At 43.9% G+C, this 106,212-nt stretch overlaps 1 protein-coding gene across 1 annotated transcript; it reads left to right on the top strand.

Annotated features, from left to right (window-relative positions):
- Window positions 1-20,877: 20,877 nt before the first annotated feature.
- igf1rb (insulin-like growth factor 1b receptor) lies at window positions 20,878-105,503 on the top strand. The gene is made up of 21 exons (XM_072659764.1): window positions 20,878-22,106; window positions 27,510-28,070; window positions 78,600-78,903; window positions 80,497-80,633; window positions 81,323-81,467; window positions 81,880-82,088; window positions 82,674-82,800; window positions 83,069-83,310; window positions 83,400-83,567; window positions 84,549-84,756; window positions 89,903-90,186; window positions 90,556-90,689; window positions 91,239-91,404; window positions 92,983-93,076; window positions 93,486-93,556; window positions 93,783-94,012; window positions 94,151-94,258; window positions 95,246-95,405; window positions 95,752-95,881; window positions 99,309-99,443; window positions 104,324-105,503. Exons 1-21 carry the CDS (start codon window positions 22,013-22,015, stop codon window positions 104,808-104,810), a joined length of 4,194 nt encoding a protein of 1,397 aa, XP_072515865.1. The 5' UTR covers window positions 20,878-22,012; the 3' UTR covers window positions 104,811-105,503.
- Window positions 105,504-106,212: the final 709 nt, after the last annotated feature.

The raw sequence follows: 106,212 nt of genomic DNA, 5'->3' as shown, positions 1-106,212 counted from the left end.
AAACCAGAAGGCATGTTGTGCCAGCAGACTGATGTTTACACACCGTGCGTCACAAGCTCGGTCATTTGAGGTTTCTGCAGCAGCAAACGCTTTAGGTTGCAATGAGCTCATTCCGACTATCTCATCTCATCTGCAATAACATCGGTCGAAAACAACCCTCGCAGGGGACCATGAGAAGCACGACTGAGAAGAGTTAATAACTGTTATTTAGTGACCACACAGGTCTAAGAAGCAGCCTGTTCAATCCAGCTGCACCGTAAAAAAAAACACAAAAAAAAGTTAACTCAACCAACCAGTTGGTTGGTTACTAAGCCGTTGCTAGGCCAAAAGCCAAAAATTTGCCCCAAAGATGGTTGGTTCAAAAGCTCATCCAATGTGTTAGTGGCTAGGAGAGTTGTGTCTACAAACTTTTGGTTGAAAAGATGTGGGGTGCCAAAACTTTTGCCTAAAAGCTGGTGGGTCCTATAGCTCATTCATTTAGTTTTTTGCTAACAGAGCTAGATCCACAAGCATTTGGCTAAAACGTGGGGTGCCGAAGCTTTTGCCCGAAAAGCTCATTTAATATGTTTGGCTAACAGAGCTATGTCCACAAACTTTTGACCAAATTGTGGCTTTGCTGTGGGTTGGAGGTGGGGGGGAGGTTAGGATGATTCTGACGGTCTGTGTCAAAGTGACTTTCATTAGCGGTTTTGACCAGAAGAGGATGGGTCCCTCGTTGTGAGTATTGGTTCCTCTTAAACGTTGTTTAAAATTATACGCCTGGTTTTAGCAAACAACATGGCGAAATTACAGAGACAGCGAATAACCGCAGACGCCGCTGAGAGATAAGAAAGTCATAGAGAGGAAGTGGAGGAACTTTTGGGAGAGATTCCAGTTGTTGGCGTCAAAATTGGAAAAATCTGCACCAGAAATTTTGTAAAAGCAAAAAAACGGATGAAGGGTCGGAGTGGAGATGCTGGCGACAACAAGACCCCTTGGAGCTGGCTATCTGGAGACAACGACAAACATGGAACTGTTATCAAACATTGCACAGCGCCACCTGCAGTTGTGGAGCATTACGCAGCAAATACGCCAAACGAAACCAAAAGAAAGCACGGCAGCTCGTGAGCGTGTGAAAGCACTTTCAGCTTCGTGCAAAACACACCAACATCATTTCACAGGAAGTGTGCTGAGAGCTTGAGTTCCCTTCTGGTAACACTTTTTTTTTTTGGTAGGAAACTAAACTTGGGTGTTAAGTGAAGTGTTTACTTAGATAAACACAAAGCAGAAATCTGATGAACACTCCTCAAACCCCCAAAATACACTCATCATCAGACCTCTCTGAGAACGTTCTGGGCGTGGTCTTAATATTCTAATGAATGTGCGACAGACTGACAGCCCTCTATCACTGGTGAAGACAATTCGTTTCGGTTACCATGGCAACACACACAGACGAGACAGAAAGTTCACGAGACACTCGAGACACGACACCAGGAGAAGTGGGTGCCCCTCATGCCCTGTCTTTCCCCATCTTCCCTCCAGTCCACTGCCCCCAGTCCCATCGCCTCACCACTTCTCCGCTTCTTCTGCCACCCATGCACCGTGCTCCTGAGCCAGGGTACAGGTGGACGGCGGTCAGCGGATGTCCCCAGCTCTACCGTGCTTCTTTGGGATCTCCCGTCCGTCCCGGCGCCCAGTGTCTAAATCCTGCCATGGGCACTAGGTATGACGGGGCCTGCGGGACAGCCACCCCCCAAATTGTGGCTCGAGCTTCAGCTTACCAAGTTTAGCTTTACATGGGTGGAGCCATGTTAGCATTGGGATTGGTCAGCGGTGTGCACTTTTAGGACCTCCTATTCCACATAGGAGAGTGGCGAGCAATACTGGTAAAGTACAGCAGGCGTTCCTCAGGCTTTGGGACGATCTTCATAGGACATACTTTGTATGTTTACGCTGGGGGCCCTGAGGAGCCAGACTAACTCAGATTCAGACTGTGAAAAGTTGTTGGAAGGGGAAAATGGAGGGGGAAATCATGTCGTTTAGGCCCTTAGTCTTATTCTTGTATTCATTCACTTCTGAGACGACCCTTCCAAAGATTTCCGCAGTAGCAGAACTTTTAAGACCTTTGATTCGCTCCGCCTTTCCTTCAATAAACCACTTCAGGAAATGGCCACAGAGCCCCGAGCCTCAGCTCCTGCCACCGAGCCAAAGCCATGAGCTTATGAGATTTAGAAGAGAAAAAAAAAAAACACACTGGAGAGACCACAAAGAGAAAAAAAATTGCTGGAAAACCTATCAAAACAGAACCATCTATAAATGTATTTCCTAATCAGAAGCAGAGTGTGGCTCAAACTAAGAACGATAGCGGTATCTAATCAGGAACAGTCAATAAACGGGCTATAGTAGGGGCTCTAGGCAGTCTAATAAAACTGGACAGATACATCGAGTTTATTGCATGCAGTTGAACCAGTAATAGACTTTCCAGGCAAACACTTCCAGGAATTTGAGCAGAGAAAAGAAATCCCACCGCAATACATTCTTCCTCTCTCTTGGCCTGAGAGTGGCTTCCCCCAGTGTGTTTTCATGTTTCTGCCACTGAGATGCTAGCAGTGCAATTTTCCACTACTACAAGTGTTTACTAGGTCAATGGATGTGCAGTTAAAACATGATGTTTTCATTTCTGGGAAATTCCAACTGGAAAGACTGATCTCCAGTACACTACACCAGCAGAAGCACCAGTGTGACGGAAAACTGTACGGATCTCGCTATGCTAACGTTAAGTTCATAGTGGACAGCCGCTGCTACACAGCTCAAGACCAGCTTTTTACTGGTTTCGGGTGGTCTAAGCTGGTCTTGGATGGTCCAGGTGGATGAAGAGCTGCTCATTCAGACGAAAACAGGTGAGAGCTGAATAGCAAAACCCTGCACCTAACAAGTGGGGTTACACACAGGGCCCCTATACTCTACACACCCACTACAGGTGGCTGTTTATGATCCGAAGGTCTTCACAGGGGTCAGGAGGTAGGCACCACCCTCCCAGACCCTCTCCCCTCCAAGCTCACTTAACGGGATTTCACAGGATTGTACTCACAACCTCAGTACCACTCTACCACCAGCATATGGGGGCAGTGAGGCAGTGGTGGCTCAGCAGTTAGAGCTCTGGGCTATTAATGACAGGGTTGTGGGTTCGATACCCCAGCTCCTTCCGACTGTAGTGGATCAGCCAATACTGCACTGGGTTATTGATCACAAGGCTATGAGTTCAATACCCTGCTCTAATAAGTGGCGGCTCAATGGTTAGAGCTCTGGGCTATTGATGACAGGGTTGTGGGTTCGATACCCTGGCTCTTCCCACTGTAGTGGATCAGCCATTAGTGCGCTGGGTTATTGATCACAAGGCTGTGGGTTCAATACCCAACTCTAATAAGTGGCAGCTCAATGGTTAGAGCTCTGGGCTATTGATGACAGGGTTTGATACCCCGGCTCTTCCCACTGTAGTGGATCAGCCATTAGTGCACTGGTATACTGGGTTATTAATCACAAGGCTGTGGGTTCAATACCCAGCTCTAATAAGTGGTGGCTCAACGGTTAGAGCTCTGGGCTATTAATGACAGGGTTGTGGGTTCAACACCCCGGCTCTTCCCACTGTAGTGGATCAGCCATTAGTGCACTGGTATACTGGGTTATTAATCACAAGGCTGTGGGTTCAATACCCAGCTCTAATAAGTGGTGGCTCAACGGTTAGAGCTCTGGGCTATTAATGACAGGGTTGTGGGTTCAATACCCCGGCTCTTCCCACTGTAGTGGATCAGCCATTAGTGCAATGGGTTATTGATCACAAGGCTGTGGGTTCAATACCCAGCTCTAATAAGTGGTGGCTCAACAGTTATATCTCTGGGCTATTGATGACAGAGTTGTGAGTTCAATACCTGGGCTTGGCAAGCTGCCCATCGCTGTGTGTGTGTATGTGTGTGTTTACTGGGTCAAATGGGTCAAATGCAGAGGACACATTTCGCTGTACATTGTAACACCTTTACCTCTACATGAACCAAGCAGCCTTTATCTCCCATCATATTACACCGCCTATTATCCACACTACTAACCTCAGCCTTTCTCAGCCACAACCACTGACTACAAATGCTTCCTGCATGGTTGCCCTCAGCACAAGACCTCTAAATCTGAATTCAACCTCAGCCACCAGATCTGCATGCAAAAGTAAGCAGAGTGTGTCTCCTCACAGCTTTCTGTCCCTTTATATCTCTTTCATAATAGGAGAAAAACACAGCTGGACTTGGACGAACATCAAACACCCAACCTTGAGTCAAATTCCACTTCACCGCCTCATCTTTCTGAGGCCTGATAATGGCCCAAACAGCTGTTCTTGTCCCACAGCAAACACACAAGCCTCCGAAGCTTCTAAGAGGCTGCTCTAGGGAGGATCCTGGATCAGCATTATTTACAGGATCCTGGACAGAAATCAGAGGGTGCCAGCATCACATTCTGACCTTCCATCTGTAGACCATCACACCCACATGCAGCTTTTCGCCTTAGCAAGTGAGAGCTGAAGCTGGAGGTCTACTCCACCCTTGTTCCTGAAAGGTCCTCTAGGCAGGGACTGGCTGTTAAATACCTGGATATATATAGAGGCCAGGAAACACTGGAGGTTGGGAATGTGACTAGCTTTCACAAAACTGGCCCACCAGGAAAAATTCCTGAACTTCCCAGGGACCACCTGCTTCTAGGAAACGAGGACCATATGAGAGAAAACCTATTGAGAACCTGTTGAGATCAATTAAGCAGACTGTTTTTAGCTACTGCACCTTTACATATAGTCATATATGCTATATGTCCAAATATTTGTGGACACCCCTTCCTTTAATTGCATTCAGCTACTTGAAGTTGCAGCCATTGCTGACACAGATCTGCAAATGCACACTCACACACAGCTTGCCTAGTTCCTGTAGAGAAGTACTGCCAATAGAATAGGACTCTCTGGAGCAGGTAAACTGCATGGGCCTATTGGCACCATGCTGCCTAACGCCAGGCGTGGGCTAGAGGGGTATAAAGCCCCCCAGCATTTAGCTGTGGAGCAGTGGAAGAGCTGTGTTCTCTGGAATGTCAGTTGATGCTCCACCCAGGCATCAGTTGGGGAAGAGATACCTAGTGGCATCTGTTAGCTGGCGCTGCGGAGCTGGGGTCGATGTATCTGAGGTCCTCCTAGTGTCCTCAGACTACCCTTAATTTAGGGAGATACCATGAATAAGCAGGTGTCCCAATACCTTTGGTCCACACTATGGATGTAAATGACCTCTATTTGGATTGGGTGCCCTGTATGGCGTAAGAGTGCGTCTGTGTTCTCTGAAGCTGATATGACTGCTGTTACATGTGTACTGGGTTATTAGGCGGAGGGTCAGGACTGTGTCGGCCGGATGTTTCTCCATACCAACGGTTTACATTTCCACCCGCCTCACAATAATCTATCAGCAAGTGAGTAGAATTGTGTGTGTTTACTGAATTAGCAGCTGTTTACAGACTTCCCATGGCGGGCTGCAGACGAGCAGTAATCCTTTATTAAATCAGCGTCTGCCTTTTCAGGCCGCTGTAAACAGTTAGAAGTCACTGTGAGTGGCAGCTGATGATCTAATCCCTTGTCATGTCCAAGTAGCATTTTCAGTATAGTGGAAAAAGATGAATAAGCTGTTTCATATACATTACTGTGTATAAGCTCCTTCGGAGCAGCACCACCACAATTGGCTTTCTGTAGCTGCTTCCCGAATCAGATTCAAAACCCTGACGCTGGCCTACAAAGCCAAGAACGGACCAGCCCCTCCGTACTTGATGGCAATGGTCAAAAGCCGATCCGCACCAAGAGCCCTTTGAGCTTCAAGTATGGCTCGGCTCGACCCGCCATCCCTCAAAATCCACGGAAGACGAGCGTCCAGACTTTTTTCTGTCCTGCACCGAAGTGGTGGAACGAACTTCCCCTGGGTGTCCGAACAGCAGAGTCCAACTCTCGCTGTCCTCAAACCCAGGCTGAAGACCCTCCTCTTCTGAGAGGACTTGGGCGAATAGCAGAGTACTATGGTCACCTTACTGACTTGTGTTTAGTAGAGTCTAAACTTCGAGGATCTTTGAATTATTAGTCTATTCAAACTAGCTGAGGTTTTTCTTGCGTAAATAGCAAAGCACTTTTGTAAGTCGCTCTGGATAAGAGCGTCTGCTAAATGCCGTAAATGTCAATGTAAATACGCAGGGCTGTGGCGGCCTACCGGTTTTCACACCCGTCCGCACCCAGGACAGAGTCTCGTTTGCGGGCCCTAAGACCCATTTCCTGTGACATCTCTCCAAAGATCATTAGAAACACACAGTTAGGTTTGGTCGTAATCTTCTCTGGGAACTCCAGACACTGTATGGATTGGTTCAGGTCGCCCAGCAGCTCATCTAAGGGCATTTGTGTTCACACCTATAGCTGCTTTGCTCTGATCCGGATCAGTTAACGAGTTTCTGAACTTCAGCATTTCCCTCTGGTTTGGTTCCCTTTGGAACGCTCTCTCAGCTTATTGGTCAGACATGTCTGGGGAGGCGGCAGCAGAGCCGGCCCAAAGTCTTCTCGAATTACGCAACCGCTTAGGGCCTCAACGCCACCAGAGGGCACCCAAGAGCACCAAGATATCATAATAAAAAATACAGTGAATAATAATACAAAAGCCATTTGTATATTAATTTACTTTCATAGTTGCTCATCAATACTAGGTTAATCAGCTCCTGCTGTTGGCTGCTGCCACTGTTGGGCAAATGATATAGATACGCGCCGCTTGGGTGGTGGATAAAAGCCCAGGAGCTTCAGCGTATTGCACAATATCTCTCTCCCTATGAAATGATGAAGCATCTGGTGTAAAGTGGTGGTATGGGGGGGCCCAAACGAAAATCTGCTGAGGACCCCATAAAGGCTTGGGCCAGCCCTGGGCAGCAGCATGAAAGTAAATATGGGAGGATGGCAGTCCTGTGTTCTAGACCAGCGTATAGCAGTTTAACATGCTAAGTTTGTTCATAGCTGTAGTAATTATCTGGACAACATACCAGGATAAACGCGAAGCCCACCTGGCTATTGGAGCTCAAACTCTTCTCAAGGGTCTCGGGGAGGTTGTTTTGGTCCGCATCCGAGTGTGATTACTGTATTCACCCAGTGGGTGCTGAGTGGGTGCTCTCACCACCACAGCCTGGGTTCAGTTCCCAGTCAAGGAGCGTGTCTGTTTGGGATGGAATGGGAACACAGCAGATCATGTATGGTTGTGGGTTCAATCCTTTGGTCAGTGCTGTGGTCTCTGTCTATGAGAAGTTTGCTGTGTTCTCCCAGTGCCCGTGTGGGTTTCCTTAAGGTTCTCTGGTTCCCTCTCACCTTCCAAAAACGCTGGTCAGGCTAATTCACCCACTTGGTGTGAGTGAATAGTGGGTGTACTGTGGGGCCCAATGAAGTAGAGTCAGATAATGATGGAAATGTGCCATCCCTGACAAGAACTACCTGTAAAAAGCCATCTTGCAATGATTATAAATCGGCACAGAGGGCCCACAGTCCGCCACAGACAGCAATTACTGAGATCCTATCTTTCTTCCAAAGGTTACTGATGCTAATCACACCTGATATTGACTGATAGCCAATCAGAACACCCCGTGGTCACGCCTGAAGGCTGCTTGGGTTACAAGCTGGGTTGATTGAAGTCAATCTGTAATTAGAAGCATGGGAGTCAGTCTGGATGATCTGGGTTAATGCTTTACTTTTCTATTGATTATTAATTGTTGTCACTCTTTTGGTCCACGGCACATCAAACAGTTATCATGATAGGTTACTTCCTGCTTTCGGCCTTCAAGTCCAGAGCAGTGGAGAAGGGTTATTTGAGCGGTGCCTTAGAAGATCCACTTTTGGTTTCATGAAGACATTTACAGCGTTTAGCAGACGCTCTTTTCCAGAACGGCTTACAAAAGCGCTTCACTGTTTACTCAAGAATAACCTCAGCTAGTTTAAATAGACTAGAATTCAAAGATGTCTCTAATCTTAGACACGACTAAACACAAGTCACCCAAGTATTCTCGGAAGAGGAGGGTCTTCAGCCTACGTTTGAAGACAGCGAGCGACTCTGCTGTTTGGACACCCAGGAGAAGTTTGTTCCACTACTTTAGACGTATGTGTGTGTTTGAAGAACCTATTAAAGATCTGAAGAACCTGCTTGGGTTCTTCACTCATTTAATCTTCACACACATATCTCTATGACAAACTAGGCTCATATGTTCCAGTGGGGCTCATATGAGTGAAACATGGGCTAGGTGGGTTCCAGGTGGGTTCCAGGTGGGTTCCAGGTTGGTTCCAGGTGGGCATGGACTCTGAGTGGGGTAGATATGTTTTTACTGGAACCCAGCTGGGCTTCAAAAATGGGCCCAGCATTACAGCTCAAAAGGATCCCATCTAGGCCCCATATGCAGTGCACAACTCAGATGGGGTCCATGTTTAACCTCTTGTTCCCATCACTGACTCTGGTGGGCATTCATATTTGGGGCCATCATGGAACCCAAGGACAAAACGTTCTGGCTCCCAGTTGGGCTCCCCACACAGGCCCCACATGGACATTAGCTGGGACTCCTTTTTTTTTTTTTTTTGGAACCAAATGTGGTTCTGCTATGGCATCTTAAAAAAGAGTTGACCCTGCTTTTGTTGGAGGATCTTGGAGGAAAATAGCTGTGAGGATTTGATTGATTGCATTCAGAGACAAGAGTGTCATCCCCAACTCCTCAATTCATCCCAAAAGTACTGGATAGGGCTCCACCATCCATCATTCCAGAGAACAATTCTTCCACAGCTCCACAGCTCAATGCTGGGAGGGCTTTATACCCCTCTAGTCCAGGCCTGGTTCGTGTTTATCTGCTCCTGGGAGTCTTATTGTATTGGCAGTACTTCTCTATAGGCACTAGACAAGCTGTGTGTGTGTGTGAGAATTTGCACATCCATGTCAGCAATGGGTGCAACTTAAAGTAGCTGAATGCATTCATTGAAAGGGCTGTCCACAAATATGTGGACATATTGTAGATCCTTAGAGTGGTGACCTAATAGTACCAACTACTGTGTGTGAAGTTGTTGGGAGGAAATGACTGGTCTGAAACACGCTGCTCCTTCTCGAGAAAGAGAAGTGTGAGTCAGTCAGGGTGGTGCAACTTCCACAGGTAAAACTGCAACAATGGCAGTTTGGTGCAGCATTCATCAGCCATAACATCAGCCACAACATTAAAACCACCGGAAGGTGACCTGATTCCAGTGACACATGTCAAGGGGTGGATATGTTAGACAGCTTGAAGGTGATGGACGTATTGAATCTTAGCCACTTCCACAAGAACCAAACTGTGATGTTCTAGATGACTGGATCAGAACATCTCCAAAACATCATGCTAGTCTAATGGGGGTGTTCCCAGCATGCAGTGGCCTACCAAAAGTGCTCCAAGGAAGGACAACTATTAAACCAGCGACAGGGCCTTTGGCGCCTAAGGCTCACTGAGGATCATGAAGGCCCCACCTCACAACTTACAGGACTTACAGGATCTGCTGCTGACGTCTTGGAGTTCCAGATAGCACAGGACACCTTCAGAGGTCTTGTAGAGTCCCATGCCTCATCAGGTCAGAGCTGTTATGGTGGGCTTACACAATTTCAGGCAGTTTATGTAGATTATTTGAGTGGACGCTGAAACCAAGCAGGACGTTTCAGGTGTTTCAGGTCTTTAGGGAGTAATGCCAGACTCTCCACCCATCCAGGATTCCCCTGAGTCGTCCTGGATTTTGGATATCCTGGATATGTTAGCATTTCTACACCATGTGTATACCCAACTGAGCTGGGTTCGACTGGATCAGATTACCCAGTTATTCAGTAGGCCTTCTCCACAGCCTGCCTACAGTGAAGGCACTCACTGCCATCCAGTGGTAAATCTGAGTACTGCATCATTTGTTCTTATGTATTCTTTACTAATATTGGCCCACAGTTCATTCAAGTAATTAAGAACACTGATCTAGGATCAGTCCAGCTGTTAACTCCTTTGTAAAAGGCATGATCCCAGATCAGCGTTCGTATTCTGAGAAGTTGAAGCCGTGCTGCTCCCAGGCTGGACATAGTGAGGCAGAAAAGAAGATCCATTACAATAATTAAAACTGCTCACTATACATTCATCCACAGAGCAGGACTGGCCCGTCAGAACACAGCTTATTTAGATGTTTCACCTGTGTCAGCACTGTGCAACACTGTCACCTAGTGGTGATAGAGATGATTACATCAAAAACATACCTCTGTACATTCTGCAGCCTCTGCTATTTACTATTTACCTTTATATTAGCTCCATTTACCTTTATATCAGCTCTATTTACCTTTATATCAGCTCCATTTACCTTTATATCAGCTCTATTTACCTTTATATCAGCTCTATTTACCTTTATATCAGCTCCATTTACCTTTATATCAGCTCTATTTACCTTTATATCAGCTCCATTTACCTTTATATCAGCTCTATTTACCTTTATATCAGCTCTATTTACCTTTATATCAGCTCCATTTACCTTTATATCAGCTCTATTTACCTTTATATCAGCTCTATTTACCTTTATATCAGCCATATTCACCATCATATCAACCATATTTGTCATTAATCATCTTACTAGCCATATTTACCTTTATATCAGCTCTATTTACCTTTATATCAGCCATATTCACCATCATATCAACCATATTTGTCATTAATCATCTTACTAGCCATATTTACCTTTATATCAGCTCTATTTACCTTTATATCAGCCATATTCACCATCATATCAACCATATTTGTCATTAATCATCTTACTAGCCATATTTACCTTTATATCAGCCATATTCACCATCATATCACCCATATTTATCATTATCCATCATATTAGCCATATTTTCCTTTTATATAACCCATATTTACCTTTATATTAGCCATATTTATCTTTATATTACTCATATTCACCATTATATCAGCCATATTTATCAATAAGCATCATACTAGCCATATTTACCTTTATATTAGCCATATTTACCTTTATATCAGCCATATTCACCATCGTTTCAACCATATTTACCTTTATATCAGCCATATTTACTATAATATCAGCCATATTTACCAGTAACCATAATACTAGCCATATTTACCTTTATATTACCCCTATTTGCCTTTATATCAGCCATATTCACCATCATATCAGCCATATATACCAGTAACTGTTGTACTAGCCTTATTTCCCTTTATCTGCCATTTTTACCATCATACTAGCCATATTTGCCTTTATATTAGCCATGTTTACCTTTATATCAGCCATATTAACCATCATACTAGCCATATTTACCTTTATATTAGCCATGTTTACCTTTATATCAGCCATATTAACCATCATACTAGCCATATTTACCTTTATATTAGCCATGTTTACCTTTATATCAGCCATATTAACCATCATACTAGCCATATTTACCTTTATATTAGCCATGTTTACCCTTATATCAGCCATATTAACCATCATACTAGCCATATGTACCTTTATATTAGCCATGTTTACCCTTATATCAGCCATATTAACCATCATATTAGCCATATTTACTTTTATATCAGCCATATTTACCTTTATATTAGTCATATTTACAATCATATTAAACATATTTACAATAAACCATCATAGTAGCCATATTTACATTGATTGCATTCATATATGTGTGTGTGTGTGTGTGTGTGTGTGTGTGTGTGTGTGTGTGTAAAAGTAAATATACCATTATATAAGGCATCCACATTAACCATTTATGCTAGACACAGATGGAATTTGGCCTCCGCTTTTAACCCATTCATGCAGCATACACACACATACACACTAATGAGCACACACACCGGTGGGCAGCTGCGGTGCACAGACAGCAGATAGGGTAAGGGCCTTGCTCAAGGGCCCAACAGTGGCAAACCCAGGTATCGAACCCACAGCCCTGTCATCAATAACCCAAGGCCTTAAGCACTGAGCCACCACTGCCCACATATCAGCCATATTTACTATCATAATAGTGATATTGAGGCCTGCTTCAATCCAGCCATCATAGTAGTCATACAGGCCTCATTATTGTAGCCATTTCATTTGCTAAACTATGATCTACCATGCCTTATTATATTTTACATATTTTACATATTCATCATCATATTAGCCATATTTACCATAGGTCACTATATTAACCATATTTATCAAAATATTAGTGATATTTAGGCCTACTTTAATCCAGCCATGATCATCATTAGTCATATAGGCCTCATCAAACCCAATCACCATTAAAGCGTCAGAAACAATAAATTGAGTGTTGGTTATGTCATGTCTGCCGATCACTTTTAATACCCCCCCAAACTCCCCCACACACCTCCTCCCCCGCCTGCCCCACCCGTCTCATCCCACATTCCATTCCTCCACCGAAAACAAACAGCCGCTCATTAGCATGTGTGACCTGCTGGCGGTAAACACGCTCACTTCCACTCGAGTGCAGCGGCAGAAAGAGCCTGAAAAACAGGCACTCGAAGTAGGTGGGCCTGCAGACCGTCTTTATGGGGGCATTTTATGAGGACTTAACAAATGCAAGTGGACAGGCAAAACATTTGGCCGGGGGATTGGGGGGCAAGGGGGTACAGTGTTTGTGTGTCTGTGCTTATTGAAAGCCTAACTCAACTCACTGTACACACAGTCCTGGGTGGTCGCTGGTGTTCACTCCATTGTTTAATGTGTTTGTTAGAGAGAAAAAGAGAGAGGGAGAGAGAGAGAGAGAGAGAGAGAGAGAGAGAGAGAGAGAGAGAGAGAGAGAGAAAGGGAAAAGGAATATTTAGAGAGAGAGTTAGAGAGAGAAATGGGCATAGAGAGAAAGAGAAAGAAAGGGACAGAGGGAGAAATGGACATAATGAGGGACATAAAGAGAGAGAAAGAGAGGTAGAAAGGGACTTTAGGAGAAAGGGACATGACATTTGAAAGGGAGAGACATTTAGATAGGAACGACGACATTTAGAGAGAGAGTGTTAGAGAACGAAAGGGACATACCGAGATAGAGTAACAGGTGGGCATAGATAAAGACAGGAAGAGAGAGAGAGAGAGAGAGTTAAAAAGAGAATTAGAGAGAGAGGGACATAGAGAGAGACTGAGGGGAAAGAGACATAGTCGGAGACAGAGGGAGAAAGGTCCATAAAGAGATAGATAGTGGTGGGCTTAGGCTAAGACAGGAAATGAGGGACATAAATAGAGAAAGAGAGAAAAAGAGGGACAACGAGAGAGTTAGAAAGACAATTAGAGAGAGTTGGAGAGAGAAAGGGACATTTAGAAAGAGTTGGAGAGAGAAAGGTAGAAAGGGACATAAAGAGAGAGAGAAAGAGAATTAGAGAGAGAGACAGAGGGAAAGGGACATTTAGAGAGAGTTGGAGAGAGAAAGGTAGAAAGGGACATAGAGAAATAGAGTTGGAGGGGAGCATAGAGAGAGACAGGAAACGAGGGACATAAAGAGAGAGAGAAAGAGAATTAGAGAAAGAGGGACATAGAGAGAGACAGAGGGGAAAGGGACATTTAGAGGGAGAAAGGGACATAAAGAGATAGAGTTAGAGGTGGGCTTAGGCTAAGACAGGAAATGAGGGACATACATAGAGAAACCGAGAGAAAGAGGGACATAAAAGAGAGAGTTAGAAAGAGAATTAGAGATAGAGGGACATAGAGAGAGACAGAAGGAAAAGGGACATTTAGAGAGAGTTAGAGAGAGAAGGGGACATTTAGAAAGAGTTGGAGACAGAAAGGTAGAAAGGGACATAAAGAGATAGAGTTAGAGGGGGCATAGAGAGAGACAGGAAACGAGGGACATAAAAGAGAGAGTTAGAAAGGCAATCAGAGAGAGAGGGACATAGACAGAGACAGAAGGGAAAGGGACATTTAGAGAGAGTTGGAGAGAGAAGGGGACATTTAGAAAGAGTTGGAGACAGAAAGGTAGAAAGGGACCTAAAGAGATAGAGTTAGAGGGGGCATAGAGAGAGACAGGAAACGAGGGACATAAAAGAGAGAGTTAGAAAGACAATCAGAGAGAGAGGGACATAGAGAGAGACAGAAGGGAAAGGGACATTTAGAGAGAGTTGTAGAGAGAAGGGGACATTTAGAAAGAGTTGGAGACAGAAAGGTAGAAAGGGACATAAAGAGATAGAGTTAGAGGGGGCATAGAGAGAGACAGGAAACGAGGGACATAAAAGAGAGAGTTAGAAAGGCAATCAAAGAGAGAGGGACATAGACAGAGACAGAAGGGAAAGGGACATTAAGAGGTAGAAAGGGACATAAAGAGATAGAGTTAGAGGGAGCATAGAGAGAGACAGGAAATGAGGGACATAAAAGAGAGAGTTAGAAAGGCAATCAGAGAGAGAGGGATATAGAGAGAGACAGAAGGGAAAGGGACATTAAGAGGGAGAAAGGGACATAAAGAGATAGAGTTAGAGGGGGGCATAGAGAGAGACAGGAAACGAGGGACATAAAGAGAGTGAGAGAGTTAGCACATGTCCTCTGTCTCTGTCTCTCTCTCTCTCTTTGTGCCTGTAATTGTAGGAATGCAGCAGGAGCTTGGCTGTGTGTGCCAGAGTTGAGGTAATGTGTGGCATTAAAATAATTCTTTTGTGCTCTCCTCTACGGGCCGATGAAAGAGCTCTGTAATTACGGAGATAATCAAAACTGTCACAGATTATACTACAGCAGAAAGGCCTTTCTTGTTTCATAACAGAGCGGACCACCAACGTCCAGGCACATTTCCCTCCCCGCCGAGCTCTGCTGCGCTGGAGAACGTGCAGCGTGCCGCAGTACACATAACGGAGAGCAGTCCATCATCGCCTGGTTAAAGAAGCACTCCGGCGTCCCTCGGCCTAATCTCCGTCGTCAGCGCCGGGTTCATACGGTCAATCACCAAAGACGACACGTCCCTGCACTTCCGAACTCACATATAATACAACTCAGGGGGCAGCTGCTTTAACACCTGTCTATTGGCCTCTGTTTTGAAGCATGCCGTGCTAAAAGACCCCTTAAAGGGGAATTCCACCATGTTTATCGCAATTTCTGCATCATTCAATCGTCCAGATGTAAACAAAGTCCTGATTGGGTCATTATCTACAATGCAAACAGCCATTCATGCCTATTCAGACTGCTGGTTCCATTCACCACCACTGTAAACAGTTCTGGCCCGGTACATTTCTCTAGAGGGGTGCTTAAAGGGTCCGTATCCTTTTTTTGTCAAGTGTTATATTTTTATCTCCTGAGGTCCACTTGTGATAATTGTGCGGGTTTATGTTTCAAAACCAGGCCTAACTGGCTTGAACATGATCATTTCCCATCCTCATTTTTAATTCCTTAGAATTAAGCAGGTGTTGTTGTTACTGTGCCTTTAAGAAGACTGAACTGTCCAAATGTCCTTTTCTCTGATTGGATTAAAAATAAAACCTTACAGGGTAGTTATCTCATATCTCCACCTACTTTAGCCCCCCACTCCCCTCCTGTGCGGAAGTGTGTTTCAAGGAGTTATAAGTAACACTCCTCATAACTTCAGCTGAGAAGGCGGGGCTAAAGTGGGTGGAGATATGTAAACCACCCTGTTATGTGTTTTTTTATGGGTTGTTTGAAGGCATGATAGTCTGCTAAGGTACCCTCATCTTGCTGATTCTTGCTGAAGGCAGCGTAGATGTATCCTTCGCTACCTTAGGTATCCCATGACCCTCTGGGTTAGCACTGTGCTAGTCTCGAGAGAAAAAGCATTAGCTGGGCTGATAGCGTACTGCTTACCTTTGTAATTCACTGGACCTAAAGTGGCTTAAATGTCAATGAAACCCATAACAAACAGGGGTGTTCTAAAACTTTTGACCTGTACTGTAATACATGATCACCCAGAAAACATGTCCATGTATGGGCAGCCCAACTGAGAACCAGAAAGTGTTGTCCTCAGGTTCCATGTTGGCCCCACATATGGATGCCCACCTGGCTCCCATCAGGGTCAGTGATGGGACCAGGATGGGTTAAACATGGGCCACATCTGGGTTGTACACTGCACACAGGGCCTAGATGGGACCCATGTGAGAGATTATGGTGGGCTGTAATGATGGGGCCCATTTGGAAACATGCTCAGGAACACATGTATAGTGCCCACCTAGGACCCACCTAGCCCACGTTCCACCCATATAAGGCCCTACATGTGCATGCTGCCTGGCCAGGCATGTATTAATTGCCATTTGTGATCGATTACAACTTTTTTTTTTTCATTTTCCCAGTCTTTTTTTAGACCCCTTTCCATTTATATGTGTCATATCCACATTGGGGTGATTCCACAAGTCTGGAGAAGGCCGAATATTAAAATTGATCAATGTTTTGTAGTATGAAGAGTGTTTATGTACTGCACCAAACTGTTTTCTTCAAAAAAAACAAGTGTGTAAAATGGGTTTTCCATTATATGGGTCCTTTAATGACTGGTTACTCAGAAATGTAGAAAAAAACAACAACAAAACAGTGGAATTGCTCTTGAAGGCTGCTCCCCATTCTGTTTACAGTTTTCCACTCAAAGATTCCCATAACAGGTGTTTCCAAAATAGGCTCTTCCAGGATAGTTTCTAAAAATAGTTCTAAAATGTCTAGAAAAATATGAAAACTCTGTATACTAAGTATATCAAAAGTATATTTCCTGTGCTTCCCATTCCGCCCATGAAGGTGTAATGTATTTTTTGGTTGGATGCTTCATCAGTCCTGGTTTCTGGGAATAATATTTTGTTTATTTTGAGTCCAGTGGAGCCTCCAGAGCTGACTGGAAGGTTTGTTGTGTGTGTTATGAAGATAATAATCTAAGGAAAGACATGCAATTACTGCCATTAGTGCACAAAAGTGCATGTGCCACTTTAATAAAGGGCCTTTTCTACATATTTCTGAAAGAAAAAGGTTGAGGAGGTGCAAATATTATTAAACTGAAGATATGCAGATATGAGAATTTGTGGCTGATGCTGATTTTACAGTATTTTTAATCTACATCCCTGCATTCTCACTGAATCCGGAATCCCTGGTTTCAGTGTACTGAATTTTATGGGATTACTCACACCAGCAAATAGTTTAGCCCATTAGAGACCTGTAACTACTAGAGCCTTCAGTTCAGGTCACAAGTCAAAAATCTGTCAGTAAAGAGGAAAAAAGATGATGAAAATTCACCTGTGTGATCATGCTAGTGTTTACTAGCCCTCCTATGAGCTTCTAGAAACATGCTAGCATGAAGCTAACTGTACAATACACTTCAAGACTGAACACAAACATTCAACCCTTAATTTGAAGCTCAAAAAAATAAACCCTTAAACAACACAATATAACTCCAGTAAACTGTCCACTTAGGAAGCAACACTGATTTCACATGCTGTTGTGCAAATGGAATAGACAACAGGTGGAAATTATTGGCAATTAGCAAGACACACTCAATAAAGGAGTGGTTCTGCAGGTGGGGACAACAGACCACTTCTCAGTACCTATGCTTTCTGGCTGATGTTTTTATCACTTTTGAATGTTGGTGGTGCTTTCACATTCGTAGTAGCATGAGACGGACTCTACAACCCACACAAGTGGCTCAGGTAGTGCAGCTCATCCAGGATGGCACATCAATGCGAGCTAAGGCAAGAAGGTTTGCTGTGTCTGTCAGCGTAGTGTCCAGAGGCTGGAGGCACTACCAGGAGACAGGCCAGTACTTCAGGAGACGTGGAGGAGGCTGTAGGAGGGCAACCCAGCATATATATATAGATTTTTTTTTTTTGATTCACTAAGACATACCGTTAAGGCCGTAACAATTTTCTGTCCATTTTCTTTTGTCAATACAAATAAACACAAAAATACCCACAAGTAATACATTATATTTGACCTCGTTTAAAATATGGATGTATATATATTACAGATTTTTGTATATATATATAGCCGTCATGTAAAAGTGACAGTGTTTACCTCGGAGTGGGCATTAGCTCGTCGTTGCTAGTTAAGACACAATATACAGATTTGTGGAGCTCTGGTTTAGTAAAGGGTAGTTTGAAATAAACTGGTGTGAGTAAGTAGAGATTTTCTGCACAAGCTTAAGAACATGGGCAAAACCGGTGCCACCCAGTCCTGGTCCAGTAAGACTCATTAAATACAGGGGTCGCGCTGACTCTTACTGAGCTCAGACTAGAAAACGCTTCAGAACCACTGGAGTAAAGTCTGTAACCTGTTTAATGTTTCATCCAGTCTGAGGGTGACGATGATTCAGCAACCCCACCAGTCTCACTTACATTAACTTTACTGTCAAAACTTAAGTGTAAAAGTTAATGATTGTCATTCTTTTTATTTTCCCTCCAGTCTAAAATGTGCACAATTTGAGCTCACAACAACCTCAGACTCATAAACCTCACATCAGGATCCACACAGTTATACAGAAGAGATTTGGCGTGGGTTTTGAAATGTCTCAGTGCTTATCTGCTGGATTCGTATCCTGTTTCCTTGTGTCCAGGATTTAAAAACACTTTTGCATTTGGCTAAAATGTGAATTATCGTTATGGCCTAATTCTGAGGTGCCCACAGATAAGATGTGGCTTACACAAGTCACAAAATCATTACCTTTAAAAACATGAACATGATTTACATAAAAAATATGTAAAATCTTTCTGTCTGTCTATATTGTTTTATCCATTTGTCTATCTAACTTTCTGTCTACCTATGTTTCTATCTGTTTATGTATGTATCTAACGTCTGTCTGTCTGACTGTCTGTCTATCTATCTATATTTTTCTATCTGTCTGTCTGTCTGTCTATCTATATTTTTCTATCTGTCTGTCTGTCTGTCTATCTATATTTTTCTATCTGTCTGTCTATCTATCTATCTATCTATCTATCTGTCTGTCTGTCTGTCTATCTATATTTTTCTATCTGTCTGTCTATCTGTCTGTATGTCTATCTAACTGTCTGACTATCTATCTCTCTGTCTAACTGTCTGTCTGTCTTTCTCTATCTATCTCTCTGTCTGTCTATCTATCTATCTATCTGTCTGTCTGTCTGTCTGTCTGTCTCTAACTGTCTGACTATCTGTCTATCTGTCTCTGTCTGTCTGTCTGTCCGTCCATCTATTACCTGAAAGCATATAGACAGTTTCCTAGATCTTAGTTACAGCTAAGCCAACACCTAAACTATGGTGGGAACTAGTGTGTTCCCTATGTCCTCTTTTTTTAACAGTATATATATATATATATATATATATATATATATATATATTATACACTTTTCTATTTTTTTAACAAATCCTTACAGTAAACAAAGTTACATATAAACAGTTTTGCACATTTTAAACATAATTGCTATTTACTTGCTGAATTTAACATATTTGAAATACATAATTTATTTAATGTGCAATTACTTTTGCACATTATTATTTTTTGTTTGATTTGTTCATTTTAGTATGTTCAAATACTATTAATGTATTTTTGTATTATTTGCTCAATGTTAACCTGTATTAATTAAATAAACAAATAAAACAAGTGAATAAAAAACAATTAAAGGTCTAAGTAAAAAGTAAATATATATATATTAAATAAAAAATATATTTACACATTGCACATTATTATTTTTTGTTTGATTTTTTTCATTTCAGTATGTTCAAATATTATTATTAATGTATTATTGGCTAAATGTTAACCTGAATTAATTAAATAAACAAATAAAACAAACAAATAAAAACCAATTAAAGGTTTAAGTAGGAAGTAAAAAATTAATATATAAAAATAAATAATAAAAAATATATTTACACATTGCACATTATTATTTTGTGTTTGATTTTTTTCATTTCAGTATGTTCAAATATTATTATTAATGTATTTTTGTATTATTTGCTGAATGTTAACCTAAATTAATTAAATAAACAAATAAAACAAATGAATAAAAAACAATTAAAGGTCTAAGTAAAAAGTATATATATATTAATATATATATATATATATATATTTACACATTGCACATTTATTTTTTGTTTAAATTTTTTATTTCAGTATGTTCAAATATTATTATTAATGTATTTTTGTATTATTGGCTAAATGTTAACCTGAATTAATTAAATAAACAAATAAAACAAACAAATAAAAACCAATTAAAGGTTTAAGTAGGAAGTAAAAAATTAATATATAAAAATAAATAATAAAAAATATATTTACACATTGCACATTATTATTTTGTGTTTGATTTTTTTCATTTCAGTATGTTCAAATATTATTATTAATGTATTTTTGTATTATTTGCTGAATGTTAACCTAAATTAATTAAATAAACAAATAAAACAAATGAATAAAAATTAAATTAAAGGTCTAAGTAAAAAGTATATATATATTAATATATATATATATATTTACACATTGCACATTTATTTTTTGTTTAAATTTTTTATTTCAGTATGTTCAAATATTATTATTAATGTATTTTTGTATTATTGGCTAAATGTTAACCTGAATTAATTAAATAAACAAATAAAACAAATGAATAAAAAACAATTAAAGGTTTAAGTAAAAAGTAAAAAAATAATATATATAAATAAATTAAATAATAATAATAATTTTTATTTTATTTATTTATTTATGTATTTATTAATTTAGACCTGTAATTGGAGCAGTGGAGGCCGGAGCTCTGCAGAAGCCTGTGTAGAATAACAGCAGGAAGGTTCTGCTGACTGGAAAACGGGCCAGACAGAAAAACAGTGGACCAGATCCTGCCTGATCCGCTCCTGCTTTTCCCAGCGCCTTCTGCCCAACGTAGCCCACTAACGCTGAGTGTGTGTGTGTGAGAGAGTGTGTGTGAGAGAGTGTGTGAGAGAGTGTGTATCAGTGAAAGAGAAATCGAGCCTTGTTTACAGCGACGATTCAGCGGAGCTGCAGATACGAGACTTTACTACGCGCTTATCTGAGAGGAGGAGGAGGAGGATGAAGATGATGATGATGATGATGAAGATGAGGATGATGAGGATGATTATGAGAACCGCGAGCGGGTTATGATTTCAGATCTGTCCGCTGGAGCCTGGTCGGCTGAGAAAGGGGGGATATCAGGCTGTTCTGTCTGAGGGGGAAAGCGGCTCGCTAGCGTAATTCAGAACCTCAGTGCGGGCAGACGGAGCCCGAGAGCGGGGCAGTGCGGTTGGCTAACGCCGTGTTCCCTCCGTGCGACTCTCCCTCCCCTTCAGGAGCTTTCCTCGGTCCATTCACCCGATGAAAACCGATCACCTTGCTGCCTATGAAGATCACCACCACGCATCCCCCTCCTTTCGCATCCACGTCTCACCCAGTAGCCTAGCTTAGCTTAGCATAGCTCGGCTCGACTCGGCTCAGCTCGGCTCAGCTCGGCTCGACTCGGCTCAGCTCGGCTCGACTCGGCTCAGCTCGGCTCGACTCGGCTCAGCTCGGCTCGACTCGGCCGGCGTCTCGCGAAGCTTTTACTCGCCTCAGCTTTTAGCGCCGAAGAGTTGCGAAGAAATGGAGTGCGAAGATGCTGCTTTCCAGGTCGCCTCGTCGTCCTTCTCCCTGCTATATTCCTCAGCCGGCGTCTTTCAAGGGTAGTAAACGCAGCCGAGGAGCGCTGAGCTGCCTGTTCGCGGTCCATGCCGAAGAAAAGGAGAGCTAACGTTTGTTTGGCTAGGCTAGGCTAGGCTAGGCTAAGCTAGCGCCCTGGCTCCAGAGCCGCGGACTGGCGAATTCCTACGGGCTTCAGCAGCACTGCCTGCCGTTGCGGTGCCGGTCCTCAGCCAGAATTAGTCAGAAATTGTACTTTTACTAGATAAATCAAGACAACCAAAGCTGAGCCGGTCAGATTATAAACCTGGAGACAATTTAAAACGTTATTTTTTTGTTTATTAGGAGAACAGAGAGAAAACGGCTGCAGTGCCGATCTTTATTCTTCGCTTTTCTTTCTTCACTCTTTTAATTAAAACCAAGTGTTTACAGGAATGAGGTCTTGGAGATCAAGGAATCGTTTGACCTTGTTTTGTGGTCTGCTGCTGTCCCTCTCCACTATTTGCCCGTGGCCCGCAAATGGAGAAAGTAAGTAGTGGTGGCCAAACTAGCCCCAACTTCACAGACAGTCCTGCAGGGATGCACCGATGATATCAGTCATATCAGTATCAGATTATAGCTATTTTTATAATATATATATATCAGTTTGTCTTCCAAAAGGTTTGGGGTATTTCTAGGGATGCACCAGTGATATCTGTCATATCAGTATTGGATTATAATTCTTTATAATCTGATCATTTTTAATGGAATCACACCGGTTTACTCAATGATACTCTATTGAGTTTATTTGGGGCTGTGTTTGGCTGTTTGGCTGTTTGTTTGTGTGGAAATCAGGCTGTTTAGTTTTCCAAAAGTCTGATAAGTTGGTGTTGGAGGGGTATTTGTAGGGATGCACCGATGATATCAGTCATATCGTTATCAGATTATAGCTATTTTTATAATCTGATTAATTTTACAATCCAATGCAGATTTTTTTAAAATCTTTTTTTATTTTTATTAAACACTCCCAACACACACTGGTGGTAAATGAAATCAGACACTGGTTTACTCCAGGAGTCTCTATAGAGTTTATTTGGGGCTGTGTTTGTTTGTTTGGCTGTTTGTTTGTTTGTTTGTGTTGAAATCAGGCTGTTTAGTTTTCCAAAAGTTTGATAAGTTGGTGTTGGAGGGGTATTTGTAGGCATGCACAGATGATATCAGTTATATCGTTATCAGATTATAGCTATTTTTATAATATATATATATATATCAGTTTGTCTTCCAAAAGGTTTGGGGTATTTTTAGGGATGCACCAGTGATATCTGTCATATCAGTATTGGATTATAATTCTTTATAATCTGATCATTTTTAATGGAATCACACCGGTTTACTCAATGATACTCTATTGAGTTTATTTGGGGCTGTGTTTGGCTGTTTGGCTGTTTGTTTGTGTGGAAATCAGGCTGTTTAGTTTTCCAAAAGTTTGATAAGTTGGTGTTGGAGGGGTATTTGTAGGGATGCACCGATAATATCAGTCATATCGTTATCAGATTATAGCTATTTTTATAATCTGATTAATTTTACAATCCAATGCAGATTTTTTTTATCTTTTTTTATTTTTATTAAACACTCCCAACACACACTGGTGGTAAATGAAATCAGACACTGGTTTACTCCAGGAGTCTCTATAGAGTTTATTTGGGGCTGTGTTTGTTTGTTTGGCTGTTTGTTTGTTTGTGTGGAAATCAGGCTGTTTAGTTTTCCAAAAGTTTGATAAGTTGGTGTTGGAGGGGTATTTGTAGGGATGCACCGATGATATCAGTCATATCAGTATCAGATTATAGCTATTTTTATAATATATATATATATATATATCAGTTTTGTCTTCCAAAAGTTTTGGGGTATTTCTAGGGATGCACCAGTGATATCTGTCATATCAGTATTGGATTATAATTCTTTATAATCTGATCATTTTTAATGGAATCAGACACTGGTTTACTCAATTATACTCTATTGAGTTTATTTGGGGTTGTGTTTGGCTGTTTGCTTGTTTGTTTGTTTGTTTGTTTGTTGGTGTTGGAGGGGTATTTTTAGGAATGCACCGATAATATCAGTCATATCGTTATCAGATTATAACTATTTTTATAATCTGATCATTTTTACAATTGACAATTAAAGGAAGGATAACTGAAGGATAATTTAAGATCTGGAGTGGTTTTGTTGGAAAACACTCCCAACACACACTGGTAGTAGAAGAAATCAGACACTGGTCTACTCCATGAGTCTCTATTGAGTTTATTTGGATCTGTGTTTGTTTGTTTGTTTGTTTGTGTGGAAATCAGGCTGTTTAGTCTTCCAAAAGTTTGATATGGGATAGGGATGCACCAGTGATATCAGTCATGTCGGTATCAGATAATAATATTAAAGATTTTATCTGCATTGATTGATGATCGAAGGGCATATCTGCTGTTTCTTTAACTAAAGGCTAATTAAGATGGTAAACAGTGTAATTCAGAGTGGTTTTATTGGGAAACGCTCCCAACACATGATACTCTATTTAGTGTGTGGAAATCGGGATATTTGGTTATTGGAAAGTTATAGTTGGGTATTTCTAGGGATGCAATGCAGTGAGAGTCATATTGTTATCAACCTGTCTATAATTATTAAAGATTCTATCTGCATTGGATTGATGATTAAAGGCTAGTTCCTAAAGATTGTTCAGCTGAAGTTGGTTGTTAATATGTAAACAAAAAAAGGTTGTTTAATAATTGTCTGAAGAGTTTAATTCTCCTAAAAGTTGCCACACAGAAAAACCCCAAAAAGCGTATTGCGTGGAATTGTTTTAAATATGGTGGCTTTAAAGTGGAAGATATTGTTTTCTAATAATTTTGCGAGAAAACATTATACGGCCTACACCATATTTGATCATTTTGAGGGATACGCGAAAGCTGTTAAAGGCATAAAGCCCCAAATAGTGCCACTATTTTTATTAATATCATTTACATATAAAACTCCTGTAGACCTGTAGGTTCTCTGGTCGTTTTAGACAGTAATAAATAGGTATATTTGTGCTGTATGATTACTCTGGTTCCCGTCACCGCCACTGTAAATATATTAGTCAGTAAGTTTCTCTGCAACGCCCCATTTCATGTCAAAACACTCTTAATGACTTTGTTTACTTAACCAGGGAATTATGTAGGAACGCTTATAGAAAGTTTGAGGAACATCTCCGTTCATTTTGAACTTTTCTAATCTCATATTTAATCATTCGGAGGTTTAGGTGACACTGGGCTTCTCAGTTTTACACTGGCTCCGTAATTACCTAAAGCAGTTTCAACAGTGACTCTTAGAAAAGGAGACAGGCTTCTGAGCAGACCTCGGCTAATGGTGTTTTCCAAGCATCTCTAAAGCTGCACACATGGAATAGTTGAAACTAGTGAGTTTTTGTAGAAGCTGTTTGATTAGCTGAGTCATACCAACTGTTTCCAGTTTAGCTGACTAAATGGCTTGGTTACCACACAAATAGAGGCCCAAATAAATAGAGTAAAGAATGATGGGGTAAACTGTATCTTCTCTGTCATCAAGCTTTTGCCTCATTCAGGTCAGGCCACAGGTCAGGCCGCAGTCCGTTCGCTAGGCCTGCTTTGGGTTGTGACATCTGGTGACATTTGTCGCCTTTTGGTCCGAGCGGACGTCGCGTAACCTTATCTTACGGCTGTGAAATGGTGTTTATGGTGAAGGTCAGAATAACTTGCTGGGGAGGATCTTATCTAGTGTGCACTCAGCTGATAATAAGCTGAAGGAATAATCTTGAATAATTGATCTGGGGGCGGGTTTTTGCCACAGGTTAGCACATTTTAGGTGTAGCGGCTTTCCATCAGTGTGTCGAGTGTTTTTGATGTGTGGGGTATGTCGCTGTGGTTTGGCTGGATGAGGTTTGTGTATAATCTTAAATGAGAATTTAGATTTTTATTGATGATAAATAGTTTACATTTAAGGCATTTAGCAGACGCTCTTCTCCAGAGCGACTTACAAAAGTGCTTTGCTGTTTACCCAAGAAAAACCTCAGCTAGTTTAAATAGACTAATAATTCAAAGATCCTCGAAGTTTAGACTCTACTAAACACAAGTCAATATGGAGACCATAGTACTCTTCTCTTCGCCTGAGCACTCTCAGAAGAGGAGGGTCTTCAGTCTGGGTTTGAAGACAGCGAGCGTTGGACTCTGCTGTTCGGACACCCAGGGGAAGTTCGTCCCACCACTTCGGTGCAGGACAGAAAAAAGCCTGGACGCTCATCTTCCGTGGATTTTGAGGGATGGCGGGTCGAGCCGAGCCGTACTTGAAGCTGGAAGGGCTCTTGGTGCGGCCCGATTTTTGACCATTGCCATCATCTACGGAGGGGCTGTTGATCCCTTTCAAAAGAAGGGATGTTGCATTAGTAATCACTTCAATATGTTGGATGTGCACAGCCCGTGAAATGAGTCTATTTTAAATCGATAACTTTGTCGGTGCTGAGCCAGGGAAGAGGGGGGAGAAGGAAATTTTAGCTTTTCCCTTCATGTTTCACCACCACAAAATTTCCATGTTTCCAAGTAAACTGCAAACAAGCCTCCCTGATTCATCAAGGGGGGAAAAAAGTTAAGATGTTAAAAATAGACCATGTAAAAACACCTTCCCTTGCAAAACAGACTTGGTTCTGTTGATTGGAAGAGTGAGGAGTCTGTGAAGCATGTGTAATTGGGTTTTACTGTTAACCCCAGTGGTTGCAGGGCAGGGTGGCAGCGGAGGTTCGTCGTCGACGTCCTCTAAGTATAACCCACCTTCCCCTCGCTGCCGGGACAGAGGAAAGGTTCCTGGTCCCTGTGACTCATGGCATTCTGTCTGGCTTGGCGGGTCATGCTCGGAAACTGCTTGACCTTCATCTGTTCTGTTAGATCTTTGGATGGAAACGCCATATAAACCAGTTGTGGAAACCTCAAGCTTTGCCTTGTGGTCGCCACATTGAGGCCTCAGCCGGAGCATCAGTGCTTGATTAGGCTTTTTTTGCCAGGCATTCTTGCTTTTGGTTGTCACAGCTTTAAGGCCTTTGTTGAAGAATTGCTGAGGAACCATGATTAGGAGTTGAGTACTTTAGTGACCGCTGTCTAAATGGCCAATTTTTTTTAATGTGTGTATAACTAAAATATGGAAAAACATAGAAACCACCCCTAGTATCATCAAGGTCAGCAGTACAGCATGTAATACATAGAGTAGTAAATCCTATCGCTCGTTTCCATTACTCTCAAAGTCATGTCTGGCTGGCAGGCATGAGCTGTTATTGTTAGCTCTGGCATTTCTTTTTTTTTGTGTGTGTGTGTGTGTGTGTATTAATTCCAAACAGCGACATCAATGATTGACCTAGTTTTTGAGTGCCAAAAGCCTGTTACCTATGAGAGCTAACGGTGGCAGGCCAGGACGGGGTTATCAAATGTAAACAAGAGATTTGGAGTACCATCAAAGCAATAAAGATAGCACTGTTTGCTCAGCGGTGTGAAAGTGGAAGGGTTTGCAGACAGACCGGGCGGGCGGTGGTAGTCTACCAGCTGAGCAGTGCATTCTTTGGCGTGTCAGACTATATTATGCTCGTGATATTATTATAGGCATGGTTAACTGCTTGTTTTCCACCAATGTTGACAAACAAGTAGTACAAACAAATTATTCTTCACTGTTATGCATCGTAAGGAGTTATTTATTTATTATTATTATTTTGTTTGTTTATGATCTGGCAGCGGTTAAACGTTATAATGAGCAGCTTATTATTTTGTATTTAGTATTTCTACTGCTAATCGTTATACAATAGTTTATAACGTATATAATATAGTGTATAATGTAATGTATAGTCTCCTTTCGGGCAGTCTCCTGCAGACTCTTATTAATTAACGCATGTTAACATTTGTTGCTCTCCTCTTCTAGTCTGTGGTCCAGCCATTGACATTGGAAATGACATCAGCAATTTCAAGAAGCTGGAGAACTGCACGGTGGTGGAGGGCTACCTGCAGATCCTTCTCATCGGAAACAAGAACAACGCCAACCAGGAGGTCTTCCGCACCCTCAGTTTCCCCAAGCTGACCATGATTACGGACTATCTTCTCCTCTTCCGCGTGAATGGCCTGGACAGCCTGAGCACTCTCTTCCCAAACCTGACGGTCATCCGGGGCCGCAATCTCTTCTACAACTATGCCCTGGTCATATTTGAGATGACCAGCTTGAAGGACATTGGCCTCTACAGCTTACGGAACATCACCCGAGGCGCAATCCGGATAGAGAAGAACACGGAGCTCTGTTACCTGGATTCCGTCGACTGGTCCTTGATCATGGATGCTGATTTTAACAACTTCGTTGCTGGAAACAAGAATCCCAAAGAGTGTGGAGATGTTTGCCCGGGAATCGTGGAGAACAACACGCCGTGCATCAAAACCAGCTTCAACGACAACACCAGAGACCGCTGCTGGACCTCCAACCATTGCCAGCAAGGTAAGAGCTAGTGGAGGTAGTTGCTTGCTCTGTGTTAATAGTCAGCCGTGAACCGCTATGCGTTCACTCGCATTTTCTTTCTGTGCTGTCTGTCGGTCGTCTGCTCGTTGTTCTTGGCTACGTTTGGAGTCCAGAAAAGCTTACTGAACCTGCAAGCATCTTGAAATGGTTTTCGCTCTGAGTTTTCTTGTTTTTTGGGTGGAAATAAGTTACAGTGTTCATGCTGTCTCTTCAAATCTTGGTTTTTGTAGATCAGTTATTGCAAGTTGGAATTGGTTGATGATAGGCCAGCTTGATGTGTCTAGCCTGGTCTTTTCTTTTAGCTCTAACAGCAGTCATTTGTCGTCCCTCATGTAGGAAAAATAAATAGGTAAATAACTAAAAAGGGGTCACTCAGAATTCATCCTCATACAGGCTACGTATTCAGACTAGCTAATGTTTCGGGTTCATTTGCAGAGCAGCGAGGGGATGGGGTTGAAGCAGTGCAGATCTCTCTTGTTCTCTCTCTCTCTCTCTCTCTCTGGTTTGTGCTACAGTGCACATTGAAATTTAAATGAAACAATGAGTCTTCAGAGAACCAGCTTGAATTCAGGGGTAAGAACATCAGCATCGGGCGAGTTGTGTAGGAATGACGGCTCTTCATATATCAAATCCTTAAGTAATTGGACAGTAGGCAACTCCAGCTTTTTGGCCAGTGGTGTGTTTGCATTGTCAGCACATGCATAAGAAAGCTAACAAAAGGTTTAGGGTTTAGTTCTAGATGTAGCGAAAGCGTCTCAAAGCTGATAACAATGACTTTGCCATGAAGAAACCCCATTATGAGTCATGGATGTGTCTGAGAATGCCATACCGAGGAGTACCAATACCAAGTGCCAGTATGACCTACTGCTATAGGATAGAAAGCTTGGGTCACAGTTCGCTTAAAGAGGACACAGAGTGGCACAGCAGTCTAATGCACTAGCATTATGGCCAGGGGGTCGCGAATTCGAATCCGAGCCCGAGTCTGAGAGGGCTGTGCTCTCTACAGTGGGTAAATGGCTCTGATCCTGCATCACATTTAATCCTCTGGAGTCTATAAGGGCATTCTTACATTCTTCTTTAAAGGCACTTGCATACAAGATAATTCCCACGTTTTATATCAAAATGAGCTCAAAAATTCAGCTCTCTCTGTATAATGAGACCTAGAGCACTGTGTGAAGAGAGAATCTGATGCAAAATCTGAAATATTGTAGTCAGATTGTAGATATTCTTCATATTTCCTGTAAAAACATACCTTTACTCCTGTGGACGAATTGTCTTGGGGCTTGAAATGGGGTTGCCAGAGTCTTGGCTTCTTATAAGTAGTGGAATTTGTGATTAAAATAGCTCAGAAGTCAAGACAAGTTGCAGAGTTTCTATTGGTCAGTTTCACAGAAAACATACAGATGCGCAAATCCAGCAGTTACAGATGAGAGGAAGATGATGGACATACAAATCTACAGGTATCTCATGTCTTCATAGCCTCGTAACTCCGGATGCGAGTCACATTCCATTTGATTGCAATGAGGTGGTATGGAAAGCACAGGCTCTACAGATTCAGCAAATGTTTGAACCGTGCTCCTGCGCTGTATTATTGCAAAGATATTAGTGGAAATATTGAGGAACATCAAATTTGAGGCACCGATGGGTTCGTAGACTCCATAGGGTTGGCTAATGAGGTGGAGCAGGCCACCAGCAATCGTTGGAAAAGAAGCGGCGGCTGGATTTGTATGTATCGGAGGAAACCTGCCTTGTTGGGAGCATTGCTAGTGCTAGGAGGAGCTGCTAATGGCTAGGCTAAATGCCATTACCAATACCAGGGGGGAAAAAAAATTCTGAAGAGTTTGCTTCTGGGGCGAAGTCTGATGGAAAGATGAGAAGAATGATAACCCGGATTACATGCTCGCGTCATGATCCGAAGCACAACACCTGATCTGTTAAACATATTGGCATGAGCCTCCATGGCTGCCAGTGTAACCAGACCATTTGTCCTTATTGATGATGTAACTGTCGACAGCAACAGCATGATGAATTCTGCAACGGGAGCATCTTGTGGAATGCTGTTGACTGGCCAAGTCAGTCACCTGACCTGAACCCCACTGAGCAGTGTTTCACTCACTGGAGCCAAAGGCAAAAAGCTTCCAAAATAACCAAGAAAGTAGCTGCCTCACAGGTCTGGTAGAGCTGCGCTGGGGACGGTACACACTCTCTGATTAATATTGGGGCTTGTAGGCTTCAAGGCAGACATCAATTGCTAAATCTTTGCAACTGATGATTAAACATGCCAGTTTTATTCATATGGAAATGTTATATATAACAAAATATGTGATTCCAGTATGATTCACCCTCCCAGTATTGATAAAAAAAAAAAAACACCCTCAGCCTGCACCAGTGTAAAGCCACAAGAACAGCTTGTCATTGTTCAGATACTTACAAACTACGGGCCAGATTCCCAGTTATAAGATTAAGCCTAGTCTGGTTCTAAATTGAATCATTGAGGGATTCGTCTAGGTTTGGAGACCTGTTCTCGCATACAAACCAATAGGTGAGCTGGTGAGTTCATGCCCTGCAGTCTACAGCAGGGAAGGAAGGAAGGAAGCCCATTTCTTTTGCTTAAGGGCACAATTATGACCTTGTTCATTTAGGTGCCTCCCTGCATTCCTTTCTTAACTCTGGTGTTGAGATCTGCTTTATGTGCTGGGTTAAGTTGACGCCGTAATCTCTCGGTAGTTCAAGAAGGGGGGGGGGGGGGGGGGGGATCAGAAGGAAACCACATCCGGTCCGTGTAAATCACCCGTGTATATTTGGCAACGCATCTTGCCTGTGAAAGATGATGTGAGACTATATATCTGGTGTTGAGTTGACCAGTTGGCGAATGTTTGGTTGCTTTCAACTCTAGATGGAATTACACTAGAGCACACTATTAATGAAAGCTAGGGACGTCCCGATCCGATCGTGGGCTGATCAAGGGGTTAGGCATTTATGTTTCCGATCCACTTCCGATTCTTAGATTTGGCCTCCTTTAGGCACCGTGAATAGACATGATCCTCGGTTGCTGCAGACAAACAGACAGACAGAGTTCATCTGTGACGTTATTTCAGTGAGGAAAACCGAACCGAGCTTCATTTGAACTGGTAAGTGGGCTGACGTTACCAGTCGATTTTCTGCCGCTTAGAAACCAAACTACAGTGGAAATCCTCTGTTCTACCAGTGAGAGAACCACGCTCTGTTCTTTGGTTCTGAACCAGCTCTGAACGGAGCAGTCAGATCTGAGGAGGAGGCTGATGCTAATTTTAATGCACACACGCTAAGTGATCAGACTGCTGAGTTGTAAGGGAACTGGGAGCTGAATGGTCAGGTGGGTCAGTCAGACTGGACTGTAAGATATTAAACAAACAGTCGTTTAAAAAGTTGCTCCAAACCAAGTAGATCAGATTAGAATTTAGTCGGATTTTAGAAACTGAAGATTTTAGAAACTGCTAAATTAGTGATTTTAGTTTTGGGGCTGTATTATCTACAGAAACACACTGATCGGACCGGAATCGGACATCAGATTAGAAATTAGTCGGATTTTAGAAACTGGTGCTACAATAGTGATTTTAGTTTTGGGGCTGTATTATCTACAGAAACACACTGATCGGACCGGGATCGGACAGTAGTCAGCATTAAGAAACTCTGATTGGATCGGGGGGGGGGGGTACAAAGTGGGAGTACAAAGAATACAAAGCTCGTTTGGCTTTAGAAATATTGTCCAATTTTGGTTGAAAGAAATGAAAAATGCCTTTTTCCTTCTCTGGATCGTCCGATCTAAAGTTATTCGCTTATACAGCCCCTGATCTGTCCTGTCTAAGTGTTTGTGTTCTTCGTAGAGGGGTCGGTTATATTATACACAGGTACTGCTGGTCTTGGAATTGCTCTTCCACGTGTAGATCTGCATTTTCACATGCCACCAGTTTTTTTCCTGGAATAGGTCAGGACTCGCAGTAACATTGACCACAGTACAAGCAGCATGGCCAGGGATGACTTGCCCCATACATTTCTTTCAGCTTGCTGCGCTCACATTGGCCAATCCTTGAAATTAAACCGTAAGAATTCCAGTGGCATTGTTGTTGGAAATATTGCTCTCCCGGTGGCGGCACACCACAGACTGGTTGTTGCCACACATCTTGATAGCCAAGGAGACTCAGTCCTCCAAGTGGGCCACATCAATCTGCTCGCCTTCATACACCAAAAAATCCCCAGTGATGGGTTTATGAATCATTATTGTTCTGGAGATTAAACACATCACGGTGTAGTGGTGCTGCAGAGGGTTCATTGAAGTGGTTTGTAGTATTTTGCTGTGCTCCTAGCTTGGTCTTCTCCAGCTTGGATTTTGAGCCCTTTTATTTTTGTTCTTGGTACAGCTGTGATAAACCTACCCTCTCTATAGGACTGCCGCCCAGCGTCCAGGCCCAACGCCAGCAGTGTAGCGCAGTGTTATCAGTGTGGTCGGCCAGAAATGATCAGAATTCTCTGTACCCAAAAACGTATGTTTGGCCTCCCCCTCTTCGCATAGCCCTTACTGTGTCAGGGTTGTTTACGTGAACGGTCAGATCATCTGCGTAGTTCCCACAGGAACTCCGGGAAGTGTCTTGTTTCATGGCAGTGTGGCATGTGAAAGCTGTCTGAGAATGTAAATTCGAGGAAAGGACCTATCAAAACAGGAAGCGTGTGCTTCAACCACGGCATAGTTTCAGGTTTTATATGCAAATCGATCCCAAATAGCAATAATGCGTTCGCTGTGTACAGCAGTTGAGAATCACACGTGTGTGTGTGTGTGTGTGTGTGTGTGTGTGTTTGTCTTTTTTTAACTACATCTTTAACCTGCTGTGTTTAACCTGCAAGTCCCACTCAACTTACAGTACCAGTCAAAAGTTTGGACACACCTGGTCAGTGTCAGGTATCTGGAAATCATCTGGACATATGCTGTACATGTGGTTGAGGAATGAACAGTGCATGCAGGGGGTCTGGTTTGACTAGCCCTTCAGTGTGTAATGTGCTTGGGATTGACGAGCAGCTTTGCTGGTCCACTGTTTTGACATCATATCTAATAATAATTTTAGCCAGGATTATGCTACAGTATATTTTTACCAACTATATGCAAGTTTTTCACCTTTATCTTGGAATATTCCCGTTTTATTCCCATTAATTCCAGGTAATTCCCAGAGGCGGGCCCTGAAAATGGGCTGGAACCAGTGTGAAGCCAAAATTGGTGAAGCATACTTAGCTTTGACAGCTTTTACCTGTACTGCATACTCAGAAATAGGTTAGTATTACTGATGATACACAGTTTGGACACTCACTTTATGGTCATACATGAAATGCTTGACATGCTTTCCTGAATATATTGTGAGCATCGCCGGTACTTAAAGAACACTGACCAACATTCAAAGAGCTTAATTAGTGTAATTAGTCCTGTTTACTAAGTTTATTTATTATTTTAAGTTACTGTCCCTTTAAGACTGATCTATGTAAACAGCTTCTTCTTCTTTATATATATATATATATATATATATATATATATATATAATAAAATGACATATATATATAGGTGTGTGTGTGTGTATATATATATATATATATATGCGAAATGTGAACCTTTTTGAAAAAAGCAGGCCAGGCTGAAACACTCCTTGACTTCAGTATGAATGGGAGTTATTGGGTTATGTAAGCGTGTTAAGGAGTGTTCAGCCTAGACTGCTGTTTGAACACAGGACAATACAGGCCAACCAATCAAAACAGAGGTTGTTTACATAGATCAGTTTGAAAAGGACAGTAACACAAACAGTCTGTTTAGTTGAATGGGAGCAGTTGGGTTATGTAAGCGTGTTGGTTTTGAGCTATAACGTAAACAAGGAATTGAAAAGCTCGGTATCCATGTTTTTTTTTTTTTATTTGGACTTTGGGTGGACTTTTGGGGGACTTTGATAATGGACTTTGGGTGGGGGGGGCAAGGGTGTAGAAAGAGGGGGTTTGCTGCAGGTAGAATGAGGTTAGAGAATGGGGCAGTTGAAAGATGGCTAGTTGCTCTTACCGCTATAGGATCTCCATGGATTGCGGGATGTTACTGTGGCAGACATGGTGCCTCTCTCTGAGGGAAAAATACTTTAGCAGTTCCTCCTTCCTTCCATATAATTACCTTGTTTTTCTTGGACACAGATGTTTCTTCAAGGGCTTGTGGTGGTTTCCAGTCAGTCTGCCTGGCCTTTCTTCTCCCCATGTCTTTAATTACCCGGTCAGGGCTTGCTGTCCACCAGGCCGTCACTGAGCGTTTCAGAGGAGTTTAGAAAAGATAAAAGTTTAGTGTAGTTTACTTTTGTTTAACTCTCCTCTGAGGACGTAAATAACAACAATGAAGAAAAAAAATAAGGTCTGTTGCTGTTCAGACCGGAGTGCTTCAAAGCTCATTAAGGACTTTGGCGTGTGAGAGCTGGGGAGATGGTCGTTTTATTTTCTGGCGGTACCGGAGTAAACGTACAGACTACAGTACTGTGTTTGAACAGTTGTGTAATGGACTAAAGACTTGTTTGAGAGGTGCTCTGTCTGTCGTCCTCGCCTGAACCCCGTCTGAGCGACACTTGCTGGAATTTAAGCATTCTTTCACTTCAGTTCTGTGTTTTGTGGCTTGTTGAAGCAAGGATGTTTGAGGCTGGCGTCCTGATGGCTCGTAGGAGGAACACAGGTTTTGATGTGTGTACAGAACTGCGTAATTGTAATTGTGTAAAACGCTATACAGCATTAGAATAAGTGCAGGTCTCCTCTCTGTGAACTTCAGTCGCTATAGATTTCGGGTCCCACCAGCCGCTCTCCAGATATACTTTAGTTAAGGGCTGATTAAATTAACGACAACAATTCTGAACAAAGAGAAGCTAAGCTATTTGTCCAGATTTAGGGCTTATTTCTTGTATTTTTCTTGTATTATTTTTTTATTTAGGCTATTTCAGAATTCAGAGCCTACGTCGTATAATTTACTTTTATTTTCTTTTTTATTTAAGCTATTTTTGGGGAATTTGGGGAATCTATATCTTATATTTTATAGTCTATTTTAGCTATTTGTGTAGATTTAGGGCTTATATCTTATATTTTTCTTTTTATTTATTTAAGCTATTTAAGAAAACGGAGCCTACATCGTATAATTTCCTTTTATTTTCATTTTTATATAAGCTATTTTTGTGGAATTTAGAACCTCTTATATTTTTCTTGTATTTTATACTTAATTTAAGCAATTTGTGTAGATTTAGGGCCTATCTTAGCTTAAATACAACATTTAATACAAGAACAGTATACTTGTGTGAATTTAGGGCCTACATCGTATAATTCCCTTTTATTTTCATTTGTATTTAAGCTGTTTTGGGGAATTTAGAACCTATATCTTATATTTTTCTTGTATTTTATAGTCTATTTAAGCTGTTTGTGTAGATTTATGTACAAATACAAACTTATATGGTTTGGCCAAAGCTCTTATCCAGAGCAGCTTACATTTGAATCCTGTTACAGGTAAGAGAATATAGTGTTAGAAGTCTTGCCCGTCTGCTAACACTGGTTATAAATGGTCTATGTCTGGCCTGTGTCACTTTGTAGAGCATTTACAGGCCTGCAGTGCTTTAGGTTGAATGAGCTTTTCTTGAGCGTTATGCAAGGATGTTTTGTTCCTTAAACTAACCTTAAACTACCTTTTTTACCTTAAACAAACAGCTTCAAAAGTATTGGGACACTCCCCTGACTTGTAACCAGGAAAGCTCTGACTTGTCCAATGCCAATCATAGATTAGTTGCTGTGTTGGAAAGTCATGACAGAAATTAAGAGCTTCTAATCCTCAGAGATTCTTGGGTTTTTAAAAGTTGAAAGCTTAATCCAGGGCTTTTGGGTTTTCCAGTACAATTTAGTAACCGCACTGTCCAGAGAGGAGAACCAGTCGGAGGGTGGCGTAGCAGCGGGGCATGGAGGAAAGGTAATTGATGCTTGGGTGAATGTTCAGTCATTTTAATAGTAGTTATTCAACCAATAAGAGATTAGGGCAGGGGGACTACAGTAAGTTTAACAGGTCATTTAAGTGTGGGGAGATGGGGGTGAATATCAAGGTACCTAATAGTGTGTGAGGCACATATGAATGGAGTGCCCCGGACCTCAGCAAGCCACCTAACTTTACTAAGTGTCAGAAGCTCAGACTTTGACTAGATACCTCACTATAGTTATTGATCAGACTATGGGCTGCTGGCAGGGAACCTGGTAGGTACTGATTACTACATTTACATTACATTTAATTTTACGTTTACGGCATTTAGCTGATGCTCTTATCCAGAGTGACTTACAGGGTTACTCGTATTACAGAGGAGGGCCAATGCAGTGTTAGGAGTCTTGCCCAAGGACTCTTATTGGTGTAGCGCAGCATTCCCGGTCACCCAGACCAGGAATCGAACCCTGGTCTCCTACATGGTGTTGTTGTAACGCAATGGTAGGTGGTGGTGTTATCTGTTGCGCCACACCAACCACTGCACTACATACCAAAATACCCCCACAATACCCCCACAAGGCCTGCCTGATGTTTTAGACATGACAATCTGGCTCTTGTCTGTTCCCATTCCTTAAGAACTGGCTGCCTGATATATCCAATCCTGAATAGGTGCCATTGGAACCAGATAAGCAAAGTTTTTCACCTAACTGCTCAGCGGTTGTAATGTTATGGCTGTAAGGAAATTGTTGGAGAACCCGAGCAAGGTGTGTTGACCTTTGGTCTACATGCACACATACCGTATGTCTGTGTTCATAGTTTGGCTCTCGCTGAAGCTGAAACAGTCTAGCACAGAACATGCGTCGGCGGCAGGTCTGGAGAACGTTACCGGGAACGTACCACTACCAAAAACACACACCTAATGGACTGCGCCCCTGCCTATGTGTTACAGTAACCAGGAGAGGTTGTTGCGACATGAGGTGCGGATGGTTGCGCAGAAGGCTTTTCGTGCAGTTCATAGAAAGTTCAGTCAACGCTCCCTTGTTGTCCAGCTGAAGTGTGAGCAGCTTCGGCGGGAGGCCCCGGGGAGGGGTGGGGAGGCAGAAGGAAAGCTCTCATCACTTAATGAGCCGTCTCTGAGTGATCTCATCCGCTCTGCATCACCACCGGAAACGTTCAACTCCCGGCCAACACTGGAGGGGAGGGCTTTTAGTGTGGGGTGGAGGGAGGGTGGTGGTGGTGGTGGTGGATTGAAGGCCAGCCTGAGCTTTAGACCGGAGAATGGAGCCTTGTTTTAATTACCGCCCATTTATCTGCCCACATGTTAAAGGCTGGCTTTCTGCATGGCCGGGCAATACAATAGTGTGACTTCCCATTGTGTCTGCCTGCGCTCAGCTTCTGCCCACATACTTCATTAACCTCTCCTTGTGAAGTGATAAAAGCCCTGTCCCCGGCTCCAGTGTTGTGTCTGTGCCAGAGCCACTCAATGCCAGAGTCAAGGTCAAAAAGACGGCCTGCAAGCGAGTGTGTCTTGGCCTCGGTGTCTAGATCCTTGTGAAGGAGACGGGGGGGTGGTTGCTGTCTGTGTGATGATAAAGTGAGTCTGTGTGAAACTTCAGGAGCAGGCCTGTCGGAGTTCGATGGCAGAAGTTAGGAGTTAGTCGGAGTTAGGTTGTAGAGGCCTTGAGTCAGGGTTATTGGCCACCGTGGAAATGTAGATGCATTTACTCTTGAATTTAGTGTATGTGTATGTGCGTGTGTGTGTGTGCTGGCCTTAAACGTAGCCTTATTTGATGCAGCATAGCTACTTCCAGAGAAGCTCACAGTGACGCAACTTCAGGCGAATAGCTTACGGTTGCTGGGGGTGTTTGTATGTATGTATTTATTTATTTATTTATTTTATTTTATTGGGCAAACAATAGAGCTACCCATGCCCTGCCCATAAACGCATTATTTGAAGGTAAAGGTAAAGGTACTACACGTATTTGTCACTGTACAGTGTGCACTGCCCAGCGAAATGTGTCCTCCACATTTAACCCATCTGTGGTAGTGAACACACACTCACACTCACACACTAGTGAACTAGGGGCAGTGAGTATACACACACGCGCAGAACAGTGGGCAGCCAACTCCAGCGCCCGGGGAGCAGAGAGGGTAAAGGGCTTTGCTCAAGGACCCAACAGTGGCAGCTTGCCGAACCCGGGAATCAAACCCACAACCCTGTTATCATTATCCCAGCGCTCTAACCACTAAAAGCCCAGGACAGATTCTGGGCTCATTTGGGGTGGAGGGACTACTTGTCCCTGGTTTGCAGCGGGTGGCACTAGAGCCCCCTTGAAGAAAGCGCGAGACCATCGATTTCAGGACGAGTACAGATCGGTGCTCTGGGCCGCTCCTGGGCTCGAGAACAGCTTTTACACTTGACCAGGCTCTGAGCAAGTGGACCTGGGTCCGGGGGGAAAAAAGCTCTAGTGTAAAATCAGAATCAGAAATACTTTATTGATACTTTATTGAAATTACAGTTGTTACAGCTGTTAAAGAAACCGATTGTGTGAGAATAAACACTCTATAAAATAAACACTAAAAAAAATACAATTTTTTGTTTTCATTTAGAACAAAGAGAGAAAAAATAGAAAAGCTTGAAATGTAAATATATATGAATTAAATGAATTAATAAAGTGTTATAGTGGTAATAACTGTTATTATAAATCTGGAAAGTTATTGCACACATTAAACTGAATGAAATTACTAGTGTGAATCATGTTACGCAGGTGGGAGAACATAGTTCGGAGTCTTGCCCAAGGACTCTCATTGGTGTAGCGTGTGGTCACTCTGGATTCAGGATGTTGGTTTGTTTGGAGAGTTCAGTAACATCAGAATTAAGTCAGACTGTGTTCATGGGCTGACGTGTACACGGTCCAAAATGTGCTTTGGTCCACGTCTGGGAGGAGGGCCAGGAGGCAAAGATCACTGTTTACAGTGCACAGGTTGGTATTTCATGGTGACGTCTAGCATCAGGAGATCAAAGGTCTCCCTCCTGTCATGAGAAGACATCCGCCTTCAGTATGGAGAGAAGCCAGTTAGGACCTAAATAGGAGGGTAAATTGCTGAGTTTCATTAAGAAGCGTATGTTTGTGGTGGGGAAATGGACACTATAATGAATAGTAATAGTTTTAGTAAATATATAGAATCGAACTCCAGTCTGGGAAGGTGGTGTTAGCCACTACGCTACACCAGCTGCATGGACTGAGCAGGGCTGTGTTGTTGGGGTTGTAATTGCAGCTGATTGGGTTTTCCGGCACTGTAACGCTAGCTTTGGGGTTGTGTTAGAAATGTGGATATTACCCATATTATTTTGCTTTGGTGTTTTTATAATAAGTATCTCCTTGATATTATTCAGTTGTCTGTGGTCTTTAAGTACTGACTTTCATTAGAGAGTGTAATTAGTGCTGTTAAATTGGATGTAGAATAATATATAATGATCTTTATTAACTCAGTATGGGGGTATTTGTATAGCAGTTATTTTTTCTATCTGCCCCCCCCCCCAATTAAGAGTCAATTTGCAATTATCTGTAAATAATCTGTATATAATATTGTTTTTTACTTCTATTATTTATATTGTGTATTTATTGGTAATTTATCTACGTTTATGCATCCGAGTGTCTTGCTATCCCTTTTCTGCTGTGACACACAACAGAATTGACGCGACAATTTCCACCCTGTGGGACTAATAAAGGATTATTTGATCTTATCTTATACCTGTAAAAGAGGGTGGGACTTTAATTTTGTAATTTAGTTATTGTAAAATAAATACTTGCTCTTAATAATGCTGTTATTGTAGCATTGCTGAGCTACTGTTTTCTCAGTCGTTAGAATGGGATTTATGCCAGCAGTTGTAAGTAGTTTTATATTTGTTTTTTTATTAAAAAAAAAAAAAAAAAAAAAAAAAAAAAATATATATATATATATATATATATATATATATATATATATATATATTTATCATTTGACATGTTTACTTTTGTAATTTATGTTTTTTAAGGTAAGGTAATATATAAGATTGGTTGTGTTTCTTATTGTTTTAAAACTTTTTGTATTATTTTATTAGGATTTTTATTATTATTTACATTTTTGCCTTGTTTTATGTCTGAAAGATGGCGTTTTGTTGTTGTTGGTAGTAAACAGTCGCTACAAATGAAACACGAGTCAGTCAGGCAGCTGTCCCATCTGGCTTGCTCTCCACCATCCATGAAAGATAAGGTGGGGGGGGGAGGCAGCGCTCCCAATCATCACAGGCATTACTGGCTGCTCCATCATTCTGAAAGAATGTGTGTTGTGTGAAAATGACTGGCGGGGGCATTAGTTGCTGTGGCAATGGTGAGGAAAGGGGCGAGGAGGGCAGACTGGGCTTGTGTCATCCAGGGACTGCTTGTTTAAGCAGCAGGATTCCAGACTTCTGCCCAAACACGTCAGGAATGGTCTGGCGCTGGCTGATGGTTGAAAACAGGAAGCGCCCTCACTTTGTCCCTTTGATGCTCTGTTTCCGTGTGGTCTGAAGATGAGCGGGGGAGGAAGTTTAAGGTTAGGCTGAAGCGGACGCCACACGACACCGCAGCCCGCAAAGTGCAAGAGATTAACTGAGCCGTGGTTTAATAGCCCTTACAGGCGAGCGAGGGCTGAGTGCGTGCTCGGCTGCAGGTCTGAGCGAAGTTGCATTGAAAGTTTTGCTCGGTTGAGCAGCTGCTGTGAGGGTTTCGTGCGGAGACTGCGGAAAACTGTTGACTGGGCTGTTGTATGATACTGTAGCGTTATCACTGGGGCTGGCCTGAATCATTGCAGAGTACCTGAATATTTGTTTGTAAGCTTTTTGGTTCCCGGTTTTATTTAGTTTTTTATTTAACCACACACATTGGAGCCTAAATGTCATTGTTTAATGTTTTTATTTCTTATTATAGGCTTTATTTATTATATTTTTCTCTATATTAATATTAATTGAGTAAATTATAGCTGGTTTAATTAATCATATGTCAACATATGTAAACTGCACTGCTTTCTGCTCGGCCACCGAAGCTAAAAGAGCAAAAATGCCCAAGTAATTCCCAGCGTGGATCACGAATGATATAATCAAAATTTCTGAGTGTTTGGTTGATCGCAAATCATTGCAAATATGTATGTATAGATCTTTCAGATCTTTCGGAGTTCGTTAAGGGCCCTATCTTACTCCCTGCACAAGCCGCGTCGCGATGCTCATTGCTATCTTCCACCCCGTCAACCCCCCCATCTTATTTTTTTTCTCTCCTTCCACCTGCATCGCTTAAATAGTAACTGTGCTTGTGAATATATCTACGCCGATGGGCGCAGTGGTCTCAAAATGAGGGGTGTTCAGGTCAATTACTGATGTATTGCTGCTATCTTGGCAACGGAAAACTCAGGAGCTCCACTGACCGAAAACAACTTAGACCGACGTTCGTCTACAGTCAGACGTTCATTCATTGCCATCCTGCCAGTGAATTGTCAACACAGGCGTGTGCAACCCGATGCTCCGCACCTGGATCTTAAAGGGAACGGCGAGAGACACACTGATTGGTTTATTGGATGTTACGCCCAAAAAACACTCCCATGATTAATTAAGAGACTCGGTACATGACTTTTGGGCGTATCGAGCCGCGCAGGGCGTGCTTTTCTCGTCGCTGCGATTGCAAAGACACCGACACTCCCTAAAAGATCACTAAAATAGGGCCCTTATTGTTGTTTACCTTGACTGCTGGACGGCAGTGTTGTACTCATGTCTTCAGATCCTGAATGTCAACATTTCTTTTACTCAGGTGTTTGTATATGACTTGATTATTATAATAAAATGCAGTATTATAATTATATTATATAGTAATATAATTACAATATAATGCAGCTTAATGAATCATATCCCCTGTATTGTAATGCTTGTCATATCGGCAGGTTCTATCAGAGCCCTATTGCAATTTAAATAAAAAATATAAAAAATAAAAATCTGCATAAAATCTGAGTTGTCCACCCCAGTTGGCATGTCTGTCCTAGAGACCACTGGGTATATGGTAGAGCCATTATTCCGTTATGAGCCCACCCTTCAGGTTAGCCCTTTGTTTCCAAAAGGTGTCCTCAAATCGTCCTTTCATCCCACTGAGGGGGGGGGGGGTTATTAGGGAACTGTCAGTTGTATCATTCGCTCCAGTAGTCCTCACTGAAGTGTTAAGTGCTATGGCTTATGCCAGTGCCTGAGGTCTTAACCCAGCCAAAGATCTTATAATGCTAGCCTGCCCTTATTTAGCCTGGTCTATTTTTAGCTTGGTAATCATTTAGGGATTAAATCTGTGTGTGGTATTCATGTGATGATTGAGCTTTCTTGATCCTGAGCATAGCTTACAGCAAGTCTTAGAATTTTTTTTGTCCCCAGTGCAGGACTAAGTTCAACCCTAGGGAGGAGATGTTTGTAGGTGTTCAGCTCTTAGTTAGATGAAGTGTCTTTGGAAGCTGTTCAGTGCGTCGTAGTCTCAAATGGATTTGATCGTTTAGCACAGTTCGGAACGGTTAATGAGAATACACTGAATGCACAGATGTGTCCGGAGGGACTAATTACGCAATAGCGTAGAGTGTAGAGTGTAGTAGCGGTGTATCGATTCAGAATAGTCAGAACGGTCGATAATAATCAGGACTATACACTGGTGTCTCAGATTAATACATTATTTCATAAAAAAAATCAGCAAAATTAACTTAAATTTAGCTTACGTGAAATTTTTATGTTTCTATTTTCAGTTAAAACTGTATTGAAGTATCGAATATATATATCATCATACTCCTCATACCGCTACGTTCTTGCCAGCAGACGGTCTAGACTAGTGTTGCTGATATCCACAGTACTGTGTATCAGGATTACGTCAGCTTGTTACCCACTGTTTTATGTGTGAAACTGCAGTGGTTGTCAGAATAGCGTGATCAATATCGCATAGTTTAAAGAGTACGTCCAACCTCATCATCAGTGGGCTTCCTCTCCTCTCGGTACGCTTAAAAAAATAAACAAATAAATGAGCGCTAGGGGGCGATAGCGAGTGCACAAAGGCACTAAATGGCTTAGTGTAGAAAATAGCCAAGCCAATCGGAGGCTTTTCTGCTTCAGACGTTGCCGTGGAAACGTCCAAAAGGTTGCAGCCTACTGCTACGTAATGAAGGGAAGATCCTTAGTTATAGTTGCAGTGGAGCTGAATTTTCAGCCTGTAGGGGGCGCACTAGCCATCGAGAATGTCTGTGTCTTTTTTTTTTTTTTTTTTGTGTAAAATCACTTGTTTAACCTACGAGAATAAGAATAATGTCTTTGCTGAGGTTTATGGGTATAAATATAAAGCATTTGCTGCACCTCTGTATCATTAAAACACTATTTTACCGTATCGCCCACCTCTGCCGGGAGCATTTCGCGGTCATCGCAGCCTGAATCGATACCCTGCCGTATCGGCGGGCTGTATCTGATTAGTCTCTCCTTTCAAACTTTTCTAAAAATCTCCTCTCTGCACCACCCATCATGAATCCAGCGGGAGATGTTCAGGAAGAGCGGTAAATAGCTCTGCTTCTGACTGTAATTTGCCTCCGCCTCGGTTTTTGTCTCTCTCTCTCTCTCGGCTGCCGCTCGTGAAGAGGAAATTAGGTCTGCTGTGTGGAGCGAGCCGCCTGCAGACTACGTTTCAGGGTGATTCAGCCCACGCACTTAACGTTTCATTCATAAAAACGCCGGCTCGCAGCTACTTCCTGTTTAGCAGCCTGGCCTCCGTAGCGGATTCCATACAGTCTGAGCTAAACGCCAGAAACGAGGCTCTGCTCCTTCTGTCCGATTCGGTCTGCAGCCTGTAAGCAGTGGCTGACTCCTGTCCGCTGTAAGAGGTGATCGTTACGTCAGGGTCTGATGTCTGTTGGAGCCTGTAGGTAAACTCTGTTGTCCTGTATATGCTCCTTTACCCGATCACGACCCAGTCCTCCCACATCCACCGGCGTGCTGAATCACAGCGGCCTGCTGCTGAGCCGAGGCTGCAGTGCGTGATGCGGCACAGGTCGCGCTAGCTGTGAGTGTGTGTGTGTGTGAGTGTATATGTTTAGCTCAGTGATGGTAAACTTCAGTTATGCAATTAAAGCGTCTGACTTTTCTCTTAAAGCCAATGAAAAGCCAGCCTGCCTCTTCATCATTTCTTCCCCCAGGTTTGCTCCCTTTGCTCCAGTAGCGTAGAACCTCCTCACCGCTGTTCTCCTGCACCCGGAGCTCCTCGAGCTCTGTAATGCAGGAAGCCCAACCTGGCACTTACAGCGTTATGTAATTAAGAGCCCTGCTTGGCGCTCTCGGTGCCTGTGTGAGGAGCAGGCAGGGCCGGTGGAGGCTGCTTTGGCTGCTAAGTGGCCTACTGTCTGAGCTGAGATATCCCACAGGTGAAAGCTAGCATGTGTGCTGCTTAGCCGGATGTGATCAGATAGCGGGCTTTGCCTTACCCCCAGAGGGGTCAGAGATTAATTCAGGATCAGTGAAGTGTTTTACCATTTCATCATCATCATCATCATCAGAGGAGGAGGAGGGGAGGGGGCTTAGTGTCAGATATGTATGTGTGTGTGTATATATAGACGGATAGGGCACAGTATGTACCTTATAGGCCTCTAAAGCCTGATCCATATGAACCTGTTCAAGCAAGGGCATGCGGTGTGGATTACGGGTTCACGCTTCTGCACTTGCCTAATCTTCTAGATTCCCCTTCTCATGCCACAGACTGGAAATCGGCTGTAGTTTGGCTCTCATTTGTAGCTGAGATTAGGTTGTTCTGGATGCTCAGGAGAGACGGATGGACTAATTTGGAGGTTTTTAAAGAAACGTCGCTTATAAGCAGGGATGCTTGTTATTTAGTCTTGGGTTTTGACCCTTAACTGACCCTCTTTACTCCTTTAATTAGTTGTTAACCTAAATTAAAACGTATGTCACACAAAATCCCAAACGAATGAGCGCCATGTAGGTCAACAGTTCGTCGCTTTAGCTGGAAATGGGTCAGTATTTTGCGGTGGAACATTGATCACACCCCTTATTTTGGGAAGGCTCACCCGTTTGCCGTGAACGATCGTACCTTAGCTGCCTCCACTGTGTCGCTGTTGTTGTTTATTGTTGTTGTTGATGTTGATGAACAGTTGTATGATGTGATGCAGCTTCTCCCCTCCTAAACTCCATCATTATACCCTGTGTGAAGTCATCTGATGTTTGGGATTATGGGGAATCCTTAGCATACCCCGTGGCATAAAGATGGATCTCTTGCTGAGGACACTGGAGCTCTGCCAGAGTTTGGTTTGAGATTGTGGATCCTCTTTCCATTAGGGTGTCTGAAGTAGTATTCGGACGGGATTAGCTTTACATGGTGAGGTGGGGTTATGTAATTATTGCTGCTGCTGCTTCTTAGACATTTTAGTCCCGTCTGCATCCGCTATCGAGGAGGATTCTCCATGGAAAAATGGCTAAAACCCAAAGCTTCAATCTTGGCATGTCACTGCCGGTCATTATCTGCAGATTATAAACGATTCCTCAAACCGTAGAAATGGACTTAACCCCTTAGACCCTGTATGTCGGCCCAACCTTCAGTTTTTAACTGTACTATCGCACTTAACATTAGTTTCATAGGCCCTACCATAGAGCCTTGTGGGACTCCACGAGATATGCTAAAGCAGTTGGTTGGTCGCCAGATCATTCCCAGATTTTCAATAGTTGCATTAGGATTAATCACTAAATAATGAACCATGGTTTAATTGGGTAAACTGACCAATTGCTTTTCATGTTTATACGTCAGTGCCGGCATCCGCTCATGATGGTCATATATGGGTGCGTCGCAGCTGCAAACCGAAGTGCTGCTCGTTTCTCAGGCATGTTATCTGTGTGTTCCAGTTTGTTCAGGGGATTGAGTTCAATTCCATAAGCCATGTTTAAAATGACCTCTCATTTTCAAAAGGACCCCTGTGCTCCGTTTGCCCTTGCATGTGAAAGACTCTGAAGATGCAGAGATATCATGGTATCATCATTACACCACTGAAAAGGTTCTTTAATGGAACGGAGGAAGTGAAAGGGATAGTCTTTCACCTGAGCCTGAAACAATCCATGAAGTGTTGAATAGTGGCGAGTAGGGTCCTTATCTGACCTCTCCTTCAGCGTTAGCTTGTTAGCAGGGTTTGGCACATTGAATGGGTTTACTGTGGACATGGGTTGACTGGGTCCTCTGGACTTTTCTACCATAATCTGCTGGAGGAGTTGCAGTAAGGCCGAGGCAGGCGGAGGCTTTCTCACATATCTGCCAAGGTAATTCGTGATTGCGTCGCGTCTCCAACCCCAGAAAGCTCACGCTGCTTGTAACCTGCAGCTGTATTTGAACATCTGTGCAGACTCTTGTGATCGCTCGCTCGCTCGCTCACTTGCTGGTTCGCTCGCTTGTCTTTCCGTTTTACTGTTGAGTTCGTTTTTCTCTCAGACGCAGGTGCTAAAGTTCCCAGGCCCTGCTCTGGCACTGAGGTTTCTGCCCACACCAACATGGTAGAACATCATGGAGGCTTGGCACTGAGCTGCGTGCCATTTGACGGAGCAGTGCCAGGACTCTGGTGTTGAGGTTTTGTTTTTTTCCCCTCCTCTTTGTCTCCCTACTCTTCTGACCTTGAGAGAATAGCTTGTTTCTGTAAACCACACTCTGTAACTTTCCGTGCCTGTCCGGGTTTTTTTAGGAGCAGGGTGAGCTCAGCGATTGTTTCAGAGATTGGACATGTACTCAAGCTGATTTCCATGTTTTACCTGGCATGTGACGAGGGGTGATGAAAGATCTCTCAGTGATGTCCTTTTGTACCTGGTGCAAATCAAGAGCACTGAAGCAGGACAGGATGCTCATTAAAACTGTGCTCATTAAAAAATAATAATAGTGTGTTTTTATTCACGTCACATTAACACAGGTGGAGAAACTTTGGTAATAGAGAGCACAGATAACATGAGGCTTACTGATATCCTGCATTGATTTATTTATCAATCACATAGGACATTTTTGTTCGCAGACTTTTACAACCAATAAAAGCCAGTCATAAATAGTTATTACTAGGGATGCACCGATACCAGATGTTCAAGTTTCTGCCGATACCGAGTACCGATACCAACTCTGACTTAAACACTCGATAGACTGCTATAAATCCTGATACTTAAACAGAAGAGCGTGTACTGGTTGAGGAACTGCACATTTGAAAAGTTTCAGAGCTTTGAAGCAATAGAAAATCGACACAGTGCAGGAAGCAAGTAGGGAAGCGGAATCTTGCTGAGCCCGACCAAACAGCTTTTTATTCAGTGTAAAAAAACTCACATTTCGTTACAAGTACACGTCATGTACACGACATGTAAAAAGCTACTAAACTTTAGTGTGTGGCTTTAAAACGAGCTGCTTAAACTCAACTTTTGGTTTTAGAAGCAAACGAATAAAAAAAGAAAAACATGTGGAAAAAATGCCAAAAGTTCCATTAAAAGTCTTCAAAAAGTCTCCATTAAAAAATCTAAATGTGCAAATGTGCAGTTCCTCAACCAGTACACGCTCTTCTGTTTAAGAAGTATCAGGATTTATAGCAGTCTATCGAGTGTTTAAGTCAGAGTTGGTATCGGTACTCGGTATCGGCAGAAACTTGAACATCTGGTATCAGTGCATCCCTAGTAATAACTATTTATGACTGGCTTTTATTGGTTGTAAAAGTCTGCGAACAAAAATGTCCTATGTGATTGATAAATAAATCAATGCAGGATATCAGTAAGCCTCATGTTATCTGTGCTCTCTATTACCAAAGTTTCTCCACCTGTGTTAATGTGACGTGAATATAAACACACTATTATTATTTTTTAATGAGCACAGTTTTAATGAGCATCCTGTCCTGCTTCAGTGCTCTTGATTTGCACCAGGTACGAAAGGACATCACTGAGAGACTCGACCAGTAAATGCTGCTCTTTCAAGCTTATTAGATTTTTATTTGTGATCAGATATATAAAAAAATAAAAGCGATTAAAAAGTTGCAGTCGAGTTGAGCCGTCTATCGAGAATTGAAGTCGGAGTTGGTGTCAGTATCGGTACTCCGTATCGGCCAGGACTCAAATCTGGTATCGGAACGAACCAAAAAATGGTATCGGTGCATCCGCAATATATATAGCAGAATAGATCACTGCTGTCCAATAAAAAACATGTATCTCCATTTGGTCTGTTTAGTTGTAGCTGCTTCTGAACACTGTGACAATAGTTCGGACCAATAGAAATGCTCGAAATGCCTTTGAGCAAAACTCTTCATTTCCATTAACGTCCATTCAAAGTTAAGGGACATATTTTGCGGAGATGCATGTTTTTCATTGGGCAGCAACGAAATACACACTAACTTGCACTATACACACATTACTGCACTGTGTAAAATGTACAGGTACATATTTACATTACTATTTACTTATTACTGAAGGCTGCTGTGCTCTTATACCACAGGTCGTCAGAGAGCGTAGTCTCCAAAGTGTTGAACTAGCAACACACACGAGTTCTGTTCGGTGTGTGTGTGTGTGTGTGTGTGTGTGTGTGTGTGTGTGTGTGTGTGTGTGTGTGTGTGTGTGCGCGCGCGCATGTGCTATCCTACACATGTAGGGTGTCTCTGTTCTCAAACCAGTGATGAAATGGTAGGGAGTTATTGAGATATTAAGGGATTCTAGCGACACATGCCTCTTGGTGATAGAGAGCACTGAACAACTGCATGTTTCCTTAAAAGCAGGTTTAATTCGAGCCCCCGCCTCGTTAAAGTTGTCTACGGTCTCGTCCCATTCACAGCAGCTTGCAAGATCAAATCCCGGAGACGGCGCTGAGAGTGTAACTGGCTCTGCGTTCTCAAATGTAGTAATACACACTGCACTCTCCGAACGTTGACTCGCTACATTACTGAGCTCACACTTTAAGACCTGCCAGAGCTCAGAAAGCTGAAAAAGCTCAGAAGCTCTTCTGCTCTTCTGTTCCAAGCAGTTTTAATGGAGGAGTGAAATTTTCAAGACAAGTGTGAAGAATCAATGGACTGTTCAGAACTGGAAGTGCTCCCTCTCAGATGTTGAGGTTGCGGAGAGCAGGACGGCGTGGTTAAAACGCAGAATGCTGTGTTTTACTGGACAAGCGTGGACCTCAAAGAACCACAACGAAAAATACATGAACTCAGTGACTGAAGGTGGACCGCGAGGCTGGTCCAGCAGCGGACGTTTGAAATAGTAACATTTGCACGTCAGTTTCTCATTGCCGGTAAACCTCCCGAGTCTCTCCCGAGTGGTCAGAGGAGAAGGTCATGCTGAGGAAGAACTGAAGATGATGGAACTGTATTGGGGCCGGTGACCTAATACAGATAAATGCCAAATAAAGCCATACGTTTATAGCCAGTGTGAGTGGCCTTGTACTAATGGCCAGCTGTTTGGGTTTCCGTAAGCTTAAGATGCACCGACCGGCCACTTCATTAACACCACCTCCTTGTTTCTACACTGACCGTCCCATCCCATCGACCATCCGCTCCATTGTTCCATATATTAACACGTTAAAGTCCTACAATTCCAGGCTGTATCTGTCTGTTTCTCTGCATGCTCTGTTGGCCTCCTTTCACCCTGTTTGTTCATCAGTGGTCAGGACCCCGCAGGACTGACCACCACAGAGTAGACGGTAGGATTTGGGAGGTGGGTCAGCTTTCTCAGCACTGCAGGGACACTGACTGACGTGGTGGTGGTGGTGGCGGCGTGTCAGTAGTGTGTGTTGCGCTGGTGGTACGAGTAGGGGGTCAGACACAGCAGTGGAGTGTCCACTCACTGTCCACTCTCTATTAGACACTCCTAGTCCTGTTCACTCCTAGACACTCCACACCTAGTTGATGTGGATGTAAGGTCAAAGATAAAAGCTTGTTGGTGTTGGTCATCCTCTAATCCTTCAACAGTGCTCACAGGACGCTGCTGCCCACAGGACGCTGTTAGTTGTTGGTCCAGCAGTGACGCTGAGGTGTTCAAGCGCTCCACTCGTACCAGCGCAACACACACATACAAACGCCACCACTGCTTTGCCATCAGCAGCTGGAGTCAGGGAGGGCGCAATTGGTTTGGTGGATGGAGCCCTCTTCCCTCGTTACTCTTAAGCAATGTTGGCTGGCACAGGCGTCTGTTGGCTGGCACAGGCGTCTGTTGGCTGGCACAGGCGTCTGATGGCTGGCGTGGTGGAGCTGAGGTTGCAGTGCTTTCCTCCGAGCTTGTCTGCGGCCCAGAAGTGTTGGCTGGTTTTGCATGTATTGGAGAAGACGTAAGGAGCTATGATTGGGTTAATTGGCAGTAACGAATTGGGACTGGGGGGGGGGAGCATTGGTGAGCCTTTCAGCTTGTACAGTGAACCTGTGAAAGCTGTGTGAGGTGCCTGCGACTTGTGCAACGGTTTGGAAAGTTTTCAAAGCAAAGTTGAACTGGCTTAGAGAGTGGTGATGCCGTCAGCAGGCTCCTCTTGGCTTCTGAAGTGGTGCAGTTGGCTAAGAGGGTTGCATCCTATTTCTGAGACGCAAGTTTGAATTCCAGCGATGCCAGAGCCGCCCAGAGCCGGGAGGACGAGGGGACACAATTGGCCGCGCTGCTCCCTGTCTGGAAGGAATAGGCTTCAGTTGTTCTCCTCTGTTGGTCTTCAGGTTCTCAGGGTTGCAGAATCACACCGGCACGCTCAGCTGCCCGGGGTTTAAGGATGGGCTTTTTAGCCGTATTTGCTTTTTGAATGTCTGCGCTGGTAAAGGTAGAGCGGGGTAGCGTGTGTGAAGTGTGTAAAGCGTGGCGTAGTGATTCATCTGTATGCTTTAGATCTAGGTGATGATAGCTTGCACAACTTGCGGGCCTTATTTGAATACTCAAATGAACCTCAGGATGACTTCAGATATCTGTTTATTCAAATCACCTCATTCGTCCCCACCTGTGACCGCACTGACTGACTCCCACGCCCTTCCTTTCTTTGCTGTGCTGAGTCTCACAGGTGTCAGGTTGCAGTTTGAGTATTGTTGAGTACAGAGGGATTGTAGAAACGGGAGAAATTTCCCAGGAATCTCGTAGGAGAAATTCCGAGAATTCCCATGTGTTTCTGTAATCTGCCAGACCTCGGAAAGCCATACTGTTGATCTTTGGATAAATTAGTTGGGAGGCAGAAGCTTTGCAGTTGGTGACTGTGTGTACAGTACCATGCAAACGTACATTTAGTCCTCTGCTTATCTGGGCAGTAAGTTGTGATGCCCTGATCTGATTCAGTGACTCTGTGATCGGAGATCCACTTCCGATCTATAATATTAATTAATTCATTTATTTATTGTATTTTCATTTACATTTAAGGCATTTAGCAGACGCTCTTCTCCAGAGCGACTTTCAAAAGTGCTTTGCTATTTACTCAAGAAAAACCTCAGCTAGTTTGAGTAGACTAATAATTCAAAGATGCTTGAAGTTTAGACTCTACTAAACACAAGTCAGTAAGGTGACCATAGTACTCTGCTATTCGCCCAAGTCCTCTCAGAAGAGGAGGGTCTTCAGTCTGGGTTTGAGGACAGTGAGCGTTGGACTCCCTGTTCGGACGCCCAGGGGAAGCTCGTTCCACCACTTCGGTGCAGGACAGAAAAAGTCTGGACGCTCGTCTTCCGTGGATTTTGAGGGATGGCGGGTCGAGCCGAGCCGCACTTGAAGCTGGAAGGGCTCTTGGTGCGGATCGGCTTTTGACCATCGCCATCAAGTATGGAGGGGCTAGCTGGTTCCGATCTATGAGCCCTCTAGACTGCCAGCTACCCCAGCGAGGACCTCAGAAACTACCCTAAACATGGTTCATTTGTGCGCTTATTACAGTGAACAGTATAAAAATTTGCTTTATTTGAGCTGATGATTGCAGCAACGTTACCAGTTGGGTAGCGTCCACCTACTCGAACGTTCTGTTCTACCTTCAACGACGCAGCAGTTGCGCTTTGCTGCTGAAGTGTACAGAATAACTGCTGCACTATATGATATAATAAAGCATTTTACAAAAGCCCAGTGGAGTCTAGTACTATTTAGAGTTCTCCTCAGATCAACACCTGGTTTGGTGGTAAATCAGGGCTTAATGATGGTAAATCAGGTGCTGCTGCTGATGGAGTTGAACACCTCCTCCACGCTGTGCTGGCTGGACTGGACTGGGGGGCGTCCAGGAGAAACCTGGAGGAACTGAGCTCTGCTCTTCAGAAGATCTCACTACTTTCATTCTTCAGAATTAGAAGCTCTTGTTTCTCCTTTTTACTGGATTCATGTTCACCTGCTTTATCTGTTCTGATGAGATCTGGAGCTTCTACAGTAAAACCTCTCTCAGTAACCCCCCCCCCCCCTTTTCTTTTCCCAGCTCTACTCCAATCACTTTGTGACCCCTCATTTGCAAAGTGCTGCTCCGGTTCGACGTAGGCTGTTCATCTAATTGAACAACATGTTTTCTCACAGTAAGCCTGATAATAAGCCTTCAGATCTGGCACAACACAAACACACACACACACACACACACACACACATTCACACTCTTCACAGTGTGGCTCAAAATGAGCCGTTCTGACCGATAGGCGTAATCGGTTAAATGTTCTTATCAGCTGTTAATCAAACGGTGGTTAACCGTTAACATCCTTGCTGACCGCTGCACACTCTCGCTGGGACTGGATGTGTTTTTCCCGTGAGAATTATGCCCATTAAAGATAAAGCGTAGTCTCTCGCTTTATAGAGCCTCATTAAAGCAGCCTTTCATTTTGCTCTCAACATGATCCCACGCATGTAGTAAACTCTGAGCCTTCTCCAGGGAGGACGAGAAGAAGAGCTGGGCAGGTTCGGAAGAAGGTACCAGGCCTGGATCGGGCAGTGTGTTGTCGTCTTCTTTGCTCCTGGCCAAGTGAGGTCAGCGAAATAAACCAAACACACCCCTTGAAGTGTAATAAAGGGGAGCACTCCTCACTTCCTGTATCCTGTAGTGATGGCCTAATCCTGTTCCCCTGCTGGCTAACACCTTGCACAGCCTTCTTAGGAAGATTTATAGCCCCTGCCCAGGCTGTAATTTTCAGCGTGAAGTTCTTTGGCTCTTTATTAAAACTCCTGTCTCAAGCCAGAGAGCCTGAGGGACGCTTTTCGAGTTGAGTGAGGCTTCCTTTGATGTGCTTGAGGAGAATAAGGGCTCATTTTCAGCTTAGTACTTACATGTGTGAACCTGGTACTTACATCTGGGAGCTTATGCCATGCCCCCGGGCTTTGATACTATCTGCACGCGAGAGGAAGTAGGCGCCCAGCGCGATGATTGATGCCTTCTCGGATTTGATCCGAGCTCAGGGCTAGCACGTTGTTTCCACCTGGGTCGAGGGCGGGGTCTTGAGTGAAAGGTTGGGAGTAGGGTTGTCACAGTGCCAGGCCTTTTTGGTTTGATAGCAATACAAAGCGTTCTGATGCTCGATATCTAATGCTGTTTGAACCCTGGACCTGGTCTGTATGACTTCAGGATTCGGCTCATCATCAATGCGGCTTTCAAAACCAGGAGTTGTCCAGAGTGCTGACCCCGGACCTTCACATCGAGCTTTTCTAGGATTCAGGACGTCCTTGTCTGGACTTTTAGCCAAGTAGGACAGCCAGACAGCTACAGACAACTACGTTCACCGTTTCTGTTGGAATTTGAGAGCCTGCAAATCCCCATACTGAGCTGCACGGTGTAGCTTGGAGTGGGGCTGCTTATCTAGCGCTAAAAACTCCATCACCTTTATTCAACGCTGGCTTTAGTGGGCTTTTATTGCTCTGTGCTTCCTCTAGTGGTTGAACGAGGAACTGCAGCATCCTGAGCAAGGAATCTGATGCAGAGCTGATCTGATCGGCTCTCAGGATCATCTGATTGGAGGATTATTGACAGGTTGTTCGACAAAATGCACGATCCGATACGTTTTAAAAACAAACTGCTCCGGTCCGAATCCCGTCATGCTCCTAGCCATCGGCAGCCGAGGCCCAGAGAGAGCACAATTGGCCTTGCTCCCCCCTCACATTGTTTTGTAGCGGTGCTGGCCGTCACTGGCGTCTGCAGGCTGGTGCGTTGGAGGCGGGTATGCAGTGCTTCCTCCAGAAGATGTTTTCAGGCATGACTCTGCTTCAGAACAACAGGTCTTGGGTGGAGGCTGTCTTTTGTATTTAGCAGCCAGTTTCTGATGTATTTTCATTTTTCTTTGGTTCTGTTGACATTGCAAACATATCAAGTTGCTTAGACATCTTGTTTTGTGCTGCCTCAGTATGATGGCATGATCCCGCTGATGCTCAGTTACAGCAGAGGTGTTGAGATAAGGTCTAAAGGGCATGAAAAAAGCACTGGAGTTGTGAAGTCTGTGAATCTGGATTTCCATCGTAATTGATCCTCTTGTTGATGCTGATTGACTTGACGCAGAAGCGATGATGACCATTAGGGGGACAGAGCTGTGGAGTTGCTGTACCCCGCCACAGCCGCCACCGCTGGTGATTACTCTCGGAGGTGTCCAGTTGCACGTTATGGAATTTGCTGTGTGTGGGTGGCTGGGAGGCAGGGCCGACGGGGTGTAGACGTACGCCCCCATCTACACCCCCCACCCCGCCTGCTTCCCCTTTTCAGTGGCCCCTCACCTCGCTTGTGTGACAAACAGCGTGGCCTAGTTTCTCCACACAGGCTGACCTGTGGCTGCAGCGTGGAGCCTCCACAAAGGCTCCGGATCTCCGCTCACTTTTAGGCCTTTTCAAAAAGCCTTTTGTGCTCAGGGCTGTTCGGCTGGCCTCCTCCGTGGCTGCACTTCTGTGTTAACACACACACACACACATATGAAAGCATAGTCTTCACTATGAAGAAATGATGAAGATAAACACATGGATAACTTACAGGACCGAGAAAATGGTCCAGACATTGTAAAATTGGACCTGGACACACGAGGCTTTGTCCAGAGAGGACCCGTTTGTATGTGTCTATACAGGACCTATGCAGAGGTCTTCACACCCATTAAAGACAAGCAGAAGAAATGTTTGGGGGCTCAGAGTGTCTTGGCGGTCTCGTGCTGTCACTATGGCCTGGGGGTTGCGAGTTTGAGCCATGCCTCTTTGCCATCAGCAGCCGGAATCTGAGGGAGCACAGTCATGCAGTCATGCTCTCTCTAATGAGGGGAGAGTGCGCCGTCTACCCACCCAGTCTTAAAGCCACGTTGGTTGGTGCAGGCGTCTGGTAGCTGGAGCGGGGGGCCTCGGTGCTTCCCCCTGAGAAGTTCGTGAAGAGGCATTGTTTGGGAGTCTAGTATTATTTAGAGTTCTGCTCAGATCAACACCTGGTTTGGTGGTAAATCAGGGCTTAATGATGGTAAATCAGGTGAGCTGCTGCTGCTGCTGATGGAGTTGAACACCTCCTCCACGCTGTGCTGGCTGGACTGGGGGGCGTCCAGGAGAAACCTGGAGGAACCAAGCTCTGTTCTTCAGACTAGCTCACCGTCAAGATCTCACTACTTTCTTTCTTCAGAATGAGAAGCTCTTGTTTCTCCTTTTTACTGGATTCCTGTTCACCTGCTTTATCTGTTCTGAGATCTGGAGCTTCTACAGTGAACCGTCAGTAGAGACGGTGAAATGAACTGAGTCGGTGCTAAATAAGCCTCTACTGTAATCATTAAACATTGGCCTCTGGAGCCTGACGGACTGGAGGGGATTTTTAGGAGAACAGGAGACGCTCTTAGCGTTGTGTAATAGTGTGTGTGTGTGTGTGTGTGTGTGTGTGTGGAAGTGGAGGTGGGGGCGGTTGGAGGAGGTGGAGGGCTGGATGAAAACAAAAAAAAACAAGCACTCCAGCTTTCTCCTCGCTCTCCTTTATCCATAAATCCCATGTCAGCAGCGGGTGTAGTGTAGCGGCCATTTTATGAATGAGGGAAGCGTAGGGGGAGCGGGGGGGCGAGCGCTGTAGTAAGCGTGGAATTATGGCTCATCGGAGTGCGTAGAAACCGCGTCTTCACGGTGGGACCGGGTGTCCTCGTTGGCCGCCCGTCCGCCCGCGATGCCGTGCGTTTCACACATACGCACAGTCGCGGCTTGTTATGGCTTCACACCCGGCACCCAGCGCTGGCGCCAGTTAAGGACAGGCAGGACGCTGTGCAGCGTTCACTCATCCACGTTTGTTTAGGAGTGGATTAAACTGTCTGTGTTTCTCAGGCCTTCTCCGGCATTCACAGGAATTCTACCGTTGCCAGACCGGGGGGAGTGGGAGTGGGTGTGTGTGTGTGGGGGGGGGGGGGTCCCTCGGTTTAGATCAGTGGAGCTGAATGGAACAAAGGAAATCTGAAACTTGTAGCTGATGCTGGGAGGAGAAAGCTGAATGATAAAGGTTCAGAATATTCCCCTCACAGCGTCACCTGACACTTGACTCCCTGACCATGAATTGCAGCATGGCAAAGTTACATTTTGTCCTCGTCCGTGCCGGAACCGGACCTCAAAATCCTGGAACTGGAAAAGTTTATTTGTTACTGGTAAAAATTCTATATCTAGAAGACTTTTTCACGATACATATAATCACAGACTAAAAACATCAGTAGCGACAGATTCTTAAAAACCTTCCCTTCAGATACTCTCCCGGACTGAATACTAGGGATGCACCGATCCATCCTTTTCTATTCCGATACAGATACCGATACATGAACTTTGCGTTTCTGACGATACCCGATACCGATCCTTTACCATCGTTGAATTAATAAACCATATACCTGACTATCTGGAAGAGACTTAAGGCCTCAGGATTGACGTAATCATTACTTTACTAACTTTGTAAGCCAAACTATAAACACCGATATAAATAAACCCAGTTTCTGTTTATTGGTCACTAAATTAATAACTGCGCTGGACCTCGGCACAGTGCTGTCTGGGCTCAGGACTTTTGTTTTCTGAAATTCGACGTCTAAAGAGGAGCTAGCAGTTCCTCCATTCTCGGTTCTCCTTATATGGAAGACAAGCTGGATTACTTACTGATAGTTTGAGGGCACCATGCTTATGGTTGGATAGGGGAAGTCCTGCTGTTTGCTATGATATGTGTATGATCTCTGTAGGTTACTCTGATCCAGGGTTATGAAGCCTATACCAGCTAATTTCGTTGGTATCAGGACCGATATCTGATCCTAGTATCGGATCGGTGCATCTCTACTGAATACTGTGATTATACTCAACATCTGCTGCTCTTCATCTAATTAAACCAGTCTAATTACACTAGTACTGAAGTTAGTACTGAAACCTTGATCAGTGTTTATTAAGCAGTAATAACAGTCTCCTCCATATGCTTAGAAAAGCATATTTTCATCACGATACGTTCAAATATCGACATATTGCCCAGTTCTAATGTTACTGTAAGTTTTGGGGGTGATTTTGGCCGTGAAATAAAAAAACAATGAAGGTTTCTAAAGGCCGAGGGCAGAGAAATCACTGTGTGTTCATTCATGCTACATAAAGGGACATATTATCATTATGAAATGAAGGGGTCCTTGGTCGTAAAACGTTGGCCTGTAGTATTGCGTAACTCTAAAACCTTGGCGTAATAGGAAATGCTACTCTTAGTGTGGCCGCCAGCCTACTGGTCACATTGCCATCTCCCTCGGACCACTTGTCCCTATGCTGACAGCATGTGCTTCCACATAGCTGCCATTGTAACCGTAGTCCTTGGCGAGTGCCACCTCACTTTCCATTGACACATTCCCGGCCACTCCTGCCCAGCCTGGTGGCATGTGTTGGTTCTGTTTTAGACCCGCCTGCTGTTGCTTAGGTCATTGTTTACTACCTGCATGAAGGAATGGCACCTGGTCAGTTTAGGTGGTGCACTGCAAAGGGCGAGATGGAGAGCTAGGTGGTGCACTTGACTGAGGCCGGTAAAGCTGTTGGGTTAAAGCTGTTGAGCGGAGTGTTTGGATGGGTTTTGGTCTTGTGGAAAGGAAAGGTGTGTTTGATGGCAGGTTCTCGCTTGATTGGTAATGAGACTGAACAGAGTGTTCTGCAGATAGCAGCTGTCCTTCCTGTACATCCGATGTCGTATTGGTCAGCGCTAAGAAGGAAACAGGAAGATTCACACTTCTCATTTGTCCTGACCTGTTGACCAGAGGCAGATTATATCTGCTCAGAACGGTTCATTCTACTCTGATCCAGTGAAACCACTCACGTCCTGATAATCCAGGTGTAATGTCCTATATTTAGTCTGTCTGTCTATCACTGTATATCTATCACAATCTCTCTCTCTCGCTCTCTCTCTCTCATATATATATATATATATATATATATATATATATATAATCACACTCGTTTTCTCTATCTAGCTGTCTCTCTCTCTCTGTCTCTCTCTCTCTCTCTCTGTCTCTCTTTGTCTATATATGCATCTCTCTCTCTGTCTCTCTCTGTCTCTCTCTCTGTCTATATATGCATCTCTCTCTCTGTCTCTATATACGTCTCTCTCTCTCTCTCTATATATATATATATATATATGTATATATATATATATATATATATATATATATATATATATATATATATATATATATATAAAAAATAAAAAATAAATAAATAATCGCTATTTCTATATCTAGCTATCTCCGTCTCTGTCTGTCTGTCTGTCTGTCTCTCTCTCTCTCTCTCTCTCTCTCTCTCTCTCTCTCTCTCTTGATCTCTAGCTATATCTATCTTTTATCTCTCAACCATTTTTAATATCGTGCAGCACTATTAGACTTGAGTTGCAACATCAGGTTCTTTTACTTTCACTGTTCTACATTGCAAAGCACATATTTATAGTTCGGTTATTTCATGATTCATTTTGAGAAGCACTTGCCTTATTTGTACTTATTTGTATTTATACTGTAGTAAGTAAGTAAACGAATACTGAGGTGATTTGGACATCCATATATTATATCCACACATATATCCAACAGTCCCCGGCCTGGCTGTGGCATAACTAGGCTGCCGAATGGGGGGAAAAAAAAAAAAAAAAAAAAAAAAAAAAAGCTTGCACAGGTGAGTTCCCACAGTCCTGTTAGATGGAGTCTGCAGATAGTTCAGGATGGTGTGGGTGGACCGGTCAGAAACGAGGGCTGGAAAAGGGTTTAGATTTCTCTTGGCAAGTTCGGCCACCATGCTATACCGTTCAGCTCGCGCCAGGGTTAGCGTCCAGCGCTGATAAAGAGCTTTTTCCTTCCCTGGCTTTGTCCCAGAAAAGGGGGATTCATTTAAGAGGGCAACGCTTGAGCACTTTTTCCGGCCGTCTCTCTTCTCTTACGTGATTTTTATTTGAAATGGACGTCACAGAGGTATTGACGCCAGCGGCGTGTTTTTGAACGATGGCGCCATGTTTCAGCGGGCTTTAGGAAGGGTTAGGAACAAGGGAGCAATGGATGGAAATTTCATGCAATGCAGAAAATCTCATTATTGCTTCAATTAAGGATGTTTTTCAAAAAAATGGGAAAAATAGACCTTTAACCAAGACTGAGAGAGTTTTTTTTTTAGGGGGGGGGCTGTTTTCCCCTACTTGCCCTTTTTCGAGAGGAGGGTTTGTAAAGCTGTGAAAGATATAAAGTATAAAAAAAAGCTTCAGGAACAACAAGAACAGAGCCTGGACTACTTCAAGTCGTTTGTTCCCTCCGTAACGACACTTCCAGCAGTCCTGAATCTGTCGCTTGGCCGCCAGAAGCAAGCCGAGGCGGTCGTAACGCCCCTGTAAATGGGCACGCCACTTAGACTCTTCCTCGACTTTGAAGTTCATTTCCGATTAGATAAGCTGATTTGCCTTTAATGTCAGTGCAGGGAACTTCTGCGACTTCGGGAATATTCGCCTGTGTTCCCCAGTGAGGTGAACTCCGTGCTCCAGGGCTTTGGCAGCGCGCTCTAGCGTGGAAGTGTCAAGATGGCCACTTCAAACATGAAAGGCGCGGTGAATTCCAGCAGAGTAATGTCTGCGTGCTCGGTGCTCCGAAAAAGCCCCAACCCCCAGACGCCACACCGGAGCAATCAACATGCTGAGAGGATGAATCAGTCCTGTGGGAAATCGGCCCCCGCATTCAGGAGGCTTGACTCATTTGTTAAGCTTGAAGGTGTCCACGTAGCTTCACCAGTTTTGCTTGACTAGGCAAGTCAACACCTTCATTATTTCTCCTAAGTGTGGGTTAGGAAGTGCTGCTTAGGTATCTCGAGTCCACTGCCATTCCTCTCGGCCGGTTTTCCTATTCTGTAATAATCTGGCGTCTCCGAGGAGAGCATGGTATCTGCATCACCGTTCCTCCGTGCTGCTCTCTGCCCTGTCCCCCACCTCCTCATTGCAGCAACAGCTGAAATGCCGCTCAGAGTGTGGTTCTCCTGCTGGTAGGACAGAGCATTTCCACCATTTCGGACGGATTACATTTACAGCGAGGCTCTGAGATAACGCTAAGCTAAAGGTTTCCTCTTCCTGAACTTTCCGCTCCACCTTAAATAATGCTGCAGTTAGGCTCTGTGGTTGAGCTGTTCACACTGTAACTGCGGTGCTATTTAAGGTGGAATGGAGAGTTTGCATTAGAGCCGACTTTAGCGTAAGTTTTGGCCCCTAACTGGTAACATCAGCGCTCTCATCGGATCAAATAAAGCTCTGTTTTGTACAGCCGATAAGTTTGTCTGCTGCAGCTGAGGATCATGCCGGTCAGTGGCGCGTAGAGGATGCTATAGATGCACTGTGGCTACAGCAAGCTTAAGGATTGAAAGTGGATCAGAACCTTTAGAACCAGTGGACACAGATTCTTAAAAATACCTTTAGATACTCTCCAGTGCTGAGTACAGTGATTAGTATTAAAAATCTGCTGCTCTTCATCTAATTAAGCCAGTCTAATTACAGTGTGGCTAATGAAACCTGCAGCTGATCAGTGATTATTAAGCACTAACAGTCTCCTCTATATGCTTAGATAACAACATAATTTATCACAATATAATAAAATATTGCCAAATTGGCCACGCCTATGTACTTTGAGATAATATCTTGATTAATGGACCAATAGAAATACCCCAAAATGCCTTCCTTTACATTGACTTCCATAGAAAAGCTCCCCATCCCGGGTCAGATTAGATCGAGACATCCATAATTTGAAGTGTTCGTTCTACTTTTAAATTAAAACCAGGCGCAAATAATAAATTAGCATGTTTTTGGTGGAACTCTCTGCCTCTGTGTTGCCAGTGTTACCCTTACTTTGCTAGCCCTCTCTTGCTAATCTGGACAGATTGGACTTTCCTCACAGGATGATTCCTCCGATGATGCCATTCCGGTTTTGTTGGTGCCCTCCACCACGGTACGACATTGGATTTCTGCCACTTTGGCATTAGAACCGCTCAGATTGTGACGCCAGTACCGGTATAGACAGTACCTTGTCCGACGCTGCCCACACCCATTCAGCATTTCTCTCCCTCATAATCTTCCTGGCAGAGCTAATCCCGATGGCTGCAGCCAGACTGCCTGACTCAGGGAGTGAACATCCTGTGCCTCCAGGAACAGGACACCTGTCTGGTACAGGGATCAATCCTTATGATTCAGACGTGGCGGCTAAGCTGCATGCTGTTTACTGCCACGGCTACACCCCTACCCCGCCCTCCGCTCGGTTGCCACGTGCTGCCCTCAACTTAACCCCACCTCCCGCCCCCACCCCACGCGAGCGCTACTGCTGAACGAGCAACCCGGTGGGAAAGTGGGTCACAACCTGATTGTAGAATCCTGATCGAGTGGAAATTGGGGAGGAGGCTCTTTAGGCCGGTACATTGTGAGTCAGATGGCGGCTCCCTGAGGCCCTGCAGAAAGATGATGCGGGGTGCTCAGCCTGCTTGGAGAAGTTACTTGGGAGTTAGGAGGTTATGAATCAGCGTCTGATGCTGTTTACATTCACGGCTTTAGCTCTGGCATTCCGAACATTTCTATAGCCTTAGAGCCTCTATGCTAACCTGTTGGTTGGCTATGCATGGGCCCAGGTTTCTATGGCACCTTAACAACAATAGTAAATCTACGCTCTCTGATCTCGGAAAAACAAAGCAGATTAGAGGTGGAAGTGTAGCGACCTGCGTCAGCAAATAATTTAATCATTTTAATTCATAACTTAATAATTAATAAGTAACAGGAAGAGCGAGATCGTAACCTGTGGCGCTAAAGCCTAGCACCATGCTCGGCTGTCCCTCTCCACGCCCTCCTCAGCGGCCTCTTTTAGGGACTTGGACATGCAGCAGCTCTCTTGGCAGGCTGGAGCAGTGCCCTGCTCTCTCACCTTTCACTGACTGCTGCGCTGGATGAAATTTCATGTTTTTGTGCCGTGCCCCCCTTTCGAGGACCCCAAGTATCAGCTGATCTTCAGCGGCCTTAAAGAGGTAATGTGAGAGGCAGCCGTGAAGTGACCACGACCACAGATTGACCACGACCAGAGTAAGTAAGTGGTTGATGGTAAGTGGGTGGGATGATAACTCTCCGATCACTTTACTCCACTAGGCGGTTCAGGTACGTCTTTGCTTTGCCGGAATTGGGAGTTAAGAGTTCTCCTTCAAGCGTCTTAAGCTGTCCGATGACTTTGCGTTAGCAGCGTCTCGAATAGATGTGGATTTAAGATGTAGATTTATGGGCCATGGAGAAAGCCATGCTAGGAGCTGGTCTTCGCCCTCATGGTGAGGGAGCATCATTTGTGATGGGGAGGGGGGAGGTTAGTCACTAAATTGGGGGATGCATTAAAAAAAAGCCATCTTTAATATACAACAGCAAGTGGAGATGCCTGCATTTCTGAGAAGACCTGTTGAGTGACCGTTGAGTAAACATCTGAAATTCTTGCTTTTGCTGCATTTGCTGGCATTTTTTTAGACCTGCTTCAGTGCTAACATCAGGACAGATGTGGCCAGTTGACATATTCGGACTAAGGACTTGTTGGGAACTTTGCCGGGACCATGAATAGACATTGTTGTTGTTTTTTTTTGGTAATGATATCTGAGTAATTATAAGCCCCCGTTGACCTCTGTTGACCTTTAATGTGAACAATAAAGCAAAACCTAACATCCACAGAAATACTAATCTGGACCTGTGATTGGTCAGAATGCCCATAGCACACAGTAAAGACACTGTGATTGGCTTGTGGGCTCATTCGCCTCCTTCAGCCTTGAGCCAGATAGAATCGCTGCTGTCCATATCCCAGTAGCAATAAACCATCCACGCACTGTGCCCCCTAGTGGCTTTCACTCCCTGATTGGGCACTAGAGAAGTGGCGGAGGGGCACTTTGGTATGCAGTGCAACTTAAAGCCAGAGCAAGGGCAAAGAGCTGGGCAGGCAGAGGTGACTGCTGTGCCAGCCAACCCTGGCCTGTTGTGCCAGAACTCCAGGAGCTGGGCACCCTACACCCGTGCTATTTGAACATCATGCATCTTCAAAAGCCTGCGGGGCGTCGAGCAAACGGACACTCACCAGCCCATCTCTTATTCAGCCAGGGATACGGTCTGGTTTGTCCTTCGTATTATCCTCCCACCCGCCCAGTCTTACCTCCACCCGCTGAGTCTTACCTCCACCCGCCCACTTACAGAACCTTGAGCTTGGACAAACAATATTTGTGTTTTTGATACGACCCAAACCAAAGCTTACCTCAAGGTTTGGAGATTGGACTAAAACAACGAATAGTGTTTTGTGGATGTCACAAATATTTGCATAGTATACTTTTTGACTTAGCTTTTGATCTTTTAGAGCTGGGCGATATGGTAAAAATACTATATCATGATATTTGAAGACATTTTCACTATTTATATATTTATCACGATGCATGTAATCACAGACTAAATACACCACTATTCAGATACTCTCCAGTGCTGAGTACAGTGATTAGTATTAAGAATCTGCTGCTTTTCATCTAATTAAGCCAGTCTAATTACAGTGTTGCTAATGAAACCTGCAGCTGATCAGTGATTATTAAGCACTAACAGTCTCCTCTATATGCTTAGATGACATAATTTATCACAATATGATGAAATAGCATCAAATTGGCCACCCTATGTACTTTAGACAAACTCTCTTGATTAATGGACCAATAGAAATACCCCAAAATGCCTTTGGACTTTCTTAGAAAGCTAAAAGCTAAAATAAGTATTACCTGGCACTTGGCCTGGGTCGTATAACACTAATACTGAATACTGCAGTATTTACAGTGATGGCGGTGTCTCAAAGTAAGGACGATCTTTCAGAATTATGAAGTCTGATGTCAAATTTCTGTTCTATGTCTTTCCAGTACATGGCCAAATTAGCTCGTTGTCCTATGTGCATACTAGAGAGCCACATGTTTGGGACGCTGCTCACTGACGAGCCCAACATAGTTGCAGGTTTAGCGATGCTGAGTTCGACTGAAAGACTGAGCAAGGAAACCTGGGTGAACCAGTGGGTTGAATGAGTCTGAAAACAGTGGAGAACACTCCTAAGACCGTTCCCTCGACTCTGTGCTCTCAGATATGAGGCTTTATCCTCTAAACTAGAGAGTTTAGATATCCGAGAGTAGATCGTCTAGAGTCCAATCACGGCCGGACCGAACACCAGTCGCTCGGCTTTGCTCTCTCAGACACAGGTTGGGCTGTCTGATGCTCGGTGGAGTCGTAGCTGAGCTAGTTCAGTAAATGCTTGCTCAGCTATTGGCTACAGATCCAAAACCAATCCCTCGAGCCTGCATCCACATCATCCAGTAGCCTGCAGTCTGCAGAATTCGGATTACGGTAGTCTTTGAGTAGCGCTCTCTTATTAGTGCTAGTGACATTGAGTGAGTCAGTCCCAGGGCAGGGGTAAGCCTGAACACCGTTCATTAGGAGGCCCTTGGACGCATCAGAAACAGCCTTCGCTCATGGCTGCTGCGTGCAGGAGGTTGGGGGAGGATGCAGTCCCTGAACACTTAACATATTGAAGCCTCAAATCTGGAAGCTGTTAGACAGTGTTATGGTAGATTGTTAGCTGTCCAGCTGTCTGCTTTACAGTAACTGTGTCCCATCCTTATTCAGCTAACTGGCTCTGAGCATCGGGATCGTGTACTCGTTGGCCTTATTAAAGAGCTTTTACAGGGTACAGACGGACCCTTTTACCAGAGCCCAGATGGGAGTGCAGAGCCCAGCGCTGTCTTGTTGAAAAGGAGGTTCAGACAACCTGGTGTCTGCCATTCTAATGCTAGTTAGCTACAGTAGCCTCGTAGCTAAAGAAGCAGACCTCAGACTCAGATGCCGAACATGAGGTGGCTGATTGACAGCCGTTCGGAAAAGAGGTTTTCGGCTAGCTTTTCCTCAAGGTGTAGCTCTTAAATCGGTCAGATGGGGCTAAAACAGAAGCTCGGACCTCAGGTTCCATCAGCTCTGCGTCAGTGGACTCGGAGATGGCATCATCTGTTTGCTTTCCTTGACTTGATTTTCTTTTCCAGCTGTTACTGCGCTCCCTCAAGTGGTTTCGTAGTGGTTTTAGGGCCTGAATTCAAAGCTCTTGCATGTTCTGGCCACCAGTGTGCCACATGCTTTACACACTGAAGACGGCTGGGTGGGGGTTCCTCCCTCTTCCACCATCGCTCAGCCCATTTCTAGCCAATGTGTGCACCCTTTAGCTTAAATCACAGAATTGGCGGTTGGTGTTATCCCTCATACGTGTTGAGGTGTCCAAGGATCTTGTGTTGGCAACAGATGTGGTGGTGCTTTATGTGACTTTGGGAACGCGTTCGCCGGGGCTGGCCTTCTCAAACAACGTCCCAGCTGAGTAGCGTCTTTTGTGAGGGTGGAAACCTAGCTGGTGGGTGAGTAGTGACTGTAGTGTGGGGGATAAATTGAAACCCTAAATCCAAAAACGCAACGAAATCCGGAAATCCAGTCCGGTCGGCTCCATTCAGAGCTACGGATGGAGAAACAGCTGTTTGGAAATAATAGGTTTTTAGAAAATTTCTAAAGACCCAAGGCGTCGATGGTATCCGAATCCAAAGGACCGTTTGTACGCTGAGCAACATTTCGAAGGTGGACCACAGCAGCACGAGCGCAGTGCACGAGCACCCATCCACATTGCTTGATGATCATATTTCTTGTGCCAGCGTCACTTTGCCCCTGCGTCCCCAGTACATATGATGATAGGGAAGCTCTGTGAGTCCATTGTTCTCGTAGCTGCTTAAAGCTAAAAGCTCTCATTATTAAAGTGTTGTATTGCTCTGCCTGCTACCCTAGAATTTCCAGTGAAATACGTAACTTAGAGAAAAGGTTAAAATCTGGGCTTTTGCATGGATTGATGCCAGTTGGTGTCAGAGTGTGTGTGTGTGTGTGTGTGTGTGTGTTCGTGCACTTCGGGCTTGGCTGGATCTAAACCATATCTAAATACTTTATTCTGCCTTTTCTTTTAAGCACATTTCTGTGCATAGGGACCAGCATAAATACCCTAGGTCACACACACTTTGGCTACTCAAGGGGAATGAATACCCCACTGCACTGCTGATTGATCTGCTGATGTTATTTTTGTTTAAACCTACAGTTTTGCTTTTAATATATATTTTTTTCTTTTTTTAAATTGTTTAAATTAGTAGATTGAAGGATCCCTGGATCGCTCACTGCAACGTCCCTGCCCCCTCGCCTCCTTTCTCTAACGATCTAGCTAGTGTCTTAATTAGCATCATCCTTCTACACTTGTACGGTACAACAAAAGCCAGGGTCAGCCGAAGAAGGAGGTCTCTGGAAAGCAGAGGGTTAAGCTTGCTCCTTGCTCAGGGGCCCGAACAGTGGCAGCTTAGCAGATCCGGGTATTGAACCCACAACCCTGTGATCAGTAACCCATCAGTCTAACCGCTGAGCCACCACTGGCCTGTCATGGTGGTAGATGGTGATGAAAGATGTTTAGGCTTGTGACAAAGTTAGAACCAGTAGAAGAATGGCATGAGCGTGGCACAGCTCAGGCCAAGCTACAAGTGGGTGGAGCCGGTGGGTGATCCGAGCAGAATGTGGTTCTCTCTCTCTCTCTCTCTCTCTCTCTCTCTCTCTCTCTCTCTCTCACCCGCATCCTTATCGTATAATCTGGCGTGCAGCAGGTCACTCGCACCTTCAGGCAAGCAGGCAGGAAATGCTTGAGCGTTTGGTATTTATTGCCAGCCCCCTTCTGTGTGAGGAAAGCCTGATTAGCTGTGTGTGTTCTGCCCACCGCACCCTCTCAGCGCTGAGGTAGTGGAGGAGCTGCCTTACTGTACGTCGGCCTGGGTTGGATAAGAGCAGGAGAGTAGCAGCCCTCTGCTTCCTGGCAGCGCTCCGTAACCAGCGCCTCTAATAATGTGGGACCACCGTAGAGGAGGGAAGCGGCTGCTGCCCTCACAGCACACTGAGCAGCCTGTTCTTTTCACTGCTCTGCTGGAGGCGCTCTGGTTGATGTGAGCAGTGATCAATGACCATGCTTTCTTTCAGTGTCAGGGTTACACCCTGCTATGGGAGCTGGGCGGCGACGAGCTGATGAAGGACACCTGATCTTGATGCTCCGTGTGCAGTTTCAGTCTTGAGGCAGTTTGGGCAGGAAGTTCTCGCAGTGACCGTTGGGTTTGTGTTCGTGGGATGAAGAAGAGGAGGACAAGGAGGAGGAGGAGGAGGAGGAAAGTCTGCTCTTTGGATTTTCATCATCACGGCATTCAGACAGTACTGCACCTTTTGGAGCGTTCAGCGTATTTGAGTGTCCAGAATAGGTTCTGCTGGGTCACATAGCAGAACAAAAAAAAAAAAAATATATATATATATATAAATAAAATATGATCAGCCATAACATTAAAACCACCGGCCCAATATTGGGTCTGTACCCCTTGAGCCAACACAACAGATCTGACACCTTCACAAGACTTGTGGTATTTGGCACCAAGGCCTGTACGATGTAAGGTAGGGCCTCCATGAGCATCAGTGAGCCTCAGGTGCCCATGACCTGGTCTCTGGTTTTCCTGGACCCCCTTTGGTAGGTACTGTTTTTTTTGGAGACGTTCTGACCGAGTTGTCTAGCCATCACGGTTTGGTTCTTCTCAAAGTGGCTCAGATTCTTCCGCTCTCCTGCCTGACTAATATGTCCAGCCCTTGACGGACGGCAGTGTAGATAAGGATGTTCATGTTAATGTTCTGGCTGAGGGTCGTTAGGCAAAGGTTTTTAGGGTGTCCTAATTCGTCACACCTCTGTACTTGTTGATCTACAGGTTCTGCAGTTACTGTGCATTGGCTGGTGTTGTTTACTGGCTGGAATTACAGGCTAATTGTGCAAGCGCTGATCCCCCCTCGACACACTTGGAATAAAAGACTGAACACAATGCCGTATCGTCGTATTGCTCAGCCCTGGCTTCAGGCATGTTTTTAACTATGCCTTCCTCATCCTTTACAGCTCCTGCGCATGCTCGGCAGGGTTCGGTGAGGGGGAGGTAGGGGAAAGAGAAGCAGAAAGGACGCACTGTGCCAGCGAATGCAACCTGTTTTCCTCAGACATGCTGGCTCGTAGCAGCCAAGATCAGCAGTGATGGAAAGACCTCAGATGAACTTGGAGAGTTTCCTGAATTAATAAGGAAGAGAGGCTTGGGGTGACGATGGTGACTAAAAATAAAAAAGGCCTGAGGCGTCCGTTCCATGGCTCTACTGTCTCTGCTGCGCTGTTCTGGGGTGGGGTCGGGGGTTGTTCAGGGGGTTGGCTGACTTGCTTAGTGATACAGTAAAATGATGTGTAGAGGGCACAGCCTGGACATCCCACTTCTGCACGAGTTCAGTACAGCCTACAGTGGTGCATGCAGCTGCAGTGAAATGTGAGTTGGCTAACAGATTATATCAGAGTAGACAATAAATATAATACATAAATTAAAATACTGACATACAAGGTTTTAGTTTTATTGGCTTGGGCTTTATTTAAATGTTCAAAGTTTTAGCCCCACCCTCCCACCCTTGCTGATCTGAATAAGAATGAGGCAGGTCTTCCAGCTCCAGTGTTGTTCGGTGTTCGCCGTAGTCACACCGATTAGCTTGAGCTAATGTTAAGGTTTCCGGGTGGAACTTGAGCTCTGCTCGATTCCTGCATCTGAAATGTCAGTGTTGTGACTGACTGGGACGAATACATGTACCGGTACACCCCTCTGATGGTCAGTATTTGTAGAACACCGGGCTCAGAGTTGTCCAGCGGGCTATCCAGTAGGGCTGCTTGATATTGCAATATTCTGCAGTATATATATATATATATATATATATATATATATATATATATATATTATTATTATTATTTTATTATTTTATTATTATTATTATTTTATTATTTTATTATTATTATTTATTTTATTTTATTTATTTATTTATTTTTTCTCCCCACAAGATTTCTCCAGAAGTCAATAATCCAATATGTAGTAATGTCCAAGTTTGCAGGAAAAGAAATTATAATGGACAAGTATAATCTGCTTATGGTTGGGCATGATGTCAGTCTTTACCCTTTCAGTGTTGGGAGCATTATATATATGCTGGGGGAGAGTGCTGATGAGTGGGCTGGGTAATCTAAAATTGGGTGGGGAAAATTGTGTAAAAAATTTTTTTTAAACATTTTGTACAAAATATATTATTTATTTAACCAAAAAATTAACTATATAATAATACTAATACATACATAATTATAAGAATAAAATATAAATTAAATTAAAAAAAAATTCATGTTTCATGTAAAATTAAATTTATATTAAATTAAAAATATAATAAATATATAAAAAATATAATAAATATATATAAAATACATGTAAAATATATTAATAATAAAAAAAAAATAATAAAAAAAAAAAAAAATATATATATATATATATATATATATATATATATATATATATATATATATATATATATATATATATATATAATTTTTTTAATTTGTTTTAATTTTTTGTCTCTGCCAAATACCACCAAATTTTGTAGTCTAAAAAAAGTATTGCCGTACTAGTTTTTTCCCCCAAATCACCCGTCCCTAAACCGGCGTCTAAAAGGGAAACCTGTCTGATGGACAGTAGCTTGCAGTCCACATGATTCCCATCTCATATGGAAATGCGTGGACATGATTTCCTGTCAGGTATTCAGTCATTCAGCTGTGGTACAGACGCTTTCACTGCAGTGAACGGAGCGTCCACCAGCAGCCTGGGAAATATTCAGTGAACCTGGTGGAAATGGGTGTAATCCATCATCGTTCTCTGCATGGATCCGGGATTACGTTAGCTAATGATTATTGACTTTTGTCCTGTTGGTGGACAAAAATCAAAAGGCAAGTGAGAAGATGAAAGAAACGGTCAGAGATGCACCATGTATTATTATTATTTTATTTATTTTGATGAGCGTTCACTCGGCCCGTTGGTGAAGCATGCTGTCAGATGGAACTGCAGCGGCTCGAGAACAGACACATTGACTTCTGTTGTAGTCCTGCAGGGGAAAAAGAAAAGGCTGGTCTCCGAGCCGAGCGAGCCCACCAGTTTAAACGGCCGAGACGCGGCAGAAGAGCCAAAATCTTACGAGGCTCATGCATCGCAGCTGTTGTAAAGGAACTGTTGGACACTTTTGACTTTCCAGCTGCTGCTGCTGCGACGTGCGAGGCGAAGTCTGATGCAACGGAAAGTAAATATTCATTCAGATGTTTGTGCAGGACGAATTAGCCTAAGCTAAGTTAAACTTCGACTGCGACGGAAGGTAATTAAAGGTCTGATGTGTTCACAGCATATGGAGATGGTTCAGAGATCAGATTTGTGTTAAAGAAGGGCTTAGAGGTGCCGATACTCGGGCTGTCATGATTTACTTTGGGTTAAACTCAGATTTAAGAAAAAGAAAGTCTTTGGTTCAGAGGTACCTTCTCAGAGGATGGCTGGGGCCAACATGGGTGGCTGGAGTGGGTGTTTAAACGTATGGATATCTGGACTCGTCGTAGCATTTGTTTGTTTATTGGGGTAGTCTAATGAGATGTCTAATGCATGTTAAAGTTGCCGTGGTGATAATTTTTTTATGTAACAAAAAAAAAGAAAGTTGAAAGTTTTTTTTGAAGTTGTGTGTGTATATATATATATATATATATATAGATACACACACACACACATATATAATGTGTATATGTATGTATGTGTGTATATATATATATATATATATATATATATATATATATATAATATACACATACACACACATACATATATACATATACACATTATATATATGTGTGTGTGTGTGCATCTATATTTTTTATATATATATATACACACACACACACACACACACATACACATTATTTATATACATATATATATATATATATATATATATATATATATATATATATATATATATATATATATATATATATACACAAACTGTTTTTGTCGCTTAGTTTCCATGTGTTGTCCTGTATGGGCTGGGGGAGTAAATGGCACATGTTTGAATGCTGCATTTAACTAAACGCGACACCAGGTCTTTAAACTGAACACTGCAGAATCAATAATGTGGCACAGTGGGGGATTATTTGTTGAATGATTGGTCAAAATCGATGAAAATCTGTAGGTTACTTGATTACTATTAGAATCAGAGCTGATGATGTTTGTGTCTGGGTTTCCAGACAGTGCACATTCAGCTCCGGCACCATTCAAGTGATAATTATCTGGATCTGCTGGAACACAGTAATATGTGCAGGAGTCCGCTGGGACTGAGTTGGGATTTACTGATTTACTGTGAATCTTGTAGCTGTGAGTGTGTGAGTGTGTGAGTGTGTGTGTGTGTGTGTGTGTGTTGGTTTAGGCACTAAGATCTTAGAAACAATAGTCCAAGTCTACAACAGTTGCTGCTGTTCTGGCCTTAGGCTAGCGCGAACGCCCTGTGGTGTTATGACCGAATGCCGGCAAGGTGATAGGAAATACCAAGCATGCATGCACTCGCTGACCAGTCTGTCTCCGGCAAACAGTCCGCACAGTCCACTTTAGCCACCGGTAGCAACCGCTCACAAGCCTTGCTCAGAAGACACTAGCTGAACCCTTGAGCCCTCAGTGAGCAGACACTCTGTTCTTGCTTGAAGGCTCATTATTGAAGAGACCAATTTATGGACGTGGTCCCCATCAGCAAATGGTGTGCAGCCCTCCTGCGAGGCTCTGTGGAGTGTTTTGGCTGGTGAGCCGTTTTATCACATACGCCCTCCGTGGTCTGCATTTGGCCTGTCCAGAGACTTTCATAGGGTGTTTTCTTTCTTAGCCGTCAGCCCGCGAATCGGCGGCCGATGGCCCAGACAAGTGTCCTCCAGAAAGGTTGCGGAGAGCAAGACGTCTCCAGAGCGAACGTGCTGCTTGACTTCCTGTTTTTACCCGTATCTCCTGCGGCCTGCTGGAGCTCGCCCCAAGGTTATCTACATCTTCACAGCCTCCAACCCTCCAACCCTCCAACCCTTTATCCTTCCTCAGTTCTTTTCCTCTCCCTGTGTCTCTCTGTCCCTCTCCTTCACACTCGCTCAGATTCGTGCTCTCTCTTGCTCTCGCTCTCTCTCTTTTGCTCTCGCTCTCTCTCTCTTGCTCTCGCTCTCTCTCTTGCTCTCGCTCTCTCTCTTTTGCTCTCGCTCTCTCTCTCTTGCTCTCGCTCTCTCTCTTGCTCTCGCTCTCTCTCTTGCTCTCGCTCTCTCTCTTGCTCTCGCTCTCTCTCTTGCTCTCGCGCTTTCGCTTTCTCTTTTGTGCTCTCTCTTTCTCTCTCTCTCTCTTTCTCTCTCTCTCTCTTTCTATCTCTTTCTCTTTCTATCTCTTTCTATCTCTTTCTCTTTTTCTCTCTTGCTCTCGCGCTTTCGCTTTCTCTTTCTCTTTTGTGCTCTCTCTTTCTCTCTCTCTCTCTTTCTATCTCTTTCTCTTTTTCTCTCTTTCTATCTCTTTCTCTTTTTCTCTCTTGCTCTCGCGCTTTCGCTTTGTCTTTTGTGCTCTCTCTCTTTCTATCTCTCTTTTTCGCTCTTGCTCTCGCTTTCACTCTCGCTTTCACTCTCGCTCTCGCTCTCTTGCTCTCGCTCTCTTGCTCTCGCTCTCTCGCTCTCGCTCTTGCTCGCTCTCTTTTGCTCTCGCTCTCTCTCTTGCTCTCGCTCTCTCTCTTGCTCTCGCTCTCTTTTGCTCTCGCTCTCTCTCTTGCTCTCGCTCTCTCTTGCTCTCGCTCTCTCTCTTGCTCTCGCTCTCTCTCTTGCTCTCGCTCTCTCTCTTGCTCTCGCTCTCTCTCTTGCTCTCGCGCTTTCGCTTTCTCTTTTGTGCTCTCTCTTTCTCTCTCTCTCTCTTTCTATCTCTTTCTCTTTTTCTCTCTTTCTATCTCTTTCTCTTTTTCTCTCTTGCTCTCGCGCTTTCGCTTTCTCTTTTGTGCTCTCTCTTTCTCTCTCTCTCTTTCTATCTCTTTCTCTTTTTCTCTCTTTCTATCTCTTTCTCTTTTTCTCTCTTGCTCTCGCGCTTTCGCTTTCTCTTTTGTGCTCTCTCTCTTTCTCTCTCTTTCTATCTCTCTCTTTTTCGCTCTTGCTCTCGCTTTCACTCTCGCTCTCGCTCTCTTGCTCTCGCTCTCTTGCTCTCGCTCTCTTGCTCTCGCTCTCTTGCTCGCTCTCTTTTTCTTTCTCTTTTTCTCTTTTCTCTCTCTCTAGCTCTCGCTCGCTTTCTCTCTCGCTTTTTCTCTCTCTCTCTCTCGCTCGCTCTGTCATATCACAGTAAACGGTTTCAGATGCAAGAGCAAGGCCTACTAGAAGTGGCTTATATGCTCAGTGCTTTGATTACAGCTTCTAGCGCGATGATACACAACTGGTACATCCCTTGGCTCATAAATAATCGAGAAGTTCGAGGCCTCTGCAGCGTTTTAGTTCATCCAGAAACATTAAATACATCTCTGGACGTAGGACAGAACAATATTTGCAAGTGGCACATTTAGCAAGAACGCAGCGCTTAAAGTTAGACCGCAAACATTTCCATAAACGCTCAGCGCAGAAATTTAACTGCAAATTATGGAAAGCAGTTTTTCCTCAGATGCATAAACAGGCGGCTCGGGGAGGACTTTGCTAGATTAGGCTTCTAGCGGGTCACGTCACATGCACAGATCGCCTCGGCTCCGTGCGTTTATTACACTGATTAATTGGATTTGTTGCAGAATCGCATGCGGACATGGTTTCATGGCTATTTTCACATAAGAATTCCGGAAAATGCCTGGAGAATCAGGTCCGGATGTTGTCTGGGATTGCCTTTTTTCAAACATGTAGCGTACAGCTGGAGATTTCCCATGTCAGGAAATGGTCCCCTGATTTAGGCAAGGGGTGGCACCTGTGTAGCGCATGCTGAAGGCCCGGCAGGCCTTCCCGGGAGGGGAGAATGGCATGGATGTTGGTTTTGCACCAGTTGCGTGAGAAACGCAGTCAACACGCCCGTTGTGAATTCTCTGGAAAGTGATCTGCTCTGTTCACACATGGGCTCTCGCATACAGCTCCTCTTCTGGGTAATGTCCGGAAAAGTTCTGGGTTAGCATGCATCTCTGAAAGGAGCTTAAGTCTAGTCTTGGGCTAAACTGGAATGGAAAAGGGTGTTTCGCCTCTGAAAATGCTATTTAGTCTCAGCTTGGGCTTAATCCAAGTCAAGAAAACCAGCTTAAGAAGTGGATACATGTGATTTTACTGGGGTGTTGTTTGTTATATATATAATCAAGCATCAACAGAACTAAATATTGTAATATTAATTAATTATCATATTTTTTTTATTTGTATTTTATTGTATTGGCCATCTCATACCGTGGCTGTCAGGCAAACCCAGTATCTCTATTTTTGCCCTGTCTGTGACGCATGTAAATCTGGCAGTAGTTCTTCACATTGTGTCCACATGTCATGATGAATGGGCCAATAGAAATGCTCCGAAATGACTTGAATGGAAGTATTTTTTACATTGACTTCCATTAAGAGTTAAGAAGGACTTCTTAACTTCTCCTCCTGTAAAGTTTGCGTTACAGCAACGATATATACAAAGGCAACTTTGGCAATTAAATGTATGTATTGAAAATGTGTAACTGACCCTAAGTCACTGACCTAAGGCTGGGCGATATGGTAAAAATACCATATCACAATATTCGAAGACAATTTTCACGATACACAATATTAATCACTATAAATTTTATCGCAGTGGCGAAAGATTTTTGATACTCTCCTGATCTTTATTATTCAGCATCTGCTGCACTTGGTCAAATGTAACCAGTCTAATTACACTGTCTGTAATGAAAGCTGCAGTCGATCAGAGTTTATTAAGCACTAACAATATCCTCAATATGCTTAGAAAAGTATGCTGCGTATCACAATACGATAAAACATCGTCATATTGCCCAGCTCTAAACAGACCCTGTATATAAACCTTAATAAAATGTATTATTTCAAAAAGGTTACAAAAAAGGTATTAAATACTGCTTCCCCTGCACACCCCTGGACATCCCTTCACGTACCGTTGCTGTAAATAGATGCTTGTTGCTGTTGGCCCGTTCATCATAAAAACGTCCACACAGTGTGGAGAGCTGCTGGTGCTTTTAAACGATGTAAAATAATCGTAACGTTCTGATATGACGGGAAACTGTTGGTATAATAGCTTCTGTGGCTCGCAGGTAGAAGCCACTACAGCAGCACTGCTGTGGGCTTAGTCTTACTGAGGTCATCTGAGTTGATTCAGAAAAGAAAAATCAATCTTATCCAATTTTAAATAAATAAATAAATAAATAAATAAAAATCTGCCCGTGTCCCGTCCGGTCCGAGTTTCACCACCGGTATCCCCCTTACCCCGTAGAGTACCCATCCCTAATGCCTGCCTATGGCCATTTTGGAAACTGTGAGTGTGCCCTCCATCAAGAGCCACGTTCTGCGCACACCAGCGAGGAGCTCTGAGCCCGAGCTGAGCGGTTCTTCTAAATGTAGGGCAGTCTTGTGCTAAAGCTGGTGTTTTCCTTGCTGGTGCTCTGACCTGAATCAGTTTTTCCTCTCCCCCGTTACAATGCGCTCTTATTTAGAATGATAGCAGAGGACTCGGGTTGAGTTCTACGTAGGTCTGGTTGTCTGGAATCTGTGGACTGGATTTGTGTGTAAGGTGGAACGGGGGCTCTCGGCGTTGGCCTGGGGTTGCTCAGAGAGATCCCAGCAAGGTTAACTGTTGGCTTTATTGGTGCATGAGGAAAGGTTGTCTTTGATATAGTAGAAACAGGTCTTTTATTTCGGCCAGAGAACAAACAAACATGCTAAAATAAATTCAAAATTAAAATAAAAAAAATTGGCTCACTGATAAGTCAGGAGTTTCTGTGATGATGATGATGATGATGATGATGATTATGTGGTCGGTCTTACAGTAAGAAATAGAAGCTGAAAGCCACTCTTGTTTAAAAGCATTTATTTTACAGTATTCTGACATTATCTTTTTCAAAGTAGATGTATTTTGTATTATTTTACAATTTTTGAAAGACTACATAATTCGTTTTACATGTTTATAATATTTACTACTAGTTTTGGAGGCAAATTTTGCATTTTTGAAATAATGCTGCACTGTAGTGGTGGTCAAAATATCACTATTTTAATTTCACAAAATACATCATATTATTAATATATAAATATTATTAATTTTAATATTCTGACATGCAGGCGAAGTGCATCCGTAGCAACAGAGTCTTTAATACTGCTATTCAAATACTCTCAGGTCTCAACACACACCTCCTCCCATACACATGAAGCCAGCTGCCGCCTCCTTTTTCATTTGATTTATTTTTGATATTATTTGAACTTCCGTTGATGAGGTGTGGACTTGCAGCCGATGCACTCGGAGGAAAGCCGTCGGGTCCCCAGCTCTGTCTGGCCTGTGCTGACCAACATCGCTTTAAGAGGGATGAGGGGAAAGAGCGCCATCTACCCACCCGGAGAGAGCGCTGCCAGTTGTGCTCTCTCAGGCTCCGGATGCTGATGGCAAAGCGGCATGGCTTGGAATTCGGACTAATGGACAATTCTGACTAATGGATAATTGACCTTGTGAACCGGTTCATAGTTGTCCACATATATCAGAATCCGATCTCCACCCCCCCTCCACCCCCACATCCCTTTTATAAGCACTTGCTCTGCATTGCATTGGCCTATACCGACATCTGATAACACAATTATGCAACAGATTTCAGGTATTACAGTGGGGGGTTCTTGTAAGTGTGGAGAACATTTTGAAGGCTTAATGAAACTTCACTTGATGTAAAGGGTCTGTATATTATGGAACCTAAAGTGGTTCTTCTATGGCGTAGCACCTTTATATTTAAGTGCGGGGGATTAATTCTAGACAGAAATTCTGAAGTGTCATTAAGCATTATGGCTTAACTTTGTATATCATAACCTCTCGTCTCATTTTAACCCTTCAATAGATTTTCATTTGAGTGGTGAGTTGTTGGAGATAATCATACCAAAGGTCCAAGGGTCAATATGTCACCCACAATGCCGAGGCAGTTGTGTAGGCTTCATGTGTGTTAGGTGCCATGTATCTCAGGTGAAGGGAGTTCAATAATCAAGTCAAGGCCGTGCAAATTTGTGACTAATCAAAATCCCACGTTAAGTAGGGACTTAATGGCTTTTCTGCGTAAATGAGAGGGGATTTTGCCCTGATATTAATGGGAGAGGCTAGCCTCTGTTCCCAGTAAATGAGATTTATAAAAAGTACATTTTGATTAATCTTGATTTATTCCACTGTAATTCATCAAAGAACCCACTCACGTCCGTTCTGTTCGCTTGGAGAAGTCCTTCAAGTGATTTGCAGGTAGTTGTTGCTGCTACGTTGTGTAAGCCTAGTTCGTCCGAGCCAAAACTGGAGGCCCAATTTTTTTAGAGCGCTTTGCCGGTTTTGAAAGTTTTTGAGAGTTCAGAACCTGTTGCTGCTGGTTTTTCAGCTTTCCTTGTTGATGTTGGAGGAGGCCTGAAGCAAAGGCTCTTCAGAACCCATCAAACCTTTACAAAGCAGGCGCCACCTTTACTCCAAATCTCGGGAAAACAGCTGGCTTTCTCCTTCGCTCAATGCCACTGGCGCCTCTGGCAAAACCAAAACAGTCCTCTCAAATGACTGTGGTGGATTTGTTGTGGCTTCGGCTGCACTTTGATGGCTAAATCTTTAAGTCTATTTAAATCTTCGCGTCTTTTTTCCTCATCGGAGCAATAACACCCAAAGAGCACGGATCAGAGCCCAGAACGCAGTCTGAAGTGCAGTCGCCGTCATTTGTTGAACATGAGTGGACGTAAGGCCGTGTTTAGGCTGCATTATAGGACTCAATGGCACAGATATGCGCTCCTAGATCAGACCCGTCAGATATGATATAGATGTGATTAGAACGGCTGTTCATGTTTGTGTCCATTTCATTTTCACACTGAACGTGTACACACATCACTGTGCTCATCATCCAGTGTCAGGAGTGTCCAGCAACGTCAGGTTTGACTGAACGTGTTCCCCTCTCCTTTCCTCTCTCCAGTGTGTCCGAAGGAATGCGGCCAGCGAGCATGCACAACCAATAAGGAGTGCTGCCACCCTCAGTGCCTGGGCAGCTGCACGGTGCCGGACAGCGACAGGGCCTGCGCCGCCTGCCAACATTACTACCACGAGGGACGCTGCGTGCAGGACTGCCCCCCAGGCACCTACAAGTTCGAGGGCTGGCGCTGCATCACCATGGACCTGTGCTCCAGGGTGCACCTGCCTGACTACGACCGCTTCGTCATCCACGGGGGAGAGTGCATGGCAGACTGCCCTCCGGGGTTCACCCGCAACGAGAGCCAGAGGTACAGTTGCCAGTCGCGTGAGGTTTCCAGTTTAAAATTGCAGAAAATGCCATATTTCAGCTTATTTTTGTATTTTTTATCACTTATTTTTAAAATGGCTTGACTCTGAGTGGTCCAGTTGTCTGCCACTGGGGATCTCTGGTTCAAGTCCAAGTCAAGTTGCCATCAGCAGCCGGAGTCCAAGAGAGCACAATCGGTTTTGCTCTCTTGGGGGTGGGTTGACGGCACTTCCTCCCCACATCACTACCAGCGTGGTGATGTATCAGAGCTAGGAAGCCTGATTTGTCGGAGAAGACCTGTGCTAGTCTTCAGCCAGTCTGTGATTGGGGAGTTCACATGAACGAGGATTGAGTAATTGGCCTTGTGCAAGGAAAAATAAATAAATAAATAAAGACTGAAGGAAAAGGTAAATAATCGGTCAATTAAATACATAAGAAAGTGCTATAATGCTCATAATTTTACATTAATATGTTCTACCACATTCAGCATTTGGCTGTCTACATACTTCTGTGTGCATAGTGTAGATGGATTCTACTACACTAATCTAAAATTAGCATGTTCTCCTAATTATAAGTAAAAATGATGGGCAGTCCACCAGTCAGATTCCAGGTACAGTCGATAATTACATTGTAAATTATGGTTGAAAGCAGTGTTGTACTGAAATGAGCAACAGGATTCTAGGTGCTTTTTGAACTACCCACCTAATTGAATATTTTCCCACTGTGGGGATTTTGTATGTCATTTAATTAATTAATTAATTAATTAATTATAAAATCAATTATCTCCTTTTTTCCATCTGTTTCTGCATCTGTGTGTAATTTCCCACTTCAGGTATATCCTGAAGTCTTCACGTTTTTGCCCTGTCACCCACCCCCAACGGGGAGATACTGCTGATTCCCTCAAATTAACACCGACAGCAAGGCCCGCTGCCAAGATGCTAGCCTTTGGTCTTTGAGCCAGTGGCCTTTTGAAATGAATTGGTAGGCTAATCCATAGCAGTCTCCAGTTATTTAAGTCCCTACAGCAACTGCCACGTGATCGGTAGGTCACTCTGCCCTGCCCAGGCCCGGGCCTCGCTAGCCCGATACTAAGAATGTATGTTGATGCCCGCTTCCAACTTGCTGACGTTCTGCTGTGGTTGTAAGCGCTAGCACTGTGAACTTGAAGTAGGTTAGTCCAATAAAGCGCTAGTGGCCTGGGAATGCAGCAAGCTTGCAGTATACAGGTCGTGCGCTAAGCCAGGAATAGCTATTTGTAATTCAATAAGCCTATTAAGAGGCATTTTGTAGACCACGATCTCTAGCATAGCTTCTTCTGTGGCAGGTTGTGACGTTTCCATCCATTAGCAAGCATTTTGATCTGTGGGTGAGGTTTAAGACCTGTGTTACGCTAAAAGAAAGTCTCTGACTGGGAAAGTTGAGAAAAGCTGTAGCTGGATTGCGGTGCTTTAGATTTGACCGATTCCTGACTTTTCTATCATCTGGTTTGCCTTAGTTAATTCATCTCATCAGAGTGTATCCGTCTGCAGTGTGTGTGTGTGTGTGTGTTTAGTAATGGCTGTTTTATTTATTACGCTGTATGTCTGTGTTACAGCATGTTCTGCAGTGCCTGCGATGGCTTGTGTGACAAAATCTGTGATGGAAAAGTGATCGACTCTGTGGATTCTGCACAGTCCTTAAAGGGCTGCACTGTTATCAAAGGCAACCTGCACATCAACATCCGCCGTGGCAGTAAGTAAAGGGGTCCAAGCATTTCTAGACTCGATTGGTCAGAACTTGGTCCTAGCTGTTGGTTGTCATATAAGTGTGTGTTATACTTTATTTAAAAAAATAATAAAACAATATTTGCATATTAGCTTTGAAACGTCTGCGTAAATCTCAGGATCAATAAAAATAATTAAATAATTTACCACACAAATAATAACCATATTTCATACGCCATGTTTTATTAGTTATTTTGCTCAAATTGCCACTTGGGGATCTATATCAGTCTCATCTACTTAAAGCATTTATTTATTTATTTATTACCAGGGGGAAAAAAGTCTTAAAATGAAAATTTAATCAATAAAAAATGTATTTATTTTTTTATTGCATCACACACAACCCTTAACACAACTCTGATCACCCTTATTACCAATTTCCAATCAATAAAGTACACGTCTGTTGATCTATCAATCTGTCTTACATATCAGTTTAGATAACTTTCATAAAATATTATATTTAATATATAATATAATATATATATAATATAATATCTGTTTTCACAGCTTTTTTTAAGATGTTTGGGTGGAAACATTGGGGGGGGGGTCTCGCAGTTGGGCTGTGTGATGCTCATTCTGTCCTCCATTTCTCTCTCCACTGCGCTCTCGCTCTCTCTCTCTCTCTCTCTCTCTCTCTCTCTCTCTCTCTCACACATTTAGATAACATAGCATCCGAGTTGGAGAACTTCCTAGGCCTCATCAAGATGGTGTCAGGATATGTGCGGATTCGTCATTCTCACACACTGGGCTCACTGTCCTTCCTCAAGAGCCTTCGCTACATCCACGGAGACGAACTCTATGACGAGTAAGTGGCAGAGTTCAGATTGGCAGCAGCACACACCAGTGACCCAGGCCTATATCAAGGCTTCCAGATAGCCGATTGATTTTTAACTGCAGTAATCAAATTCATGAGTTTCCCTGATCCTCCAAACAGTGGAGAGTTTCCAGAGTTAGTCGCGGTCAGCTAAAGGCCTTCTGTCCCGTATGCCGCTTGTACAGGTTAAGCGCTCGCATTCCAAACATAGCTACTTGTTGAAACCGCTTGTTATTACTGTGATTCTGCGTCACTGTGGCGCGGCTCTTAACTCTGCAGTATGCAGTCCTGCACAGGGTGTCCTGGCAGCGTGACGCTCTACCCACTGGCGAATGTAAAAGCACCCTGACCATGAGTGTGCTCGTTCTCTCTCTCTCTGTCTCTCCCTCTCACTCTTCTGCAGCATGTATGCCTTCTCTGCGGTGAATAACCAGCACCTCCAGTTTCTGTGGGACTGGTCACAGCACAATCTGACCATAAGCACGGGCAAACTGTTCTTCCGATTCAACCACAAACTGTGCATGTCTGAGATTCGCAAGATGTGGCAGAAAACGGGCATCAAGGAGAAGTTCGTGGAGGAGGATTTCCGCAACAATGGAGACCGTGCAAGCTGTGAGTACCTACCTACCTACATTCTTTCGTCCCCACAGTCCCCAAAGTCCCCAAGTCTATAAGGTAGGACAGTCGTCCAGGTTAGTTAGGTACACTTGGAAGCAGGCGGGTGTTCTTGCTCCTGTGTCATTTGCACTCGCCATAGTCCGACACCAATTGCATACTCTCTAATGGATCACCACTAGAAATTGCACCTGTATGCGGCCTATATTTGATGAACATAGGCTACCGTGTATTCTCAATACAACTGCATGTTTCCTAGCAGCACCACACTTCCTGCTCAGTAGTAGATCATTTTCTTAACGGGCCAGTGCCCAACTTTTACTAAAAGAAGGGATAGCTTGATGGCTTGATGCTAGACCGCTTTCAAGATGCTAAAAACATAGCTGATACAGATACGGCGAGATGGGTGAGATGCACAGCCAAAGGCAGTGTGAACCCCAAGGGGGAAACATTATGCGATGTAAGAACCCAACCCAAGCCCCCCCCCCCATTGAGTAGTTAGAAAATCATAGCTGTTGGTTTCTTATTATTCTGTTGAGGAAAGCTTGGTTACAGAAGTTAAGAAATCTCTCTCTGTCCCAGGTGAAAGTAAAATCCTGAAGTTCATCAGTAATAGCACTGGGAGTAACATCATAACCCTGGCATGGGAGCGATATCGACCGCCAGACTACAGAGACCTCGTCAGTTTTGTAGTGTACTACAAAGAAGCGTAAGTCCTCTGACTCCTTTCACTCTGAACTTTTTTCGGTTAATAATCCTACTGCAGAATCTGTCTGAGTTATTATGTTAAGCATTGTCTTGTGGAGTCCCACAGGGTTCCATTTTAGGACCTGTAAAACAGTTGTTAAGTATAAAAGTGAGAGTTGTGAAAGTGAAGACGTGTGAGCTAAGTGTCTAAGGGGTTAACCTTGGAATACCCTGAATTCGAGACTTGTGAACATCTACCTAGAATATTGACCCGTACATTGTGCGGACAGGCCTTTTCAGAACATCACCGAGTTCGATGGTCAGGATGGCTGTGGGTCCAACAGCTGGATGACTGTGGATGTGGACTTGCCCCAGGAGAAAAACAAAAACCCTGGAGTGTACCTGTCTAGCCTCAAGCCCTGGACCCAGTATGCCATTTTTGTAAAGGCGGTCACGTTGGTGGTGGAGGACAAGGACCGACACATTCTCGGGGCCAAGAGCGAGTTGGTGTACTTCCGGACGAAGCCTTCAGGTAAAGGGCGAATCTCCAACTCTGAAAGGAAATGAATGGTTCTCTTTTAAAATGTTGAAAGCTTAAAAGTGTTTCTCCCTTCCCATCAGCACCCACAATGCCTGTCGATGTCCGCGCCTACTCCAACTGGTCCACGAGCCTAGTGGTCCGGTGGTCTCCTCCTGTGTCCCCGAATGGGAATCACACCTACTATCTTCTCAGGTGGCAGCAGCAGGGGGAAGACCGGGAACTCTACCAGCACAACTACTGTTCCAAAGGTCTGTCCTAAGCCTGTCCTAAAGGGAGCTCCGAATAGAGGGCTTGCTTATTGGCGTGCCTGAAGTTACGTAAAGTTCTGTCTAGTAAAGTGTACAGTGCTGAGCAGAGGTTTTAGGCATGTGAGCACATTATTTAAAGCATTCCTCAGAGCAGTAAGAGGTTTTACTGTAGAAACTCCAGATCATCTCCAGTTTACACTCAGGCCAGTCAGTTGTCATCGAAGGGAAGCAGGTTTGACCAAAGGCTGCATCTAGTTGCAGGTACATGTAGACCAACAGTGGCGGTGAGAAGGCTGGGCTTAAACAGACGTGTTTAAAGCTGTATTATTACACACGGCTGGGCTGTTTTCAGGTCCTCATAGCAGCCGTTTTCTCCAGAGCAGACTTTCCTTAGGCAGGTGATGCATATCGACGGTCCTTGATGGCATCCAATTGAATGTTTTTGTGCCCACAATAGAGCTGTTAGTCTTGCTGCTGGCCGAACCACTGTCCTCTTGAGAAGGCTAGTTGATATCTGCCACCTGCTTTCCACTGCCTACAGATCGCCACATTTCTGTTCAGTAGTAGTGGTTGTTCTACTGTTGATGGTGTTTGCAGCAGAGTAGTGGCAGCACAGGCGTATTGCTGCTTCTGACAGGTCCGTAGTCTTGCTAAATTGAAGGCCCTCTCTCTCTTCTGTTCCAATTGCTAACCTGGGTTGAGCCAAAGTTGCCCACTCTGGCCTTAACTCTCCCAAGTAGTCCTGCTTTGTCTTGCTGGTTTGTGCTGCTGTGAGTGAACAGCTTGACGACTTTGCCGCCCGTCAGGCAAGTAAAAGCAGCACACGCCGCCACCTAGTGCTCCAAGATTGCTGTTGTACGCAGTTCAGGCTTTCTGTTCTCGAACCGCAACGAGTTTCCATCATCCTAACTGCAAACCGGTGCTCGGGTAAACCCTGTATTATTGACTCCTACAACTTCTTTCTTCACTCGTCCTTCACAGAGCTCAAAATTCCCATCAGGATGTCGGCCACAGGCGTCGCTGACATCTCTGAAGACACCAATCCGACCAATCCAGACTCTGGGGGACGGGACCTAACCCCTTGCTGTCCGTGTCCCAAGTCTGAAAAGGAGCTCAAACGGATCGAGGAAGACACGTCCTACCGCAAAGCATTCGAGAACTTCCTCCACAACTCCATCTTCAAACCCAGGTAAGGAGATGAAGGGTGGTGGGGGTGGGCTGGGATGGGCTGGGACAGGTCCGCTTAACGCCAGGGCTTTATTTGCCTTGGATTTGGCCTCAGACTCGCCAGCGGAGGCCAGCGGAGCTAAAGCTATCACGACTGCCTTCCCCTTTTGTTCCCACCCACACAACACAACCTTGGGATGCCGTGCCTAGACGCGTCACTTGGCTGATTTTCCTTGGCATTGAACCGGTGTTGAGAGGCTTCGTGTAGACTAAATGTAGTAGGAGCAGTGTGAGAACTGCAGGGTCTATCTCGGGCTTTTTCATGGATATTTGTGTCATGTGTGTGTGTTTGAGTGTGAGAGCACGTTTGGGAACATTTAGTAATTGCCTCCTTCCATCCTTAAGTCTGACCTGTGGCCTCTCGGGGGTAAAGTGGAGCAGGAAGGCGTGTTAAATGAATGGAGGGTTCAGAGCCTTTAGTGTTCTGTCTGATCTCAAAGGTGTAACACGTTGAGCGCTCTCTGCTGCAGTGAGGAAGCACATCTGTGTCGCATTACCTGCCAGCTTTGCATAGGCTGGTGAATGCCACACACACACACACACACACACACACACACACACACAGAGAGACAGATGCTCCTCAGTCTACTAGCCTTTACAGAACACAAGGTTATAGTCTTGAGTCTGCTTAAATACATCCTCACTCAATTTCCATTTATTAATCATTGTGGCGGCCTTTAAGTCGTGGCATATCGACAATGGTCAGAAGCCGATCCACACCAAGAGCCCTTCCAGCTTCAAGTACGGCTCGGCTCGACCCACCATCCCTCGAAATCTAGGGAAGACGAGCGTCCAGGCTTTTTTCTGTCCTGCACCGAAGTGGTGGAACGAGCTTCCCCTGAGTGTCCAAACAGCAGAGTCCAACGCTCACTGTCTTCAAACCCAGACTGAAGACCCTCCTCTTCTGAGAGGACTTGGGCGAATAGCAGAGTACTATGGTCACCTTACTGACTTGTGTTTAGTAGAGTCTAAACTCAGAGGATCTTTGAATTTTCAGCCTTTTCAAACTAGCTAAGGTTTTTCTTGGGTAAACATTGAAGCACTTTTGTAAGTCGCTCTGGAGAAGAGCGTCTGCTAAATGCCTTAAATGTAAATGTAAATTCCTCTGAAATGGAGAAGAATCCAGCCGTCCAAGTAGTTTTGGGCTATTTTGACTGGTCAATCTATCATGAAGTGTGAGCAATTCTGCAAAAAACATGTGCCGGGTCCCCAGCAACATCTGTTTAAGAGTGAGGAGATGGAGAGCCATCTACTGCAGTGGTGCTCTCTCTGACTCTGACTACTGATGGCAAAGTGGCATGGCTTGGGATTCAATCTCGTGACCCCTGGGCCATAGTGGTGGCGTGATAGTGGTAGAGTGTCTATGACCGTATGTAAGGCAAACTTTTTCCGTCACTCAAAAACCTTGTTTCTTCAAAATGATCATTTTACAGAAGGAGAAAGAAAACCTTAACTTTCAATGGAAGGGAATGTAAAAAAGATTTTATTCCAAGCTCCAATTTAGCGATTTTTTTTCTATTAAAGATTTTGACTGTAAATGTCATTGCATTGAATGTAAAGATTGTAAAGATTGCCAAATTTAGATCATGTAAACAATTGAGATACAAGATTTTTGTGTGACGGCAACAATATTAGAGCTGTGAATTGGCAAAAACCTGACGATGTGATATATTGCAATACTGTATGCAAGGTGAATATGTGCAATAATATATATGTGTGTATAAATACAAATTAGTCTTCATTATTTTTTGGGACGTCCCACCCCTTAATGACTCTTGAGTAAAAGAAAAGTTAACTTTTTACCCAATCAGGTTCAGTGGAATCTGCGGACTGCAACGCTGCTGTCTAGTGGTCAGTGTTTAAACAGCACAAAGTGAACCACTGTCTGCCAATATTTACCTGCAAACAATTCAATTCTGTGTTTTTCAGAATCAAGACTGTATTGGAAAACATCACAGTACTTCAATAAATCTCTGTTCTCTTACACAGCTAGACGATATGGAACAACGTGTATACATGTCTGCAAACTTTTTTTTCTTTACGCCAGAATTTCCTGATGAACAGACCAATAGAAATGCATCAAAATGACCTGGAGTAAAATAATAATTTCACATTGACTTTCATTGAAAGTTAAGAAGGTGTTTTTTTCCCCCTCTTGTCCTTTAAGCTGCCGTTTTAGAGATCTGAGCTTTTTTAGTGACTGTGCTGATGAATATATGCCTCTGTCTGTCTGTCTGTCAGTCTTTCATTCTCCAGCTCTTCCTAGACACCCCCTATTGTTCCCTTAGCCAGTTCTTATTAAAGTGAACTTGTCTAAGTGCGATCCGTCTGCCTCTCTGGCCTAGTTTTAAAGCAGCACAGGAACAGAATGACTTCAGGACACAGAAATGGCACCCAATCTCCACCCCGCATTGTTCTGCCGCGGATCGTCTAGTGCCTCGTCTCGCCTTTTCGCCTTTTTCTCTGCATGTTTGTCATTGTCTGGCTGTCAGAGAAGGCGCTGGTGCTGCCAGACACATGACGAGCCAGAGAAATATGTCAGCTGCAGTGTTAGCAGCTAGCTCAGTGTTGTAGGGTTTTTTGTTGTTGTCTGTTATTGAAAACTGGAATTCTGGGGAAAGTGCACGGAGTTTCCTCGAAGTTCCGAGTTTCTCAGAGACAGTGAGAGACGGAGAAAGCGGAGGAAATCATATTCATTCAGTTGCAGTTTCCCCCCACTAAACAGCTCGGGCTGGACCGGCTGCCAGGAAATGCGCAGTAATGCCATCTGGAATACCGATGAAATAAAGGGAATATCCCCTCCAGCCGGAGAGCGGGCCGGATCAATGACTGCCGCTCCGCAGGCAGGGGGCCAGCTGGGGAACTGGAGCTAAAGAGAGTTAGCGAGAGGGAGGGTTTGAGAAGACGGGGCTAGAGAGGCAGGGAGACGGAGGTTTTGGAGGGAGGGAATGGAGATGGAGCTTGATCAGGTTGGAGGGAATGGAGGACTGAATGGCAGGCTGTGGTAGAGGCTGAGAGATAGAGGTGAGAAGTGGAAGCGCACAGATGTCTGTTAGGGGAGGGATGTGAGAGCTGTACTGGCCTGTATTGTTTACATGATGCATGTGGACATTCTGACCAATCGCAGTGCACCATCCTTGTTGTATTTGCTAGGGATGCACCGATCCGGCTTTTTCAGTTCTGATACCGATACAGATACATAAACTTTGCATATCGGTCGATACCCAATACCAATCTGATACCATTGTTGAATGAATAAACCGTGTTCCTCACCATGTGGGAGAGACTTAAGGCATCAGGATTGACTTAACCATTACTTTATTTGGGTAAAACCAAAAATATAACAAATTAACACACAGATATTAATGTTAATATATATATAATAATGTTAATATTAATGATATTAATTGCTGTTTATTTGTCACTAAAATAAACAATGTTGCAGGACCTTGACACAGCATTCAAATACAAACTCAAACTTCTGAAAATATATTGAAATACATAAAGTAAATATGAATGAATGTGAAAATAAGTGGCTTCACTTTGTCAAACATACAAACAGTAATTAATCTTATTTTTTAAAATAATACAAATAAAATCTAGCAGCTAAACCTGAGAATAAATAAGTAACTTGGTCAAACATACAAGCAGCAATCAAACACTAAGCATGTAAACATTTAGTTCAGTCTCACACCAACCCATTAAAGTGAAAGGATTATTTCCATGGATCTGCCTAATTATCCGATACCCAATCCAGCTAATATTGTTAATATCGGCACCGATATCCGATCCTAATATCGAATCGGTGCATCTCTAGTATTTGCCACGCCAGCTTTCAAGCTAACCCAACATTCCAACAGGCTGCTTAACATTATTTAGCCTTTTCTAACACAACACACACAGATCTGAGTGCTCTGGGTCACCAAATCCAAGAAAGAGGACCTGCACTAAATTTAGAACCACCCATACGTCTGCTCTTTCCAGTGAAGCTCCGGATGCATCAGGGATTCGTGAAGCTATCTGGTAAGACATTAGCCTAAGAGCTAACCTGACTAAGAGCTAAGAGCCTCACAATCACCCAACCAGTCTCAGAACTTCTTAACCAAGCTGTTTCTCTGAGTCAGGATGTATGTTCTGGTGCTGGTGGGTGGTTCCCCCTCCACAAAATGGTAAGAGCAACACCTTCAACTGCAGATGCAGGTCCTCTTTTTTGGAAGGTGTTGGATGTAAGTTATATAGGGACGCCCTCTAACTGAGCATAATACAAGGATGATGGCAACCTCCATTGTGTAATGGGAGAACATGCCCAAGGACTCTTATTGGTATAGCATGGCCCGGTACCCCTTCTGTCTGCCATGGGGAAGGGCCGGGAAGGCGGCAATGTGTGTGTTGTGGAAGATCGCTGTTTGCACAACCAGATCTTTGAATGAAGGCGATGCTATAATTGGGCAAAGTGAGAGGTGCAATAGTTTGATTAGTTGACTAGTGGAATAATAGTAAGTCTGATTATAGAAATAGCTGTTCGTTACAGCCTTAATCTGCAGCAGGCGTTCTGCTTAGAGAGAGTTTAGCACCGAAGTGCTTCAGTGGGATAGAGTCTGGAGGAATGGAGACCAGCTGTGTGCCTGTGTGCACTGTATATGCGTGTGTGTGTGTGGAAGGTGGAAAGGAGGGGGGGTGTATAGCGTCCTTTGCCAGATCATCTGAGGACAGTCCATGCTTGCTTTGGCAGCCTATTGTGTGACTCGCTCCCATGGGGGGGATTAGAACATGCAGGCAGCTTTCACTCCTTGCCCCCAGCCCCTACACACACACACACACACACACACATTCCTTACTCACCCCCCAATGTGATGAAGCTGCTCCAAATATGCTACATTTACAGTTCTCAGACATAGACATCGGTACTGTTTTTGTCGGAGTCCCAGTTTCTCGGCATCCTTTGTAGACTTTTTGAAAGAATGTCGCAGGAATTTGACTATAAACGATAGCTTTGGACGTCCATATATCTGCAAATTCCTATTTATGGCCATATCTATAACATAAAAGAAGCATTGCTGATTGCTCTTAAAGAGCCACACCTCAACCGCTGTCCTCCTCTCTTTCAGGCCGCCGAATGAACGACGGAGGAGAGACCTGTTCGGTGTGGCCAACGCCACTTTCATCCACAGCCTTCTGGGGGGCAACGGAAGCTTAGTGGAGGGCAACTTCTCCCACCCGGAGCATCCCAAACGGGAGTACGCCTTCCTGGAGAGAAGGGTGAAAGAGAGAAGCGCCGATATCCATAACTTGCAGCCCTTTACCGTGTACCGCATCGACCTGCATTCCTGTGACGAGGAAGTCCAGCAGTGCAGCCCTGCTGCCTTCGTCTTCTCCAGGACCAAACCGGCTGGTGAGAGGAGCAGCACTTAAATGAAACTTGATCTTAGTCTTATTACCTAATTGCAGTCTTATTAACATCTTTTCTACTTAATTTCTCAGCATGTTTTTAAAAAGAGAAGACAGAGAAGAGAAGGGGGGGGTGTTACGTACGGGTTGGGTAAATAGCAGTCCAAATTGGGGGAAATATGGGTGAAAATCTAAAAAGAAAAAAAAAAAAAAATACCATAATAAAAAAAAAAAAAGCACATGCCATAGCAAACCTCTGAAGATCATCTTTCTCCACCGTCCATTTTTGAGAGTGCATAGGTCTTGTGTGTCCGCTGCAGGTTTTGCAGAGAAAGGGTGGTGAGCACATTTCTGTTTGCATTCTGTCTTCCAGACAAAGCAGATGACATCCCTGGCCCCGTGACGTGGGAAGGTTTGGAGGACTCTGTGATTCTGAAGTGGCCAGAGCCAGTCAGACCGAACGGCCTCATCCTGCTCTACGAGATCCAGTTTCGTCTGGGCCCCGAGGTGATCCGTTATGATGTTCTCTCACTGTTACAGCTCGAACACCTGCAGCCAGGTTTGCAACGGCGGTATTTTTGTGGACTGGCTGAAGAAAAAGGGATACTGAGCTTTAGATACCACATGTTTAAAACTTATTTAAAATGATTTATACAGATCTCTGTTAATCACCACTGGCTTAAAGTATCATTATGTAGCCGTCGTACCTTAAAACAGCAGCGTCATCAGAATCGCGTTGCTGCTCCACTGACTGTAAAAGGGGGACTGGTGGAGCTGCACAAGACCCCTCTGTATCTCATAACAGCTTGTCCACAAATGCATGTTTACAGCTGTCCATGAGCGGGTTGAGGCTTAAAGTGTGATTTGTATTTACAGCAGTGGAGTGAAAGTGAATCACACTCCCCAACAGTAGGGGAAGCCCAGGGGCAGAAAAGGCAAACTCGCATATTGCTGCTCTAATTGTCTTAATGTTAATGTTCCGGACCTGTGTAACAGTTACAGCTGTTAAGCAGTTTTTAAGAAGTGCACTAATAATAATCTGGTGATGCGTTTCAGCTGGAGAAGCACGAGTGTGTATCCCGTCAGCACTACAAGGAACACCGAGGCGTGCGACTCACTAACCTGGGGCCAGGGAACTACTCAGCTCGAGTGCGGGCCACTTCACTGGCGGGTAATGGCTCGTGGACGGAACCCATAGCGTTCTACGTGCCACAGCTCGACCGTAAGTATCTGCAATTACCATTACTGAAGCTGACTAATAAATACTTTAGAAATGGCGGCGTTTTGCGGTGTGATTACACATCATTAAGTGTTTTTGTAATCAGGGATTTGAAAAGGCAGCGAGAGCAACACTGCAGTTTCATTCTGTATTAAAGATTAGTAAGGAAACATTTTACATGAGGGGAATAGAGCAGAAGTTGAATGTATATTGTTGACTATTGAATATAACTCTACACCTAACCTAAAACCTAACCCTAAACTTACTCTTGAAGCCACCCTAAAACCTGAACGTAACCCAAACCTTTAATCTAACCTTAAAAGTGTTAGGTTAGGGTTGGGTGCAGGGTTCAGGACGTCAGGAGACTTGGCCTAAGGGTGTGTGGTTGTGCTGTAGAACCCTGTATTAGTATAATGACAGTAGGAGACTTGGCCTAAGGGTGTGTGGTAGTGCTGTAGAACCCTGTATTAGTATAATGACAATAGGAGACTTGGCCTAAGGGTGTGTGGTTGTGCTGTAGAACCCTGTATTAGTATAATGACAATAGGAGACTTGGCCTAAGGGTGTGTGGTAGTGCTGTAGAACCCTGCATTAGTATAATGACAATAGGAGACTTGGCCTAAGGGTGTGTGGTAGTGCTGTAGAACCCTGTATTAGTATAATGACAGTAGGAGACTTGGCCTAAGGGTGTGTGGTAGTGCTGTAGAACCCTGTATTAGTATAATGACAATAGGAGACTTGGCCTAAGGGTGTGTGGTTGTGCTGTAGAACCCTGTATTAGTATTATGACAGTAGGAGACTTGGCCTAAGGGTGTGTGGTAGTGCTGTAGAACCCTGTATTAGTATAATGACAATAGGAGGCTTGGCCTAAGGGTGTGTGGTAGTGCTGTAGAACCCTGTATTAGTATAATGACAGTAGGAGACTTGGCCTAAGGGTGTGTGGTAGTGCTGTAGAACCCTGTATTAGTATAATGACAGTAGGAGACTTGGCCTAAGGGTGTGTGGTAGTGCTGTAGAACCCTGTATTAGTATAATGACAGTAGGAGACTTGGCCTAAGGGTGTGTGATTGTGCTGTAGAACCCTGTATTAGTATAATGACAGTAGGAGACTTGGCCTAAGGGTGTGTGGTAGTGCTGTAGAACCCTGTATTAGTATAATGACAGTAGGAGACTTGGCCTAAGGGTGTGTGGTAGTGCTGTAGAACCCTGTATTAGTATAATGACAGTAGGAGACTTGGCCTAAGGGTGTGTGGTAGTGCTGTAGAACCCTGTATTAGTATAATGACAGTAGGAGACTTGGCCTAAGGGTGTGTGGTAGTGCTGTAGAACCCTGTATTAGTATAATGACAGTAGGAGACTTGGCCTAAGGGTGTGTGGTAGTGCTGTAGAACCCTGTATTAGTATAATGACAGTAGGAGACTTGGCCTAAGGGTGTGTGATTGTGCTGTAGAACCCTGTATTAGTATAATGACAATAGGAGACTTGGCCTAAGGGTGTGTGATTGTGCTGTAGAACCCTGTATTAGTATAATGACAAAGTTGAGCTGATGATAATTGTGTCCCTCTCTGTCTGCATTCACAGGGTACGAGAACTTCCTGTATTTAATAATCATCCCTATCGCTGCAGTGATTGTCTTTGTCATTGGATTGACCCTGGTTGTGGTCAATAAGAAAAGGTACGCATTTTTTAGCTCATCCCCCCCCTTTCATAATAAGCATCAGCAGCTTATTAAAGTAAAAAAAAAAGTCAGAAGAAAAAATAACACCCTATTTTTAGCCTCTGTACTTTTCGTTCCACTCATGTTTAATAGCGCAACACTAATGAAGGGCTTTTTTCACACTTTTAGTGTGAGCTTCAGGGCTTTGTCTGAAGCACTGCAGCTTGCTCTTTCCTTTTATTTCAATTTTTTTGCAAATTTACTGAGGTGAGGTTTCTTTACGCCTGCAAGTTGGAGGAAAACTGGAGTAATCGTTTGAAACTCTTTCCATCAGTTCTGTGTTAAATGTTTTGTTTTATTTATGTCTTTATTTGTTATTTTGTAAGTGTTGAGTTCAGTAAATAAAGTTGATCTTCTGCAATTGCAGGCACGACAACAGGCTGGGAAACGGAGTTCTGTACGCATCAGTCAACCCAGAGTACTTCAGCGCAGCTGAAAGTGAGTACCATCCTGCAGCCTGTGGCCTCTGGGGCTCTGGGAGGAACGGAACAGTGTCACCTTATTATGGGGAGAACTGAACTCAGCCTTCTGTAAATGAGCTTTAGTTTTAGAGATGCAGAGACGAGGCTTCCTGATCACAGCAGATGGAGGTTATGTAGATTAGGTGTATGGATCCATCAGCCTTTCTGTTTCGTAAACGCGCGTCCTGATTTCCCTCCCCTAGTGTACGTACCTGACGAGTGGGAGGTGGCCCGAGAGAAAATCACTATGTGCAGAGAACTGGGCCAGGGCTCCTTCGGTATGGTGTACGAGGGCATCGCTAAGGGCGTTGTGAAGGACGAGCCTGAAACCAGAGTTGCCATCAAAACGGTCAACGAGTCGGCCAGCATGCACGAGCGCATCGAGTTCCTTAACGAAGCCTCCGTCATGAAGGAGTTTAACTGTCACCATGTGGTGAGGATGGTGGTTGTTTATAGCATCAAAGACTGTTGATTGATTGGTGGAGATTGTATTGTGAATTGTAAACTTTTGAGTCTTTGATTTTTGTTAGCTGTTCATTTCTGTGAGACTAACACGTGATGATCGTTGCAGGTGCGTCTACTGGGAGTGGTTTCACAAGGACAGCCCACTCTTGTGATCATGGAGCTCATGACACGAGGGGATCTAAAGAGTTATCTACGAACGCTGCGATCCAAAGAGGTAAAAAAAATAACCTTGGACGGTATATTCGGACGGCTCCCTTGCCGTCGATTCACGTTTTAGCACACCCACTGACACAGGCGAGGTCTACAGTGACAGCTGTTAAGAGGTAGAAATATTAGGCAGCAAGTGAACAGTCAGTTCTTGGAAAATGGGGAATGATTGATGTAGTGTAGTGGGAAACATCATCATCATCATCATCCCCGCAATAAGACTGGTGTTCAACTTCCTGGCTGGGCAAACACACCACACTACACCAGCAAGATGCATTGGGCAAGACTCCGAACACTGCATCCTCATCATACCTGTGTAACAAGATTCAAATCACACTATATAGACAAAAGTATTGGGACACCTGCTCATTAATTGTTTCTTGGGTAATCAGCCTGCTTTTGTTAGAGTAATTGTCTCTACTGTCCAGGGAAGAGGCTAGCTGAAGGCTTTCTACTAGAGGGTTTGTGGGTTAGTCAAGAGGTCAAGATGTTCAGAATGATCACCACCCCACCTCCTTCCCAACTCCTCGGTGGATGCAGCACCGTCAATCAGTCCAGAGAACACAGTTTCACTGCTCCACAGTTCAGTGCTGGAGGGCTTTACACACCTATAACCCAAGCCTGAGTCCTGTTCTATTGAAAGTGTTCTCTACAAAGACTGTGTCAGCAGTGGGTGCAGGTTAAAGTAGCTGAATGCATTTTTAGAAAGGGTGTCCACAAACATTTGGACAGTGTTTAGCAGTGTAAGTTGCTTTGGATAGGACTGTCACATTTTCTTATTTACATACGCTGTGATGCATTTTAACATATGCAGTTATTACTATTATGATTATTAGGAGTAGAAGTAGTCCCACCATCTAATCCCTGCTGGTGTCCCTACTAAATGGTCCCAGTGGTGATTTCTAGTTCTCCAGAAATCTCTGCTGCTTGCTAATGATTTATAAGCAGTAGTGGAATCCTTCCTCCTTCATCTTTCTCTTCTGCTCGTCCCCAGAGCACATCCAGCCTGCCTTTGCCGCCGCTGAAGAAGATGATTCAGATGGCTGGAGAGATAGCAGACGGCATGGCATACCTCAACGCTAACAAGTTTGTCCATAGAGACCTGGCAGCCAGGAACTGCATGGTGGCTGAAGACTTCACTGTAAAGATCGGAGGTACCCAATAAAACCCGCGCTGACGCACGTCCAGCGAAACAAAGAGCGCTTTTCCTAAATTAGCGTCTGTGTATTTATTCTCTGTAGCTAAGCTGCGACATCTGTTTTTGATGTGTAGAATTCTTTATGTGTTCAGTTCCTTTGAATGAATTTCGCTGTCTGGCAAAGCTGTCCTCGGAATCCCTACCCACCCCCTCCCCCCACCCCCCCACCCCCCTCTCTATCCATCAGTAACAAAGCGGTGAAGGTTTCGTACAGACGTAAGCGTATAAGCCCCACGTTTTGTTTGGCTGCTGGACAGATTTTGCTGTATAGAAATCTCACCTCATTTGTCCCGGCTCTGTAGATTTTGGCATGACGCGGGACATTTACGAGACTGATTACTACAGAAAGGGAGGGAAGGGCCTGCTGCCTGTGCGCTGGATGTCTCCAGAATCCCTCAAAGATGGAGTCTTCACCACCATGTCGGACGTGTGGTAAGCACAGGTTTCCTTCATAGCAGCATATGAGCATATATAGGTCTGTCTAGTCTCATTAAACAGACACGCAGTTAGAATAGATCAAATATAAGATCCAGTGATCTACACATAACCACCCTTGACCCGGATGACTCCCTGTTTGGGTGATGGGAGGCGCACCATGGAAAGTGATTGCCGGAGACGTCGTTGTCTCCACTGTTATACCGCTATGCTAGAAGTCCATTCTCGCTACACCTTCACTATGGCATCTCTACAATGTCCCACAAAGATGGAGGTTTGCGAGCTGCTACTACCCTCGCCCGGTACCCTATTATCATGCCCTTTTGGACAGTCAGTCAAGTCACCCATGTCCATGACGATGGTTTTGCACTCTGCTACAACTGACTGGTGTGCTTGCATATTTATATGTGCAGCAAAGGGTGGTCATTGAATTCTGATATGACTGATATAATGACCACGGGCGAAGGTGGTGCCCTACGGCCCATTGATGCCAGAAGGTGACGAGGACTTCGGCAAGTGGTACCGAGCAATCTGTGCCAGCTGTGAACCTATAATGTCTAAAATTAAAATGTATTCTTTTATTTATTTATTGTGTATTATTTAATAATACACACTACTCAGCATCATTAATTCATGTTATAAATATACCAGATTTAAAGCCTTAGAGCCTTTTCTCCCCAAGATCAGAAATTAAGACAACGTGCCAGTATGTCTGCATGCCCTTGTGATTTTCAGATGTTTGCCCTTCTTCAGCCTTAAATTTGGCGTTTGCTGATATTTAAGGTCCTATTATAGTACACTAAAAACATTCAAATTATAACCCTTGATGGCGATGGTCAAAATCCGGTCACTACCAAGAGCCCTTCCAGCTTCACATACGGCTCGGCTTGACAGCAGAGTCCAACGCTCGCTGTCCTCAAACCCAGACTGAAGACCCTCCTCTTCCAAGAGAACTTGGGCAGAGTGGGGTGTGTGTGTGTGTGTGTGTGTGTGTGTGTGTGTGTGTGTGTGTGTGTGTGTGTGTGTGTGTGTGTGTATAGAGTATTGTGGTCTCCAGACTGACTTCTGAAACTAGCTAAGGGTATTTTCTGAGTGATCAGTGAAGTACTTTTGTAAGTCGCTCTGAAAAAGAATGTCTGCTAAAAGCCTTAAAAGGTGCTACAATGGTTCCTTTGAGTGATGCCATAGAAGAACCATGTTTGGTTCCACAAAGAACCCGTTCTGTAAGAGTTTCAGAACCATTTTTAAGAGTTTATTTCCTAAACGGAATTCTAACAATGTAAGCCACCCATACTAATCTAATATTCTGTGCTGTTATTCATTATTCCTGGCGTGACCGTTTTCATTCTTCTAGACCATGACTGCACTGTTCAGCAGGTTAGCGCTAGACAAGAATGCATATACACACACACACACACACACACACACACACACACACACACATACAGCGAACCACTCACAGCACACATGCACACACACACATAAACACACAGGCACATGTTTCCAGTTATAGTGTATATACATTGTAGGAAATGGAGGGAAAGTTTTCTCTATATGTTTCAAGCAGATTTGGCAAGTAAGCCTCATCGCTGTGGCCATGAGGTAGAAACATTGGCCTCCTCCTCTCCTCCCATTGAGCTTTGTAGAGGAAGCCTCTGGGAGTAGCCCAGATGACTGAGCGCAGCTGTGTGTTCTGTATCTGAAGTCAGTTTATTCTCTCATGTAGGGTCCTCATGATACCAGAACTTTACCAGAGGATTTTGATACCAGTTGAAACCGAAAATTTAACACTGCCCACCGTCTGAACACCATCTGCCGAATATTTCAGCTGAGCTATCAAATCAGAACCGGTCAAATGTTAAATAAGTTAAATTATCACTGAATAACTGAATCATTTCAGCGCAGCCTCCGTCAGTGGACAGTTCTCTCCATAAGTGTTAATAAGTAACAGCTACTAAAGGTAAATTCAGCACTGGTCACTACTCCAGGTATTCCATGTCCTTGTTTATAAACAGACGACCTACCAGACAATAGGCTCGGCCATCGTATTCACGGTCAAACTCATGTTTCTAAGTAAAGTTGCCTTTTCTAGGCCCAGGACATTAGCAGCATGATGAGCTAGCCCCTGTGAATGGAAATGCTGCTAGCTAACTGCCATGATTGCTGTTGAACTATAAATACAATATTAAAAATTAAGGTGAAAGATGATAATTTACACAAAAATAGACAAATAATAAATGACTTGTGGGCAGGGTTTAAGTCAGATTTATTTATTTACTTATTTTATGCGTGAGGGGCCGTGTGAAGCTGCTTTTGATGTTTGGTCTAGTCATCCCAGTATTAGAATTAGTGTCAGCTTAAATCTTGAGTGAGTAATAAACCCGGCTCTGATTGGGTCTAAATGTTTATCGATGGTTTGATTTTAGTGCTGCAGTGATTAATAAGCTTTTTCCATGTATGGATCGAGTATGTATGGGGGGGGTAGTACCTAAACACATCATATTTTATTATTTTGGGTTTTTATTTGGCCTGTTTAGATATTTTTCCGTTCCAGCTGAATGCTGTTGAGTCTTTTAAATATTTTAAATATGTTAAATATTTAAATATTTATAATATATGTTAAACATCTCCTTGCACTGATAAATCAGAGTATTGAGTATTGATCAGCCCTGATCTCTGTCTTCTGTGTGTCAGTATGGTGTTCTAGTCCAAAACTGGACATCATTATTATATTAGCCTAACCTGCTGCTACTGCTTCATGGGTTGTCTGCTTCTAGTATTCCTAAGAATACCGTCACTGTCTTGCAGAAACCTCGTACATTAATTTTTGCTGATTTTCACTTTTTGACATGGTGAGAATCTGGCAGTTATCCCTTACGTTTTGTTAAAGTGTCATAATGAATAGAATGACCAATCGAAATGCTCTGAAAGTATTGGGATTAATCTTATTTTACATCGACTTCCATTGGAGATTAAGAAGGCTTTTTTTTCCTGTCCCTGTAAAGTTGCCATTTTTGGATATGAGGTTTTTGCATGACCGCCATGATGGGTAATGGGTAATCATGTGTTTGACGTATATGTAATGTATATAACTTAACTCTTATACGCATCTTTACTGTTAAATATGATGAAATGTATATATATTTTTTAACATTATGGTCAAAGTGTAAACATAATATTGTTCCTCTACAACTTTGTATCTTCCACGTTCAAACGTAAAAATATGGTGAAGTATCTGCATGAGTTTCTCCACTTATTTCCCAGAACTATGAGAACATTTCATGTACAGTTACACCTCTCTTGTGTTGTTATAGAAGGCTGTAATTGCAGCGGAGGGTTAATGGACAGGTTTTCTTGCAGTCAGTGGACAGATATAATTTAGCAGCATTTAACTGAAGCCTTTTTCTTTTTTTCCTCCTCTCAGGTCATTTGGGGTGGTGTTATGGGAGATTGCCACCTTGGCAGAGCAGCCCTATCAGGGCATGTCCAATGAGCAGGTATTGCGCTTCGTCATGGAGGGAGGCCTGCTGGACAAGCCTGACAACTGCCCAGATATGCTGTGAGTTCCATCGTCCTTCTCTCTGTTATTATATCTGCTGCTGAGGTCAGGAGCTGGCCTGCGAAAGCACGAGGAACTGATGTAACTTAATGCAAGAACCAAGCCTGCCACCTGCTGTGTTACTCGCATCAGCATTCGGCTGGATCAGAACCTCCACAGAGGAGAGTTTTGAAGCAGCAATTATTAATAATAAATTACATAGTAAAAATAAATAAATAAATCATTTGAATGCAATATCAGTAGCACTTTAAGCATGTAGCACTTTTTATTGTCGTTATGGGAAGTGAGAGAATAATTTTGAAAGCTAAAGCAAGTGAAATTATTGAATTTACACCCCAAATTCCAAACGATGGAAAAAGTTAACAGCTTTCGCATCACAGCTCTGCTCCCCGTGGCCTTATTTTAATGAGTTGTCCCAGGCTGGTTTACACCGCATTGCTTCTCTTTGGGTCGTTTCCCCGCTTCTCAAGCAAAACCTACACATTTTTAATATTTTTTTTTTAAACTTGAGACGTTCAGCCTCCCACCTGCTGGGCCCCAGTTATTGCTCGCCTCTCTCGCGTCCAATTGAAGCAGCTAGGTCTTGGCTCCTGGCCCACTCACCCGTGCCTGCGAGTGAACGCCGCCGGCCATGACCAGCTGTCCATAACCGTATCACAAGACACTCTGCGGTTTCACCCAGCTGAACTGAGTGACTTGTTTTAAATAACGTGAGGCTGACGTCATGGAGATGTTGGGATGCGCCTGTGTTTTCACTCCTCAGTAAAGGGAGACCAATAGGAGGGGTGCCAGGGTGACGGTATATCTGGGTGTAGCTTACATTCGAAAGCTACACAGCCTGCCATGTGTTGCTGTGCATCATTGGAGATATATATATATATATATACATGTATACATACATACATACATACATACATACATATATGTATGTACACACACACACACACCATATTCCCGGTGCCTGTATGGAAACTAAGCTCTGAAAACAGCCTGTTTTGAATGAATTGTTTGTGTGGTGTCGTTTACGTGTATCTGCCTGTTCAGTCTTTAGCGGTTTAGCCTCACTGTGTCATCAGTGTCAACGAAAGTATTGCAGAAAATAGAGACTTATTTGATCTCCCAGTGAAGAGGAGGCACCGTAACCCTCTGCATTTGTGCCACTACAGAAGTAGACCTCCTATTGAACTGTGTTACAGGCTGGGCTGCTGAGCACAGAATCATGGTCAGTACAAGAAAGTGTGATACTGCTTACTTTTAATGGGGTATAAATTACAAAGCCCAACAGGGTCCAGCTATTAAGCTGATAAGACATAATAGAGCATCTAATAATTGCAGTACAAACACACTCGCACTAAATTTATCTGTAATGTCACACGTCTGAGCAGGAAGCTAAATCAGAAAAAAATCTCAAAGCACCAGGTATTTATAGAGGGTAACAGTTAGTGCAGAGAAAACTGAGCCTTATGTTGTATCTACCTGTGTAGTAAAGGAAAGTAACATGCTGCTGTGATTTGACTGGTTCCTCACCAGTTATTTATTTGTTTATATTCAGGTTTACTTCATTCCACTTCCCTGCTTAAACATGTGGCAGAACGGTGAAATCCTGCAGTTCTTGCAAAAAGTTATCTTCTCATAACCGAACTTCGAAAGCTGGAGTCAGATCACAGCCTCAGCCATGCTACGATGCTCCCTGGAGCAGGAGCATCTGAACACTGTGGCAGCTAAGTGGTCTAAGCCATGGTCCTGTGAGCAATACCCTGGTGCTCTAACCATTGGAGAACTTGCCATCCATCAGGTTACCCAAAATTCAAAAACTCAGCACTGTAATGGTTTGTTTCTCCCAACTGTGTATATATATATATATGGATGGGACGGATGGGACCACCTACCTAATAGGAATAACCACCCTCGTTGTGGTATGAGCCATATTACGTGATGGGACATTATAGGGGTTAACTGGATCCCTCTGGCATCAGTGGCCCTGGGGGTACCACCGTCATGCCGTTGGGATGTTAGGACTACAGCAGCTCTAGAACCTCCCTCAAGTTAGTAGTGTCCGAGATGCTTCCACCCTCTCCGTCGCGGTCATATCCGAATATTAAAACCGCTCCTGGTTCGGAATGAACTCAGGCCGGTACTTCGCGGATGCCATGTGACCGGGTTTGCTGCAGGTATAAACATACAAGCACCAGTCAGTTGTAGCGAATTTCAGAGAGAAATTAAAGCATATCTAATCTCTCTAAAACCGTCTGAAGTTTCAATGGAGGTCGGTGTAGAAAGATTTTATTGCAAGTAATCTTAGAGCATTTCTATTGGCTCATTCATCATGCAATTTTGACACGACACAGGAAGTCAGAAGCAAAAATGAAAGATTTTTGCAGGACAGCGATGGTGTATTTTAAAAACGCAGGTATTTCAGTGCTGTAGTCCAGCATCTAAACCATCTGCTCGTCTGGAGTTTCTAATAAACACCACTTTCGAAAGCATCTAAACATCTGTGCTGTGCTGATTATTTTCTGGGCAAGAGTCACGTGCCAGCACACCACTGCCGGAGCACTGGCCTGCTTAAAGAAAGCATTGGAAGAATAATCTGCTCTATTGTACAGCTATTAAAGAACTGAGCTTTCCCTATATTGTGCAACAGCAGGGAGCAGCGTCTGCAGCCGCTTTAGCTGTGGAGGGCCTGGAGCTGCTCTCCCTCAGTGGAAACCTCATAAAGTGCCATGCAGGAAAAACAAGCTCAGGGCACTGGGTCCACTCTCAGCGGTGGGGCAGAGTGGACTGGGGTTTGTTTGAAGTAGTGTGTGTGTTCCAGTGTTTGTACCAAACTCTGTGTGTGTGTTGAAAGGGAGGGGGGGGGGGACAGGGGTGTTTGTAACCGGTATTTGTGTTGTCAGCTGATGTTTGTAATAATTGGGTCTTCCAGTAGGGAGCAGCATATGTGAGCGCACCACAGCCCTGGAGTTTGTTACTCAGTGTTTGTTTTTGTACATTTATAGGACGAAAATAGAAGCAGAGGAAAACAGGTTTAACCGACGACATCAGGACACACAAAAAGTTTTTGCACCCCTGTCAGATTACACATGTTGAAGTGTAAATAACTTCTGCACGGTCCCTGACTTTAGAATTACTGTTTAGTTCCTTGGTTTCACATAAAAAATAAATAAATAAATGCAAACAGCTGCTGTTCATTCGCTGAATTTAACATATACAAACAGTGTCAAAAAGTTTGTGGACACCTCTTCTCACAAATGCATTCAGCTGCTTTAAAGTGGCACCCCTTGCAGACACCAAGGTGCAGAAGTCCCTGTAGAAAAGTACTGCAATAGAATAGGACTCTCTGGAGTCTTAATGCCAGGCGTGGGCTAGACGAGTGTGATTCCCCCCAGCATTGAGCTGTGGAGTGATGCATTGAGCTGTGGAGTCTCTGGAATGATGGATGGATCCAGTACTTTTGGGAGGAGTTGGGGATGAGGTGGGGTGGAGATCATCCAACATACTGACGTCCCTAAGACGTTTGTTGCGGAATGCAATCAAAGCAGTGCTCCTCCAAAATCTGGGCAGTAGAGGCAGTTACTACAACAAAAGCGTCCAAATACTTTTTGAATTACATATAGGGGTGTATAATGCATATGGATATGGGAGATATGTATGATTCCACTATCTGACTGGTATAAAAAGTGTGTGTGTGTGTGTGTGTGGGAGTAGTTGAAATGAAGCTAGTAAAAGGAGCAGGGTGGTATTTATTGCAGCAGTCTGTAGACTCCTCTGGTATTCTTAGCTTGTTTGTGTATAATTAAAAGTGGTGAGCTGGAATGCTCTACAGCATAATCCAGCACTAGCTCTCCTTCACTCCATTTCTTTCCTTTTCTCTATCTCTCTTGATCACCCTCCCTCTCTACACCCCCCCCTCCACAACGCTGGCTGCGTTCAAATAACAACAGGCCTGGCTCCCGTGCTCCCTCTGCCAGCCTCTGCTGCTTTTACGGCTGTTTAACGGCCTGGCCGTGCGATTTCATCACAAGTGCAGTGTTTGCTTTGCAGTGCAGCAGGCCTTTGGAATTCGCTATGAGATCACTGCAGCTGTGTTTAGCCCGTAGCTGCTGTCAGGGTGCATGCTGTTTTATTCGGCCTCTTTCCTCACACTGCCACCTGTTGGTCAACCAGGGAAATGCATACGAGTGTTCTTATCTGGATGAAGGCCTCTGAATTACTGTGTGTGTTTATTTGCCAGAAATCGTGGCCGGCAGATGAATGAATGTGCTCCAGATTTTTATTTAACACATCCCAACAGTTCCCTATACTATTTTAAATTAATTGATTTATTTTGCATGTGTGAAGCCTCTGAACGTTGCTTGTGTGTTAATTGTAGGTCTTTACTTCAGGGACGAGCTTTGACTAATGAGAGATGTTGAGTGATGATCATCTCTGATTTCTCTGCAATATTATTTTTTTATTATATAATTTTAGGGTTGTACCGACTCAGAATTCTGTCAGTTGAATTGGATTTGTCCGTTCAATACAAAGATTTTTATTCATTTTTATTCAACTCTGTGACTTTCACAGGGCAGCTCTAAATTATTTACTAATCAAAGCATCATAAATCTTTAATTTTACACATTTAGATTGAATTTTATGATTGAAATTAAATTGATTAAATTTACCTTAAATATACCTTAAATATACAAATCTGACTAAGACTATTTACAAAATATTGCAGTACAGACAATAAAACACTGAATATTATAATTATTTTCATAATCAGTTCCAGCTGTTCTCTAGTTTTATGATTTGAATGCGTCGAAGCTTCAGAGATGTAATGGTGTGTGTGTGTGTGTGTGTGTGTGTGTGCGCGTGTGTGTGTTTGTGTGTGTTCTCAGATTCGAGCTGATGCGCATGTGCTGGCAGTACAACCCCAAGATGCGGCCGTCCTTCCTGGAGATCATCAGCAGCATCAAAGACGACCTGGAGCCGCCCTTCAGGGAGGTCAGCTTCTTCTACAGCGAGGAGAACAAGCCGCCCGACACGGAGGAGCTGGACATGGAGAAGGTGGGCACCATGGAGAACGTTCCTCTGGAGCCTTCCACCAGCCTGCAGCCGCTCACGCCTGCTTCAGCCTCGCCCCAACAGCAGGGCGTTCAGGCCCAGGGCTCGGCCGCCCCGGGACCTTCGTCGCCCCCTCCCTCGTCCCCGGGCTCGTCGGGGCTGGACAAGCGTTCGGGCTCAGGCACGGGTCCGGTTTCCTCGGCCAACGGACCGGCCGTGGTGCTGCGGAGCCCGTTTGACGAGAGCCAGCCTTACGCGCACATGAACGGAGGCCGTAAAAACGAGCGTGCCTTGCCCTTGCCCCAATCATCAGCGTGCTGATCCACACCCACCCCACCCTCCTTCCCCCATTATCACCCCTCAGTTCTTTTTCCTAGGTCACAATGAGCCTCTCTCTGTCTGTCTCTCTCTCTCGCGCTCTCTCTCGCGCGCTCTCTCTCTCTCTCTTTTTATGCCTGGCGCACTGGAGAGCCCCCCACCTGCACCGTGTTTGCCCATTCGAACTGTTCTTTCTGGAACGGGATGGCCAGACAGGAAGTTGGCGGGGCTTTTTGGTTCGGGAAAATTAAATATAAAAAAAAAAAAAAACAGGTATAAGGTGTCCAGGCTGTCAACCTTTGATCATACCTCAATGGACGCTGTTTTGTTTGTTGTTTTGGTTTTTTAGTTTTTTTCCTTCTTTATGTATCTCTTACCTGCGTTGACACGAAAGCAGGTGGCGCGAACCTCCAGAAGTACGGAGAAGTGCTGTACGAGTACGGCGACACGGAACACTGACTGAAATGGAAACGATAAAACACGAATATTAACTTCCGAGGAGTTCACACTCCCTCCACACTCTGAGAGCTGAACTGCTTTTATACTGTTTTTTTGTTACTTTTATAAATTTCCAAATAGGGGATTAAAAAAAGAAGAGTTTAGAAACCTAAATAAAATCGGTTCGTTGGTGAGGTGGCATTATTGTACTGCAAAAGTGGCAAAAATGGAGCATATCTTTAAGCAAATCCAACAGAGAAGCACTTGGGGGAGGGTTTGGGTGGGATGGGGTTGGGTTGGGGGAAATTGTGGGATTGGGTTATAAGGGGGGGGGGGGGGGGTGCTCATGTCTTTGTTTCTGTTATGTGTCCAAAGACATGCTGTGTACAGTGCATGGTAGCTCTGAAATGAGTGCCAGAGGGGATCGAGAGTGAGTGTATGTGTGCTCCCATTTCCCTGAACCCTCCTCATAGCAGCACAGGGGGGGCTCCTCCAGTGGTCCCTTTTTAACAGTGGCTTAAAGGGGCTGCTGTGAAGGGGTGTGAAGGAGCTGGGCGAGGAGGGCCCAAACCCCACACTGTTGGAGTTATCCGAGATTTTTCTACCGGATATTCAGAAAAAGCAGAAAGTCTCAAGCCTGCCTTTTTGGGTTTTGTTTATTTAATTTTTTTTTTGCCAAATGGTTTAAAAATGGTTTCTTTTTCTCAGCCCTTTTTTTTCTTCAAAGATCGTGAAAGCAAAAACGACAGAATGCAACACTCCACTTTTTTTTTTCTTTTTTTTTTTTTTTACACTGGTGTACATATATAAATATATATATAAATATTTTTTTCCAGCTCTTCTTGTGCTTAACAGTTACAATCAGTAGAGAGGTATTTCAACATTTCACCGAATTTGCCTCCTCTTTATTTTCTTGACCAGATGTCTGTCTTTTTACATTCGATTCTACTGCAAGACTTCCATTGGG

Source organism: Salminus brasiliensis, chromosome 17 (assembly GCF_030463535.1).
Source record: "Salminus brasiliensis chromosome 17, fSalBra1.hap2, whole genome shotgun sequence".
Classification (NCBI taxonomy): domain Eukaryota; kingdom Metazoa; phylum Chordata; class Actinopteri; order Characiformes; family Bryconidae; genus Salminus; species Salminus brasiliensis.
This window is presented reverse-complemented; position numbering and strand designations above follow the sequence as displayed.

What these genes read in the sequence shown, in the direction of transcription:
- igf1rb (XM_072659764.1), top strand. Translation starts at nt 22,013, where the DNA reads ATGAGGTCTTGGAGATCAAGGAATCGTTTGACCTTGTTTTGTGGTCTG. An exon ending in CATCAACATCCGCCGTGGCA is followed by an intron (nt 80,634 to 81,322) that starts GTAAGTAAAGGG and finishes TCACACATTTAG; the next exon opens with ATAACATAGCATCCGAGTTG. An exon ending in AGTTTAACTGTCACCATGTG is followed by an intron (nt 94,013 to 94,150) that starts GTGAGGATGGTG and finishes TGATCGTTGCAG; the next exon opens with GTGCGTCTACTGGGAGTGGT.